The 144,179-nt window shown below is 36.8% G+C and overlaps 1 protein-coding gene across 2 annotated transcripts; it reads right to left on the bottom strand.

Annotated features, from left to right (window-relative positions):
* Positions 1 to 7,679: 7,679 nt before the first annotated feature.
* ZMYM2 (zinc finger MYM-type containing 2) lies at positions 7,680 to 101,126 on the bottom strand. Of its 2 annotated transcripts, XM_046663796.1 has the most exons (26): positions 100,871 to 101,126; positions 99,719 to 99,786; positions 71,532 to 72,033; positions 71,177 to 71,270; positions 66,168 to 66,453; positions 64,685 to 64,850; positions 63,715 to 63,927; positions 53,744 to 53,815; positions 48,085 to 48,235; positions 47,498 to 47,613; positions 44,484 to 44,600; positions 42,168 to 42,318; positions 39,653 to 39,825; positions 32,318 to 32,483; positions 31,625 to 31,659; positions 24,819 to 24,948; positions 23,980 to 24,095; positions 23,169 to 23,340; positions 21,504 to 21,629; positions 20,586 to 20,680; positions 18,932 to 19,100; positions 18,555 to 18,706; positions 11,559 to 11,673; positions 10,673 to 10,924; positions 10,233 to 10,353; positions 7,680 to 8,553 (listed from the first exon to the last, which is right to left on the bottom strand). In XM_046663796.1, the coding sequence occupies exons 1-26, from the start codon at positions 101,087 to 101,089 to the stop codon at positions 8,361 to 8,363; spliced, it is 4,170 nt and encodes a 1,389-aa protein (XP_046519752.1). In that variant the 5' UTR covers positions 101,090 to 101,126; the 3' UTR covers positions 7,680 to 8,360. The 2 variants fall into 2 exon arrangements, with proteins under 2 accessions (XP_046519752.1, XP_046519751.1); XM_046663795.1 differs by having other exon boundaries at positions 71,177 to 72,033.
* Between the last annotated feature and the right edge of the window lie 43,053 nt (positions 101,127 to 144,179).

Consider the following 144,179-nt stretch of genomic DNA (forward strand, 5'->3'; position numbering starts at 1 on the left):
AAATGGTGTTGGGAGCCACATGCAAAAGAATGAAAGTAGGCTATTATCTTGCGCCATACACAAAAATTAACTCAAAATGGATTAAAGACTTGAAGGTAAGATGTGAAACCATAAAATTCGTAAAAGAAAATATAGGCAGTACACTCTTTGACATCAGTCTTAGAAGAATCTTTTCGAAAACCATGTCTACTCGGGCCAGGAAAATAAAAGAAAAAATAAACAAGTGGGACTTCATCAGACTAAAGAGCTTCTGCAAGGTATAGGAAACCAGGAACAAAACGAAAAGACAACTCATCAACTGGGAGAAAATATTTGCAAATCATATATCCAACAAGGGGTTAATCTTCAATACATATAAAGAACTCATACATCTCAACAACAGAAAAACAAACAACCTGGTCAAAAAATGGGCAGAGGATATGAAGAGACATTTTTCCAAAGAAGATATAGAGATGGCCAACAGGCACATGAAAAGATGCTCAACATCACTAATCATCAGGGAAATGCAAATCAAAACTACACTAAGATACCACCTTACACCTGTTAGAATGGCTATAAAGAACAAGATAAAAAATGACAAATGTTGGAGAGGATGTGGAGAAAAGGGAACCCTCATCCACTGCTGTTGGGACTGCAAACTGGCGCAGCCATTATGGAAAACAGTTTGGAGATTTCTCAAAAAGTTAAAAATACAAATACCACATGACCCAGCTTTTCCACTGCTGGGTATTTATCCAAAGAACTTGAAATCAACCATTCAGAGAGACTTATGCACCCCTATGTTGATTGCAGCATTATTCACAATAGCCAAGATGTGGAAGCAACACAAATGCCCATCAACTGATGAATGGATAAAGATGTATATGTATACAATGGAATACTACTCAGCCAGAAAACAAAACAAAACACAAAATCATCTCATTTGCAAGAACATGGATGGACCTGGAGGGTATGATGTTAAGCGAAATAAGCCAGACAGAGAAAGACAAACACCATATGATTTCACTCATATGTGGCAGATAAACTAACAAACCATGGACAAAGAGAAAAGATTACTGGTTACCAGAGGGGAAGGGGGTTGGGAGTGGGCATAAGGGGTTAAGAGGTACACACATATGGTGACTGACAAATAATAATGTACAACTGAAGTTTAACAATATTATAAACTATTACAACCTCAATAAAATTAAAACATAATCAGCCTAAAATAATCCTCATGTTAAAGAGACACAGTTTGGGGCAGCAAATTTTCTTCTCCTTCAGTACAATCTGTGATGTTCACATGACGACGAAATTGCCCATCGATGCATTTCTCAGAAGCTCTCCCTGTTGGTAAGCAACCCTTGACTGTAGATCTGGGGTGGGTCCCACAGAGCTGCTCTTTTAACACCTGGGTTAAAAATCCAAAGACCTACAGTTAAAAAATTGGTCCACAAACTTTTTAAAATGAAATAGAATTGAATGGAATAGAACACAATAAAAGTGTTTTTTTCCGGAAATTTGTTTTATACTCAGGTGTTTTGGGTGGCAAATATAAAATGTTTTTCAGTCAAAGTTGGAAAGCCCTCCTCCAGGAAACTCACTGAGAGAAGCTCTACCTCTGTGGAAGCACTTGGTAACCTGAGCCTCCCGTTTGGTTTTCACATACCACTTTCTTATCTACATTGAGCTCCAGAGTTGTGTACTACGGAGACACATGCTTTTCATTTTGCCATAAGTAGCCAGTGAAAACTAATGTGGATTATTTAAGATAGACCTATTTTTCTACCTGTTTTCCATAAGTTTGAGGCTTTTTTTTTTTTTTTTTGCGAGAGTGGCTATGGGAATAAGATCAATATGTAGTAAATCAATCTCCAGGCAATAGGTCCAAAATCTGAGTTTTAAGAAACTTAACAAGTGACTTTTAAGTGTTTCTATTTTTAGCACTATTACAAATCATCAAGCCCTACATCCCAATCCCCTTGGCCCTCATAAATGGAAGGTTCCAAGTACTAAGTGCAGTACTAGTGTATGCACCCCCTTAGCCCTCATAAATGGAAGGTTCCAAGTACTAAGTGCAGTACTAGTGTATGCATCCCCTTAGCCCTCATAAATGGAAGGTTCCAAGTACTAAGTGCAGTACTAGTGTACGCACCCCCTTAGCCCTCATAAATGGAAGGTTCCAAGTACTAAGTGCAGTACTAGTGTATGCAGGGCAAATCACACTCACATACAAACACAAGAGAAGTGTTTGAAGGCACACTGAAACCTTAGGTGTTACTTCATGGATCATAGGTCATGTTTTCAATGGTTCTTCTATTTTCAAAGTTCTTGAATTTGAAAATACTTTTAATCATTAATTCACTCAACAAACATTTCTTAACATCTAGCATGTACCGGAAACATCTCTAGGTGCTTGGGATACAACAGAGAACAAAAAAACGCCCTACCTCCATGAGCTTACATTCTAATGAAATATATCTTGTTCTTGCAGCACAGTCATGATTAAAATCAAATCACTTTAAAACTGATTTAAACTGAAACTGAATTGAGAGCACCAGTAATGTTTGCGAGCCTCCAATGTGGCAGACATTGACTGCCATTTTCCAATCTGCATCTCTCTCTGCATCGTCAAAGTAGTTGGCACCTCTCCCTTTCCAGAATGGAAACTAGATTGGTGTAAGAGAGAAATCTGTAACTGTGGTCAGGAGTCAGAGTTGGGCTCACTGAAAACAGGATCTTGATAAATTACTTGACCTGAGTAGTGGTTCCTTTACTTTGTAACACAAATGATTGTGCTAAGGCCGAAGTCCCTATCTCACTCTGCCATTCCATCACACTTTCACTTCTCCCCAACTAGACTAAGCCTTTGAGAGGAGGGCTAGGTCTCATATCCTACTATGTTCCCAGCACCTGGCTTAGTGTGCCTGAAAGAATCCCTCAAGCTTGTTGAATAAACGGCTCCACAACTTGAGTACATCTTTTCACAAAAGTGTATCATATCTACGTAGAATAATTACGCTACAAATACGGAGGCAAAAGCAGTTATTTTTAAGTTTCAGAATACAATAATGGTTCTACAACTGCCATATATATGTCTGTTCTAAGCATTTCTTGCATTTTTCTTTATATCAAACATGAAAATTTTACAGAAAGACTTCAGTTAATCTACCAAAACTAATAAAAAAGTACTCAATATTTTATTACAAGGAAAACACTAGATCTGACATTAAGTTTTCTTATTCCAGGTGTGCAATTCCTGTCAGCAATGCTGAGATCCAAAAGTCTGAAAATCTGGTTTTTCCTTTTATGACAAAAACTTGCCTGAACCATGTAAAGCTTTCCCTAATCATAGATACCTTATCCCAGTTACTATGAATATCTAATTTATTGCCGCAGAAATATTTTTTGGTGCTACTGCAGGCCCCATTGAGGGTATTATGTAATCTACAGCATATATATTTTTGAAAAGAGAAAATTCTTAATCCTAAAACTCTCAAGGGTTTCTAAATGATCAAGGATTATAGCACACTTAAACTAGCATAAACAAAGAGCAACTGAAGCCTTGTGCTGCGTACTACTGCCATCTGCTGACATAAATTTAGAACTACAAATATGTAATCAAATGGAAAGGTTTAATCTTGCTTATAGGGTTAAGAGTAGTACATCCACATCTTAGAAAATATTTGAGATTCTATTTTCAAAAGCAATTGCTATTAAAAAAAATCCTTAGTGGATGACGTTTAAAAATATCTATGATATACTAGATGTTGTGTGTTCCATCCAAACCACATAACCAAGAAATTGAATCACTCGCCTTGATTCAACGTGGTTTAATACCTTCTAGAATTACCTGTAATGCATAGTGGGGGTACCCTAGTAACCCCTTTGGATGCTATTTCTAACTACTCTTGTAATGAGTTGGTCTAAAGCCAGAGATGAGTACTAATGCCATCAAAATAGAACCATTAAAATCATCAGAAATTGCTCCACTGACCATTTCTAACAGAACTGAAAGCAATGTCAAGGTTACGAGAATGAACTATTTTATATAATCACAGGTGACAATTCTCTGAAACTACTCTAGGATCATAACCTTTACAGCATTTCTGAGTGTCCATAATCTTGTCATAAACTATCATGAATATATTCTGTGTTCCCCAGGAGTTAAATGTATGTTCAGCAGTGGATTTGGTTTACTTCCATAATTTTAAGCATTGGAACACTAACGTCTTCTTAATCGTTTCTCTTCCTCCCTAACTACTACGGTTGGCAGTGGTTCTTTGGCACAAAGGAAATATGGAACTCAGCTTTGTTAAGTTTTGTGATAATGAATTTTCACGTGCTGAGTTTACTTCGGAAGAGTTAGCTGAGAAGGGCTTATAAAATTAGCCTTTTCTGTGTAAGGCTTTCTGTGTAAGGCTACTTCACGGAAGCTTCCTCCCCGCTGCAAGAATTTTTATTCTCTCCAAGAATTTGCGATTCTAAATAAATAAGGACCCAGACATAAATATACAAAATTTACTAAGACTCAAGTACAATATCAACTGCGATTAATTTTAAACTCCAGAATCAGAAACGAAGGCAATGCCTTCATTTTAGACTAAGAAACGAAGCCCAGACAGAATAAAGTGCCTAGTTGCAAGTCCCAGGAAAAGCTCCACTGTTCTTCCCATTTTTAGGATTTCCGCCTGCCCTCAACTCAACCACACAATGACCTCTAAATAGGACCCATATAGCCTGTGGCCCATTCTTTGGTTTTATTCTTAACACTTTATTTACAGATTAAATCTTAGCCTCTCTTTGGTTCTTTTTTCTCAAAAGGACTAAATTTGTGAACTTAAGTAATTAGGACATTATCTGCCCAGATTTTAGGGACAACCTTCTCCTGGCCAGTTCATTCTAAGGCAGGGGATCACAGCAATTTATTTGGGGTTTTCCTCTAACATCTAGCTTCGAAGTAAAAAAAAAAAAAAAAAAAGTACAAATTGAGACACTCCTTTAGGTGTTTCTACTCTCAGACCCAAAGTGATACAGTTAACCTGTGCAGGACATCAATTTCTAAATTTCTAAGATTTTGTTAGTAGTATCATTTCCAAGTATGATATACCAAGAAACAACAAAGTACTTAACACGAGAAAACAACATTAATAATGGTCTATTCCTAGGAACACAGTAGAATGGAATCATTGAAATTCAAAGAACTTCTCTAAAAATGATTAAGGGGATTATTAAGGGGAAAATCCAGAAGTACCATAATTAAAGAAATTTATTCTTTAAAAATATTTTCATGTACACTTTCATGACTATGTTATTTGAGGGCAACAAGATTATCCTACAGCCAATGTTAACTTAGAGCATAAGTGACATATGTATAACAATACATTTTGGAAATAACTGGCAAAATAAAAGTGTAAATTTTTATAGTGATTTAAGACTGCAAGATATTTAAGATCTCAGATTAAATGGACTCACATTATAGTAGTACAAAGCAAAAAGTTGCAATTTTATGACTTCTCCATTACTGTAATCCTTGATACTGTGCATAAACGAGTGACCCTTCCCAAATCACAACTGGCCAGGACAAAGGGGAATTCATCAGAAAAACAGCGACAAAAGCTTGAATGCACAGTACAATATGCATCCTTTTTCCATCTCAATATGTTTAACACACTGCTAACAATTCTGTGTAATTAAAGGAAAACATGAACTACTACTTAAACAAAGACTATTTTTCTGGCCAAAGAAAAAAGGTTGAGCTTCTTGCCTAGAAAAGTCCTTTAATATCTTATATGTATTACCTACTACAGTTAAAAGCCTAAAAGATGCGTTTGCATGGGAAATTCACTGTTCTCAATACGGATAAAAACTTTTTCATTGGTTCACTTTAAATGGTGAAATTGTCTTCAGAAAAAAAAATATAGCATCTCCAATACACATCTAAAGACAATAAAGTTATATTTACAGGAAGCTATAATCAGAAATCACTAAGAAGCAAAAAGAAACTGCTATCATTTTACTGATGTTTTTCTCAGCAGTCAGCTAAGACCACACAAACTAAGGAGATTCAGGAACTAAAGAAATGTATCCTAGGTGAAAGAAGTTTCACAGAACAAACAATTCTCATAAAATAGTATCTTTTTTTTTCCTTTTCCCCCTGAGAGTCAAGTGAATAAATCCTTGGATTCCAATTCAGACAAAGACAAGAGCTCTAAATCCTCGATCATGTTAAGATCGAAATTACATAGCCATTTCTATTTAGAAAAGCTAAAATGTGCAATAAAGGAAGTGTAAATAGCAAGACAAGGTGCTTCATAGTAGTCCCATGGCAGAAACATGGTAATTGGTAAAATATACATTAAGTGACATTTGGAAAAAACTTTATTGCTCTCAATGGAATATAACAGCACCACTTTGAAGAATAAAAGATGGTTAGGATCAACCACCTTTTAATCAACAATATTATGTGTTTATAGGAAAAGTGCTTAAAGTAGTAGTTCTGGAAAAAGTTAAGTATAAGGAAACTTTTGTATTATATATTTTAAATGTTACCCACTTTCCTTCATTAAATAGACAATGAGCAATCTATTTTAGTCAAGTAATATTAGATTTGCTACTGTCAGTCTGATTATCAAATGAACAAATATAAAATTAAGGGACAGAAACATTATTCAAACTTACAATGAGTTAGAACATTATAAAGTAATTTTTATGCCCAAAATATTACTGATAATTATTGCTTAAATATACAGTGTGAATATACTTGTGAAATTTCCAAATCATGATGGAGAAAATTTCTTCTGAATGTTAACATTTATCCTAAGGAAGAGAGAAATATCTAAGGGATGTGTAGACATTGCCTAATCACCGTGGAAAATAGCCCAATTTCCCCCCAACAATTTTAAAAAACTAACGTCACTGTGGTGATTCAGGAATTAGAAACAAGACAACATGATTACACACATGCCATATGAAGTCAGCCAAATGATTTCTTCATGATAATTTGCAGCTAGCATTTTGCTCAGTCTTTAGAAAGTAGAATTTTAAAGTAAACTTCCTTGTTCTAAAAGAAAAGGTAAATTCTATGGATAAATTGCTATGCAGAAGCACAAAGTTTCTTTAATGCAATCTTCTATAAGAAGTAATTAAATTTCAAAAGCCAAACAATCTAACAACAAATGTGATTTCCCTTGAGTATACTTTATCCATCAGTTTCTTTCCTTGTTCTTCAATCATCTGAAATAGCAGAATTAACACACTGGTAATCTTTTTAGTAAAATGTCATACTATCTTATTTAAACTAGCTTGACTTTCTATAATAACTATTTCAGGAGTGACATTTCTAAAAATAATTTTATCCAATCTATGTATGCATCAGTCATGTTTGAGGGCAGGCACAAGAATTCTAATAAAGTTGGTCAAGCTTTAGAGTACTACTCAGGTACTGCGACATCTGTATCCTTCGAGCGGAAGGGATCAAATTTCTACAAAGGAAGAGGACTTTGGGTACTTACGTGTGGCACAAAAAAGAAAACAGAACTTTGTACTTTCAACAGACATTTTTACAAAGAAAATGTCTCAATGATCATGTTTTCAACAGCATTCTTCACATATATATATATATATATACACACACACACACATATATATATGTATATATACATCTTATCACTGACTGGGGTGATGCAGAAAGCCACAAATAAGAAAAGGACACTAAGGTTTTAATAAGGGGGAAAAAAGTTGTTTTCACCAGTATAGATTCACATTACAGTACACCAATATTGACAGCATTCTCTTGTCTATTTTGGTACAGAAGATGGTATCTCTCTACATAACGTTGTAAGGCTTCTGTAACTAAAATGTAAAACAAAACAAACAAACTCCCAAAAAACAAAACAAAAAACCCAGCCTATTAGTTTACAGTTTATTTTAAAAATTCTGAAAGACACTGCAAGTTCTAAACTTTGAGTAGTGCTACCCATACACAACCATCTGGTCAAGAACCCAGTCAGAGTCCCCTTTTCAAGGAAGCTTTCCAACAGTACAGCTGTGCAATATGGATGTCTCTTACTACAAGAAAAAAAATTATACATGGCACATTCTCATTCATATTTTGTAATGTAAAAAGTTACAAACATACCTAATCAAATAAATAATAATAAAAAAAGAATTTGAATGTATGTGTTAAGTATCCTAAAACCACTACATAGAATAATGGCAACTTTCACTCACAGATTATTTACATGGTAATACCCAGTGTGGGTACACTGCTACAGAACTCAAAACAGAAGGAGTAAACTTGAAATGTTTTCCATAATAAAGATCTAGCAGCATGACTATCTAATGCTGTTTTATCCCGATTGCTTCTGAAACGTTCCTTTTTAGTCTGTGTCTTCATCCAGTTCATAAGTGTCTTTATCATAAATATCTTTTACTAAAAGAACCCGTACGAGCATATTTTCCAAGGTGTTTCGGTCCAGTGAAGTAGATGTGTACCAGACAGGGCTATCTGTAGAACTAGAGCATTCTGGTTGCAAATAAAAAACATCCATCCTCTGATTAAGGTTCTGTGGACTGTGGGAGAAAGGAGAAAGTCAATTTCACAGTATATATACAAAACTCCCCACAACTTTCTTTTCTTCTTTCAAGAATAATTCTGCTATCGCTAACTACATTACGTGGTTAGACCATATGCCCTATTACCTAAATTAAATATCCTATCATGAAGATATTTTGAAAGTTAATTTCTGTGATAAAAATAGTATTTTCCATCCATAATGAATTCTGTATTTGACTGAATCCAACACACCATCAATAGAAACATTATTTGTTATCATTATTTTAATATTGCCATAAACAAGTAAAGCACTGCTGCCAATTATAACTTTAAGATGCATCAATTATAATATCCCAGTCAACTGCGTCCCATCAATTATGCATCCCACTTTCAGAGACAGTAAAATCTGTCTTACAATTGATCAAATATGGTAGCACATGAAATAAAAATACTTAACAGCATTACACAATAGAAAGTTAATTTTTAAAATACCAACAAGATAATACTGAGATAAGGATTTCCAACTAACAAACAGCTACTACCACTGGAAGTTCCTGATATACTGTTGCAGCCAAATAGGGCCTACCCCAAACCATCCTCAGAAATATTACTCTCATTCTATAAATGACATTGTTTTTGAGTTCTTCAGAGCTAACCTGGGGACCTAACTATAATTTATAAAATTGTTCACATAAGAAAATGTATTCTGAGTCCATGCTAACCTTTTGAAAATTAGGGAGTGTATTCTTAAAATAAGGGACAGGCATAAAATAATATATGGTCTAAACATTTCACTAATTAAAAATATTTTAAATGTCTGTTGGGGGGCCAGCCCTGTGGCCGAATGGTTAAGTTCACGCACTCTGCTTCGGTGGCCCAGGGTTTCACCAGTTTGGATCGTGGGCGCAGACATGGCACCGCTCATCAAGCCATGCTGAGGCAGCGTCCCACATGCCACAACTAGAAGGACTCACAACTAAAAATATACAACTATGTACCAGGGGGCTTTGGGGAGAACAAGGAAAAATAAAATTTTAAAAAAGCTGTCTGTTGGTATCAGATTAAGGGAAAAAGCAGTGGTATAGCTGAAAAGTATGGTACTTTCAGAACACTATTCTCTCTCTCAGACCGTCTTAAAAGGCTATTTTCTCTTAAATGTAAGTACTTTGTTTTCATCTACACCTATCTATACTATCTTTGAACATACCTTTTCATCGGGGGTGGCAAACTATAGCCTGTTAACTTGTTTGTGTAAAGTTTTATTATAACACAGTCATGACCATTTATTTATATATAGTACATGGATGCTTTCTGGCTAAAATAGCAGAAAAGAATAGCTGTAATATAGACTCTACAGCCAAAAAGCCTAAAATATTTACTATGTGACCCCTTACAAACAAGGTTTGTGCCCCCTGCTTTACACAGTCATTGTAACTGCTGTCATTTAAAAGACAATAATAGAAGTAATTTCATCAGTAGAGAGCTATTTCTTAACATATGTTTGAATTGTAAAGCATGAAGTAGAAGCTGGGTATTTTATAAAAATGGGACTAAAAAAGTTATAATTGAATGGGCTTAGATATAAATGAGAAGAGAAATATACAAAAGGATCAGTGAAAAAAAGGTCACCTCTTGGTGGTGTTAAAGACAACTAACTTATACTACCATTTAAAAATTAAGTATCATTAACACTTACCTTTTAGACAAGTAGCATTCAAACATTTTCACAGGACATCTAGAAGGATTGGCTGTATTTTCAATTTGTTCAAATACTGGCTCATCATCTTCATGTTTTCTTTTCCCAGTAGTAATTTTATCTTAAAAAATAAAAATTACAAAAGCTTCCTAAGACCAATCTTGAAGAAAGATAGTACTATTTACTCTATTCACTCCTGGTATCTGTTATACCAAAGAATGGGACTAGCTGTCCTTCAGAGTTCTAAGTTGTGGCTTCTGGTAATTCATAATTTTTCAAACATAATGAACTGAGAGGTTTTAAAAAGACATATGTTGTCTTATTTTATGAAAATGATTGTCCTTAGGTTCTTAACAAGTGACCCAGGCAGTCTTTAGTAAGGCAAGATTTGGCTAGCCCTGCCAGAGACAATCTCAAAATAAAAATCTGTTTTACGCTACCTTCATTATCTGTTCCACATAAGGAAGACACTTGGTATCGAAGACATGCTTTGTTTTCCATCGTTAAAGGATTTTTTTTCCAATGCCTAAATACAGTGCCAAAGGACAGTCTTAAGTGTTGCTCCACTGTTTTCAGGCCAAAATACTTAGTGTTAAAGTAGAAGAGGGTGTTCAGAAGAGCTACTGGGGAATGCGATCCTAGTTGTTTTATCCTCCAGAGATAATCTTCTTCAACTCGAGAAAATATTGATCCTTAAATAGAGAGAAATATTTTAAAAGAATTATAACAAATAAAAGTTTTCATTTAACCATCTAGAAATAGATCTAGTTAAATCAACAACACACCTATTCTAATCCTCCACTCACACCAGGTCAACTGGAACGAATGTCAGAATCACCTAAGCAGCTCTCTGACAGTGCAGAGGCTAGCGAGCACACCAGGCTAGGGAACGGGCACCTCTGGAGTAAGAGACTAGATGTGTGCGTCTGTTTTTCTGTAGGACAAGTAGACAATGAAATTTAAATCTGTAGAATTTCTAAATAAATAAGTGATTTCCACTCACAAACACATTTTCTTCACACATAGAAAACAGAGGTTTCTTAGAGAAATTGATGTCAGAATCTGCACTGGAGGGCTTAGGGAACAAACACCCAGTCTCGTACTCCAGAGAATGTAGGGGGACATTTATTACAAAGTGCTTCACAAACACCAGTTATCAACGACACTCATTTCTAGTTCAACAAAAGATGAACAGATGAGTTCACAAATAAGTACTCTGAAAAATATGCTAATTTAAATTATTTCCTAATTATTGTTAATATACTTTCTGTAAAAATAAAAATTCCAGTAGCAAGTTAGCAACACTTTCATTTAAAAGAGCATTACCATCGGGAAGAATGCTTGGTTGCCAACTTCGGAGTATTTTATTCAATTCTTGCTCAAATGTCTGGTATCCTGGATCAATAAATATGTTGTCTTTTCGATTACTGCCACACAAGTACTACAATAAAAAAAAAAATTCTTGAAGGAAAACCAGCTAATTATAAACAGTGAATATATTACTCATATTCTGTATTTCTTAAGAAAAAAATAAGGTTTATATCTAAGAAAAACAAGCATACTAATAAAATATGAGAGATTATCGGCTTTATCTATACATCTAGAAATCATAAAGAATCATAAGTTACCAATTAATCCTTTGCTTAAAAAACCCAAAGCTGAAATACGACCAAGAATCTAAAATATAAGAACTAGATGAGAATCTTCATAAAAAGACAAAATATCTGGCTCCAGTGTTCATTATATAGTACATGGAGAAAACAAAATGAAATTGTAAAGTAAGAGTAATTAAGTTATTCATGATTAAAGAAAAGTTCTGAATAGTAAGGATGGGATGAATCTTACTCTGTAGCTGTTTAAAGATCTCTTCTAGCACTCTGACTTTGTTAGGCTAATGCTTGTTTCCTTATTGCCTCTCTATACATAACTCTCCTTTAAGTCATATAAATTTATGAATCTTGTTACTATGACAAACCTTAACAGTGAGAGTTGCTAAAAAATGACTAGAACACTGAAGTTTGCAAAGTCCGTCTCTAATGGGATTTAAAAATAATGTAAAAATAAAATGGTGACAACAATAGCACAAAGAATGGGAGGCAGGAATTGGGGATACATTGTTGCAAGGTTCTCACATTACACATGAAGTGGTACAACAACACCTGAAGGTAGATAATGATTGTAAATCCTAGGGCAATCACTAAAAAAAATCTTAAGAGGCATAAATAATAAACCAATCGTGGAGACAAAATGGAATCACAAAAAAAACTAATTCAAAAGAAAGCAGAAAAAGTCAAAAAAACAAAGAACAGGTCTAACAAATACAAAGCAACCAGCAGGCCAATAGAGTTTAACCCAATGATAGCAGAAATTATATTAAACGTGAAAGGTTTAAACCAGGGTCAGCAGAGCCTCGAGCCAAATTCAACCCACTGTCTTTTTTTTGTAAAGTTTTCTTGGAACACAGATCTGCTCAGCATTTACAGATTGTCCAAGGCTGTTGTCATACTGCAATGCAAGAGGTGACTGGTGGCATGACACAAATAAGTAGGGCTGTAAAGCCTAAAATATTTACTATCTGGTCCTTTATCTAAAAAAAACTTTCTTGGTCTAAACACACCAAGACAAAACGAAAGAAAAAGCAAAGCTCAACAACATGCTGCCTACAAGACAGCTACTTTAAATATGGAGACACAGATAAGTGAAAAGTCAAAGAATGAAAAAATATGTACCAAATATACACTAATAAAAAACTAGATTAGAGTACCATCATCTGGGGTGATCTAATGTTACTACTAGTCAGAAGAACAATTAGTCAGCAGAATTTCAATGATAGGAAAAAAATTCCTAACTAATGCCTTTCAAATAGAATGACAGACCGATTGCCTGCCAAGCAATGAAGTGACAATGTCAGAACCCTCCCCTGCTTTTGCGTTAGTCAGAGGGCAGAAGTTTTAAACATATCATTTCCTAAATTATCTGGAAATCCCTCAACATTATAATTATAGCATTAATTGGTTAAAATACAATATCTTGATTCAATTACTTAATGGGACTACAAATAGTTTCTTAAAAGTAGGGTTCCTACAGATTAGTGGCTACCAGGGGAAAGGTGGGGTGGTGGATGGGCACAAAGGGTGAAGGGGTGCACCTACAACACGACTGACAAACAATAATGTACAAGTGAAATTTCACAAGATTGTAACCTATCATTAACTCAATAAAAATTTTTTAAAAAGTATGGTTCCTAGATTTTTTAAAAAATGTAAACTTAGTGCACATTATATAAAACAATCACAAAAATGAAATCCTCATGTTTAGAACAGCAATTTGTGTTTTGCCTTACCATAAAGCAATACGTAATAAAAAACTGAGGGAAATGATCCTGAAATAATTTTCAGCTATGAATCTAGCAACAAGGAGAAAACCATTTCCATGTACACTCAGAACTGTAACGAAAGCCAAAACTACTAAGCTCCCAACTCAGCCCTACTCAAAGCAGGTCATAAAAGAGGTGCTGCCGCTTGGTCCTGCTGAAAGGGCTTCCTTAGGGAATCAGCATAAATTAAAAGATCTGCTGCCCTTATTGTTACATGCTTTCTTAGTCATCGTGGTAGTATGAGAAACAATACTGTACCATTATTGTCGTGATTTTCCATTAAAGGCAGTCTCAATTTACAAACACCTAATCTGTCCCATCATCAAAGCCCTGCAACCAATGGAAATCTGGTGATGAAAAAAAAGCTGTGGTTTTAGAAGCAGTGAAAAGGAGAAGCCATCAAACACAGCAGCACGTTAGAGGAAGTCAGCATGGAGAAGACGCCCTGACGAGACAGGCCTGTCTGAATAGCAGTAATCTTAAAAAATTATCTTCACAGAAAGTCTTTGTTTGAAGAAATAAGCATCCTCTTTCCAAAATATAAATTCCTTTATAAAGGTTCTAGTCTCTCATTTTACTTAAGACTGCTTTGGAACAATATTTGAGAGAACTGGAGATCCATAGATAATTTTGGAACCACTGCAGAGAGCAGCATTAAACAATAAAAATGTAGTGTGATCTACACATGTAATTTTAAATTTTCTAGTAGACACATTAAAAAAAAAGAAAAGAAACAGGTATAATTAACATTTCACTTAATCCAATATATCTAAAATACACAAGTTCAACATATAATAATATAAAAATTAATGAGATATTTTACATTTTTAAAATATAAATTCTTTGAAATCTTTTATTTTATAATCGGAGCACTTCTTATTTTAGACTACCTAAGTTTCAAGAGCCTGTTTTCTTGTGTATTAAAAACGCAAAGCAGGGGCCGCCCCGTGGCCGAGTGGTTAAGTCCTCGCGCTCTGCTTCAGCAGCCCAGGGTTTCACTGGTTTGGATCCTGGGCGCAGACATGGCACCACTCATGAGGCCACGCTGAGGTGGCGTCCCACATAGCACAACCAGAGGCACTCACAACTAGAATATACAACTATACACTGGGGGCTTTTGGGGAGAAGAAAAAAACAAAAAAGAAGAAGATTGGCAACGGTTGTTAGCTCAGGTGCCAATCTTTAAAAAATAAAATAAAATAAAAATGCAAAGCAGCACATTGGTATATATCTACCTACTTAAGTAGAAATTCTGGTATTGGTATTTGAGAAGGAGAATGAAAATCCCATGTAACAGTTAATAGGCAGTTGAGAAGCACGTATTTTAGAGAATACGTTAAGACCATTAACATGTTTGTCTGGATATGTACTGTCACCAATATGGGAAATACATACTGTTAAAGAACATTTTGAAAAGCTAGCTAAGCAAGAAACCTATTATGTGTAACAATATGCAAAACAATTTATAAAATAAATGTTGGCAATATAAGACACAATTTTATGGCTATTAGATATATTTAAGAGATTCTACTTATAAGTGTCTAAAATTGGTTCTTATTAAATGCTATTTACATACAGCTTCATTAAGAAAAATGTAAAATAACCCACCATTAATTTAGACACAAATCAGTAGTTCTGCACAATAACTTGTTTCAGCTGCCTATCTCCAAGAAAAAATATCCAGTGTGATCCTTAAAAATGCAAAAAAACCTTTTCATGTTTCACCCTGGATAAAAGACGAGGTCTAAACATTTTTCAAGGAACACAGGCCCTTTGTGATATGACTCTTACCTACTTCATACCCACCCCCAAAGCTCTCCACACTTCAGTCTATTCTAGCCACGCCAAGAAGTTCCTGGAAAACTGTGCCCTTGCATATATTTCTCTCTTTTTGGAATGCCATGTTCTTCCCTCCACCTTTCTGTCTAGTAAATTTCTAGATATACTTCAAAACTCAATTTAAAAGGTCTTCTCGAAACATTGTTCTTTTTTCTCACACTACATTCTTAGGAAGAATCGATTAGCCCCTATTCTGTGTCACCAACATACCATACCATGAGTACAGCACTGTTAAATATTATTTGTCTATATACTTCAAATCCTTGAGCAGAGCATATTATAGTGGTTTTCAAGTCAAACTGCTTACCAGATTGAAAATGTATGAGCTGTGTAACCTTGGGTGAGCTACTCAACTCTGCTTCCTCATCAAAAAATGGTGGTAATAGTAAGGTTGCCGAGAGGATTAAATGACATGTCAAGCACTTAGCACATTGCGTGGAAAACAGTAAATAATTAAAAAATGTAAAGTCTACTCCAATGTTCAGTGTTCAGCATAAAATAAGCACTTAACTAATGTTTCTTAAATGAACCAATGAAAGAAGGATTAGCAAAACTCTGAATCCACCATACCACTGCTATGAAAAATAAGGCAAATTCTTAAGGCCCTTCTGAATCAAAGAAAGATTAAGTAAGTTTAAAAATGTTATATGTATTTTAATAGAATTTAATTATCAGAAAACTATTTACACAGAACTCAAATTAACAAGCCATATAAGTGAGTTTACTGTATTTTTTAATTTGGTAAATGGAGTTCATACTCTTCTTAAAAAACAAATTCCTCCAGATAAAAGACTTAGCATATAAAAAAAATTAAAAACCTGGGAAAAAATTTGGGGATAACAAAGAATTACATCTAGAATAAACAAGGAACTCTCACAAACTGACAGGGATAAACAACCCAATACACAAAGGGACAATTCACAGAAAAGCAACTCCAAACACGGAAGTGGCTGCCTACTCCTGTGTTCATTCACAAGACTTAGTCCTTACAGCTAAAGATGTTATTCCTTCTATAGACATATCTAAGATAAGCACACTTCTTCTTCAACATTATCTTATTTTATGCGACAGAAAAATATGCACAATCGTCCAAAATTAGCTTCTATTTCTGTAAACACGGAAGTAACATTAAACAGTAATGATTTCTGGCAAGTTTATTTTAGATAGCTTATCTTTATATTGAGTTTTAGGATGTTTAAAGTTGCTTATAAATACCATACAGTCTTTCACAAAAATTAAATCAAATCTGTGAAAATATGTCTGATGATGAGAATAGTAAAACAATTTTTTTCCAATTGTGGTAAAAAATACACAGAACATGAAATTTAGCATCTTAACCATTTTTAAGGGTACTGTTCAGTAGTAAAAAAAATTTTTTGAGGAAACATTTTTTAGTACATAAAGAACTTATTTAAAAAGGAAGGAAGTTTCTTTACAGTATGCTACAACACAGATGAACTTTGAGGACACTGTGCCAAGTGCAATAAGCCAGTCAAAGAAAAGAGAAATATTGTACAATTTCACTTATGTGAGATACCTAGTCAAACTTATAGAGACAGAAAATAGAACAGTGGTTGCCAGGGGCTGGAAGAGGGGAGAATGGGGAGTTACTGTCAAACGGGTATAGAGTTTCAGTTTTACAAAATGAAAGTTATGGAGATGGATGGTCATGATGTTTGCACAAGATTATGAATGCACTTAATACTGCTGAACTATACACATAAAAATAGTTTAAGGTAGTAAATTTCATGTTATGTATATTTTACCACAATAAAAAATTGGGGGAAAGAGCCCGGTGGCATAGCAGTTAAGTTTGTGAGCTCTGCTTCGGTGGCCTGGGGTTCGCCAGTTTGGATCCCGGGCAAGGACCTATGCACCACTTATCAAGCCATGCTGTGGCAGGCAGCCCACATATAAAGTGGAGGAAGATGGCATGCATGTTAGCTCAGGGCCAATCTTCCTAAGCAAAAAGAGGAAGATTGGTGGTGGATGTTAGCTCAGGGCTAATCTTCCTCAAAAAAATAAATAAGATAAACAAAAATTTTTAAAAATTGGGGGAGAAAAAACCCCATTTAAAGACATAATTTATAAGCATTCATTATGCAATCCAGTTAGCTCTCAAACCTCTAATAGAATTTGGAGTTCTAATATTTAAATAATTCATTCAGTAAAAAGCAATCCAGAGACTCAACTTCCTGTAACAGGGTTATGAGGAGTCTATCCCAGGAATTCAAGGTTGATTTAACACCTGAAAATTTACTGATACGCCATTATTAATAGAATAAAGGAGAAAAACCATATGATTGTCTAAATAGACGCAGAAAAAACAGTTGACAAAATTCAATAACCATTTATGACAAAAACTCTCAGCAACAAAATCAAAAGAAAAATTGTCAGCCAACTATGGACAGAAGAGAATTTCCTCCACCTGGTAACACGATGCTGCAAAAAAACCTACAGGCAACACCATACTTAATGGTGAAAGACCTTCCCTAAGGATGAGAAATAAGGCAAGGGTTTCTGCTCTCACCACTTCCATTCAAAGTTGTGGGTGTGGGTAGGGGAAAGGCCCCTAACGAATGTAATAAGGCAAGAAATAAAAGACATGCAGCTTGGGGAAAAAAAGAGGTAAAACTGTGTTTATTCGTAGATGACACGATTACATATGCCTCAGAACGTAAATTCATTTATTTGCAATTGTAAGGAGAGAATGATGGCATTTTGATTATCATATATATGGTAATAAATATACAACTTTATTAGGCCTGTTACAAGAGAATTTCAAGTGGCCCGTCACGAACTCTGTTTTTCACAAAAATTCTTTTTGGTTTTGGTACACTGTTTTAAAGAACTTGAGGATTTTTAGGAACATATCTCATTATAGCAGAAACACCTAAATATAAAGTAGCTAAGAAAATCCTTTACAATATTGTAGTATTTCGTAATAGATTAAATTCTTCTTTGTCTTTCTTGGTAAGCCAATAAATCATCATGTTCCATAAAGCTACCCTTAATATTCTTGAAGCATAACATTTCTCTCTCCAAGAACTACCACAACCACCTCTCTTATTAATATTATATTCAAAAGTAGCCATTAAATTACTCACCTCCTGTATCCCAAGGCAAAGATAATAGATGCTGTCAGGTGCATAATTCTCTCCATTTGGCCGTCGGACCTCATTGACAAAATGGGCTAATCCATAGTTAAGCTCAGCTGTGGTGTGAGAGAGTAGATCCTCTTTTAACTTTACTGATTTAGCTAAAAGGAAATTTAAAAATTAGTAATTATTATTATTTACTGTCTTAAGATTAAGAAACTTTCTGAAATTAATTTATTCTATATAAGAACTTAAAAGTAAAATAAAAGCTACATTTAAACATACTTACAATGCTTTAAGCTACATGTATTTTTTTTAAATTAAAAGTAGTTAATAAAAATCTTGATTTTAAAAAGGACATAGGGAAACAAAATCAGAATACTTACGAGATTTTAGCTCATCTAAAACCAGAAGATCTTCATCAAGTTGCCTAGTTTTGACCCAGTGTTTCCATGCATTTACACCATACGTATATTTGAAAGGAAAGCTGCATTCTGAATTGTCAGAACTATCGTCATGAGACTGGTATGCTGATATAGCTTTTCTCTTGGCTCCCTGTGAGTAAAATACCACTGTAAAATCTTTTTTTTAAGCCTATATTATTTCATGACCTTATGTAACCCATCTCTCAACAAATGCAAATCAAAGAGAAATATACTTACATGCTTAAAATTGACCGGTATTCCTGAATTTGAGAATAGCTACCTACAACATTATTTGAAATATATCTTTAAGAATGCCATATTTCTACAAAAACCACTTTGTACAACAAAATCATATTAACTTCTGCCATGAGTCACTAATGATGAGAAATTAAATATAAGACATCATTAAACTAAAAATCTAAAATAAGAGGATTCTAAATATTAATCTAAGAGAGAATCTGAGGAACTTTTCAATGACTCCACCTTATAGGGAATGACCACTCATTTTCACCCTTTTTTTGGGGGGATGAGGAAGATGGGCCCTTGTTGCCAATCATCTTTTTGCTGAGGAAGACTGTCGCTGAGCTAATATCCGTGCCCATCTTCCTCTATTTTGTATGTGGGATGGTTCCACAGAGTGGCTTGATGAGTGGTACAGGTCGGCACCCTGGATCCAAACCCACAAATCCGGGCCACCAAAGTGGAGTGTGCTGAACTTAATCACTATGCCACCAGCCCAGCTCCTCCTTTTCACTTTTTTGATGGCAAATTTCTAATTTCTAATTTGAAGTAGTCAGTCCAATTCATCTATTTTTTCCTTTTGTTCCTTGTGCTTCTGGTGTTGTAACTAAGAATCAACACCTAACCTAAGGAAATAATGAAGATGCAGGCCTGTGTTTTCTTCTAAGAGTCTTATGACTTTATTCCTAGGTTTAAGTCTTACAACCCTTCGCAGTTAATTTCTGAGTGTGGTGTTAAGTAGGAGTCCAGCTTCGTTCTACTGCAGGCACTCCTTTTTCAGTTTTCTTTCTTTTTTGGGGTGGAAATTTGTGGAAGTCATCTTTTGTTTTCTTTTGCTCTTGCTTAATGTTGGAAATTACACATACAGAAAATTGTTGATCAAATATTTAAAACAATTATACCTATTAACAGATTTAGATTTGGTCTGCCTGAATGATTAAACCATCCAGCATGTCGTCCTATGAGTTGGCATGCTTAAAAGAGACCAGATATAATTAACTGTGTACCTCAATCTCACTGATTAGTGTCATCAGAAGTAACGGTAGCAAAAATAGCCCCCTAGAAAATAGACTCAATTCTTGCCAAATAACTGAATTCTTTTTCCCAACTATGTCAACCTTTTATCAAGACGAAATTAAAAAGAAAAACTAAGTGGCAATAATATTCACTCTTCTATGAAGTTACAACTAAATCTGAGACATTTTTATTATTTAGAAATGAAGTACTAAAAACTTTACCTCTTAAAGTCTTTTTAAATCTAGGAAACAAAATAGCTTCCCATATTCTCAGGTACAACTGAAGATCACTGTATCCTTACTCTATAGTTATATAGAGAGAAATTAGGCAAATGCAAGAATATTACTAAATTTTATACCTTTTTTTTAGATCGAGGTCTAGGCTGTTCTTCATATTCTTCTCCAAAAACAGGTGGTAATAAAAATTCATTTTCCATATCAAGCTCCTCAGCAGCTGACAATTGAATCAGAAGAATTTTCATTGCAAACACAATAGCACAGGCTTATGTTACACAGCCAACAAAGAACTAACCACAGGATATGAACGGGCACAAGCATGTGGGGGTAACCTGTGCTGGATGCAGAGTGAGTGATTTTCTGTATCTAACATGGTCTATGAATGCTGATAAACCCTGTTCAGACTATTAAAAATAATGTATAATGAATAGCAACACAGAATTTTCATGGAAATGTTTAACATATCAGAAAAATTATTACAACCCAAAATTCAATTATAAGATCTAAATGGTTTCAATACAAATCTGTTTCAATTTATTAAATCTTTTCCAAAATAAAATGTTTTACATTCTACTCAATGTGCTTATTAGCCATTGATAAATTAAGAAAATAAATAATGAAAAACAGAACACATTTCTTTTACAACAAAAGACCTGAAAATAATTTTTTCCCTTTGAAGGTAAACTTAATTTTCAAAAAGGTCTTAAGGAAAATACTATCAATATTTTATTTAAATTTTAAAAAAAGACAACACTTCTTTATTCTTTTCTCTTTCTTTGAAATTTTCTATACTGAATTACTTTGAGAAAGGTTCTTCTTAAGGCTCTAAAAAATTCTTTTTAGGTCCCTACAATTCAATCCTGTGCCTCATTTCAAAAGTTAACTGTTGAGTAATTTGGGTAAAAAAGAGAAGACAAATATGAACAATAAAGGCAATGACTCGAGCACTAAATGGTTAACGATCAGATTCACAGTTGACTCCATAACTAAATTCCATAACCACAGCTCACGTTGAAAGAATAAAATAGCATTTTGAGTACCTCTAGGAAAATCTATTTCGATATCCAAATCTGGTTCATATGGTACATCAGGCATGTTGGACTGTGTCTCTGGGTCAGAGTTCTTCAAGAGATTTGAACCAATTATGTCTGTTTCAATAATTATACCTGTAATCAATTCATAATATCATCAGAAATTATAATAGAAAACCTCAACAGTACCTGTAATTTAATCTGGCAAAAGGAAATCATTTAACTGTAAATACAAAACAAGAATACTTATATAAATATGTCATAAAAGGAAAAGTCATAGCTATCTTGAAATGTAAACTAGTATAAACTTTATAATTATTAATCATAAGTATACAAAAACTTTTAATCCTGTAAGTTTTTGACTGCCCCACTTCAAAAGTTAATAAGCGTGTTTGATAGTAAAACAGCTCTGATATGCTGAGTATTTCTAAAAGCAATCTCTTGTCAAAAATAAACTAATAAGGGTAGATAATTTTCAACATTCTTTTTGATTTGTGACCTAGGTTTTCCCCATCATTCAATATATGTTTATTTACAACTGTCTTCCAATGTTCTGATCAGTTGTTTTCAAAAGTTTTTGCATTGAATCCACAGTAAGAAACGCACTGTTGAGGGTGGTGGCAGGAGACAGAAGGACAAACAGACACATGCACACACACACTGGAAACAAAGGTTTCACCAAACAATACCCTTTCTGTGAGGAATTCACACTTTTTTCCCCGTTTCACTTCATTTTTTAAAAAAAACTGGGTGCAACCCACTAAATTAATTTCACAACTCCATAACAAAACACTTTACAAACACTGTCACATTATGAAATATATAGTGTTGCTATTGTGCTCTAGGGTAAAGGGAACTGGGCAGTTCACGGTTGAAAGAGGACTCTGGGTGTCACTAGAGAATGAAGGGTAGGAATAAATATTCTAAGAGACAGAATCATCCACAAAACATTCATCATGCTATATACGATTTGGCAAGCACGAGCCTAAGAGAGTTAGGATAAACGTTGGTTTAGATAATGCAAATACCTTATTAGAATAATCACTAGACAAAATTGGGAATAACCATTACAAAAGAAGAGTTTGGATCTTTTTTTTGGTTTTTTGAGGAAGATTAGTCCTGAGCGAACATCCACTGCCGATCCTCCTCTCTTTGCTGAGGAAGACTGGCCCTGAGCTAACATCTGTGCCCATCTTCCTCTACCTTATATGTGGGATTCCTGCCACAGCATGGCTTGACAAGCGGTGCACAGGTCCACACCAGGGTCTGAACCAGCGAACCCCAGGCCACTGAAGCACAGGGCACGAACTTAACTGCTGCACCACCAGGCAGGCCCCTGGATCATTATGAAAGCCTACTACAAGTCAGTTTTGTGTCTGAGCTAGTTCATTAAAACAAGAATAATTTTGAGTTGATTTTACAAGTCAAATGCTATTACTACTAAAACAGGGACTGTACAAATTCCTACTTGAAACTGGGCTTGGCAAAATAGAGCACCTAGCTAGATATAGTGTGGATCTCTTGATATAGAACACGTTTTTGTTGCAATCCTTCCCCCACTCCCACATCAAGTTGAAACACAACGATATATGCCCTGGAACACTGTATCAATCACAATGCTTATTAAAAACTAACAATACACGTGTTCACAAGGTGTAACAGAGTGCAGCTCACTGTTGATGCTGGCAGCTTCTGTTCTCCCCTCATCCTCAGTCACCGCATCTGTCCCTGCGAGCGACTCTGCATCAAGAGGATCTGAAGAAACTTGGCGTTTGAGCTCCTCAGCTGCTGCGGGGATCTTCTCGTTGCTGTCCAACGGGGCAGGCAGAAAAACAGGAACTGGCACCTAATTAACCAAAGGATGCACTGTTAGGTTTACTCAACATTAAAAGGCATTTTTTCCAAATTAAAAATTAGTCTGACATATGATCCATTTGACAATACCATACTGAATAAAAGTTTGGAAGGAACACATATGAAAACTAACTAAGAGGTCAACTGTGACCAAAAAACCCCAGAATACAAGCAGCTGCTTTTTGAAATAAAAATTAAAGAAAAACAATTTTTGAGGCATTTCTGTCCCCCAGGGGTCTACAATAGCCAAGCCCTGACACAGTGTCCTAAATACTGCAAATGATTTAGGATGAAGTAATGTAATGAATTTATATGAAACTCTATTCCATGTTTCAGTTCTAAACCTTACAGCTTCACAGATCCTTCTAAAGTGAACTCAAATGTAAAAGACAACATTAGTAAAGCAGACAAGACCTCTGCTGAATTTCTCTCTAAAGGGTGAACACACACCTGATTAAACATGAAGCAACACTGACAGAGATTCGTCCAAACCTAAGCTAATTGTTGAAGAAAGGCAAAGACTCAATCCTCTGTTTCACGAGCTTCACCCAGGGAGTAACTTAAACAACACTGTTCTCCCATATACGCCTGACGAATCTCAAAATGAAAAAGAACTTAACAGCTGACTTACGGGAACAGGAACCGTAGTAGGCACAGGAATATTCTGGCTGTACATGTGCATGGGCACTGGGATGTACACAGGCACAGGGATAGGCACCGGGACGTATTCTGTCTTCCAATTATCATCTAAAAATACAAAGCGTGTTCACGGAGAAACGGTAACTAGCACTTCAATATAGCTGCTCAATATTAAAATAATTTGGTAACAAAGAAAAGTAAGTGCCTCAGTGCCCATTTTAAAGAAATTCCCAGTTTTCACAAAATTAGGTAACTTAACAAAATTTAATGCAGTAGCTGTTCTAAGTTATAGAGAGCACAAATAGAATTAAGGCCCTTTTTTTTTAAGAGAAAGAAAATATCCTTTAAAAACTTTATATAGTTTCAGTCACCTTACCAGATTCCCCTCACAACTCCCACAAAAATGTTTATTTCATCAAACAATTAGAATACAGCTAACATCTAAATTTGATGAAAACACATATTTTAACTATTTCATCTCGTTCTGACAAGGAAAGAGAATTATCATCATTACAGACCACACATAAGGTGATTTTCTCAAGAGAATACTGTAACTTCACTGGGTCTTAGCCTCAAGGAAATTTTTGATACAACATTTTTTCACTTGTAACGTAATTTGTTTTCTAGCCTTTTACCAGAGGGTGATTTTCATTGATGATTTTAAATGACATGCTGTATTCTCTAGTCAATATATAAAATTGGATAAGCAAAATCAAAAGAAAATGAGAAAGTGGACCAAACAAATCTATTCTGTAGCTATTACTTGAGAAGAGCATGAGTTTCTTAGCTGAGGTGTAAGGGAAGCATGTAAGTCCAATTTTCCTAAGTTACCTGTCTGACAAGATTTGGTCTGCATGTGAGGTTTACAGTAAGTAGCTTTTGTCATGGTTAAAGGTTTGCAAAGAACTGCTTTGTTCTTCATCTCTTTGTTAGGTGTTGGAGAAGGAGGTGGCGCTGAACCCTATAGAGAAGCAAAGAGAAACATTTTATTTTTGCCTCTAATTTTTATTACTTCCTGGAGTTAATGAAATACTGGTTTCTAGGTCCTGCAGAGGGAATACACAAAAGTGGAAGAGTACAGGGGCCAGCCGTGTGGCATAGTGGTTAAGTTCACGCGCTCTGCTTCAGCAGCCCAGGGTCCATGGGTTTGGATCCCAGGTGGGGACCTAGCACCACTCATCAAGCCACGCTGTGGTGGCATTCCATACACAAAATAAAGGAGGACTGGCACAGATGTTAGCTCAGGGACAATCTTCCTCACCAAAAACAAAACAAGACAAAAAGTGGAAGAGTATAAACAAATTATGTTGTTATTACTATGTTTACCATAGTCTTAATGTGGAAGGATCAATAGGAATCTATCCCACTACTGGCAAAGCAGCAGTAATCAATCATTTTACAGATTTGTGTTACCTTAAAGGATACCATCAGCATATTTTTAAAAGACATAAAAAGACAATTCTGACTTTTAAGTAAAAAAGGTGGTTAACCTGAATTTTGAAAATAATAAGGCTCTTTTAAAGTTATTTGAGAAAAAGAAAGTTCCTACAGTTCTGATGGCTATCTGGTACTTTAGCTCCCTCTACTGGATAAACAGCTTATACATAGTACTGAATTTGAAAAGAGAAAAATGATGAAAAGAATTACCACAAATATTACCAAACTTTAAGTTGGGTGTTTCCTGTGTCCCAGCAATTGCAATTTTAGAAACTTATCCTATAGATAGTCTTTCAGATGTTTTCACCATATTCACCATAGCATTATTTGCAAATGAAAAAAACAAAAAAACAAAACACACACACACAAATAAAATCTAAAATAAGCTGAAGACCTGTCCATAAGGAATTAAAGATAAAGTGCTCTCCATACCACCTATTGATGTGGGAAAAATGGTACAGAATACTAATACAGTCAATTCTCATAATCTGGGCTAGTTAAGTTCTCCACAATTGCCATGAACAGTCGCCATGAAGAAGTGGTGAATACCACACCATTGCTCCAGAAAGAAATAGAGGGTTAGGTTCCTGAGAGCTTCTGGTCACATTTTCATCAACAGATCAATATATAACCTTGCTTCTGTTGAAACACACTTTATTTACTATGTATTTCTTACAAATAATTATATGCAGTATTTCTTTAAAATATATTATGATTACAGCATTTGTGTAATGTTCTCTACTATACTGTAATTATTGACTTTCACTCAGACATGTACACTCACACGCAGATACAGTATACACATACTGTACAGTACTCATACGCATTACTGTGAACACATTGTATATTGTATAGTGATACAAATAAAGTCCTAAAAAAAAACCCCAAAATTAAGCATTTAAAGTTTTATAAAAAACATTTAACATCTTACTATTGGTGGAGCTGCAGGATGTACGATGGGGCAGTGCACTGTGCAGTTAAACCTCTCAACCTTGGCATGCCCCAAGACAAGCAAGGGAGAGCTTGATGGAACTTATTCTGCAGAAGAGGAAGACGTCGATGATGGTGGCATGGTGACACCTGGCAGTTCTACCTCAGGAATTTGGCTCTTGCAACTTTTTGAAAGTGTCAGTGATTCTTGCTCCCATACTGGCTTCAAAAATTAAGTCAGCCTTGTCTGCTTGGCTTTTCGCCTCAAATCTTTTAAGCATCTTGATGTAAGGCACAAACATAGTGGTGCTTAAATTTGAGGCTTTGCTCAAGCATAGGGTCACATTCTTCCATGTTACTGACAATTATTCCAAGGCAGAATTCCATTCCGTTATTTTAGCTGCTGTTAGAGGGACAATTTTTGGAAGTCTCAGGCTGGCTTTCATCACCAAATCTGATAGCTTGTTTTGCCATCCTGTCCAGGTCTTCTTTAGTGGGCTCTAACTGCCTTTTCCGCCAAAATTTCATCCACGTCTTCTTCCTTCATGTCCCCAAAGCCCTCTCTACTTATTTGCATGCAATAGGCATTATGTTTTTAACAGTGTTCTTTTTACTTTCTGTAACACCTTCAGACTTCAAAGTTTTTCATACAATCTGGTGAAACATTTTCCTGACAGTCATGCACAATAGCCTGCTTGATGCTGTCCTAAGCTGTGCCAACCGAAGCAATACTGCTGCACACAGTGACTGACTTCCGGTGGGCTATCGTGGTGGTGTCCCTGTTGGTGCTGAGAGCCTCCCAAGCTCCCTCCTGAAGCAGGCCTTGACAGCTTTAACTACGCCCTGACCAAAGGTTCGATGAGAGACACAGTGTTTGAGGGCATAAAAAGAACTACAGTGAGATGCGCATTTTTGAGTTCTCCACGGCAATGGATATTATACAACAATAAATCCTTGAAGGCAAGGTTTTCATTCTGTAGATAGTGTTCAACATCTAGGATGAAGCAGTTGTGCACCCAATCCCAGAATATTTGAGACCAGATTCATGCCTTTTTGTCCCACCTCTAACGTATTGGCATACGTTTCAGTTTTTTCGCTTTAATTGCTTGTGGATTTTGGGATCTGCTCACCATAAGGGGTTTGCACTTAAAGTTCCCCCTGTCATCGGCACACAACAGCAAGGATGCAGGGTCTCTGAAAGACTGAAAGTCAGGGGCTTTGGATATCACTTGTATTATATAGGGTCATTTGCAAAAGATTTTATAAAAAAACAGGTCAGTCTCACCAGCACTGAAAACCTGCTTGTCCATATAATCCTCTTCCTGAAAAAACACTTAGCAGGTATTCTTCCACAGCATCCTGATCTGCAGAACCCACCTCTCCTGCAAGTTTAACATTTTTCACACCATATCGCCTTCAAATGCATGAGCCAGCCAGCACTAAGCAAGAAAGGTTTAACATTTTCCTCATCTTGGGTAACGTGCTGTGAGCAGAAAGGCTCAAAATAATGCTGTTCACTATGCTTTTTTAAAAATCAGTCATAAATTCAAGAGTCCACAAATTTGGTTACTATTCTATCTTTTCCATAGTTTCACCATGCACTATAGATTTTACTTTAGCACTGGGAGTTGCCTCATCTACAGATTGGCAAATTTTTTATTCTTTTTTCTGGATGTACCATATTGCTGATTCATGAACACCATCTCACAGCCAACTCAATGAAGCTCACTTAACACACTTATTTCCTTCGCAAGGCACATAGCGGCCTCCTTGTGCTTAGAAACACAAGAGAGAACTTCAGTACTACACTTGGAGAAACCTTTTAAATAGCAAAATCATCAACAAAAAGCACAAAAAAACATGGCACTAATTAGACTGAAAGGGACACTTGCTTACAGTATGAGCTGAGAAAAGACGGTAAAGCCTTGCCTTGTTCGGCCTTGGCAGGAAGATGTGCCTCAGGCAACTCATTTTTCATCGCTCTGCACGTCTATAAATGCCTTCGAAAAGTGCCATGAGTATTGATTTAGGGGTTACAAATAAATTTTAGACAGTAGGAAAACTCACAAATACAAATAATGCGGATTGACTGTACTAAAATAAAGCACTTACTATTTAAAGTTTGTGCGCATTTAAAGGTCTGGAAGGATATACATAAAAACAAACCTGTTTATGGCGGATATCTTATGAGTTACAAATAAACACATACGGCCAAAGGGGTTGGTGCTAGTGAGAGCTTATTCTAGATTCATCAGGATTTCAAACGGTATAATTAATCAAGCTGTAAGAGACAGTCATGAACAAGGAGCTAGGGAACTTGGTTCCCTACACTATTGCTGTGTAACGTCAAGCAAGTCCCTCAATCTCTTGTGCCTCAATTCCTCAGTTGTAAAATGGGAATAATTTAAGTTACTGAGGATCTACTACATAACAAGCACCGGGTAATTGGGTCTGAACTGGGAAATACTCTAGAATCCCCACTAAAGAACAAAGTTTCTAAAATCATAGATGTTCTAGACTACTGATGTTTCACCTCCTGTCATTCTGCCAATATTACCTTAGGTCAATTGAACTACAACAGCTGGTGGAAACCCACACTTGATAATGCTTCCCACTTCTCTGACAGGCAACAGGCGGAGTCTATACCTATTACAATGAGTACTGAATAAGGACTCAAAATAATAAAAATTATGATAGCAAAAGCCATCATCTGTTGAGTATTTGCTATTCACCAGGGACATGTGCTAGAAACAATGTATGCCCCTAAAATTCATGTTGAAAGCTAATCCCCAATGTGATGGCCTTCGGAAGTGTGACCTTTAGGTAGTGATAAGGGCATGAGAGCAGAGTCTTCATAAATGAGATTAATGTTCTCATCAAAGGAAATCCAGAGAGGTCCCTCACCCTTTCCACCATGTGAGAACACAGCGAAAAGATGGCCATCTATGAACTGGGAAGCAGGCCCTCAGCAACACCACATCTGCTGGCACCTTGAATTTAAGACTTTCCAGACTTCGGAACCGTGAGAAATAATACGTTGTTAATAAGCCACCTCATCTATGGCCTTCTGTTATAGTAGCTCAAGTAGACTAGGACACTATGTAAAGCACCAGAGTTACCTAACTCACAAAATGAGTGATTTAATCCTCATAACACCACAAGAGGTAGGTCTTTTTATCACTCCCATTTTACAGATGAGGAAACTGAGGCTCAGAAGTTACACAACCTGATAAAGGTGACAGAACTAAAAATACGAGTAGTTTCATCTCATTATGTTCTTAACTATTACACATACTGTCTTGATGAGTTCTGGAATACAACAGCTACCATGTGTTTAGTACTTACTATGTGATAACCCTGAGGTAGGTACTATCTTCATCCTCATTTTACAAATAAGGAAATTTACAGAAAGAACAATGAAGCAATTTTCCCAAAATTATACAGCTAAGCCCTCATCTTTTGAAGTTTATTGGGGGTTGAGGTGGGGGTGGTAATTAAAAGATTCCAAAGTCTTTAAAAAGAAGAGATGGGAGAGGACTTTGTAAGACAAAAAGCAGCAGCTGCAGTGGCACACTGGCTTGTCCTTCCCTACTAATAATGCTCCCTCCTTCCCTCTGTCATATAATATGGTTCAAGTGCTGTGAGAGAAGAAAAGAGTTTAATATTGTGCTGGTAGAAGGAGTTTCTTGAAGACTTGGTCAAAAGCCTTGAAACAATGTTGAGGAGTTGCCTTTTGGCTGCACCAAGATAACAAAACAGGGAGTCATCATGTTTATATTCCTCAGAATGGATAAAAGTGCCTAGTATTAAAATGAGATGATTCAACTGAATACTTTTATGTATTTCTGAATTATCTAACTTAAAAATACATTTCCAGGGCTGGCCCAGCAGCAAAACGGTTAAGTTCACGCGCTCCAGTTCGGCAGCCCAGAGTTCGCAGGTTCGGATCCCAGATGCGGACCTAGCACTGCTTGGTAAGCCATGCTGTGGTAGAATCTCACATAAAGTAGAGGAAGACTGGCACAGATGTTTGCTCAGTGACAACCTTCCTCAAGCAAAAAGAGGAAGACTGGCAACAGATGTTAGCTCAGGGCCAATCTTCCTCACAACAAACAAAAAAAAAACCATTTTCACAATGCATGACACATAGGGGAGGAAAGCAAAGGAAAAAGCACTCTTACTTTTCTAGGATTTTAACTATTAACATTAAAAACAAAAACTGAATGGAATAATACAAAACACCAACCTTTCATCCATAGCAGTGGCTCTAAACAGTGGTTAAATATTAAAATCACCTGAAGTCACCTGAAGAACATTTCAAACATACAGGATTTCTGAGTTTGGGCCCAGACACTGAAAACTCCCCAGGTGATTCTAATGTGTAGCCAGAGCTAAGAATCACTGATTTATTCTTTCTTATCAGCCCAGAGACTTATTGTAATGCCCATACATGGTTACTGTAGACCTCCCCTTGGATGAGGATGCCAGAAATACCAGTATCCCCAGACTGGTGAATATTGCTAGACTTAGCACACAGAGGGCAGGCTCACTGCTCTTCCAAGGGCGCCAAAACAGTGCTTGTTCTCTTTCTTTATTACACACAAACGGCCACTTTCAACCTACAAAAGTCTTAAAATGCTAACATAAAAGCAGAATTTGATGCATTGGGGCCGGCCTGGTGGCATAGTGGTTGGGTTCACGCGCTCCACTTCAGTGGCCGGGGGTTCGCTGGTTCAGATCCTGGGCATGGACCTGCACACCACTCATCAGGCCATGCTGTGGCAGCATCCCACACAGAAGAACTAGAAGGACTTACAACTAGGATATACAGCTATGTACTGGGGCTTTGGGGAGAAAAAAAAAAAGAATTTGATGTATTACACCAAAAGAAAGGAAAAGACTAAAGAAAAAAGAACAAAGAAAAAACCCATGACACACTATGGAAGTATTTCTCAAATTTAAAAAGTTACAAATCCTAGCCCCCATCAGAGATCTTCAGATCCCTATTTGAGAAATAAATACATATCTGGTCCAGCCTAACCTTTCACCCTCATTTCCCATGATTCTACCAGAGGCCCACTTCAAGCCTGGCCCTAATGAATAGTTTTGCCAAATATGCATGCCCTTTGTACATTATTACTCCTCCTTTTCATCCCTAAACAGAGGAAAGTAAAAAGTCTTTTATTATGATCAGATTAAATTGGACTAATTATTTTTTTATGCCACATTATAAAAACCAATATTTAGCACTTTACTTAAGCAATACTTACTGTCATTTTGGTTCGGGACGTCTGACAACCCTGATCTAAAAATATAAACAAATTTAAAATAAGACAAATATCACTTTCTTCAGAATTTTCTAAATCTGTATTTCTCATTAAGTTTTACTGATCTTTAAAACAGTTACTGAAGAAAATATTTTAAGCTATTTTAAGTAAACAGTATCAAATTTGAGAGCTGAAATATATAGCTAAGTAAGTGGAATTAATTCTTTTCCCATTTTGTCCCCTCAGAAAGTATACACTGCTTTGGGCGCAATATTATGCTCTTAAATTTAACTCTTAAATACGTCACAACTTCTAAAGGGTTTTTGTCATTCCTCCCAACCTACCCCCAAGCACATATAATTTTCTAAAACTGGTTTTCATTTAAATTTAAAGATGATACAGGATACGTAATGAACTTTTTAAAATTTTTGTTATAACTCTGTTTAGGTTCTCTCCACTCCAACTGGACTCTATTCCTTCAATTAGCATTAAGTTTTTACAAGAGAATAAAATAAAAAGAAATATACCTATAGAAACATCATACAGGGCACTCCCACCCAAAGAAACTATAGAACTTGCTAGTAAACTATCTCCAAAATCACCTATTCATTATCATTACTTTGAATTCAGTTCAGATCTAAGAAACCAAAGACTACTGTATAGATTTTTCAACTTACTATTTAAATTATTACATACCATAATGTAAGTTTTCAGGTCCTTTCTGAGTTGTCATGTTGGGCTCATTTTGCTGACAGTAGAAACGTAATAAGCAATGTTGATCACAGAAATGTTTCATTTCCCCACGCCACTGCACTCTCTCTTTAAGAGTTCCTTGAGATTTACAACAGTCACACCTTGCAGCCTTAATAAAAGGAAGGGATCAGACATTTTGAATTAGAAGGTTTAAAAAGTCAGACATGCATTTTCAGATTTCTAAGTTTAACAGTGATTATTGCCAAATGTGATAAAACAATGTCTGACAAAGAAAAAATAAAATTACAATATAAATCATAAACATACAGTAAAATCCACAATAAAAGCAAAAAAGAAAGGTAGCAATTTACCTAATTGTCAAATTTCTTTTCTGTACTTACCAGAAGTCAAGACCAGCATTACACAGATAGGATAACCAAAAAGTGAACATTGGTAGACCAAACTGGTATTTTAATATTTTGAGGGCCATAATGATATACTGGTAGAAGTCTCCTACAATCATATTACATTGAAAATCTCTGAATGATGAACAGATCTCCCAGGTTCAACTGATAGTTTAGTAAATCAGTTTAAAGAAGTTGTACAGGACCCGAATAATTCTGAAGCAAGCTCTTATGATGAGAAAATCACGGATGTTAACCAAGTATTTTTGTTTCTCAACAGTTTAATATAACAAATCTGAAGAGCTTTAATAAATACACTAATTTTAATAACAAGAACTTCCAGTTCATGTTTTAAAACACTCAATGTTTAATTAATTAAAAAACAATTATATTTTAAGACAACAAATTTGATCTACATCTAGGAAAACAAAATCAGCCCTAACTGGTCTACCAATATGCAAAATAAAACCAACTAAAATTCATACATAAAAAGTTATACTTTATGATGATGAATCAATAATCTAGGGACAAATTTATATGTTTCAGGATCCCATTTTCCCTAGATTTTGCCCATTTTCACTATTTCTTAACATCTTAATGAGTGAACCAAAAGATATAAATGATTAATTTCAAATATAGTTCTTTTGATAATTACGTTTCTGATTTAGAGTAGAAATAAATTACTATAATTTTTTAAGTTACACTTTGGTTTAACTAACAACTTAGAACTTTTGATAAAGCAATAAATATTAAGTATTTTGTAGTTCATAATTAATCATGGCTGTACCTTTTCCTCATTACTCTAAATAATCTAAAGTTTATACTGTGGGTTTTGAAATCTCTCACTTTATGTCTCAACAGGAGTTCAATGAATAAATACTATGTCAAAGTTCCTAGTCAGGAATGTTAACAAGTGATTGTGTTGGTAAACAGGTCTTATAGAACAAACATACCCCAAGGTTAGAACACAGGCTCTTTTTTTTCTCCAGGTCAGGTATTTCTCCTGCTGAATAAATGTTAAATGAATGAAGATTTGTAGTATAAATTATGACTATTAAGTGATGCCAATATCACATCTCTTCTCCAAAAAACTGTGAGTTCAAATCTTATATTGCTGGTAATATTACGTGGTAATCTCAATAATGTTAACACTTAATATCAACCAGGTCATATTTTACTCAATAATGAAAAAGGTCGCTATGTAAAATTTTCACCAGTCAAAATCTGTTCTTTAAAATAACCACTGAAACATTCCAGGTTTCAACTTTTTTTTCCCCTTTTTATACCTCATGCTCACTGAGCCTAAACAGTGCAAGAACAGAGCAAAAGTGAAGCTGTGACCCAACTACCTCATTCAGTGAGAATCTGAAAAATAAAAGCCCAGCATGTATATCTACTCTCTATAATCCTCACGACACAACTAGAAACTAAGGTCCAAATAGGTTACCTGACTTATCTAAGGCCAAATATTAAAAATGCAAAGACAGGACTCAAAGCAGACAGTCCAAGTCAAAACTTGGACTTTATTTAGTACATCAGGTTACAAAGACAATGGAAAGACACAGTGAATTAATATAACTAGAGAATACAAATCCTAATAGCAGTAAATGTTGCAAGAAGTTTCTCAATGTGACATCTAAAACCCAAACTAGGGCTGGCCCAGTGGCAGAGAGGTTAAGTGCATGCACTCTGCTTAGGCGGCCCAGGGTTCACAGGTTCAGATCCCAAGCACAGACCTACACACTACTTATCAAGCCAAGCTGTGATGGTGTTCCACATCCAAAATTGAGGAACAGTGGCACACATGTTACCTCAGTGACAATATTCCTCACCATAACAAATTAATAAAACCCAAATCAATTTCTATAAAGCATATTCAAATCACTACATGGACTAGGCTGACTCTAAGTATATGTATATCACATACATCTCTTGTTCAAAAAATTGTGAGCTTGAATCTTATATTGGTGGTAATCTTCTGTGGTGACTTCAATAATATTAGCACTTAATATCAACCAAGTCATATTTTACTCAACAATGAAAAAGTCCCTATGTAAAATTTACACATTTAAACAATAATTTAGAAGGCCAAGGGCATAAAACCAAGCACATTCCACCCAAAGAATTGGCACAATGAAATCAGTTCATTATTTTGTAATCAAAGACATTTAGATTTTGTAGTAATAATACTTTTCCTTTCTTCCAGGAGATTCAAAATAATGTAGATGATTTCTCTCTATCCAAAAAAAAGGGGGAGCAAGATTAATGCCAATTTGCAAATAGGAACAAAAATATGTATATACTTTTTCAGGATGAAAGGATAATAATAGAACTCAATATTAATTCCAAGTTTAATGCCATAACCAAAATTTCAGAGGTTTGTGAATCGCTTTTTTTTATTGTTTTTTCTTTTACAGCCACTAATGCAAACTCCTGGTAAAGTGCCTGGAATTGAACTAAAGTATTGAACGGATAATTTGAAAACATCATTAATGACCATCATTCCTTACCAACACCACTCCCAACCACAAAAGAGAACTCTTAGGAAAGGTTAATATTTCTACAGCATAAGAACTGAAGTGTGACTTAAGTCTCTGGTTTAAAAGGTTTTCCTGCCACTGTGGAAAATTGGGGAATTGTATGTTATTTTGAAGAAAAAAAGTCAGTGATTCAAACAAATCTAAATAATAGGCAGACACTAAACTCTTAATTCAAAAACCTTAATCCAACCTCTCAGCTAATACAGGAATCTCTTTTTCAATAATTGACAAAAGGTCATTCAGCCTGTACTGACATAGTCCTTTAAATTATTAGACAGTTTCAACTTCTGTTTTTTGTTGATACACACACACACACACACACACACACGCAAAAACCCCCTTGTAACTTTCCCATCCACTTGTTCCCCATTTCACCAATCAGATCTAATTTTGCAAGGGGGAACCACGAACATACATGAATTAGCAGATTTTTAGTCATTTTAAAAAGGCATTCTTTATAATGTCCCAATGTCTGAGTATAACAGAGTGATTCATTATAAAAAAAAAAAAAAAAAGGAATGCAGTGATAAAAGAGTAGGTGATTGGGTACTATGCATAGTATTTAAGTGATAGGAATTCTTCAGTTACCAAAAAAGCACATTTAAAGCAAGAATGTTAGATATTATCTTTCTGAAATTAATTTCAAAAGCAAATAATTTGGGGCTGGCCCCATGGCAAGTGGTTAAGTTCGAGGGCTCCACTTCGGTGGCCCAGGGTTTGGCTGGTTCTGATCCTGGGCACGGACGTGGCACTGCTCATCAGGCCATGCTGAGACGGTGTCCCACATAGCAGAATCAGAAGGACCCACAACTAGAATATATAACTATGTACTGGGGGGCTTTGAGGAGAATAAGAAAAAAAATAATAAAAATGAGGAAAAAACAATTTTTCTTAAAAGAAAAATCAATATTTCTAGCAATTTACAGACAAAAAAAAGAAAAAAATGTAAAGGACCAATAATATTTTTCATTCAGCTATCCTTTAATAACTAAGACTTACTAAAACATTAAGTATTCATTTGATTAAAGCCCGTAAGTCATACTGTTTAGACTATTACAGGGCACTTGCATTAAATAATTTAATACTGCTACCATTCACTACTGGTTTCTAAACAAATCAAAACCTGTGTTCAAAAACTGTAATCTGAAGCAGTAAGTTTAAGAAAAGCTTATTAGTTGTAGTAAGAAGTATTAGTACTGTGAGGTACTAGTACTTTCTCGGGAAACAGTGGGTCTTTTGAATTATCTTCGCTATATATGAAACACCTAGCTATTACTGCATTACAATACTAAATCCTTTTTCTCCAAAAATTTTACACTTACAGAAATCAAAAGAACTGTCCTCCCACCTGGTTTCACATTATGCCTGGAAACATTTACTTTGAGAAAAAGTAAAATCTACTTCCTTCTAAAGAGTTATCTGGGAGAAGAAAAACAAAATTTTATTCTCAGAATTTTTAAAGTTGCATGTTTTCAACAGATTTTATATCCCAACTTAGAAGAGACAGTATTTAATAATTCTCTATTTTAAATCCAAAGCAAACCATTATATTAAACCATTACACAGGGGTTGGCCCAGTAGCCGAGTGGTTAAGTGCGCGCGCTCGGCTTCGGCGGTCCAGGGTTTCACTGGTTCAGATCCTGGGCGAGGACATGGCACTGCTCATCAGGCCATGCTGAGGCAGCGTTCCACATGCCACAACTAGAAGGACCCACAACTAAAAACATACAACTATGTACCAGGGGACTTTGGGGAGAAAAAGGAAAAATAAAATCTTTATCAAGGGAAAAAAAAACCATTTCATAGAAAACATGGATCATTCAAAACATCTTGCCAAGTAAAAGAAACAGAAGCAGTAATTTCAAAAGTATAATACTAAATATTTAAATTAAATTTACATAAATAAAAAAGTATGTATACCCTAGGTAGTCTCTTAGACTGAAGCACAGAGAAGAGAAGGTAAAAACACCTGGGTTCTCCTCCACATAGGGAGCAAAGCTCATGACTAAAGGTGAAGTAACATTGGAATTGGCTAGCTGTTGTTTTTAGTTTCCTTGATGAGGCACTTTTTTTCTTGCCCTAATAAAAACTGGATTGACTAGTAAGGGACATTTTTTTATAAAATAAAATCTAAAACTTTGTATTCTTAAATTTAAAAAGTGGAAGGGGAAAGAAGGTCAAAAAACTATAATTTGGTTGGAACTCAATTTACCACATTTTCAAGATGATGCTAGCAGTGAATAGAAGGGACTCATGAGAGGTATAAGAAATTACAGTTTGATTCAAGTAGAAAGCACAAAGTTATCCTTTGATTATAAGATTGGCTGCCTCCACAAAGAGGCCAATGATGAATCAGGAGAAGCAACTCTTTCCTTCATTTTGAAGACTGTACTCCTATTGATTGCATAAAAAAATCATCATTGTTACTTGCTTTACAAATTCCTACCATGTGACGAAAATTTTCTTACCTTTATTCCTCAGATTAGTATAGTATGTAATAATGCTATTGTGTATATTACACAAAGATTTGTTGGGTTTAAAATAAGACAAGGAATAATAATCAACATGTGTTTAATGCATAGAATACTGACATTAAACATAAACAGATAATTATAACTGGTTATTTAACATATTCTTATATATTCTGAAATAAACTGCACCTCACTGAAATTTCATCATTGAACACTGCATGAATAGAAACATCAGATACAATTATCCTTTAAGATAAATAGCAAAATGGAACAAAAGGCAACATCTAGAGTAATGTGGTCTTTCGACAAAGAACACTTTTTTCCTTTCCAAAAAAGAAACCAAAAGATTTCTCTATTTTAATTATAATATAAAAGAAAGCAGAAACATTAAAAAAAAAAAAAAAGCCAAACAGAGAAATATGTTCCACGTGCTATGAACAAACAAAAAGCAAAATCTTCCAAGAAAGACTATTTCAAAAAATTAAAGTTTTAGGTTCACAATTACACAATTAGGCAGGAATCTGTATAGCAAAATAATTACAGGGAAACGGTCATTATCACAGGGTTAAGAACTTCTGTCTCAAACAATAAAATAAATCATGAAGAGGGTAAAAGATAATAACAAAATGGAATTTTCACATTTGTAGCCACTAAATAACAACTGTTTCTAGATTAATCCAAAACAAATTTCCAAAAATAAAACCACCTAAATGGTGGAGAAGGTGTATTTGTGTGTGCTAAACTAAAACGGTATATTTAAAGTCATTAAAGTAACATTTTCTGAGTGATTTCTCAAAACTGCTGTCTATAAAAGAACAAGACATTGGTTTAGACTAAAAGGAATCCATAGAGGGTATTAGCGTGTTTGTCCTGTGTGTTTCTAAAATTTGAACCTTAATTCTAAGGCTCAAATTAGTTAGAAGCAACAGTAAAACTTAAAAGTCCACCAAAACTCTTAGCCACAACAACCTCTGACAATTTGGAAAGTATCTTTCTTCTTTTTAAAAAAAAAACAAGTTACCGTGCGGAACTGTAGATATTCAAGAACTACACCAAGAATTCCTGGAACTCTCCTAAGTACATAGTACCATTAACACTGATCACTTTCATTAAGTGAACTAAATATTCTACATATTTCAACCATTTTACTGTTTGTTTATTTAGCAGTATTTCAGTTTTGAAGTTATGATGACATCTGTATTCACATGCTTTAGAACTGCATCCATAATAAAGCTTTAGGATTGAGATGGTTTTCCACGTTTTGGACAGAGGAACTAAGAACTTTTTCTTGGGTAGTATCTGACTAAGCAAAGCCCAAATTTACAATCATTTTCTTATCTAGAAAGAAACCAAGGCAATGAACCAGAAGGTTCATTTATCTTAACTCTTTTACAAGTAGATTTTAATAATACACAGACACACGTGCGCGCTTATCTACAGTTTCAAATTAAATGTTTTTGGTCTGTATTTATCCATATCGTGTCGTTTCAGTTTGAAGCTCTCAAAAGATCCACCATTAAAAAGACAAAGAACAAGTGTTTAAAAATATATCCTAAGTATCCAAAACAATTACCTGCTAATGTTTAACACTGATAAAGTAGTCATCAAAAATATTTCTATTTAGTGAAATAAAGACAACAAATTTTAGAGAAATAATTCATTTTGTTAAACAACACTGCTGAAAATACAGATGCATCCTAATTTGGGGTAATATCTGAGATATAAAACAAGTAAAAATACTACAAGTTATAAAGAACAAATTGAAATGACAAGAATTTTAATGAATTGTATAATCTGGGCTAGGCCTAATGTGTGTACATTTTTAAAATAAATAACCTACTGTATTCGTAATGGTAATAACTACTACATTTTTTTAAAGACTCGTTCAAGTAGCTGCTATAATAAAAATTTTGAGTCACTTGCCTTGTAGTACCAATCCTGAAATTTTTTACAGCAGTCTTCACTACAGAAATCTCTCACGACACCATCAAGTTCTTTAGTTGCTCCCTTCTTACACAGTTGAGAGCAATAGTTACAAGTAACACATCTCAATCCTAAACGTCTTGCAAAATCTTGTTTGTACAATAGTTTGCAGCCTGAAAAATACAAGTTTTTAATATTAAAATAAAAAACACTTTTTGAGGTGAGAAAGAGCTTATAGGTCAAATAGATCACTAGCTCTAGAAAGCATCTATAAATTCACATATAAAGTCCTTTCTCTCCTGATCAAAACTGTGAAATCTACTGTGATCAACACCAATGTGTAAAAATTGGAACAGAACATGGGATACTATACTAGATACCACGTGGGTTCAAATAATCAATGCTCTAAGACATTCAAATCTAGTAATGTCTCAGAACTGTGCTCTATTTAAAAATAACCTTGCTTAAGTATCATAGAGTAAACACACCACAAATAGGCATTTTAGAGAAATGTAGACTGTTGATAAGCATGAAGTATTCAGCTAAGTAGGCATTTAGCTGAATTTTTCTAGCCTTACCTGTCTCTGTCACCCTACATGGACCTTCAGGGAAGTAAAACTGGTTTATTGGCTTGTCCAGAGAAAACGCTTTGTTATTCTATTCCTTTAATAAAATATTTCTTTTACCTACTACATAAATGCATTATTTTAAATGTGTTTACATATCAATCTTATTTATTCCCTATAGACTCTATACAAATTACATAACCTTCCATACTTTTACTCATGCTGTGTCACATACAAATGACCTTCCATTCACGTCTCTACTGAAATTCTACCCATCCTTTAATAATGAACTCAAATTACACCTCCTCCACAATCTCTGCCCTCATCAACTTAATTTTAAATGATCTTTCCTATCTGTGAACTCAAATTGCAACTGTTTTCTATATAATTTATTTGGTAAGTCTTTATGTAATGTCTTATGACTTCTTCTCTTTTACCCTGAACTACATTTAAAAACATTTTTAATATTTTACCTTTATTAGCTTTCTCTTTCTAACTAGATTTTGATAGCAGTACCGGGTATTATATGTTTTATTTCTGACAGCTTCCAGCAGAGAACTAGGTGCAGTTAGAGAAAGCACAAAATACATTATTAAACAGGAAAAAGACACACATCCTTTTTAACCTTTTATTGCCCATTTAAAGTTATAAGTCCTTCCAACTGAAAATTATGTTCTTAAATGTCAATTATCTATGTGCTGCTACTTGTCTATTCATTTTAGTAAAATCCATGTAACCCAAATGGTACAGATCATTGATATGTATGTTAGCCATCAACACCAATACGTTCAGACTTATGAATCACCAGGAGTGTCACTGCACAAAAATTCAGGCGTAAAGAGTTAAATCAATGCAGAATCAATCTTTTCAAGGAAACGTTATGTCATTTTTCATTATAGCAGTGATGTTAACAGTAAACAGGGTTACTTTTCATTCCAGGTGAAATGTACCAATTAAACCTATGCGATGCCTTGCTTTATAAGCAGTACCCTCTTACATATATAACCTTATATGTGAAATGTATGATATATAAACAGAGGCAGTAGTTGAAAGGACTGATACTCTTGATATGCTGTCATTCCCTATTGCGGGCATTTAGGTTTTTCCAACCTTTTTCTTGCCCCTAACTAGCAGTAGAAATCCATTAAAAAAGGAGATCTAGGGGGAAAAAAAACCCCAAAACTAACTGGAAAACCATAGATGAGGATAGCAGATAGGAAAGCTGGGAGTTCAGTGCCTGGGGCCAATAAAAAGAAAGAAAGAAAGAAAAGAAAGTGAAAGCCAGCTTAGACCAAGAATGTGATATTTGGGGAAAAGTAATAATAACAAGAGCCCAAAGCCCATACCTACAACCCTGGCTTCCTATCTGTGGAGAATTAGAATGAGAACTGGAGTTCATTTCTATAATTTGCTGTCTGACACCAGAGCAGCACAAGTATAAATGAGAGGAAAGAGAATTCTTGAATGTACTACTACAAAAGCCAGTGTCAACACTTAGTCCCTGTAAGTATTTACTTATTATGTAAGCAGTGATGCCACATGTGATTTTCTTTCTGGTATATTGAAAACCTTTGTAGGCTAGGCAGTAAGCTGGGCAAGAAAATGGATCCAATGGAATACAATTCTAATCCACTTGGAAAATCAACTTTCAGATCACAATTTATAAGTTTAGAAATGACGTGGTATGATAATGCTCTTATTTTATCCTCAAAACTTCCTTGTAATGGAAAAATAGGTTACCAAATTTTTAGAGATAAAACACCGTGAGGTCCAGAGGTCTACAAATATATATAAAATAACAAAACAAGTCTGTAACAAAGTGAACTCAATTTTTTGTTCAGGTATGCTAAATTGTAAAGCTACTCTAGACATATGTAGTTATATATTTTGGCAAAAAATTAACATTAAATATTAATAAAAGTTATGAACAACAGTGTATATACACTTGCCTTCACTACAGAAAGGTCTCTTAACGCCAGAGAAATTTACTGTTTCATGAAGAGTCTTCTCCTCTTGACAGTATTCGCAATATGTAACTATGCAATGCAACTTCTTATAGTCATCTGAACAAGTTTTGCTGCAGAATTGATGCACTTTGTTCTAAATGCACAATGGGAACCTTGGTAAGTATATGACAACCACCTCAAGAACAAGTTTAAGAAATAAACAAGCCACGTTTACGAAAACAAAGTTAAATCATTTAGCTACTTAATGTTATAATCTTTAGGGATACATTTCCTATAGGCCACAGACACCTGGTGTAACTAATTCACTGCTATATTTAGAGACAGCTCCACAAAATTCAATACCATTAACTACCCTAAAATTACTTGTGAAAAACTACCACTAAACAAGATGGCAGTCTGGTGTTGCTAACAACTGTAAAAATAGGAAGAAAACAATGGAAGATACAACATGGGTATGCTACAAAAAGATGAGAATTATGATATTAATAATGTCTTCAAAAAGAAATATTCTTTCTTGAATGTAGTCAAGTAGGTTCAATCACATTCCTATCACTGCTTAATAGTAACAGACCAATTAGGGGTCAAGTATTCGATTTGGGGCCATCACACAGTGTGCTGCTATTAGCAGCTTAAGAAGGAGTTGGTTCCCTTGAATAGAGCAAGGTTAGTAATTATTTAGTTATTTCTCGTGGCCCCAAACCCACAATAGCCAGAGCTATTTTTCAGATATCCAGCCAAACAGGAACAAGTTAACACTTTCAGGGTGGCAGCTTTCCCCCTCCATTATGACGGAGGATGAAGGATGTAGACTAGGTCTAAATCATCTACCCAACACTTAGCAAAAATACGTGAAGACAGAGATAAGAAAGGTGAAAGAATCTAGGAAGGAACTCAAGCAGTAAGGCAATCATCATGGAAAGCTGCCCCATCATGGACCTATACCTTCTAAGAGGAAAACAGCAACAAAGAAACCACAACTGCCAACCATGGAATGAGAAGCAGGAGGCCCTTGAATTTTCAGTCCCCTGGGGAACAGGCTCAACTATCATTCAGTCTGAAGTGTTTCTTAACTCCTTCCAACACTTAAACTCCCTGTAAATAAAAGCAACACACCAAGGAGACTACAAAAGTGGAGTAGGGCTAACATGGAGATGGCCGAAAGGACCTCACTTTCATCTAGTTATTATCAAAATTCAGTTTATGTGGGATCTTCCTTTCCTACATGATATACTTCTACGTCCTAGCTTATGGGTTTCTTTCCTCATTCCCCCATTCTCTCTTATTGGGCCTTCAACATTCTTCCTGCCATGATTTAAAGAGGGTATTAGTCACTAAAAATCATCACTAGGTGCCAAAGACACTCTCAAAGAATAATTGGTTTAAATTATTGAGACAGCACCAAACAAAAATAACAAACTAAAAAAATTTCTAGGGACTAAAGTGTTAAAATAATGAAATTTCAGATTTCCAAAGTACTTTAGAAATTGTGTAGTTCAGTTCTGGGTATCACCTTTCACCTAACACTCAGATACTGAGTGACTTGCTAACAGCCACTAATAAGTTTTGGCTCAACAGCAGTCTGTTGTTAGTACTCCCTCTTGTATACCATTTTATTATATACTCTATGCCCTCGAAAAAGATGAAATAAAGAGTGGCTAAAGATGAACATTGCTCAAGAAAGAAACGTTCAACCAGGGCCACTTTGTCCATCCATCCATTATTGCCCACTCATAGAAACAAAAATTAATGATCAGAGTTTTCAAAAAGATATGGCAAAGTAAATTAATAAACTAGTGAAGTCAAGAGTGCGGAGAAAAAAATAAATTTACATTAGGGTTCTTTCATTAAAACATAATTATAAAATGTTACATGACAACATGGTAGATGACTAACAAATTCTAATTTTTACAGGTAGTAGGCAATACAAGATATAGTTAACAGACAATACTTATAAGGATGGGGGAAAATGTGAAAAATATTGTACAGATACTCCAGATACGTAGCTAAACAAAGTGACATTCTTTACACTATTATGAACCCTACTATGAACACATAATAGTATTCACTGTTATGAACACTATTATGAACTATATATTCACTATATAGTGAATAGGACTTCAATAATTTTTTGTTTGACCTAAAAAGAAACACACATAAAGTAAATAATCCAATCATCACAAAACTAAAAAAGACTAATCCTTATCAACTAAGAAATAGATTCTCAAATGGAAATGCACAGTAATTTTACTAGACTTTTATTTTAGCACTAGAGAATATACATAACAAAATATGACTTGCCTCCCATTCCAGGATTTCTGGCTTTGAACAAAAGGAATTTTTGCAATAGTTGCACTTCAACTGAATATCACTTGGGGCTACAAACTGGCCATTTGGAGAAGACTGCATACTTAGAGCCTAAAATAAAGAACAAAACATACCTTGTTCAATATGGATTTTAGAATTTTTTTTTTTTAAAGATTTTATTTTTTTCCTTTTTCTCCCCAAAGCCCCCCAGTACATAGTTGTATATTCTTCGTTGTGGGTCCTTCTAGTTGTGGCATGTGGGATGCTGCCTCAGCGTGGTTTGATGAGCAGTGCCATGTCCACGCCCAGGATTCGAACCAACGAAACACTGGGCCGCCTGCAGCGGACCGTGCGAACTTAACCACTCGGCCACGGGGCCAGCCCCCGGATTTTAGAATTTTTATTTGTGACTATTGTCAAATACCAACTATGTCCAGAAAATAGTATGCATTTTGCTTAAATATTTCCTCAACACATAAAATTACATTTTTAATTTTATCTTTAAAAATTATACTAGGACACTAAGTTATACGAAATTGAAATTCATTTTCTACCACAGGATTACTGCTATTTATTTAAAATAAAATTATATGAAAAAGGAAGAAAAATCATACAGTTCAATTATAATTTTTTCTCTTTAAGAAAATGTAAACAAACAATAGTGATGTTAGTTAACCAAGTTCTGAACTAGTAAATGAATGTTTTTAAAAACCTAGTTCCTAGTTCCCTCTCCAACAGCTCATTTACCAATGATTCGTCCCACTTACCACCATTTTCATTTCAAGTCCATCAGCAAAAACAGCCTACATCACTTTTTAAAAACTGATCATTTCTCTTTTTTTTTTTGGTAAAGATTGGCCCTGAGCTAACATCGTTGCCAATCTTTTTCTTTCCCTTCTTCTCCCCAAAGCCCCCCAGTACATAGTTGTATATTCTAGTGGTAGGTTCTTCTAGTTCTGCTATGTGGGACGCCACCTCAGCATGGCCTGGTGAGTGGCGCCACGTCTGCGCCCAGGATCCAAACCAGCAAAACCCTGGGCCACGGAAGTGGAGTGCGCGCACTTAACCACTGGGCACAAGGCCGGCCCCTTATCATTTCTTAGACAAAGTTAGGAAGAAAAAGATTTGCAGACTGGTATCGATATCAGGAATTTATTTTAGTTTTATTACATTTTTAAAAGTTAAAACAATTTACAGAATAGAAAAACATAAGAGCATACATGGGCTTAAAAGTTTTGTTATAATTTCCAACCTGAGTGGTGTGTACACTGATATTTAATTACCATTTTCTTTTTTGGGTTTTTTGTGAGGAAGATTGGCCCTGAGTTAACATTTGTGCCAATCTTCCTCTTCTTTATGTGGGGTGCTGCCACAGCATAGCCTGACAAGCAGAGCCAGGTCTGTGCCCAGGATCCGAACCCACGAACCTCAGGCCACTGAAGAGGAGCGCATGAACTTTACCACTACGCCACTTGGCCAGCCCCACAGGTGAATAAATTTTTGAAACAAAAACCAGCAACATTACCCTTAGAGTTTCTAAAATTTTAGTCCATTAAAGTTAATTATTCTTTCAAAACAAATGAAATACTATCATATTATCTTACTTTGAAATGAAAAAACATCTAATGAAGACAAAGTTCAATATCTATGGTTTGCTGTAAGATAAAGGGAAACAATGCTGCTTTTCTATTTGTCAACTTTGTATTACTTTAACACCGAGTTACAGAGTGATGAGGCTGCCTCCAGGTTTATCTGGATGCATTCCTCAGAAATGATTCTAAATCCTTTCTCTAAAATACACAATGTACATATACGAATGGTCTCATCAAATCACAGATCATAAAAGTTTCAATTAAATGAAAAAAGTAGTTAAAACATTTTCAATTAACATTTCAGTTTACCCAACATCAAAAAGGAATAAAGGAAGCTAAAATCTGACAAGTAGCATGCCAAAGACACTGCCCTTCCCTCATCTAATTAATCCTTATTCTTTAATTTCTAGCTTAACAAAAGCCAGCGAATCAAAAGGAATATTTACCACTCTAAAGATCTATCAATGGCCATGATCCCAACTTTCAAAATAAAAGTTTAGTCTTGAATGTGGTTTATCACCTAAGCTCAGAGGATATAACTATTAACAGAAACAACATTCATCTGGCTGAAATCAAAAGCATCTCAATTTAAATGCTAATAACTGCTCTAGTAACGATTGCAACATACTTAAGAGACTGCTTAGTTAAATAAATTAACATAGAGCACAGTGCCTGCAACACAGTAGAATTCTTGGATGAATTAACTCACGGAAGCATGGCTTTACGCACGGGTTTAAAACTTTGAGTAACACCCTGAAATTTTCACACAAAACAGGTAAACCTACTCATACCACTTAACAAATGCTGAATCTCCTCTAAACTATTCCTTCCTAGTGGTCAACTGGCTTATGTTTGAATACTTCCAGTAATACTATCTTCTGAGACTAACCATACTTCGACTCTGAAGAACTATGTCAGAAAGCTCTTTACGTTTACCAAAAAGAAAATGTCTCCCTGAAACTGATCTTGTATTAAATTACGGCCTACGTCCAAGTCCATTCCCCTGTTACACAGCATATTTCTAATATACAAGGAAAACATTTATGCTTATCACTTACAGGCTAAACATACCTACACCCTTCATCCGTGTATCATAAAACAGAATTCCCCTTAAGAGTCACATGTTATTCAAACCATCTACTAAGAAAATACTACATAGGCACTGAGCTTAATTATACTAAAACATTTTTCTTTAAAGTCTGTATCATAAGTAACACTTAAAAAGTCAATTAGATTTTCAGTGCTAAGTCGAGAGCTGGTGCAGCTATCTTTACTGTGACTCTCTCCACTCTCTAATTTGACCCTCAACAAACTATGGAAAAATTAGAACATTAAATAAACATAAAGCATACTACACTGTTTATTTTCTATGTGTAGTTTATTGGGGGTGGGGGTTATGCAAAGTAAATAACAAACCTGAAATTTAGCCACACAATTGGAATTGCAAAAGTTATACAGTTTTCCATCAGGCATTGTGGCTTGATATTGAGGTAAAGAGTTTCGTTTACAGAAATGGCAAATAATTCCCAAACCTAGGAGAGAAAAGGTACATATCTGATTTCCTTATAAAGCAATAAAAGTTTAAAAAAAAAACAAAAAAAAATTGACTTCTGAGAATAGTTTAATGGAAGCTTCTGTAAACTACTCTTTTATTAATTTCCAAGATTATTTATACCTGAAAAAAGACTGTCATGAGAGTCTACTATTAGGTCTCTAGAACATACAGAGACATGAAAACAAATCTCAGTTTTAGATAACATTTGGATGGAAAAACAATTTTAGCTAAGAACAGAGACATGGTGAGAACTTCATGAATACCTGAAAAATTAAAAGAAATATGGAATAATCAAAACTATTGAAAGTCTGCAGTAAGAAAGTTTAGTATAATAATAAACAATTTATGCGGTTAAAAACAAGCATAAAAACAAAGTTAAAGGAGAAGAGTAGTTAAGAAATTAGTCATGTTATTAAAGTTTTTTAACTTCCAAATACCTGAAACTTACTTTGTGATTTTGCATATTTTGTCTTGTGACTGTTCATGCAAGCAGTTGAACAATATGGCTCCATGTATCCATTAGGACCTATACACTGAGTCATATCAAAAAACCTGCACTGTGTTCGGCAGCCAGTACAAGTGGTCAGTTTTCCATATTTCTAAAATTGGAAACATAAAAAGATAATTAAGAAAGACACAGTTTAACCAGAAAAAAAATTACTGTATTTTTCATTACACTTGCTCTCTCTGCAAAACAATTCTGTTCATCTCTCATCAGGTTTAGTGGGTCAGAAGTCTTCATCTGTATGCAAATAGTTAACTCCAATGCAGCTAACTTAGGTTCAAACAAAAGTAATGATCTCAGCTAGGTCTCCTTCAAAAATAGTGTTTTTCTCTACTAATTTAGTTTAACAGATCCCTACAAATAGGCAAGTAAAAACTGAAAATCAAAGAAAGGTACAGAGTTTTCAGTTTACAATGACATATTTCCCTGTCATTTGACAGAAGAAATTAAATGGACCTACAAAACGTAAGGCTTCATAATCAAATGACTACAGACTTTTTAAAGGAATAATTTGAAGATGTTAAGTACTTTTTCCATTGAGCTGCTGTTGTTACAAGCACTTTTGGAACTTCCCATAAAACTGTTTTACCATCTATCAACTATTTTTAAAACCTCATTCAACCACAATAAAATATACATTTTTTTCAACTTAAGTAAAAAAAAAAAACACCTCATTCAAAATGATTTTTGGCTATTAATTACAGTTAATAATTAGTCAACAGATAATAATACAGTCAATCTTTCTGCTAAGGGTGAATATTTGCCAATAATTCAAAGAAACAAAATAAAATAGTCACGTGCTGCATCACATTGCAATCAAAAACAGATCACACATGTGACAGTGGTCTCATAAGATCAGTACCATAGAGCCGAGGCGTGTAGTGGGCTCAACCATCTAGGTTTGCGTAAGTGCACTCTATGGTCACCTAATGACACATTTCTCAGCATGTATCCCTGTTGTTAAGCGACGCATGACTGTATATGAAGGTAAAACCAAACGAGGTATACTTTGAAAATTATGAGACAAAAGCAATGTCACGAAAACGCAGTCTTACAAAAAATACAATTCAGATCAACTGACGTGTTTGTATTAAAAAATTAACTTGACAGTCACAATTAGAAATCAAACAAGGAAAGGCAAGCCTTTAAGTGCAACTTGTATTTGATCTCTCTTCTGAGTCATTACAAAACTGTCATAATCAGTTACATCAAATACCACATATCATGTCAAAAATATCTGTATCCATCTTTCCACCTGACGTTAAGATTATTTTACTCAACTTCATACCCAAGAGCATCTAGTACGATATGATATAAGAAGCCTCAAAATGTTCCATAGATAGATGAATAATGGATGTCACGGAAGATGACAATCAAGCTAAAAAAAACATAAAATGGGCAAACTGCATGGATAAATTTCAGAAGTGCCACAGCATTTTAGAAAATAAAGGTAATAAATTGAAGATAAAAACAATAAACATTAACATAAAGATCAAAAAAAGAAAAAGAAAAAAACTTTCTCAGCATACAACAAATAAAATAGGTGTGAGAAAATATAGCTATTTATGTACCAAGAATGTATGTTATATTCATTCTGGTACCATAAAAAATAACCCATGCTGTCTATTCCTCATTTACTCAAATATCACTTAAAGGAAGCCCTAACTTTTACTTTTCAAAGTGGAAATCAACTCATTCTTCAATCTCTGATAGGCTCTTAATCAACAGCAAAAGAATGGTAACAAGGAACAACTAAGAATAACTGTAAAAATATTAAGTCCAATTAGGACCCTCCCAATGTTACAAGGACAATAGAGGAGAATGCTCTGGTTTTTTTGTTTGGAATGACAACATGTTTTCCTGAGAACTATACAGTAATTTAAATTTTTACATTGGGAAAAGGATCAAAGAAAACACATCAATAAAATAATGGAAGATAAAACAATGTTAAAATCTGGCGCCACAGTACAAATTAGGAACACTAAAATTATTAGGACACCTGCCACTGTATTGCAGGATTACAGAAAGAAAAATAAAGCAGTTCCCAGTAGATTTACATGAGACCTCCATGTAGGAGCACCTATAAAGTATTCTTTTACCAATATAAGTGAAGTCCAACCATCTAATCTAATCTTGGATTAGATTTTTCTTTAACTTATTAGAAACATCCTTCAAGTTGACAATGATTTTATTGGCAGAATGGTTAAGTAATTAATTAGTAAGCTGTAAGACGTACCAATAAAAAGTAGACCAGTTGAATTGAGTCAAGTAAACAAGGAGCTAAGCAACTGGTCCACATTGACAAATACTTTTATCTGAAGAGAATGAGAAAGTACTATCAGAAAGATAGAATCATTAATACGGAAAATATTTTAAAGCCACTTTCATAGCTACTACTACTTCAAAAGCAAAAGGACCCATTTAATGGAAGAACATTAGCAAAAAGAGAAATATACATTCATGCCACGTTTTCTCTGCTTCATATGTAAGCAATCAAAATAATCATAGTTAAATTTTATGCATCCTATAAACATGCACTGAGTAATCTAAAGAAATGAAATTAAATGGAACAAATACACAATTAATATATTCCCCATTCAGGCATGGGGAAAAAACAAACTTACTTACGAATTCAGTGAAAAACAACACACAAAAACTGACTGAAACAAGATACTGGTAAGGTAAAAGGTAAATACAATGACGAATTTACGGCAAATTGACTCATTTTCAGTCTACTCACTGAAAAACAGTACCTTACTTTTTATTTTAACCAATTCCAGGTGAATATCAAAATTAACCATAACATTGATTTTAAAACTTCCCCCTAATTTTTCCTTTTACACGTGAGTAATTAATTTCATTCAGTACATTTTGACCAAGTGAGTAAACCACATGGGAATGTGATCAAGACATACAGGCTCGATATACTTGTTGCTGCAAATCTAATCTAGAAAATGGGTACGAAGATACAGTCTGCACAGAGCCTACTTCCTAGCCATATTCAAATACAAGTTAAACTTGCGTCCATTACACTGCATGGAAAAAAATATCTTTATATTCATTAACATTTAAATGAAATGTTGCATTCTCTTTCATTCTAATTGGAGGCAACAAACCACATTACTTTCAGCAGAACCTGTGACCATGTCACAAATAAAAATCCAGGGCTAGCCCGTGGCCAAGTAGTTAACTTCACGTGCTCTGTGTTGACAGTCCGGGTTCCCCAGTCGGGATTCTGGGCATGGACCTACCCACCGCTCATTAAGCCATGTTGAGGCAGCATCCTACGTAAAAGAACTAGAATGACCGACAACCAGGATATACAACTATGTGCTGGGGCTTCGGAGAGAAAAAGGGGAGAAAAGAGGAAGATTGGCAACAGATGTCGGCTCAGGGCCAATCTTCCTTAAAAAAAAAAAAAAGGTTAAAAAAATTTAAGAAAATAAACAAAAATCCCCAGCTTTTCATATTGTATTGGTGGTTAGCTCAATGTATCATTTGTGTTCAACACTGCTTCAAAAGAATTATAGTCATTAACCTGTTCAACATTGCTTCAAAAGAATTATAGTCATTAACCACTATATATTATTACTTAATGCATTAATAAAGTATATATGTTACATTTCAAGAATTTAAAAAACATTTTGATAACTGTATTTTGATATAATTCTAATAAGTTCTATTTATAATCACAGATATTTTATTTTATGCATTTAATAACATTCTGAGAATTAGTCTAGCCATATTACCAAGGGAGTCCAAAGCATAAAAATAGTGAAGAACTCTGATTAGAGGTAGTGATGATAAAATTTCAACAATGACATGGTGTTGTACTAATGTTTATACTAAGTGAAGACTAAGAGATAAACTCAATAAAACTTATACTCCATTTATTCAATAAAATCCTGAAATTACTTGTTGCAAGATGTTTGTACAGAGAAAAAAAGGTCTAAAAAATATACACATCATCATGTTTTCCTTTTCTTCACTACGGTACAGTTTACAATTTTTCTTTCAACATATATATACTATTTTTGTAATTTTGAAAATTTTTCTAATTGACAATAGATGCTAAAAATAGTGGGTGAAAAGTATGCTGAGCAACAGGATATTTACATAGTATCAAATATATCACCCCAAAAAACTTAATAAATACAGAAGGAAAAATAGCAAGTGGTCCCTGGAGAAGTCTGACAAGCACCTCCTTACCCAAGTGAACCAAGGTAACACACAGTCAGTCACACACAGGACAAACAAACATCACGTGTCTCCTGCCAGAAGGAAACAGTATCATTTATGAGGTATTCACGCCAAAAAAAGGCATTAGTTCAATCTAATCTTGAGAAAATACCAGACAAATCCAAAATGAGGAGCACTCTCCCAAGTGTCCTATAGTATTCAAAAATGTCAAGGTCACTAAAGACAAAGACAGGGGAAGTGTTTCAGATTGAAGCAGATAAGACACTCACTCCCAGCCACAAGTAAGAGACTAGATTTAACCTCTCACCTTTACCAAACAGAAAATTAGACAAAAGATATGAAACAATGGCTTTTAAACATTGCACAAAACATGATATAACTCATTATATAGTAAAAAAATCAACCTGTGGAAACAGATCTAGAAATGACAGATAGGAAAACAGTAGGCAAAGATGTTAAAATAGCTAAAATAAATATGCTGATATATTAAAGAAATTAGTAGAAAAAAATATGAACATAATGAGGCAAGGAATAGAAGATATAAAAAAGACCCAGATGGAACTTTTAGAAATGACAAATACAAGATCTGAGATGAAAAAGACACTGCATGGAACTAATAGTATAATAGATTAGAAAAGATTAGTAAGATTAAAGATACAACAGGAGAAACTTTCCAAAATAAAGAAGGAAAAAAAGACTAAAAAATACCTCAACAAATAATAGAAGCACAGTGACCATGGGACAATAGCAGGAAGTCTAACAGATCTGGAATTGGCGTCTCAGAAAAGAAGGGGGGAAAAAAGCCAAAGATTTTTAAAGGAATAATGGCTTATGATCCTGGATTGGATCCGAGGCATGAAGAAATATTTTTCCATTTGCTATAAGGGACATTACTGGACAATATCTGAATCAGGTATTCAGATTAATCAGACAGATATTAACATAAAATTCCTTATTTTGTTACAATTATTCCTAATTGTATACATTTATTATTCACGTACTAATTTATTCATCTAGATTAACAAAAATAAAGATTTTGAAATTTTTTTGAAAAGGTTTTTATCTTTCAGGTAGGCACAAAAGAGAAGGACTTTTATATCCTATAATTAAATGCTTACTGTGGACAAGGTACTGTGCATGAAAAAGTTATATCTGAAAATAACTTTTTAAGAACATCAATACCCAAAAGGAAATGAGCATATCACAAGAAAGCACATGTAAAATTTAGTGAAATAAAAGTTTGTCTATGTCTTAGAGATAAAGTGAGAAAACCATCATCTGGCACATTTTAAGTTCATAAATTTCAATATACTTGAAAATTTATGATTTTTCAGAGGCATAATAAAGACAGTAACAGTGCATGAAATTGACGGGGCCTTGACCCAGCTACATTCCTGCTTACCTCAGGCTGCATTAAGAAAGAGTCCTGCATGTGATCTCGAACCTCCTTCAGGAAGCCTGGATGGCTACCTACCTAAAAGAAGATTTTAAAAGACTTTATAAAAACATATTTAAAAAACCATATGAAAAGAATGTCTGTTAAATTGAAAGGTAAATAAGCAATCTGTAAAAGTTGATTCTTAATTACTTGTTTTGTGACTTATAAACTCATTCCAAACTTTTAACAATGCTTATCTATCCTATTCCCAATGCCATTGCCCAACTTACAGAAAAATTAACAAATAATTTTAATTAGCGTATAGAAAAAAAATCACAATGATAAAACAATAGTATAATGGAATAAAGAATTAAAAATAGACCCTTAGATTTGACTCACCTCTAAGGAGACCTTGCAAAAAATCTCATTTCTCTTAGATGACAATATATTCTAAGATCTCATTAAAGTCTATTAACAATACTTATAATGATATCTCAAAGTCCTGTAAATTAAGCGATTTGGAGGTTACACAGTTACAATTTTCATCATCTGCATATAATAGCTCCCAGCACATACGAATTTACATCCTTACTCCTTGCAGAAAGCGTCCTGCTTTCCAAGAAAGTCAAAATACTACACATGAAAACGGACAATACTGAAAGACAAGTGTTAAGCATTATACAGTCTCCACTGCCAGGATCTAGATTATTAATTAGCTGTATCAGTATACTCCAGAAACTAATTAAGCAATGGGAACGTAGATAAACAATAATGGCAGCCAAGTTAAATGTTAGAAAGAAAGAACAAAAGAGAAGGGGAGGGCAAAGTCAAGAAAAGATCACCATACAATTTTAGTTCCCACACTACAGGAAAAGAAGACATTCACTACAGCATCTTGTGTAGTGGCCTCCAGTCCCTTTATCAGTACCAATGTACGCATGATTTCTCATTTATTTACTTATAAATTATGAACACACAGTATGTGAATTATAAAACATATAAAGCAATATTTTAAAGAATGAAACATGAAACACTGTTTTAAAATAACTTTTATTTTATCTAATCATAGTACAAAGATTATTTTCTATATCCACTAGAGCGGGATCATTTGGTGTTGGTGGAGGCTATGTGGAGTACAGTAAGGAGATACTCCCTTCCTGCTCCCAGTCAGGGTGGAATCAGCCAAAGCCTAGACTGGAGCTGGAACGCCTACACTCACCAAGCATTAACAAGGAGCTCTTCCCCAACTCATGAGTGTCAAGAGAGGCCAAGTGGAGAGCCTGGACTTCTAAATCCACCTAGCAATAATGAAGTCGAGCCTTCCTTCCCCTGTCAGGGCAGTGCCAAATAAAGCCAGCTAAAAAAAATTTAAATAAGATTCAGACTATCAAAACATAATACCCAAAATGTCCAGGCTTCAATGAAAAAAATCACTTATCCTACCAAAAACCAGGAAAACAACAATTTAAATGGAAGAGACAATCAACGATGCTAATACCAAATGTCTAAAGATGTTAGAACCATCTGACAAAGATTTTTAAAGCAGCCATAATAAAAACGTCTCAGCAAGGAATAAAAACACACTTAACAATGAAAAGCTAAGTCCTCACCAAAGAAATAGAAGATATAAAGAAGAACCAAATGGAAAGTCTGGGACTGGAAAAACCAGTAACAGAAATTTTTTTTAAAAATCAATGAATGAGATATGTCAAAAGAACACAGGAGCCAAGTGAAAATGCTCCCAATGGCCAAAGCCAGAAAATTTTCAGCAACAAAATAAACAAGTACTGAATTATAACCCAAAGTATAAAATAAATATCCATGAGTCCATACAGCTATTAATAAAGAACTGAATAAATCAGTAAGTGTAGAAGAGACAAATCTTCTATGCAGAAGAATTCCAAGTATCTATATACTCCACCCTTAAAGGAAAGAGTGACTTCATCCCAAAGAGTACAACATGGAAACAAGGGGGAGGGGGACAGTGTTAACTTCACAATGGAGAATCTTTTTTTTTTTTAATTTTTTTTAAGATTGGCACCTGAGCTAACAACTTGCCTATCTTTTTTTTTTTTCTCCCCGAATCCCCCCAGTAGATAGTTGTATACTTTTAGTTGTAGGTCCTTCTAGTTGTGGCATATGGGATGCCACCTCAACATAGGCTGATGAGCGGGGCCATGTCCGCGCCCAGGATCCGAACCGGTGAAACCCTGGGCCGCTGAAGCGGAGCGTGCGAACTTAACCACTCGGCCACAGGGCCAGCCCCCGCAGTGCAGAATCTTGACATAGACTACTTCAACAAGGTAATCAACTTCAACAGTTATAAATCATGTTGACAGATGTACCCTTGTTATGTGATGAAAATGGCAAAAGTGTGAAAGGCAAACACCTCTGTGATCTTCCTCTTAAAAGCCCATAGCCCCAATCTGTCTAATGATGAAAAAAACATCAGAGAAGTTCCAATACAGGGACGTCTTACAATACACCCGACTCCCAAAAACTGTCAAAATCATCAAAAGTAAGAAAAGTTTGAGAAAACGTCACAAGCAAGAGGAGCCTAAGGTAACATGATTACTGAATATAATATTGTATCCTAGATGGGAAACAGGAACAGAAAAGGGACATAACATAAAAGTTAAGGAAATCCAAATAAACTGGACTTTACACAATAATAATATATCAATATCAATTCATTAATTGTAACACATGTATTATACTAATTTAAGGTGTCAATTCAAGGGGAAACAAGAGGGCCGGCCTGGTGGCGCAGCAGTTAAATGCACACGTTCCACTCTGGCGGCCCGGGGTTTGCCAGTTCGGATCCCAGGTGCGGACACAGCACCGCGTGGCAAGCCATGCTGTGGCAGGTGTCCCACATATAAAGGAGAGGAAGATGGGCACAGATGTTAGCTCAGGGCCAGTCTTCCTCAGAAAAAAGAGGAGGATTAGCAGATGCTAGCTCAGGGCTAATCTTCCTCAGAAAAAAAAGGGGGAGGATAAGAGGGGTTATAACATGAGAACTCTGTACTATCAGCTCAATTTTTCTGTAACACTGAAACTATTCTAAAAAATTAAGTATTAGTAAAAAATAGTAAGAACCACAACAAAAATCCCAATGGTAGGACCAAGAGCAGAATGAAGAAGACAAAGGAAAGAATAAGTGAATGAGAAAATAGAAATTACCCAATCTGAACAGAAAGAAAACACACTTGGAGAGGCTCAGGGATCTGCAGGACTCCAGCAAAAGATGTAACTTTCATTAGAGTCCCAGAGGTAAAGGATAAAGAGAACACAGCTGAAAAAGTACTCAAAGAAATATCTGAAAACATTGCAAATCAAGCAAAGGACAAACCTACACACGGCTGGAAAAGTACTCAAAGAAGTATCTGAAAACACTGTAAATTAAGCAAACGACAAACCTACAGACAGAAGAAACTGAGCAATTCTAAAGAGAATAAACTGAAAGAATCACAGTATAATATCACAGGCAAATTTCTGAAAAAAATTGAATAAAATAATACAATTAAATTTTGAATAAAAATAAAAACAAAGAAAAAAATCTTGAAACAGCAAGAGAAATGACACACCTCTAAGAGAAACACAATTGTAATGATAGCCTGGGAAGACACAAAACTTTTAGCCAATAGCCCCTCTACCTCATGCAAACACTACAGAAAAAAAGGTGGCACTAACCCCACCTACACCAGAAAAGGCCAAGTGGAGAGCCTAGTCTTCTATCTTGGCCTGGTTGCAACAAAGTGCCCCACCCCAGCAACCCAGCCAAGGTAATGTCAGAAAAGGACAAATAGGGAACCTGAACTTCTACCCCATTAGGAAGTTACAAGGTACCCTAACCCACCTAGCCCCTTAAGATGAGAACTAGTAGAGAGAGTCAAGACTCTCACCACAACTAGCAGTAACAAGGCCAAAAGTGAAATTATGGAGTCTGAGGAGCAAAACCAAAAAAGATGAATCAAGAAAAGTGAACAAAGCCTAAGAGACCTGTGGGACAGATCACACAGGCCAACATGTACATTATGAGAGTCCCAGAAGAACAGAGAGAATAAGATAGTAAGATTATTTGAAGAAACAATGGCTGAAAACTTCACAAATTTGATAAAGGACATAAATCTACAAATTTGATAATGGACACAAATCTACAAAGCTAAGAAACAAAACAAACTACAAACAGAATAAACTAAGAGAAAGACACAACAGAACACATTATAATCAAACTTAAAAGACAGAGAGAATCTTGAGAGCAGCAAAAGAGAAGCTACTCATCAAGTACAAGGAATCCTCAATAAGATTTTCCACCAATTTCTCATCATAAACCATGGAGGTCAAAAGGCAGTGGACAACAAATGGAAAATACTGAAAGAAAAAAACTTTCAAACAAGAATACTATGCCCAGCAGAACTATTATCCAAACATGAAAGAGAAAATAAAGACATACCCAAATAAGAGCTGAGGGAATTCATTACCACTAGACCTACCCTACAAGAAATGCTAAATAGAGTCAAAGACTTACGCTGAAATGAAAGGTAACTAGACAGTAACTCAAGCAGAATGAAGGAATAAAGATCTTTAGTAAAGGTAACTAAATCAGCAAATATAAAATGTAGTATTATTGTATTTTTGGTTTGTAAATTCACTTTTTCTTTCCTACGTGATTTTAAGGACCAATGCACAAAAAATAACTGTAAATCTATGTTATTAGGCACACAATGTTTAAGATGTAACTTATTACAACATAAAGGGGATGGAGCTATATAGGAGCAGAGTTTTTAAATGCCAGTCAAGTTATTATCAAGTCATATTAGATGGATATAAACTTAGGACGTTAAATGTACTCCCCATGGTAAACTCAAAGAAAACATCTAAAAATTATACACAAAAGGAAATGAGAAGGGAATCAAAACAATTCTACAAAAAATCAACTAAACACAAAAGAAGGCAGTAATGGAGGGGATGAGTTGCAGAAAAGGTATTAGACATATAAAAAACAAAAAGACAAATGGCAGAAATAAATCCTCCCTCATCAGGAATAACTTTAAACGTAAATGGATTAAAATTTCCAATCAAAAGGCAGAGACTGGTAGAATGGAAATAAAAAATGATCCAACTATATGCAGTCTACAAGAGACTTTCTTTACATCTAAAATCACAAATAGCAAAATGATGGCAAAAGATACTCCATGCAAACAGTAACTAACAAAAAGATGAAGCTGGGCCTGCCAGGTGGTGTAGTGGTTAAGTTCGCACGCTCTGCTTCGGGGGCCTGGGGTTCACAGGTTAGGATCCCGGGTGTGGACCTAGCACCACTCATCAGGCCACACTGTGGCAGCATCCCACACAAAATAGAGGAAGACTGGCACAGACGTTAGCTCAGTGACAATCTTCCTCAAGTAAACAGGAAATTGGGAACAGGTGTTAGCTCTACTCCGGGCCAATCTTACTCACAAAAAAGAAGAAAAAAGAAAGCTGAAGTTGTTAGACTATATCAAACAAAATAAACTTGAAGTCAAAAACAGATATAGGAGACAAAGAAAAACAATGTACACTGATAAAAGGGTAAATTTATCAAGAAGATATAACAACGATAAACAATATTGTAGACAATTCTACAGTAACAGTTGGAGAATCCAATATATAACACCACTTTCAATAAGGGATAGACCATCTAGACAGAATTTCAATGACTAAATACAGGATTTGAGTAACACCATAAAACAACTAGTGTAACAGATATATAGAATACTCCACTCAACAACAGCAGAATAAATATTCTTCTCAAGTACACATGAAACATTCTCCAGGATAGACCATATGTTAGGCCACAAAAACGTCTCAATAAATTTTTATAAAGACTAAAATCACATAGGGTATCTTTTCGAATCATAATAGATTGAAACCAGAAAATGAACAACAGAAGAAAAACTGGAAAGTTCACAAACACATTGATATTAAACTACACCCTCTTAGAATTTAAAATTATGGACTAAGAACAGTTTAGTGGATACCAAGGGAAAGGTGGGGTGGGGGGTGGGCACAAAGGATGAAGTGGTGCACCTACAACATGACTGACAAACATTAATGTACAACTGAAATTTCACAAGATTGTAACCTATCAATAACTCAATAAAAAAAAAAAACTACACCCTCTTAACCAGTAGGTCAAAGAAGAAATCACAATGGAAATTTAAAAATACTTAGATGAATAAAAGCAAAATACCACAAAATACCAAAAGTGATGAGGTGCAATGCAAACAATAACCAGTGGAAAATTTATAATTATAAATAGTATCTCAAATCAATAAGCAAATTTACATTGTAAAGAAACAGAAAAAGAAAACTAAACCCAAAGCCAGCAGAAGAAAGGAAATATAGACGGTCCTCAACTTAGAATGGTTCGACTCAGAATTTTTTGACTTTATGATGGTGCAAAACTGAAATGCATTCAGTAGAAACCATAGTTCAAATTTTGAATTTTGATCTTTTGCCAGTCTAGCAATACGTGGTACAACACTCTCTCGTGATGCTGGGCAGTGGCAGCAAGCTGCAGCTCCCAGTTATCCATGAGATCATGAATGTAAACAACGGATACACTTAGAATCATTCTGGACCCAGACAGCCACTGTGTATTTTACTTTCAGTATAGCATTCAAGAAATTACATGAGATATTCAAAATTTTCTTATAAAATAGGCTTTGTGGTAGCTGATTCTGCCCAACCAAAGGCTAATGTAAGTGTTCTGAACAGATTTAAAGGAGGCTAGGCTAAGCTATGATGTTCAGTAAATTAGGCGTATTAGACGTATCATCAACTTACGATAGGTTTATCAGGACATAACCCCATCGTAAGCCCAGGAAGATCTGTAAGAAAGATTAGTGTGGAGATAAAACAGATGAAAGAAAAATAGAAGAATTAATGAAACCAGAAGTTGGTCATTTGAACAGATCAAAAAAGTTGACAAACCTTTATTTAGACTACGAAAAACAAAAGATACAAAGCACAAAACAAGGAAATGAAAGTAGGGACAACATTATGGACATTCCTGAAAAAAAGGACTGTGAGAAAATACTATGAACAATTAACACTCCAACAACTTGGATAACCTAGATGAAATAGACAAATTCCTTAAAACACACAAACCACTAAAACTGACTCAAGAAGAATTGAAAATATCAACAGACACATAATAAGTAAAAAGAGTCAATCAGTCATCAAAAATCAGTCATCTTGCAATAAAGAAAAGCCCAGACCAAATGACCTTACTGATGAATTCCGCCAAACATTTAAAGAAGAACTAACAATTTCTTCTTAAACTCTTCCCAAAAATCAGAACAGGATGGCACATTTCCCACCCCTATTCTATCAAGCCAGCATTACCCTGATTTCAAAGACAGAAAGGCATCATAACAAAAAAAGTTATAGACCAATATACCTTATCAATATGTATATAAAGATTCAGAACAAAACATTAGTAAACCAAATTTAACAGCATATTAAAAGTATTAGACACCATAACCAAGTGGCATTAATCCCAGTAATCCAAGAGTGGCTCAATGTAAGATAAGCAATGTAACACACCACATGAATAGAATGAGGTAAAAACCACATGACAACTTCAAATGATAAAGAAAATGTTCAACGAAATCCAACACCCATTTATGATTAAAAATATTCAACAAAATAGGAATAGAAGAAAACTATTTCAACATAATAAAAGCCATATATGAACGACCCACAGCTAACATCATACTCAATGGTGAAGACAGTTTTTTCTCTAAGATTAGGAACAAGACAAGGGTGCCCACTTTCACCACTTACACTCAACATAATAGTGAAAGTTCCAGCCAGAACAATTAGGAAAAAGAAACAAAAGGCATTCAAACTAGACAGGAAGAAGTAAAATTATCACAATGTGCAGATGACATGACCCTATACAGACGCAATCCAAAGGGATCCACAATAAAGCTAGAGCTAACAAACAAATTCAAGAAAGTTGCAGGGTACAACATCAACACTCAAATATGAGCTGTGCTTCTAAACACTAGCAATGTACAATCTGAAGAAGAAATTAGTAAAGCAATTCCATTAACAAAAGTGTCTAAAAGAATACCTAGAAATAAATATAACCCAGGAGGTGAAGACTTGTACACTTAAACTACAAAAGACTGCTGAAAAGAAATTAAGAAAGACTTAAATAAAGGGGAAGACATCCCATGTTCATAGATAGGAAGATTTAACATTGCTGAAATGTCGATACTACCCAAAGCAATCTAAAGAATCAATGCAATGACTATCAAAATTCTAATAGCCTTTGCTGCAGAAAAGGAAAAGCCGATCCTCAAATTCATATAAAATTGGAATGGGTCTACGATATCTGAACAATCTTGAAAAAGAACAAAGTTGGAGAACTCATTTTCTGATTTCAAAACTAACAGCAAAATCAACAGCAGAGTGATCAAATAAACCACTGTTCCGACCAGTGTTGTCTTGCATATGGTTAACTACTAGCTCTTGGAAGGTGAGGAAATGCACCATAATTTACAGCATTTGCCATGAAAATACTCCCACTATGGCTATTTTCAGGCTGCCAACAACAAACTAAACATGAAATTGGTAACAGATGCACAGAAGTACACCATTATATATATTTCCATGATACAAATACAATAGATGTAAATAACCTTAGAAGTATAGCTAATATTTAAATGTAATAAAATAATTAGGAAGTGTTAGGTTTTGAATATTTATTTTTTTTGTTTTCAAAACTGTTATGGTCTGAACTGTGTCCTCCCAAAATTCCTATCTTGAAGCCCTTACTCCCTAAGAGCTTGTATTTGGAATTAGGACTTAGAGTCCTTATTAGCAGTTAAAGTTAAATAAGTCCTAAGGGTGAGGTCCTAATCAGATAGGACTGATATCTTTATAGTAAGAGGAAGAGATACCTGAGATACCTCTCTTTCCTTCTGCACACAGAGGAAAGACCATGTGAGGACACAGCAAGACGGAGACTATCTACGGAGACTTTCTACAAGCCTGGAAGAGTGATCTCACCAGAAACCAACCCAGAAAGGCACCTTAATCTTGGACTTCTAGCCTCCAGAGCTGTGAGAAAATAAATCTCTGTTGTTTGAAACCTCCAGTCTTCAATTTTGTTATGGTAGACCTAGCAGACTGATACAAATATAATTTATCTATAAGTTTCTATAATTTAAGTTTTAATAATGGGTGTTTTTAACAACTAGCTCACAAAATTCCTGAAAATTTAACTAATGCAGCCATAAAAAGAATGAGGAAGGTCTATATATATACATTGATAAGGAATTATTTCCAAAAAATGCTGTGAAGCGAAAAATGGAAGGTACATTACGGTACATACAGTTTGCCACCTTTAAATAGAAAAAACAGAAACTAAGAATGAATTACGTATTTCCTGAATTTTTCAGAAAGAACAAAAAACATAAAATAGTAAGAACTGAAAAAATCGATATCTATAAAGAATGAGTAGGAACCAAGAGAAGATAGAAATGGGAGCTGGATTTCTCTAAGTACATCTTTTTATGCACATTTTACTTTTGAATCATATGGATAAATAAAAAAACAAACTAAATCAAAAAGACTTTAAAATTTAAATGAACCTTAAAATTGAAATATAAATAAGATAATCATTCCTAAGCTAAGCCTTAACAATTTGAAAAGCCCTATTTGCAACCCCTCTTCCATCATCCAAAAAAGAAAATTGAAAAGAGGAGCCATTCTGGCAGCATTTACCTTTATACATAAAATCGCAAGTTTATTTCCAATAATCTACATATATTTCAGTATTCATTTGAGATATGTCATTTCCAAGATGTGAAAACAATAATAGAATTAAATGAGATTCCAAAATAAATGTGGCTAATAAATGCTGTTAGAGTAAAACTACTACAGCAATTTAAAACACATTCAAAAGAATGGCCAATTTTGATTAGATCATGAGTTACCTGTTTGTATTCACTGACACAACTTTGACAGCAAAATCTTTTCTGCTGACCATCAATCACCAGGACATTGTTTCCAGCACCTTTGCTGGGCAAGTACTCTCCACACTGTTCACAACAATTCATTATTAAACCATTGGCCATTCTGTATCTATTAAAGCAGTGGTCACTGCACAGCTTATGAGTCATATTTTTAAAGCTAACTTCATGGCGAATCTAAAAGAAAAACAACAAACAAAATTTTAAAAAACAAAGGAGTATGTCAAGCAGCTAAATAACAAGGTGCTCCAACAGAAAGAGAATGGTTCAATAATTTTTCAGTGGAAGGTTTGTCTATGGAAATGTAAAGACAAAGCCCATTTCACTATTCTTTGAACTCTTTTTATACACATAAAGAATATATGTCTGGCAGGGGGCTAAGGAGGGGAACCACCAGTGACATCACTACAAACTTCTCTAGAAGTATCTAGTCTGGACAGTGTTAGTTTTAAACAGACTGGAAATCTTCAGACAAATCTACAAGGAACTGTAAGTACACTGCTCTTCTAGAAAAGGGAAGGGAGAGAAAACCAATATTATAAAGAATTCAAATGAGGTATGTATACACAAGGTTCCTTTTTCTTTAGTCACATGCAAAAACTTTAATACCATATTAACATTGTGAAGTTTATCAAAAAATATTCCCTCCACTTGCTCTACTTCTTAAGCAAAATTACTGTCTTTCTTGTGTAGTCAGCCTATTTATTTAAACACTGGTTTTGCCCAGGAGTGCTCTCAACCTCTAGAAAAAAAGTCAATTAATATTATATTTTAATTTTTCCTAAATCATTCTCTCTATGGGAGAATGGGATACTTATAAAGACTTTATATATTCTCACTTTTAAGGAAAAATACACTGATCAAAGACTATGTCATAACTGTTAAAAATATTCCCATTAGCTAGAAGTAAATGATAAAGCACAAAAATACAAACCTCTGTTAGTTTACCACAAATTGTACATCTTGATTTATTTAGAGCTCCTTTAGTAGGATTCTGCTTGTCTTCATAAAGAGACAAACAAGACGTACTACAGAATTCCTGGAAGGACTCACTTGAATCCACTTGAGCAACAATGGTTCCTTTCATTGTAGTTATATCTCTGAAAAATGAGAGGAATAACAAAGTAAAAGTCTATTTTAAAATAAATTAAATATACAAGTAATAACTGACATTTTTAATTTTCATAGGTTGAATCCCAGGAATCAAACACCACTTTCAGATCCATTAAATCATCTTTACTATTTAAAAACTCTTGGCAATAAAAAATGAACACACAACATTAGGAAGCGAAATTATTTTATACTATTAAATCCTTGCCACTACCCAATTTATCTGCAAAACTCCTTAACGAGGCTTTCAGATCTTGGAAACAAAAAGAAAGGGCAGTTATTATTTATATGGAGTTTAATATCAAGGCCTAATTTACTGAACTATAACTTGCAATATCTATTCAATTCCTTTGCCATGCGTTAAGCAGAAAGCATGAGATATTTAGGTTACAGGAGTATTACATGCATTCTAAGAGGATAATTAAACTTAAATACACCCCCATAACCCAAAATAACTCCACCTACCATTCTATACAGCTTTCCAACTGTAATCAGAAATGTCAGTAAATGACAAAATTGATGACCTTTAAAGTTTCCCTTAATTCTGAATTTCAAGATCAGAGTATACAAAGCAACCTAAAAATTCTATAACAATTGTTTCACTATTTGAATTCACTAAACTTGTACAGAGCACTAAGCCCTTTGCAAAGTTCTAAGATCTAAAAATATCCTCACAAACTTGGGCTGCTCCAACAGAAGGTACAGAAAATCCACCTGGTTTGATTTTGCACATAATATACCATTATTCCACTTGTTTTTAACTAGTGAAACCAGACCTGAAAAATGGCAGAAGAGAAGACTGTCTCTTCAAGGCTGGCACAAAATGGTACCTGAGGCTTAAAACAGTGAGTATTCTAACGACTTAATGTTGAAAACAAAAATAAACAAAGTCCAAAGACTTGCCAATTTTAAATAATCTTAACACAAAGATAGTATAAAGTTTGACCCATACAGAACTAGTCATACATAAACTGCTTAACAATTTTATCTGGCTAGAACTAAATTCTTATAATTAATAGAGTAAGTAAGCATGTAGGTATTTTTACAGATTCAAGGAGCTCAATCAAGATTACAGACAAAATTAATTACAAGGGCCTACAGTATCTAAATCAACCCCCAAGCCCATCCAAATGGAAGGCAAGCCACCTGGCTTTGATAGAGAACCCTTCAAAGCTATTACAATGAGTTTGGCTTTAAGATTCAAACAACTAGCTTACCAATTTTTAAAACACAGTAATTCACCTCTTAAGACATTTTATACCACCAATACTCAACCACATGGCATTATGTTGAAAGGTAAACCTTACTTTTTACACATAACACAGAGTTTCTTTGGAGCAGGCTTGTGAGAGAAGGAAGAAAGGCAGGTGGTAGAACAAAAGAGGTGAGCAGATCCTTTTCGTTGATAAGCTGTCTGTCCCTTCTGTAAAGGTTTTTTGCAGTTTGCACAAGTGACTTTCACTGGTTTAGTGGGTTGCTGTTGCACTGAAGGCTGGAAAATCTGTTTAGGAAGCGAGGCCACTGGTGATAAAGAATCCACACCTGGCTGTTTCTGATTACGGGGAAATGATGCTGACTGGGAGATCCAAGAATCTTAAAAACAAAAGGCACAAGAAAGAGTAATGAAACAGGTATTTACACACATTGAAATTTATATCAGAGACACAGTTTAAGTTCTCATTTTGTACAAGTTTAAAACACTAATAAGGCAGCAGCATAGCAAAGAGGTAAAGGACACAAGTTTTCCAGTAAGAATGGCTGGCTGACATTTACGCTCCATCACTTACTAGACTGGAAGTTACTTAAACTCTGTGCCTAACTCTTCTCTAAACTGGAAATGGTACCAACCTCCTACAAAGGACATTAAATGAGATAATGGGTATAATAAAGCATGGTGACTAGCATATAGGAAGCACTAAAAGGTATTAGCCATTAGTTATTAAACAGGAAGGATTAATTTACAGAATATTACTTTAAGCAAGGAATACAAACACTGACATAAAAGTATAATAAAATATTGACCAACCATTAAGTTTTGGCAAATATAATACAGGTCTGACAAAGTTTATTTATGATTAGATTCAAAACATCTTTTTTTTTTGCTTGAGGAAGATTGTCTCTGAGCTAACATTTGTGCCAATCTTCCTCTATTTTATGTGGGATGCCGCCACTGCGAGGCTTGACAAGCAGTGCTAGGTCGGCACCCGGGATCTGAACCTGCGAGCCTGGGCCACTGAAGCAGAGCACACAAACTTAACCACTATGCCACTAGGCTGGCCCCTCAAAATATCTTTTTAAGAACAGCTTTTCCATATATATGTTTAGTTCCACAGCCTCTAAATATACCACATAATATCAAAGAAATTAGAGTGTTACAGAGAAATGATGATGTTAAGACAACATTCAGTGACAAATCCGACACCATATTACACAACCACTACAGTTTCAGCATAGCTCAGCACTAAAAGATACATGTAATGTTAACACTAGAGGGCAGCTATTCATCTCTTCTCTCTTTAACAGTCAGCTTCTTTGGTACTTAGCAGGAAGTGTCCAGCTTACCGCACCAGTTACAGTTCCACAGGCCTCTCACCACACTACCAATACCACAACCTTTTTTCATTCTGAAATCTTTCAGGCCACCGCTTCCAATTTCTACTACTTTGGTCTCTTGTAATTTTTTCCTTTCTAGTGTCTTCTGAATTTTGAACTTCCATACATAAAAGTTGCCCTTCCATTTGAGAAATAATTTTCTTTTCCTTACACAGGAAGTACAAATATATCCAGAGCTCAGAAAAACTTCTTTACTACCAAGAGAGCAATTTCCTGGTTCTGATCCAGTCTATCAACCTAATGGTTTCAAGGGGCTACATACACTGCTATTCAAATTCTACCTTATTCTACAATATCCCTCCAAAGTATATACTTTAAACACAGAGTAAACAGAGTACATTCTGGAATCCTGCTATTCTCTCCGGGTACCTGACCAATTTTAATAAATAGGAAACACTACTAATGAATACAAAAAAGTACATCACTGAAAGAACTGGCAATTCCATCTTATAAAGGGCCTTCAACTAAAAATCATATTTGAACATGTGCTAGAAGGAACAGCTTTTTGCAACACAAATAATGGCTCCTTAGGATTTTCAATTTTGTAGGCTAAGCATTTGACTATATATTCAAAGGAATCTATCTAAACTTAAGGGCATCTATTAACTTAATTTGTTTTGTTTTGTTTTGTTTTGTTTTTTTAAAGATTTTATTTTTTCCTTTTTCTCCCCAAAGCCCCCCCCGGTACATAGTTGTGTATTCTTCGTTGTGGGTTCTTCTAGTTGTGGCATGTGGGACGCTGCCTCAGCGTGGTCTGATGAGCAGTGCCATGTCCGCGCCCAGGATTCAAACTAACGAAACACTGGGCCGCCTGCAGCGGAGCACGTGAACTTAACCACTGAGCCACAGGGCCAGCCCCTATTAACTTAATTTTGAAAAAACACATTTGGGAGCCAACCCGGTGGCACAGTGGTTAAGTGCGCACGTTTCTCTTTGGCGGCCTGGGGTTCGCCGGTTCGGATCCCGGGTAGGGACATGGCACTGCCTGGCAAGCCATGCTGTGGTAGGCGTCCCACATATAAAGTAGAGGAAGATGGGCACGGATGTTAGCTCAGGGCCAGCCTTCCTCAGCAAAAAGAGGAGGACTGGCAGCAGTTAGCTCAGGGCTAATCTTCCTCAAAAAGAAAAAAAGGAAAAAACACACTTGCTTTTTTTTTCAATTTAATTTTAGGCCTTCTATAAATAATGCAATGGCTCCCTTTATCCATATTTCAACCCTACTTTAAAGTTTTCTCCTCTTCCAACATCAAAATGCTTTTAGGAATAAGAAGGGACCTAATCACTTTATCTAAACCCTCTATTTTATACACGGAACAACAAGGGATAGCATTTTAATTTGCCCAAGTTACAATTAGTCCAAGAGACAGAATAAATAGCCAAGATTTTATAACTCTCTATTACAAATAAAAACAGCACATAATCACAAGTCTAACTCATAAATGCAAGAGCAAGAGGTGTTATTTGTTTAGTTTTTCTGATGAGTATTTTACATTCTCTTGTGTAAGAGAGTGAGCAAACAGGAACACAATTCTTATAATGATATGTCCCTTTGACCCAGCAATATTCCTTAGGAAATAAGTATCACAAGATACATGTATAAGAATATTCTTAAGAATTATTTAAATAGTAAAAACTGGAACCGAGCTAACCAGAGAATTAACAAATCAAACACATGCTGGACATGGTCAAAAGTTCAAGATCTACTGTTAGGTATTTAAAGGGGCAGATAAAAGGGGAGAGTTTGCAAAACTATACTATACGATGATCTGAGGTTTAGAATTAAATGCACCATTCTCAGTGGTGACATTGAATGTTTTCTTTTTCACACTCTTATGTTTTTAATACATTTATAATTACAAGAAAGACAAAATAGCTATTTTGAAACTAATTTGAACATTATCGCTTCTTAAACTTTTACGTGATACGTAAGGTTACAAGGAAAAACACTGTGGTAGTAGTATAAATTGGTAAGAACTTTCTGGAAGGCAATATGAAAATATATTTCCACAACTTAAAAACACTCATATGGGGGGCTGGCCCCGTGGCCGAGTGGTTAAGTTAGCACGCTCTGCTTCAGCGGCCCAGGGTTTCATGGGTTCGGATCCTGGGCACGGACACGGCACAGCTCATCAAGCCATGCTGAGGCGGCGTTCCACGTACCATAACTAGAAGGACCCACGACTAAAATATATACAACTATGTACTGGGGGGCTTTAGGAAGAAAAAGGTAAAACGAAATCTTTAAAAAAAAAAACAAAAAACACTCGAACGAATTCACACATACATCCCACACACTCACTGACCTACTACAAATATATACACACGTAATGGGGTAAAGGGTCTTGGAGGGCATAAGAAATTTTCAAAACTGAGTAATAAAGAACATGTTTCTTTGAAAATTATCATAAACCAGATACATTTTTTAAACCAAATTATCTTTGGAGGGACAGGGGTAGTGATATCCTTTGGCCCAGTAACTTCACTTCTAGGAATAAAGGAATAGTCAGAAATTTGAACAAATATGTTCATCATAGATCTACAATATCAAAATATGGGAAACAATAGTAAAAGCCACATACGGGAATGGTATATCCATGCCCACTGTGCAGCCATTAAAACTTTTGTGTATAAATAACATCAATGGTTTGAGAAAACACAATGTAATATTAAATCAGGAAAAAAATAGGAAGCAAAATTATACAGAGTTGCACTTCATCCAAGTTAAAATATACAAAGCAAAAAGAGTGAAAGACAACCACTCAAAGCATTAACAGTGGTAATCTTTAATTAACAAGAGCATAGGGGATTTTTTTCCCTTTTTTAATTATAGATTTTTCCAAACATTCTTCAATAATTAGACATTAATCTCATAACCAAAAAATAATTTAAAAAGAAAGATGACTAGCATTTCATAGTGCATTCTACACTGCCTAGGTTTTAGTCATTTCTTATTTTTCTCCACAATTCCTAGGCTGCTAAGTTGCTAATGAGCCAAAAATGATGAAAGAATGAAGCAGACAGAGAGGGATATGAGAAAGACAGAGGAAGAGAGACACACACAGGCCTGGGGGCAGAGGTGAAAAAAAAAGGGACATACACAGTCATGGTCATGAAAAAGCCACAGAGTTCTTATAACTTCCCTGTTTTAATGTTTTCACAGGGCAAAGCTACCTGCAGAAAAATTTTTCAAATCATCAAGAAATCTACCAAGCTTCAAATATAAAAAAAATTAATAATACAATGCTAATAAATAAAAATTAAAATCAGATAGGCAGTCAAAATTAAACAAAAGTAGAAAAAATCTAAATGCAATAATTATATAATATTGTATTGCTTAAGTGTGCTATTTTTCTTAATTCTCTATTTATACATTAAAACAATACTACTAAAAATATAGTAACAAAAAGTGAGTGTATGACAAATAAGATATCAAACTGTCAGACTTTAGTGGTGGTGAATGTAAAGACTATTCCTAAAAGTTGCTTAGACATAAATTTATGTGGTTAATTTTCTAATAATCTGCAGCGAAATACTATACGTTTTCACATCACTTATTAGCTAAAATTTCAAATGTAAAAGTCAATAAAAGTAATATAGCTTACATGAATAAACGAACCAAGGTAGCACCAATTACTACAATGAAAAAAGACTCAGCCAAAGTTTAAATTCATTTACATGGGGTAAAAAATCAGTTACTGCTTACCAGGATTATGATGAGTTGCAGATTCTCCATTCTGAAATACGTCTCCTGCCACATTCATTCTACCAGGATTAAAAGGTCCTACTGCAGTCTTGGTCTGTGAAGTTAAAGATGGGGTGTATGTTTGTATATTAACACCAAAACTACTTGACTGCAGTCCGTTAGAGACATCTCCCAAGTTGGTATTCTGCAGTGATGTTACATGTGTAATCATTAAGTTCATATCTCGCCCGTCAGTATTTTCTAATTGGCCATCATTCACCGAGCTTACACCTGTTTCTAAGGTTGTAACATTAGCAATCTGAATTTCAGAGTCTGGTTCTGTGGTGATACCACTATTACCCATTCCTGCATTTACCTTACTTCTTGAAAAACTGGAAGTGGAGAAATCCACATCATTGGTTCTGTTTTTAGTCTCAGGAGGTCTCCGTTCAATAAAATTGGAGGAATTTTTCTCTTGCCCTTGATTTGTTTCCATGTCCTCTTCATCATCAATGACAATTGTCTCACTTATACTTCCCTTCTGAGACGCCAACTCTTTTGAAGAAAGAAGAATTTTGGAATCATTTCCTTGCAGTTCTTCATTTTTTGATGATGTAAATGTTATGGTTCTTTGATCAGCTACCACTGGTGCAGAAGGTGGGGGAGGTTGTACAGGTTCGATAAAAACAACATCATCATCATCTTCCACTGATGAGTTTTGAAATTTATTAGATCTAGAAACTAAAGGATTAGATGGACCACTAAATGAATTTCCTACATTCGTAAGACTAGTTGCCATGGCCGTACTCCCTAATAAAACAGGAGTCTGATCAGTCAATTCTAATCCTCCTACTGAACCTGCGTCCATGCCAAAGAACCTGTTAAGAGATGGAAAAAAGAAAAAGAATATAAATGTCGGTGTATGATTTTTTATGTTATTCTAATTGAAGGATTTTTTTAAAAGTACTTTTACTTTCTTTTTTATTCTAAATAACAATCATTCTTATCTAACATCCAGGAAAAATTTGATATCCATTCTGTGATCTTCTCTCATTCACTAATCATTTCATATAGTTTACATGTGAACTTCTTGCAATATAAAAAGGTAATTATCCAATTTTCAGTAACATGCAGTATATTCTCACTTCCACCACCTCCTTTCCGCCACATTATTTACCCTATAAACTTCAACACTGAAAACAGATAAATCCTCCTACAGACATCTAAACAGGAAAATAACCAAAATCTGACAATAAAAATCCCTTCTCTACATTTATCCCATTTATCCACTGTATTAAATAAAATGATATGATCTAATCCCTAATCCCTTACTTCATCTTTTTTGTATCCCTTCTTCTCATATTCAGTCTCCCATGTACCTGTATGATTAAATCCTCCCGAGCATCTGAAATCTTTCCTGACCCTATCCAGAAAGTTTAAAGCCTTATTTGCCAGGCACTATGCTGTGGGCTTAATACCCACATATCGGGCTGAATAATGGCTCCCAAAGATACCAGATCCTAATCCCTGAAACCTGTAAATGCTACCTTATATGGAAAAAGGGTCTTTGCAGATACGATTAAGGTTAAAGATTTAAAAATGATATTATCTGGGTGGACCCTAAATGCAATCACAAATGCCCATACAAAGGGAGGTGGAGGGAGACTACAGACACAAGAGCAGGCAGTGTGACGAGGATTACAGGAGCCGAGGCAAGGAGCACATTCTCCCCGAGAGCCTCTGGAGGAAGCATGGCCCTGCTGACACCTGGACATGAGCCCAGCGTCACTAATTTCTGACTTCTGACCTCCAGAACGCTGACAGAAAATTCTGTTGTTTTAAGCCAGCAAATTTGTGGTAATTTGTTACAACAGGCAGAGGAAATTAACACAATCCACTTCTTAATTACATCTTCAAAACAACCCTTGATATAGTTGGAGTATTTGTCCCATTTTAATGATTAAGAAATTGGGGATTACAGATGCTAACTAACCTGCCAAGTCACAGGCTAGAACATATACCTAGATCTTTATAACCCAATAGTCCAAACTATTCATCACTCTGCTATATTCAAACTAATATTATCTGAGCACTTACTATATATGCAGGGCTATGCTGAAACCAAAAGGACAGCAGAGTTGACAGTAAAGAGACAGAAAAGAAGGAAAGTTCGTGAGCAGATGGAGACAATGAGGTCATAGGAACCAGTGGGAGTAGAACTAATCCTGAACATGAAGCACCTTAATCTCAAAGACTAAATAAACAGGGAGGAAAAAGAACAAAGCTGGGGGGGGGGGGGGGGGACCTAACAACTAGGAGGGAAAAAAATGAAGGGTGAGTACAGATTGTAGGTAAATCTGCAGATGGGATGAATGGGAATTTAAAGTTGTTTATACACAGTAGCCTCATTTTCGGAGAGTAGGTTATCTGACAAGATGATGAGACAGTGGTTATACAGATCTTAAAGACTGGTTCAAAAGCTCCAATGCCAACTTTTAAAATCTTTGCAATCCTCTTTCGCTAATAAAGTCACTTAGCCCAGTTTAAGGAAAAAAAAAAAAAAGACCAGTTTAAGAACACTTACTACTTCACATATATGGCCATTTGCTTATATTGTTATAGCAAGCCACGCAGAAGGATAAAGACACTAACATCACTTTGGCAGATGGGTGACAAGGATGGAGAAATTGTTCACTGCATATTTTCTTAATTTTTGAACATGATTTCTCACTTATTTTTAAAACTAACTTTAAATTTTTAAAAAACAGAATAACAGAGTGAAGAGATACTACACCAACTACTTTGGTGAGCAGGTGATATTTACAGAGAAATCTGAAAAGAAAAATCCAACTGTGGGAAAATTGGAGGAAGGGCATTCCAGGCAAAGAAAACAGCTCCTGCAGAAGCGTAAAGGAAATGAGGTTGGTGAATTCAAGCAACAGAGCAAAGGCCAATGTGGCTGGAACAAGGGAGGTGGGGAAGAATAGGATGAGATGAGATAGAAAAACAGGCACAAGCAACTCACCAAGGCCAGCAAGTTAATTCATTAAGTGCACTTAACAAAGATTTAGAGCACCTAGTATGCACCAAACACTGTCTTAGAAAAATCAATAAACAAAACAGGTAAACATCGCCACCATCTGAAATCAGGAATTCTGAAGGCAGAAGCTTGGATTTTCTGTAATAGGAAACATTACAGCATCTTCACCTAAAGGCTGACAAAATCTCATTTACGTTTTAAATAAATCACTCTTGCTGCTATGTGCGAAATGGATTATCAGAGGGCAAGACTGGAAGCAAAGAAACCAACTAGATGGACGTGATCTAAGTGGGAGACGATAGTTGCTGAAACAAGGGTGGTGGTCACAGGAGATGCAGGAAAGTGAACAGATTAGGGTTTTTTAAAAGGTAGATCTTGGAGGGCAGCCCCATGGCCTACTGGTTAAGTCTGGCAGGGCCCAGGTTCAGTTTCTGGGCACATACCTACACCATTCATCAGCAGCCATGTTGTGATGGCAACCCACACACAAAATAGAAGAAGATGGGCAATAGATGTTAGCTCAGGTCGAATTTTCCTCAGCAAAAAAAAAAAAAAAGTAGATCTTACTGATATGAAAAGATTTACAAGATATCCTGTTGACTGGAAAAAAGTTACAGAACACAAAGAGTATTACTACAATGTTATGCATTCCCCCAAAACCCATACACACACACACACACACACACACACACACTATATTTTTCCTAAAGTACATATATTTTCATGTAAATTCATGAAGGACAAAACTCTGGAAGGATCACACCATACTGATAGACGTAGTTTGCTAGGAGGAGCAGGGAGTTTGAGGAGGGGAGGTGATCAAGAAGTTGCACTTTAATTCTACATTAAACTAGAAAGAATGTCAGGCAGCTAAGCATCTGAATGAATAGAGAAAAACAGGAGTCAGTGAGAGAAGATGACATGAAGTTGACAAAGTGCTAGTTAAAGACGAAGGGATATCAATCTCCAGATACAAGATGGATAGAGATAGGCACTTTTCACAGACATTAAATACAGGCACACCAACTTTTTAATGAAATACTGTGGAGAGACCATAAATAGCCTGTCTTCTCATTGAATGTCTAGAGCTTAAAACACTGCCTGGGCACAGAGTAAACATTCAATTGTCCCAAATATTTGCAGAAAGGCCAGAAGGCAAAAGCTAGTATGTTCACTTTAACTACCAGAGTTATTTTTAAGTAATATCATTATTTAAATGTCAAGGTATACAATCTAGCTCTTATTTTACATACACTGTGTTATTCTCTGACCATTAAGCATCCTAGTTAAACCAAGTTCTAGTGTCTGGAGGGCACCGTATCCCATTCAACATGGCAACAAAAATGAAATGTTTTTAATAACTCATACAATATTTTATAGAAAAGGTTTCATTTTATTTTCACTTAACTGTGACAACAATCCCTTTGAGTCAAATAAAACAGATATTAACTTTTCTCTATAACAAAATGGTAGCTGAGACACATTAATTAAAACTGCCGAAGATTCCAAGACAACATCAAGATTCAAACTCTATGTACAAAGCTCAATTCCAAAAGCGCTTGTCATTCCTCTTAGGGCAAGAGCTGTGTCTGTGTCAGGGTGGAAGATATGCTAATATTAGAAAATGACAAAAGATACATTTATATCTGCTTTAATGAAAATGGATAATTCTATTTAAAAACTTAAGAGGTGACTATTTGCTTTACCCAAAGATCTACAAATTACCATTCTATATTCTAATATATTTTAAATGTATTTTCAAAAATTAAAATATATACACCATTACTCTAAAACAGCTCCTCAACAAGGGACTTCTTTATGGTAAAACAATAATGTACGCAAGGGGAAACCTTCATATAAGGCCTTCACTTAATTTTAAGTAAACATGAGAAAATTTTTTAACATTACTGCTACAGAAAGTTTTAAAAGTTGAAATATGCTGAACAACATTTTGGTTCAAAATTTTCATAATTTATTCAAGTAAATTTTTTTAAAAATTACAAGTACGTTCATCTGGTAATAGTTAGCATTTATTTAATGCTTATTATGAGCCAAATATTCAGGTCAGTTAAACATTAAAGCAACCCCATGAAGTAAAATCATTATTATCTCCCTTATACAGACTGAAAAAAAAAAAAAACAGGGGGCAGCCCAGTGGCGCAGTGGTTAAGTGTGCACATTCCACTTTGGCAGCCTGGGGTTTCCCGGTCCAGATTTGGGGTGCAGACATGGCACCGCTTGGCACACCATGCTGTGGCAGGCATCCCACATATAAAGTAGAGGAAGATGGGCATGGATGTTAGCTCAGGGCCAGTCTTCCTCAACAAAAAGAGGAGGATTGCCAGCAGTTAGCTCAGGGCTAATCTTCCTCAAAAAAAAAAAAAAAAAAAAAACCACCAATCCTCAAAAGTAAGCTCGCGGGGGGGGGGGCGCCGGCGGTGCGGTCCCGTGGCAGAGTAGTTGAGTTCCTGCGCTCTGCTCCAGCGGCCCAGGGTTTCACCAGTTCAAATCCTGGGCACAGACATGGCACCACTCATCAAGCCATGCTGAGGCGGCATCCCACATACCACAACTAGAAGGACCCACAGCTGAAAATACACAACTATGTACCGGGGGTCTTTGGGAGAAAAAAGGAAAAATAAAATCTTTTTTTTAAAAAAAAAAGTAAGCTGCCCAAGACCGCAGGCAGGAAGTGGTAGAGGTCAGGATTTGAATATTCATTAACTACTAAGTAATATGTAATTAAATACTGAACCATAAAATAATATAGCACAGCTCCGATTAATTAAAAAGAAAAAAAGACTGCAGCCACTCAAAACAACAATAATCAAATTCATATTCAAAACACACAAGTTTCAAACGGAAGAGATATCAAGCCCAAAGTGCCAGGCTAACAGGGATTTAAAAAACAAATGAAGTTGAACTTGTAGTTAAGATTCATTTGCCACAAAGTAGGAATTATCCTCATCAACAAAACAATTTTGAGAAGAATGAGGCATAAACCTACTGATGTTTGAAACGCATAGGCTTTTTTTTTTCTTCTCCCCAAAGCCCCCCAGTACAAGGTTGTATATTCTAGTTGTGAGTCCCTCCAGCTGTGCTACGTGGGACATCACCTCAACAGGACCCGATGAGCAGTGCCACGTCCACGCCCAGGATCCAAACCGGCAAAACCCTGGGCCGCCAAAGCGGAGCGCACGAACTTAACCACTTGGGCACGGGGTGGCCCCAAGAAATGTATAGGCTTTTAATGCATGAGTTCTCTGGACCCTTTCTATGTTTTAGTGTACCTAAAGCAAAACACAACAATTTCCGGGACAGAAAAGCTAGAATTGTCTTCACTGTACCCTCTTGTGGCTGCTAGGTGTCAATTCATTCTTCTTAGAAGAAAACAGTGGAGCACAAAATACGACTTACATTACCACACATATAGTTCTCTGCAGTAATTCACTTCTCAGAACAGAATAACTACTCAACTATAAGTTATTTTCAAATCCTACACGGTAAATAAATTTGGTCACTTCTCCATGTTATTGAGAATATGTTTCAACCACCAAACACTTATTTAGTCCCATAAAGAAAACACAATCCAATTAAAAGTTGTGCACTTTCACATTATCCAAACAAAGCATATTCCATTCTGCCACTTTTCTACATCAAGTCAATTCTAATTAGCTATTTTAACACTAGGTATATAACTTCACTTCTCTAGAGTAAATGGTATAAAAATAGTTCCCAGGTTTTTCTTAGAATTCAAAGAGACAACTGGATGTGAAAATTAGCACACTGTTAACTCAAACAATTACCAGGTAATTTTTACCTGTACCCCAAAATTTTGGTAAATTTCTAATTAATTTTTAAGCTCCTTTGTGACACTTTACCATCCCTACAGACCAAATGTTTGTGTCCCTCTAAAATTCATATGTTGAAATCCTAACCTCCAATGCAAATGGTACTGGGAGGCAGGGGCTTTGTGGGGTGATTAGGTCAAGCACATGGAGCCCTCATGAATGGGATTAGTGCCCTCTTAATAAAAAGAAACCCCAGAGAGCTCCCTTCCCCATTCCACCACATGAGGACACCGCAAGAAAATGGCAGTCCGTCTATGAACCAGGAAGCAGGCCCTCACCAGACACCAAATCTGCCAGAGCCTTGATCTGGGACTTCCCAGCCTGCAGAACAGTGAGAAATCAATGTCTGTTGTCTACGGTATTCTTATTATACCACCAGCCCAAACAGACTAAGACGATCATCATAAATTATAAAGTGCTTTCACAGTTTTATTTGGTCTTTATTTTGATTCAGTAAGAATCAATTAACACAATACTTGATGTTCTCATGGACAAAACAAAGGTGGTAGGTAAAGTATAAATGTTGTTGACATTCATAACAAGAAAGTATCAGTATTTGCTGAGAAAAGCTTATGAATTTTCAAAGAAAACAAGATCACAAAGAAAGCATTTCAAAGTGATTCAAAAAAACATTCATCATTTTCTCACTGATAAGCCTATCTAGGAGCTTTCTAGGTACCATGAGAGTTACAAAGAAAGCTAAGGTAAACTCCCCTCTACAGCAAAGGGTATTAGCCAATATGTGTTCATCGCACTTAGAATAGTTCTCAGTCAGTATGACACATTTAAAATTTTAAGAATAAAAATTCTTAATAAAATAGGAATAAATGGACTTATATAAAATATCAAAACAAAAGATATCATCAAACTTAACAAGAAATATTAAAAGCATTACCATTAAAGTAAAAAAATAAGATAAGGATATTCTTTATTATTACCACATATAGCACTGTTCTGGAAGTACCAGCCAACACCATCAGTCACAAACCACATAACGTTTCAGTCAACAATGGACCACATATACAATGGCAGTCCTGTAAGATTAGTACCACACAACCCAGGTGTGTAGTAGGACACAATGAGGAAATCACCTAAAGATGCATTTCTCAGAACATATTCCCATTGTTAAGAAGCGCATGATAGTATATGAAAAAGAAATCAAGAGATAAAAATTTGAAAGGCGGCAAATTATCATTATATGCAAATTACATTAGTCTTTACTTCAAAGACCCCAAATATTTATCTGAAATACTACTACACTGAGATAATTTAGTCAAATGCTGGATATAAAACCAATATGCAGAAATTAATTAGATGGCCAATTAGAGACAGATATAAAACTTACTTCCATCCAAAGGCCAACTCAAAAAGGAGATTTAAAAGAAAAAAACCCCACAAGGATAGGGAGAATTCAATAGCACCAAAATTTTGGAAGAGGGAGAGCAAATGAACATGGATTCATTGTAACTCATTTAGCAGACCTCAAAAAGGCAAACTCTGAACCCATAGTAAACACACTTCTGAAATGACTGGATTACAAACGAAGTTAAATTTGCAGTTAACATTCACTTATCATGAGGTGGGAAGTATCTTGATCAACACAACAATTTACAGAGGAATAAGACAACAGGTCTTAAGCAAGACATAAAAAATAGATGAAGACCGATGCCACGCAAAATAGTGGAGGAGGAAGCTCTAGGTATGGGTCCCTCCACTCAAGTAGCCATTGAACTGCAAGGAGTATTGGAACGAACTACATTGGATCTCTAAAAACTGACTGGACACTTACAACAACCAGGGGAGTGCTTGACAAAGACGTTACTCATTAGCAGCATGCAAGAACCAATGACCATCTTCCATTCCTCACCCCAGTCTGGCTATGGGGACAACTTCCTGCATTCCTGGAGGGTTTGGCTGGACACAGGACTGGCAGGGAGGAAATTCTAACAAATTTGGGACAGTGTGTTTGGAGCGGTCTGGAGCAAATGCTCCTCGTGATTTCAACGTTCTGGGAAGCAGCAGATTTTCTGGCAGCATCTCTCAGATTTAATGCAACACAACTCTTTATTTCATTCTTTTTCTTTTTTCATCCAGACATTTAAGGAAATTTTTGTCAGATCACTAGCTCACCACAGGGATAACAGAGTAGAAACTTCAACAACCACAAACAACAAGAGCAGACACTTTGCAAAAAAAAAAACAGCTTAGAAAAAGTCAAAAATGAACAGCAGTATACCTCAACAACTAAAAATGAGCAATCAATGAAGTTATCAAGAATTAACTCAGAATGTTATAAAACATACAAAGAAACAGAAAAGTAGGCCCAATTTACAGAAATAAAAGAATCTGAGTGAAACAATTCCTGAGGAATCCCAAATACTGGAATAACTAGACAAAGACATTAAATCAACTATCTTTAATATGCTCAGTGAGCTCAAGGAAAGCATGAACAAAGAACTAAAGGAAATGAGACAATGCATGAATGAGAACATGAATAAACAAATCATAAGAAGTAACGAAGCAGAAATTCTGGAGATGAAAAATATATCAGAAGCAATGAAAAATTCATTAGAAGAGATTGTGGCCAAGTGGTTAAGTTCACACATTCCGCTTTGGTGGCCCAGGGTTTTGCTGGTTCAGATCCTGGGTGCAGACATGGCACCGCTTGTCAGACCATGTTGAGGTGGCGTCCCACATGCCACAACTAGAAGGACCCACAACTAAAATATACAACTATGTACTGGGGGGATTTGGGGAGAGAAAGAAGAAAAAAAAAAAAAGATTGGCAACAGTTGTTAGCTCGGGTGCCAATCTTTAAAAAAGAAAAAGAAGAGATCAACAGCAGATTTGAGTAGGCACAAGAACCATTAACTAAAGGACAGAATAACTGAAATTACCCAATCTGAGGAGCAGAAAAAAAAGAATGAAGAAAAATGAACAGTCTGAGGGATCTGTGAAACACCACCAAGCATATCAATATATGTATCATAAAAACAGAAAGGGACAGGAAAAACATTTAAAGAAATAATAGCCGAAAACTTTCCAAATGTGATGAATATATACATCCAAGAAGCTCAACAAACTCCAAGCCTTATAAGCTCAAAGATATCCACACCAAGACATGTAATAATCAAACTGTGGACCCCAAAGATGAGGAGAGAAGTTTGAAAGCAAGAGAAAAGTGATTCATCATATGCAAGGGATCCTCAATAACATTATTTATATTATCAGCTTACTTCTCATCAGAAACCACAGAAGCCAGAAGCTAGTAGAATGACATATTTAAAGTGGTGAACAAAAAAACGCTGTCAACCAAGAATTCTATATCTACCAAAAATTCCTCCAAAATTAATGAGAAATGAAGACATTTCTAGATTAAAAAAAAAGCAGAGGGAGCTCATTACCTGCAGACCTACCCAAATGAAATGCTAAAGGGAGTCCTTCAGGCAAAAGTAAAAACACACTAGAGTAAATTGAAGGCAAAAGAAATAAAGAACACAAGTGAAGTGAACTACATAAATCAACAGAAAGCAAGTATTAACCTACTTTTCATTTACACTACTTTTTTCCCTATGACTTAAAGGCAAATGCATAAAAAATAATTATCCATGTTAGTAACTACACATATATATATAAAGATGTAATCTGAGACAACAGTAATATAAAAGGGAGGACAGAGATGTACAAGGGTAGAGTGTTTGTATATTGTTGAAACTAAGTTGTTCTAAGTTTAAGATGGTGATTTTAATCCTCAAGGTAATTATTAAGAAAATAACTTTCAACCATATAGGAAAGGAAAAAAGGGAATGAAAATGGTACTACAAAAAAATTAATCAGGGGCCAGCCCGGTGGCGCGGCAGTTAAGTGCGCACGTTCTGCTTCGGCGGCCCAGGGTTCACTGGTTCAGGTCCCGGGTGCAGACATGGCACCACTTGGCATGCCATGCTGTGGTAGACGTCCCACATATAAAGTAGAGGAAGATGGGCACGGATGTTAGCTCAGGGCCAGTCTTCCTCAGCAAAAAGAGGAGGACTGGGAGCAGTTAGCTCAGGGCTAATCTTTCTCCAAAAAAAAAAAATTAAACACAAAGGAAACACAAAGGAAGGAGGCTGAGTGGTTAAGTTGGTTAAGTTCACGTGCTCTGCTTCGGCGGCCCAGGGTTTCACCGGTTCAGATCCTGGGCATGGACATGGCACCGCTCGTCAGGCCATGCTGAGGCAGCATGCCACATGCCACAACGAGAAGGACCCACAACTAAAAACACACAACTATGTAGCGGGGGGCTTTGGGGAGAAAAAAGGAGAAAATAAAATCTTTAAAAATGTTTTTTAAAAATCTCAAATCAATAAACAAACTTTACACCTTAAGAAGCCTAAAAGGGAAGAGCAAACTAAATCCAAACCTAGAAGGAATGAAATAATAAAGATTAGTGCACAGATAAACAAAATACAAAACAGAAAAACAATAAAGAAAAATCAACAAAACAAAAAGATAGTTCTTTGAAACAAATTAACAAATCTTTAGCTAGACTAAAAAAAAAGTCTCAATTAAAATCAGAAATGAAAATAGGACACCATGACCTATTTTACAGAAATAGAATTATAAGAGAATACAACTGTATGTCAACAGGATAATTGAGATAAAAGACAAATTCCTAGATATACACAAACTACCAACACAGACTCAAGGAGAAATACAAAATCTTAATAGAACTACAGGAAGCAAGGAGATTAAATCAGTCATCAAAAATCTCCCAACAAAGAAATGCCCAGGAACACACAGTTTTGCTGGTAAATTCTACCAAACATTTAAAGATTTAAAATTAACACCATTCCTTCTCAAATTTTTCCAAAACACTGAAGAAGAGGGAATACTTCTTAACTCATTCTATGAGGCCAGCATTACTAACCTGATTCAAAAATCCAAACAAAGACTTACAAGAAAACTATAGGCCAATATTCCTCATGAACAGAGATGTAAAAATCCTCAGCAAAACAGCAGCAAGTCAAATTCAGCAGCATTTAAAAAGATTATATACTATATATATATATATATACATATCACGACCAAGTGGGATTTATCCCAGAATGGACAGGTAGCTCAACATAAGAAAACCAAAGTAATATACCACATTAATAGACTGAAGGGAAAAAAAAACCACCACCACCACACGATCATCTCAATTGAGGGAGAAAAACTGACAAAACACAACATACTTTTATGATAAAACCAACAAACAAAGAAGAGAAGAAAACTTCTGCAACATGATAAAGGCCATTTTTGGAAAAACCCACAGCTGTCATACTCAATGGTGGAAGATGGAATGCTTTCTTCTAAGATTAGGAACAATGCACAGATGTCCACTTTCATCATTTTAACTCAACATAGTACTGAAGTCCTGCCCAGAGCAATTAGGCAAGAAAAAGAATATAAAAGGCATCCAAATATAAAAAGGAAATACAAATCAACAAATACAAACAGAATACAAAATCAACACAAAAGATCAAGTGAATTTCTATACACTAACAGTGAACAATCCAAAAAGGAAATTAAGAAAACTTCAGGTCAGCCATGTGGCCAAGTGGTTGAGTTCGCGTGCTGCACTTCAGCGGCTCGGAGTTTCGCCAGTTCAGATCCTGGGCACAGACATGGCACCACTCATTGGGCAATGTTGAGGCAACATCCCACATAGCACAACCAGAGACACTCACAACTAGAATATACAACATGCACTAGGGGGCTGTGGGAGGAGAATAAAAAAAAAAGTTGATATATTAAAAAAAAAAGAAAACTTCATTTACAATAATATTAAATAAAATACATAGAAATAAATTTTACCAAGGAGTTTGAAGGACTTGTACAATGAAAACTACAAAACAATGCTGAAAGAAATTAAAGACATAAATAAATAGAAAGATGGGGGCCGCCCTGGTGGCATAGTGGTTAAGTTCACACACTCCACTTCCTCTGCCCAGGGTTCGCAGGTTCAAATCCTGGGTGCAGACCTACACACCACTTATAAAGCCATGTTGTGGTGGCGTCCTACATACAAAGTAGAGGAAGATGGGCACTGATGTTAGCTCAGGGTCAATCTTTCTTACCAAAAATAAACAAATAAATAAATGGAAAGATTCCCTATGTTCATCGATTGGAAGATTAATTAAGATGACAATACCACCCCAAAGCAATCCACAGATTCAATGCAATCCCTAGAAAAACCCAAAAGATGTTTTTTGCAGAGAGAAAAACTCATCATAAAATTTATATGGAATCTCAAGGGACAAGAATGTTGAAAACAAACAAAGCTGAAAGGGTCTCACAATCTTGATTTCAAAACTGACCACAAAGCTACAATAAATCAAAATAGCATGGTACTGGCACAAAGACAGATACACAGACCAATAGCACAGAAGAGAAAGCCCAGAAACCCTCAAATACTTGGTCAAATGATTTGACAAGAGTGCTAAAACCACTCAATGAGTTAAGAACAATCATTTCAACATAAGAATGCAACAGGACCTTACCTTACACCATATACAAAAATTAAAATGGATCAAAGCTCTATATTTAAGAGCTAAAACTATAAAACTCTTAGAAGAAAACATAGAGGAAAAGCTTCATGGCACTGGCTTTGGCAACAATTTCTTGGATATGACATCCAAAGCAGAGGCAATAAAAGAAAAAACAGATAAATTAAACTTCATCAAAATTAAAAACTTGTGTGCTGATAGAAAAATACTGCCAATGGAGAATACTATATCCAGTAAAATTTTCCTTCAGAATCAAAGGAGATAAAGAGTTTTCCAGACAGATGAAAGCTGAAGGAGTTCATCACCACTAGTTCAATCTTACAAGAAATGTTAAAGGGAGTTCCTCAAGCTGAAACAAAAGGACACTAATTAGTAAGAGGAAAACATACGGAATTATAAAACTCACTGGTAAAGCTGAAAAAAAATTTTAAACTTTTGTGCAAAGTACACCATCAAGAGAATGAAAAGACAACACACAGAATTTGAGAAAATATTAGCAAATCATGTATCTGATACAGGATTAATATCCAGAATATATAAAGAATTCTTACAACTCAACAACAAAAAAAACAAACAAAACAATTAAAAAATAGTCCAAGGACTTATACAGATACTTCCCCAACCCCAAAGAAGATATACAAATAAGCAAAAAGCACAGGACAAGATATTCAACATTACTAGTCACTAGGGAAATGGTATCAAATCAAGAGGAGGAAATACCATCTCACATCCCTTAGGGATGGCTACTGTCAAAACAAACACACACAAAGCAAGGAGTGTTGCTGAGGCAAAACTGATTGGTTGGTTAGTTAGCTGAGGAAACTGGATCCCCTGTGCACTGTTCATAGGAATGCAAAAAGGTACAGTAGCTATAGAAAACAGTATAGACGTTACTCAAAAAGTTAAAATTTGAATATATGATCCCACAATCCCACTTCTGGGTATATATCCAAAAGAACTGAAAGCAGGATCCAAAGAGATATTTGCACGTTTATGTTCACAGCAGCACCGTTCACAAGAGCCAAGTAGAAGCAACCAAAATGTCTACGGGCAGATTAACAGATAAACAAAACGCAGTTCGTACAATGAAGTATTATTCAACCTTAAAAAGAAATAAAGTCCAGTTACATAGCTACAACATGGATGAACCTTGATGACCTTATGTTAAGTGAAAAAAGACAAACATTATATGATCACATTTATATGAGGTACCTAAATAAGTCAAATACATATAAACAGAAAATAGGATGGTGGTTACCAGGGGCTGAGGAGGAGGAAACGAGGAATTGTTGTTTAATGGGTATAGAGTTTTGGTGTTTCAAGATGAAAAAGTTCTGGATATCTGTTGCATGACAATGTGAATATACTTAAATACTACTGAGCTAGACACTTAAAAATGGTTAAGATGGTAAGTTTTGTGTGTGTGTGTGAGGAAGACTGGCCCTGAGCTAACATCTGTGGCAATCTTCCTCTTTTTGCTTGAAGAAGATTGTTGCTGAACTAACATCTGTGCCACTCTCCCTCTATTTTATATGTGGGATGCTGCCACAGCATGGCTTGATGAGCAATGTGTAAGTCCATGCCCAGGCTCCAAATCTGTGACCCCTGGGCCACAAAGCAGAGCACGCAAACTTAACCAGTATGCCACCGGGCTGGCCCCAAGATGGTAAATTTTATGTTATGTTTTTTTTTACCACAATTGAAAATAAAAAATAAGGAAAAAATGACACACTGTTTCACAGCACTAGGATAGATATCATTTTTTTAAAAAGGAAAATAAATGCTGGCAAGGATGTACAAAAATTAGAACACTTCTGCATTGCTGGTCAGAATGTAAAATGGTGTAGCCACTGCGGAAAACAGATTGCGGGTAGCTCAAAAAGTTATACATAGAATTAAGGGGCCAACCCCATGGCATAGCGGTTAAGTCTGGCACACTCCACTATGGTGGCCCAGGTTCCTGTGATCAGATCCCAGGCGTGGGCCTACATCACTCATCAAGCCACGCTGTGGCGGTGACGTACATACAAAATAGAGGAGGACGGGCACAGATGTGAGCTCAGGGCAAATCTACCTCAAGCAAAAAAAGAGGAAGATTGGCAATGGATGTTAGCTCAGAGCAAATCTTCCTCACCAGAAAAAACAAAAACCAAAAAGTTACACATAGAATTAACATATCATCAGTCAATTTCACTTCTAGGTATATACCCAAAAGAACTGAAATCAGGGACTCAAGTGAGTATTTGTGCACCAGTGTTCATGGCATTATTCACAATTGCCAAAAGGTGGAAAGAGCCCAAGGTTCCATCAACAAATGAATGGATAAACAAAATGCAGGTATACACACACAATGGAATGTTATTCAGCCCTAAAAAGGAAAGAAATTCTGATACATGCCACAACATAGATGAATCCTGAAAACACTATGCCAAGTGAAATAATCCAGACATGAAGAGGCAAATATTTTATGGTTCTACTTATATCAGGTACTGAGAATAGGTGAATTCAGAGAGATGGAAGGTAGAAAAGAGGCCACCAGGAGCTGGGAGGAAGGGGTACTGGGCTTATTGTTTAATGAAATATAGAGTTTATGTTTGGGATGATATAAAAGTTCCGTAAATGGATAGTGATTATTTTTGCAAAACATCTGTGAATACACTTAATGCCATTGAACTGTATATGTAAAAATGGTAAATTTTATGTTAGTATATTTTACCAGAATTTTTTTTAAAGAAAAAAAATAGAAGACATCTCTATGAGGGAAAATAATACCACAAATACAATGATTAACTAAGAAGAAAATATTTGCAACTCATATTCTAAAAAAAGGAAGACAAAGCAGTCCTACAATCAATGAGATAAATCAACAACCAAAGAGAATAACGGGCAAAAAAAAATGAACACAGCTCACAAGAAAAGGAAATACAAACGGCTCTTAAATCTATGAAATGTTTAAGAAAACTGCAAATTTAAACTCTAAAGGGCCACCAATTTTCTCACTACACTGACTAAGATCAAAAGGTTTAACTATGTAATAAGTCTCATACTGTAAATCTGTGTAAATTAGTACAACTTCTATGAAGGGCAACTGAAAAAAATATTTCTTCGACCAATTCTACTTCTAGGCATCCTTCCTACAGATATATTATGTCATCTTTTTAAGAACGAAATGTAGAAGGATATTCATTGTAAAGTTAAAAGATTGAAACACTCACAATGTCTCTCAACAGACAACTGATAAAATGAATGACGATAAAGACAAGCAATGAAATACTATGCAGTCCTGGAAATAAGGCAGCTCTAAACCTACTTATGTACTAATATGGACCAACCTCTCATAAAAATTAAGTGCAAACAAGGTACAGTACAATGGATAAACACATACACACACTCATGCACAGAATATCTCTAGGTAAATAAGAACACAACAACAGTGTTTTGCTACTAGGGAAGAGAACTGTGTGGATGGGTCGGGGGAAGAGAAAAGAATCTTCTCAATATTTACCCTTTTGTACCTTTTAAATTTGGTACCATACACTGGGATTTGATTAGGGTTTCAATGAATTTAGAGATTTGGAGACAAAAAACTAACATTTTCACATTATTGAAGTCTCCTTTTGCAGACATATGTCTATCTTTCCCTTCTGGTTTTCTTGTACGTCCTATGGTATCATTTTACAATTTCCGTCATAAATATATTGCATATTTGTTTTACTTATCTCCATTTCCTGCAATAGTGAAATGGATTTTTCCCATTATGTTGTAAAATGTTTACAAAGCAAAGAAATACCATAAATAAGGTGCAAAACTATGCAAAATGAAAAGATATATACATACATATATATTTATAACAGATATAACAATGAATTGATATCCATACTTTAGAAAGAACACAAATTCAAATGACAAAAATTTAACTATTTGATAATTTCCAATGTTCGCGAGAATGTGGAGAAACTAATGGAAATGCAGTCAATATAGTGGTCCAATGGAAGGCAATTTGGCAGTATCTATTAAAATATTTAATACGCATATACTCTGACTCTGAAATTCCTATTCTCACAATCTCCCCCCTAAAGAAAACATACATGAACCCAATGATACTACACAAATATTCCATGCAGCATTACCTCTAACAAAAAATTGCAAATAGACTAAATATCGATCAATAGAATGTATAAACTGTTAAATCCATGACACGAAATATCACATAACAGTTAAAAGGAGAGATCTTTATGTACTAATTCAGAAAGATATCTAAGACATACCACTAAGTGAAATAAGCAAGTTGCAGAAAGATACGCGTACTACACGTTTTTAAAATGCACACACAAAATTACTATAATTCTTATGAATACATGTTAGTATATGCACAGAATAGAATCTGGAGTGATATATACTAAACTGATACTACTACTCATCTCTGGGGACGTGAGGAAAGGAACCAGGGGACCAATGATAGATGACACAGATTATTTAACATGTCCTTATCAGATATCTCAAACAATGCTACTCTGGCTTTAGAAGTTGATAGGAATCATTTAAAAATCCAATCAAGGATTATGATAGAGTCTAGACAAAAATCTCCTTTGATTTAATAAATAAATGAATAAATCAGTTAATTCATTCAGGTTATCACCAAGGCACAGAATTTCTAAAGATAAGGAATAATCTCTCCTTTCCCATAGGACCAAAATTTAACTGCAAGGTACTTTCAAGCAATTTTAACTTTCTTTGGGGATCTCATCCACTCCCATGATTTTAAGTAATACGTCAATACCTTGGACTCCTTAATTTATCTCAATCAAGATGTTTCAAACCCCACACTACCTCCTCCCTACATCTAGTTATTTAACTTGCTCTTTCATATTTATCTTGCTCTGCACCTCCTCCAGTCTTTGGCATTTGGGGAAGTTATATGGCTGGCTACTCGTACCAGAAATCTGGAGGTCACTCTTAATTTCTTCTCCTTTCTTCACCTACAAACACACCATCCCCAAGTCCTATCCTCCTTCCAAAATAAATCTTGAAACTGTCCACTTTTATCCCCCTCTTCTGACACCTGTCTAGCCCTAGAAATCCACCATCATTTTTCTGCTAGATTACGGACATTACCTACTTTATTCCTCAGAGTATCTAAAACTCTATTTAAAAATTAAATCAGACAACACCAGTCACTTCTCACATGGTTTTCCAGCGCACCTAAGAGAAAACCTAAGATTCTCCCCTGCCCTGTAAGATTCTTGCCTAACTGGATTCCTGCCTACACACTAGGCTCAATTTCAGCACTACTCTTCCTCACCTTGCTCATTAAGCTTCTGCTAAACTAAGTCTTCTTTTACTTCATGGAAGGGTCTCAGGGGTCCTTTGTGCATACTCTTCCTCTACCTGAAGGGTTCTTTTCCGAATTTCTTTCCAATCTCAGCTTAAACATCACTCCCTCAAGATCCTTCCCTATCAAACACTTCACTAACCCATCCCTGGTCTAAATTAGCCTTCCTTGTTATATTCTGCCGTCATCATACATATTTCCTCAGCTGCACTTATCTAATTTGTAATTATGTTTACTTGTAATCTGTATCCTCCATTAGACTGTATGTTCCAGGAGGGCAATGATATGTTATTTCCTATCACTGTATCCTCTCAACTTAACATAGTGTCTAGCCAATACTTACTGAATGAGTATTTTTCTCTAGTAAAGAGACAGAAGAAATAACTTTTCTGGGGTGTTTTTTGCTTCTCTCTCCCATACTGTCACCTCCAATGGCATTCTAGCTCTACCCCTCACCTCCCTTCTTGTGTGCCAAAGGACAATCACTTCACCTTGAGCCTCAGTTTCCCCATTGTAAAACAGGAAATTAGGGGGCTGGCCCCGTGGCCGAGTGGTTAAGTTCGCACGCTGCGCTGCAGGCGGCCCAGTGTTTCGTTAGTTCGAATCCTGGGCGCAGACATGGCACTGCTCATCAAACCACGCTGAGGCAGCGTCCCACATGCCACAACTAGAAGGACCCACAACGAAGAATACACAACTATGTACCGGGGGGCTTTGGGGAGAAAAAGGAAAAAATAAAATCTTTAAAAAAAAAAAAAAACAGGAAATTAGGATAATTTCCTCAAAAGATGAAACAAGAAAAAAATCTCTGCCTTATGTCTTTGGTCATGATTTTTTATTACTTCTATACTCAATCTACATAATTAGTAACATGGCCTGATCGCAGTCCCTAATTAAAGGTTATCATACCCTATCCCTTTCTTCCTCTTAACCAAAGAAGCTAAATAAACCCACACTTCCTTCTCCAAACATAGTTTAAAACGTATAACACAAGTAATCTTCAACCACATACGTTAACTTGGAAACATTCATTTATTCTTATGATACTTGGTATTCCAAATATATGACCTAGTATAATGACTGGTTTTGATACCAAATTTTCCCTATTTTTGATTTGTTTAATAATATTTCGCTATTTTCCCTGTTTTTGATACCAAATTTTCCCATGTTTAAATATGATGGAGTAGAGGGCTTTAAGAATAATATTACCTTCTTTACGTAAGTTCAAAGGTTCCATGATTAAGACCTCATCTAACCTAAAGAAGCAACAATACTTGTATCAATAAGCAAATGAGACCACAGATTCAAAAAGGCTAGACTTTAAGTACTAAGAATTTATTTCTCCAATACAGGTCATTTCTAAATAAAAACCTATTGCCTCCATTTCATAAGACTCAAAACTCAAAACAATTTTTACCAGCATTCTTTCCCAGAGATATATTCTTCAGATGTTCACTGACGGCTCTTAAAAATAAAAGGAATATAAAAAGAATATGGAGTATAACAAAAAAAATCTGTTTTTTCTCCCTTGACAAATTTAGAAAGTAAATAGACAATCATATCATTTATAATTCAATGTAGTTTTGTTTTTTAAACTATCTAGTAAATATTTAAAGCTCTGTAGCAAAGGCACTCAGTAACTCTTGTTTTATTTTTCCCTTTATTCAACCCCTTCATAATTTGAGTTTGGCTTTTTTTGTCTCTGAATTTCATGACATATCTAATATAACAATAACAACTATAACCATTTATATAAGACACACTTGGTACCACTCATCACAACTATGTTAAAATGTCTAACAGATAGCCTAAAAATATTATCATCATCCCATTTCTCAGATGACTTTTCTATTGTGTGTAATCAGGTAGCTTTCCTATGGCATATAGCTCTTAGGCGGCAAAACCAGAGATCGTACTTAAAGTCCACATACCTTTCACTATACCACATTATCCCTCAATCATATAGAACTGAGACTGTTCTAACACACTGACCACTAGAATTCAAACATTAACCAGTCAAAACTTTTGCACCATCAGGACAGGGAAGGGATTTTAACAATGTCAGACTTGTGTCGAAAATGTCAATTGTTGATAGTAATAGTGTATATGCAAGATATTAGTGTGATGAACGGGAAAAAATCCTAAGACTATCTTTAAAAATGTAAACACCAGCTTCAAAAGAAATGGGATTATGGAGGAACTTTCATTTTCTAGGTCACATATTTCTTTACTACTTAAAAGATTTTAAGGGCATATTTTATTTTTATAACCAAAATATTCTTTTAAAAATTGTCCTTTCTGGGGCTAGCCCCGGTAGCTGAGTGGTTAAGTTCAGTATACTCCGCTTCGGCGGTCCAGGTTCAGTTCCCAGGCACGGACCTACACCATCTGTCAGTGGCCATGCTGGCAGTGGCTCACATACAAAAAAAAGAAAGACTGGCAACAGATGTTAGCTCAGGGAAAATCTTCCTCAGCAAAAAGAGGAAGATTAGCAACAGATGTTAGCTCAGGATGAATCTTCCTCAAAAAAAAAAAATCATCCTTTCTGATATGCATACAACTATTCATTTCTATATATTGCCTATTATGCTTCATTGTTTATATTTATTCACTTACATGACTATCTCCCCAAACTGAACACTGAGAAGCTACCTAAAGATCACATATAACATTTGCTAATTGATTTCTTTTCAAGGGTTTAAAGTCCACACTTAGTTTGCACTTTGTTTCACATGCTAACAAGAATCTCTCAAGTTTCTGCAAAGTGAGGGATGTGATCAGACTGGGCATTAGGAAAAACTAATCTGGCTGTAGACTGGAGTAAGGAACAGGATGAAAGTGTCTTATAAATATAATTCCCTATTTTCTAATACAATAGACTAAGGTCAAAGGACAAAACAAAACAGGAGAGAGCTGAGTACCTTAGGAAATAAGGGCACTTAAAGGTCTCAACATGCAACAGTCTAATGAGGGGAAGGGACGGAGATGGTCAGAAGTATAACACCATGTTAAGTTCGAAGTCCCAAAAGTCACAGAGTTTCAAGGAACATAATAATAAATTTCAAATGTTACAGAATTAAGAGAAAAAAGGAACTTAAAGATTTGGCAATTAAGTCACTAATGACCTCAAAAGAGCATATCTGGTACAGTGTTCAGAGCGCAAATCAGTGAATTTGTTTTGGAAAGAATGAGAAAAGGAACAAGTTTGGAAGTTTGAAAAAGGTGCAGAGATGCTGGAGGATAGAGTGTTATAGCATACTAAATAACAATACACTAATGAAGGAGTCAGCAGAGGAAAGTCAATGAAGAGGAAGATATAAATCCTCCTCTCTACTATCAGATGAGCATTCAGTGAGTTTACTGTATCAGTGGCGGCAACAAATTCATGATGTCTGGTCCATACGTACAGATCAAAAATCGGAGCTGCTACAAATTGAACACCTACTACTGACCAGTCACATAGCAAACAATATTTTTAATCCTTATCTTGTAGCAATCTCAGGAAAGCAGGCATCACTACACTCATTTGTCAAATAAGTAAACTAAGGCTGAGAGGTAAAAGAACTAACCAGAGATCACAAACTGGTAGATGGTACAGCAAAATTGACTTTTCAGTTTTACTGAGGTACAATTTACATATGATTATTTAAAAAAGAAGTTTGATAATTTTTAGTAAATTTATATAGTTATTCATTCATCACTACAATCTGCTTTTAGAACACTTGCATCACCCTGAAAGTTCATTCGTGAGCAAGGCAGATTTGAACCCCAAACTGTCTCACTCCAAATGCATGTCACGACGCAAATCCCCTAGCAACACTCAAGTGACAAAAATGGATTTTTTAGACAGAAAAACTGAAAAATTAAGTCCCACTAGTTCCCTTTCCATGTGAGGTCCCAACATACCACTAGAACTGTACCCACATTCCATGATCTCACCAAATTTAAGTTTACTAAAATTTGGATAAGCCACGTGTTGAGTATAGCAAAATTAGAACACCGGATGCTATTACAGACACTGTGTGGTATATTTAAAAAATGCAAAAGGAATTAGGAAAGGGAAAGACAAATGAACACAAGTCCAGGAAGAAGGCAGGACGAAAACAGCTGCGTAAGGACGTCAAGGATGGAAAACGTGATATACAAATGAAGAGAACAAGGAATAACAGAAATCAGAAGTCTGTGTCCTAGAAGACAAAGACTAACTTAAACAGAAGCTTCTCTTTGATGAGCAATGTAAAACTGTTTGGAGATATATAATGGAACGACTTCCTAGGCAGGAGTCAAAACATTTGATTAAGAAACAGGATGATACAATATTAAAACAAACAAAAATAAAAATAGAAAGTGAGACAATATTCACAGTAATGAAAGTTGTAAAGCTAAAACTAGTTTAATTTTATAGTAATGATTTTATATAACTAATTGAAACAAGGGCAAATTTTTCATTACTTCACAAACACACACAGAACCATGAACATAAGAATTTAGATATCATGTTAGGGCCAGAAATAATTAAAATAAATTAAAATAATTAAAATAAAACATGACAAGCTTTGAAAAAAATACAAGTATAAATCTAACACAAAAGGATAAAGTAAAAATTTCACTTACTAAATTTTCACTTCCACTCTAACATTTCTTTAGTTCTATAGAACTAGAAACACAAATCACTAATTTTATAGTCACTGGGCCTAACCAAACTTTACAAATTCCAGATTAGGGTCCTGTAGCGTAGCATTAGAAGTCTAGATGAAACGCTCTTCCAAGCATAGAGCCAAAGAAACTGCTAGCCAACTATTAATGAACACATCTTTTATGACTACTTGATATACAGTACATGATATAACACATAATTTGCTAAATAAATGATTTCTATTTATTCTCAGTCTGGTCCAGCTCAATAGTTCAAGAAACATCACTCTTCCCAGGCAAAAGACATGCCTCTTTGAAATGAATAATTATAACTGCTCCAGTATTACAAGAAAAAGTTCCTTTAATGTTTTTAAGTTACAAAACCATAATTTAAGTCCCAAATTCTTACAATAATAAATCCAGACAAGGTATCTAGGTGACTACTGCAAAAATAATACACACATGGCATTGCCATAAAGTAAAAAAGACTGAAGAATCTGCCTCATTGTGTCACATTTTATAAACTTTCTTCTGTCTGAAACCCCTAACTGCGCATTATGATTTTACTTAAAATTGCCATTTTTTCCTATCCAATCTAAATATATAGTTAGAAAGAAATAAGTTTACTGTAAGAATTATAACAGATCTTTCCCAAATTGTTTAACACAAGGTTGCAACAATTAACTCTATTCCTAGCAAATTTATCTTAAAATTACAATTTAACATTAACTTTTAACATCAGAATCATACTAAAAATTTAATCATTTAAGGATAAAATACTTTAAAGCCTTTTTTTAATTCAGATATAACTGATACATAGCATTGTATTACTTTTAGGTGTATTTTTTTTTAACCTTTGAACTTTAAATTCACAAAAACAAATCTGACCTTCAAACTCACTAGGAACAGTTAGAGAGGAAAAAAATCTAAAACCCTCTGGAGAAGTAAGAGAAACCTGATCCTTAGCAGCCTACTGATATTAAAGAGAATGGATGAAATGCTTTAATGATAATTTGGTAACTCTTCAAGAAGGATAAACAAAACAATAATATGTAATATTGAATTAAATATGCAAAAGTTTTTTTAAACCAGAACTATTAACTATTCATTACCTATTTATCCTAATATCCAAAGTTTACTCTTAAATCATTCTTGAAATAGTAAACATTAATAATCACAAGACTGACCAAATCGATAAAAATAAAACCCCAACATTCATATCCTTCTTTTAAATTAAAGACCATGAACTCTTCTTAAATTTTATTACTTCTAATTTTCAATGGACTGCTATGAAGTAAAAATAAAATTAGAACTAAGAACAAATCCCAAACTAGTCACGTGATCAAGTGATTTTGCAAACCTCTCTACACATCATTTTTTAACTCTAAAATAGACTTTTCAATGGTTTACAAAAATTTATCCTGCAGTTCCAAAGTGCTTCAGTGTTGTGTGTAACTTGATCCAAAAAATTAATATATTTTAAAATATGCAATAAAACAAAAGATACACTCAAATGTGTTGTAATCCAAATTTTAACACACTTTAAGATGACCAATTTATCTTGTTACCAAGTAAGTGTTTGGTGTTGGCGTTCTTAATTCTCCTCCCATCTCTACTGTAATAACATAAACCAGATTACAAAGTGACTTCTTTAAAAAACAGCTTGCAGATATAAAAATTTGCAACTCCAACTGTGTAAAACAGAATTTTCTTGCTGGTATACAACCAAAATAAAAAATAAAAATAAACTATAATTGTTACCCAGAGCCCCACAGTTCAAAATTACAGATTTATCCAACAGCAATTTTTCTCACTGACAACTTTATAGGTCTTACATACTGGAATTGTGCATAAGAACTTTTAGATTTGACTGTTTCAAAAGTCTAAAATCCCAATTCTACGCACTGACAGGAAGAGAAGAAAATTAACCAACTGAAATCAAAAAATGGAAAATACATGGAGTCAAAGCAATGTCTCCATCTACTTGTTTCCAAAGTTAAAGTACCCTACATAAAATACTGTTAGAGAATCCAATGGGAGGAGACACCTGCGTTTGGGTTCACCTTGCGTTCCCTAAAAAAACACACCCAAGTTGCATATGCCACAATCTTCTTATAATAAGTGTTATTCCATATAATACATATGTTATGAATATTACTAAAAGGGCACAGACAGATATCAGTGCCTAGAAAGGCAAAAAATAGAAAATTTCTAATTATATCACACCTTTTAACAACAAAGATAGAGCTCCAACATTTCGCACATATTCTTTCCAATACAGTAATACCACAGCATCTGATTAAAGGTTCGCTTTGTCTCAAATGCACTAAGTTTATACACTTTTGTAACTCAAACAAGGGCAAAATACAATAAAACTTTAAGAATACGAACACTGCTGTACAAAGATGGTATATCAAATTCCATATCCACACAAAAGTCTGAAACATTTATGTTCAGCATCCGTGTGATATCTGAGTGATTCAGAATTGTCTTACCACGTGAGGTACAAAAGTCCAGCCCATGAAATTATATAAAAGTAGAACACGGAGAAGTAGGGACCACCCTGTATCTTTCCCCCAACTCTTTAAAAGGACAGGTGGGAGGAGTGGGGAACACATACTATTAAGGATGCACCTAAAGAAGGTGCCATAAATATGCAAAGTATTTTTGACTGTCAAAATATGAACTAAGTACTACATCTAAAAGCACCTAACTCACATTAAGTGCCCAATAAATCTAAGTATAATAAAAAACTTATTTAGTCAAGGTCAATTAAAAATTGTCAGGTTATCTTCAACTTACTGTCTGGCACATTAAAGCACCATTAGTTGATGTTTTTAAGAAAAGGAATTTTTAAATTCTGAGTTAAATCGTTATTTAACATTTGGTATAATTTGAAAGAACCATGGCTTTCCTTAGTATACATGTGCTGACATTACAGAAAAGTCCTGATTATACATTTTTACGTTCTCATCTCCAAATGTCTACTAAACATAACCAATTAACACTCTCCCTACGAACAACACAACTAAGAATAAAGAAAAAAATCTGAAAATGCTAACTCTTTTGTGAAAATATGTGATGATAAAATAAGCATTGCCCATCTATCTGAAAGATCTGCTCCTTGAGCCATTATATCTGAATGATCTAATGTCTGCCAAGAGCTTTAAACTCATTAGAGAAGTTATATTCATTCAAGTTACAGTATTTAGGAAACAATTAGACTCTAAATTGTACAAAGACACACTGAAAAAAGAGAATTCATTATTTCTGATTGAAATAGACCCTGTTAGTTTTAAAATAAGACAGTAAAATAATCTAGTTGATAACCATGGTTCTATTATTTTTTAAAAAGGTACTTAGTTAGGGGCCAGCCTGGTGGCATAACAGTTAAGTTCACATGCTCTGCTTCGGCAGCCTGGGGTTCACAGGTTCAGATCCCTGGCTCAGACCTACGTACCACTGGTCAAGCCATGCTGTGGAGTCATCTCATATACAAAATAGAGGAAGATGGGCACCAATGTTAGCTCACATCTAATCTTCATCAGCAAAAAGAGGAAGATTGACAACAAACGTTAGCTCAGGGCTAATCTTCCTCACCGAAAAGAAAAAGAAAAAAAGGTACTTAGCAAGATTCAAGCATTTTCTACTTGTTTACACACTGTTCTTTACGAAAAGAACACAGGCTGAGAAGATTTTAACCTTGGATTTTTTTCACCATTTCAGTTTCCAAATTTGTAAAACAAGCATATTATGTACTTTAAACCAGGACAGAAACTTGTTTGTAATCAAACTGCTGAAGTTCAAATCCTTTCTTTAACAACTACTACTACCTGGTTTTCTACCTGTGCCCCTGTTACCTCCTCTACAAATTAAGAGTAAAAACAGTAGCTACATCACTGGGGTTTCATGAGATTTAAAAGATTATACGTTAAAAATTAGTTTGGACATGTGTTAGTAATTACAGAATGTAAATGATAGGTACACAGAAATTCAGTATATTACTCTCACTCATAAATGTGAAAGTTTCCATAATAAACTTTTTTTTAAAACTTGGCTTAGATTTGTGGTGGCATACAATAAGGACTCAATACATGCTATTTTTATTACCCTGCAGGCGACTTTCTGAGACTAAAGGAAATAATTTATGGAAGTGTCCTGCACTATGCCTAGAATGGTGTGCATTTGAGCTGCCATCCTCTCATCGTCCTTCACATCAGTATTCAGGAAATATTCATCATCAATTGTCCTTGGTCCCATTTAGGACTTAATATTTAAGCATAAGCTGCTACACTTATGACTTACCTCTGACAGAGATCTGTAAGTTAGCTATCAACTGTCAATGGGCTCAAGAGATATAACGTATCCAGAGTGCTAACTTCACTGATATTTTGTAACTAATTTCAATTGACAGACATTTTGACTGGTCGTTTCTCTTATCATCCAGCACTCCACAAGACAGCCTTAAAATCAACAAATTACAAGCATTAAATGATAATTCTCAGTTAACATATTCAAGAATGACTCATTGAAGACTACTCAGCACAGAAGACGGGGGACATAAGAAAGTAACTAGAGCAGTGCACTGGTCTGATCGGCATACTACTTGGTGAACAAAGAGTACTACGAGTGGACTTCATGCTCTTTTCTGAGCAAAATATGAAAGAGATCTATCAACTAATAAACCCTGAGAGTTAAAATCTGTGTTTTAAATCAACACAAACAAAAAGTTAGTGGTTCTTTCTATTTTTCCAAGCCCTTCGATCAATTATCCATTGTAAAGGAAGAAAAAGTGTTAAAAGATGGCTGCATGCATGCATAGTATTTAAAACGAAATAACTTCAATTCCCACTTTGGAACTCTAGAGGGCACCAGAAATATGCCCTCCTTCACACCACCCCTCCTCCCGGGTAACGTGAGCAGCTGCAGGAGCCCGTCGTCTGGTTGCTGAGGTTGGTATTGCAGCAGCAGGAGAGATGTCTGCAGCGGTGGAAACAGCAGCGCCCACTCCCAGCTGCCTCACCAGTCATTACCCAGGCTTCGCCCCGGGGGCAGCTGCCACCCAAGCGAAAGCTCCTCCCCCTAAAAACAACGAGGACAGACAAGTCCCGAGGCAGAACCCCTACAACCTGACAACGTCCTCTAAGAGCAACAAATCAGAGGCAAAGGACTCACAATGGGAGTGTTTCCTTCTCACTTTCTGCCAAAGATGCACCAGATAGGGTTGAAGGCGATTCCTGGTCCTGGGGTAAGAGGAAAAACGGAAAATGGATCAAGAACATCTAACCAGGTGGGAGAATCAAGCCTTTTCCACCAGGAGGAGGCGGAGAAGGGAAGAAAAGGTCAAGCAGGTTCGGCCCTTCTATTATCACTCTCCAGCACGCGACCAACAACTCCCTCCTACGTAAAGTGGGGCAAAACGGCGTAAAATAAATATTTGGGACCAAAAACCACGTGAGAGGCAAAATCTACAGGGAGGAGGAGGAGGGCAGCGAGCCTGCCCCCGGGAGGGGAGCCGGGGAAGGCAAACGCTGCCTCGACGCCAGCGAGGACGGTCTTCCCTCCTAAATTGGCCCACCCAGCGTCAGCCCCGACACTCCGGGCGCCAAACTGGAGGTAAGGGGCGGCTCCCGTCCCCGCTGCGCTGAAACCACCCCCGTTTGCCCCAAGCAGTTGCCCCGAGCCCGAGACTTGCCCCCCCCGCGGTCGGCGACCGGCAGCGCTGCCTCCCCGTCCGCCATTAGAGACCCAGCCAAACAATACGTGAGGAGGAGAGCCGCGCAGCGCAGCGCCGGGCAGGGGAGCAGCGACGGGGGCCCCGCGGGCGCCAGGCAGCACCCTCGCCCCGAAAAACTTGGGGCCCTCGGGCCGCGGCGGACGGGCGGGAGCGCAGCCCGGCAGCGGGAGGGCGAACTGAGGCACCCCTCCCCCACCCTGCCCCCGCCGCGAAGAAAGGAAAAATGCCCCGCGACCTCCCGCCGCCCCGGCCCCGCGGCCCCCGCCCCGGCGACCCCCGCCCCCGGCGCCGCCTCACCCAGCCCGCCCGGCCTCGCCCTCGCTCCCGCAGCCCTTCGGGCCGCACGCGAAGGCGCCTCTGACATGAGCGGAGCCCGGCGCAGCCCCCGAGGCCCCGACGCGGCAGCGGCGACGGCAGCGCGCCGCGGGGGATTAATCCCGGGTCGGTGGGAGGCTCCGGAGGCTGCCCTCACCCATCTCCGCCTCCCCAGTCGCCCCCGCCTCCGCCTCCTCCTCCGGAGGCTGCGCTGCGCCCAGCCACCCCCACTATCGGCGGACCCGGACTGGAAAGACAGCGGGGCTAAGCCTCACCCGGTTCTGGCTGCGGCTCCGCGGAACGAACCTCCCCTCCCCCGGCCCACCCCCCTTCGGCAACACGCACAACTCCGCTCGGTCCAGTCCCGGGTTTAGCGCTGGTGAGGAGGCGGCGGCGGAGGCGGCGGCGGCGCTGCCGAGCCCGGCGAGGCCCCGCCCTCCGCGCCCCCATTGGCTGGAGGGGAGGGCGGGCCGGGGCGCCTCGGGCACGTCCATTGGCTATCTCTGCCCTCCTTCAGGACCCCCCTGGAGGGGGTGGTCCGAGAGGCTGTCCGTCAGGCGCAGGCCACGCCCCCGGCGTTTCCATTCCACTCCCCCCGCCGCCCGCCCTCCGCTCTCAGCCGCGTCCGCTCCCTCCTTACCCCCGCCTCCTACCCCGCCCCCACCCCGGGTCCGTCAGGGTCAGGCAGCCCGAGCTGCGCTGCCCGTTGCACCGGCCGCGGGCTCGGCCCCTGGGGGACTGGGGACCCTCCGGGGCCCGGAACAGCCCGAGAGGCTGAGGCCGGGGCCGCCTGCCCTCGCTCGGGCCTGGGCGCCCGGGCCGCTGCGGCGGCTCCCAACGACCCTGCCCGAGGAGAGACGCGGCCTCGATGTCCCCAACGCCCTCCCTGGCCAGTTCCTTGAAGCCCCCCGTGAGGGCCGAGCCCGGGAAGGGGCTGGAGCCAGGCAAAGTGGGAGGTTGGGTCAGCAGGTGAAGTGGATTCCCGAACGCCCGGAGGAGAGTGGAAGCGCTTCCACCCTCGCCTCACCCCCGTGGGGAATTGTCCCCCCACCTCCCGTCATGGCTGCTGGAGGAGACGACGTCCTCCATTTTGTCGGGACTGCTGTGGGAACTTGGGACCAGTTCAAACGCAAACCCCGTGGGGCTGGGAAACTTGTCCCCGGGAAGCCCCAACTGGACTCCGCCATTCGGCCCAAGGGGACAGCCCCTGCCTCCAGCGTCTGCATCCGAGGGGCCCTGGGGCACAGGCGCGACGGCGGGGAGACCCGGACGCCGCTGCCCGCCTCCATCAACCAAGATGGAGGAAGCTGCGGGCGCCCCTGGAGCTGGGCTCCCGCCTGTTGGAAGGCCGGAGCCTCCCCTCGGTGTGTCCCTCGGCGCTGCCGTCCTCCTGCTCCGCAGCCTCTCTCGCTCGCCCTCCCTCAGCCTCCACCCAGCCTCTCCACCGCCTTCCACCCTCTGCTGGTCCTCAACGATTGATGGAGGCTCCACTGCACGGCGCGCCCAGTCGCTTCGCCCGCCCGGGGCCGGCCCCGCCTGGGGAGCGGGGCGGAGAGGCTGCCAGCTGCCGCGCACCCCGGGGCGGCCGTGCGCGGAGAGGCCACAGCCACCGCGGGGCTTCTCTTTTGTTCCTCGTCTACACCTCCGTCTTGGGCGCACGTCATGGTGCTGTGCAATTTCCAAGATTCCACGTAAAGATGAAAGGGAGGCCTCTTCCGTCTCACCCTAGCGGTTGTTAGTGGGATTACAACGGAAATAAAAGGATGGACAAATTAGACTTCTCAATTTCACGATTATCTAACAGCACTGCTTATTAATAAATAGACGTGTGATGTTACAATTTAAAATTCAACACAGTGATGATAAACATGAAGTTTTTAATGAAGTTTGTCTTCCATGAAGGTCTCAGTAAAGACTGACGTTGACCTCCAATTTATAGACACCACTTGCAGACCATAATCTAGTAGAAATTGAGATTCATTCATTCATTATGAATAAAAAAGTAAAGTAATCCTTCCATCTAGGCCTAACTGCAGTAAATATACTGCTCTTTATTTAAAGTGAAGAATTTCCAACATGTATTTCAACAGCTTTCTCAAAATAGTATCACTTTTATTTTTCAGCATTTTCTTTCTTAATTGTAAAATTTTTCAGTTTTCAATACAATAAAATATCTTTGTAAGACTTTCTATTACACAGTACTGTTTTATATTGACATTCTTGATGTGACTATCTTCACAACAAAAATGTCCTGTATTACCAAATGCAGGGCAACATTGTAATAATTCCATGAAAATTTGCGCCATCTTTTTATTATCATGTACCATTGCAATAGCTTCTGCTCGTGGAGTTTATGGTTAGAAGGCTTGAGCAGACATACTTCCAAATAAGCTGTCTCATGGGCTTCAGTGATAGATTAGGTTGCCACATGCTGTTCAGTTTGAGGGAGCTCTGTAGTGCTACTAATTCGCTGGCATTGTTGCTGTTTTATAATTAACAACAAGAATAGTGATTCCAGTAGTATATATTATTCACATTTTGTATTTCTTCGTTCAAATCTATTTGCCCGTGAGACTGTTCACTGGGTTGCCTGCAAAGTATCAAGGAGAATTCTAATTGAGCATTTAGAGGTGGAAAAAAAAGTTCTTGTGTCATAATTTAAAAATTATAATTAATTTTATATCCTAGTACTTTTAAGAACAAATACTTGAATGTTCATAACAGCATTATTCGCAATGTCCAAAAGATAGAAGCAACCCAAATGCCCCGTAACTGATGAATGCATAAACAAATGTACTCTATCCAGACAGTGGAATATGATTCAGCCATAACAAGGAATGAAGTTCTGATACATGCTACAGCATGGGTGAACCTTGAAGATAATATGCTGAGTGAAATAAGACACAAAGACCACATACTGTATGATTCCGTTTATGTGAATTGTCCAGACTAGGCAAACCAATAGAAATAGAAAGTAGATTAGTGGTTGTCTGGCCTGGGGAGACGAGGAGTGATAGCTAAAGTGTATGGGGTTTCTTTTTGGAGCAATGAAAGTGTTCTAAAATTGATTGTAGTGATGTTTAGACAACTCTGAATATACTTTAAAAAACATCGAATTGTTCACTTCAAGCGGGTGAATTGTGTGGTATGGAATTATAACTCAATAATGCTGTTACTAAAAATGCGTGTGTGTGTGTGTGTGTGTGTATGGAGTTATTCTGTACTAATCACAAAGCATACTAAGCATTGCAGGAAGGCAACATGAAGACTTGAGCAGAAGACTTGCATTGCAAATAGTCGTTTGGCCACTCAAAACCTTGCGCAAGTTACCTTCTCTCTAAGCCTCAGTTTTGTCATTTATAAAATAAAGTAATACAGCATCATTGTAAGGACAAAACAACTTTGGTGAAAGTGATATACAATGCTGGAAGTTGCTGAGAGAGTAGATCTTAAAAGTTCTTATCAGGGCCAGCCCAGTGGCGCAGTGGTTAAGTGCGCATGTTCCGCTTCAGCGGCCTGGGTTCCCCGGTTTGGATCCAAGGTACGGACATGGCACCGCTTGGCACGCCATGCTGTGGTAGGCGTCCCACATATAAAGTAGAGGAAGATGGGCATGGATGTTAGCTCAGGGCCAGTCTTCCTCAGCAAAAAGAGGAAGATTGGCAGCAGATGTTAGCTCAGGGCTAGTCTTCTTCTTCAAAAAAAAAGTTCTTAACACAAGAAAAACGTGTAACTGTGTGGTCATAGATAACTAGATTTATTGTGGTGGTCATTTTGCAATCTATACATATATTGAACATTATGTTGTACACCTGAAACTAATATAATGTGATATGTCAATTGTATCTCAATAAAAAAAATGTTAGGTATAATTGTATTTTTGGAAACCAAAAGCTCACTAGTAATTGAGATACAATATAACAGTTATTCTGAGCACAGCTTAGGAGCCAGACTGCACAAGTCTGAATAATTCTGCCTTTACCCACAACTAGCTGGGTGATTTTAGGCATGTGTTAACTTTCTAAGCCTTGGTTTTAACATGTGTAAAATGTAGATAATAATTGCACTCTCAGAGAGTTTTTAGGGGGGATTCAATAAGCATACACATTTAAAAACTCCATAATGGGTAAGACCTGAAAAAATGTTGGCTGATTTTATTATTAATAACTGAAAAAATAATTGACTCAGTGGAATATTAGAAAAATTCTTTATAATATTTTTGATGAACAGAAACATTGATATCTCTACCATCAATACTGTGCTAGTGCATAATCCAAGAAACATCATCATCATCCTCGCAATAAATGGGTCAAATCTTGGAAGACGTACATCAAATCAAAGTCTATTTTTTCCTTGAAAAGGAGCTTGGTATAACCTGCCTCATCTTCCCAGTATGGATACTATGAGACTAGAAGTTCAGATAAAAAAATTGTTTGGGGCTGGGGATTGGAGAGCTAATGTAGACTAGCATTCTAACTTTTAATAGTGAAAAGAAAAGAAAAATCAATATTTAACCACTGAAGGCCTTAGGAAAATTTTCTGTGGGAGAAGGAACAAAAGCTGAAGCAAGCTCAACATGGTTGATTGCTACATGAAAATAGTATCCCTGAGTGCTTCTAATAGAAATAAAAATAATTTTAAATAAAAATTGTTAATCTTAGCATGTTTGACTTTTATTAATTCGCTTGTACTGAATGATGTTTGATATTCTATTATAGCAATCATAAGTTTTAATAACTGTGCAATTTCACTTAATAAACTGCTTGTATATTACTTATAGTGTCAGAAATTGTTCTGTGTTCATTGGGAATAATAACTCATTATCCTCTTAACAACTCTATGAAGTAGTTAATATTACTGTCCCACTTCTACAGATGAGGAAACTGAGACAAGGAAAGGTTAAGGAACTTATCCAAAGTCACATAGCTAGCAAGTGGCAGAGAAGGACTCATGGCCCTAGGATTCTTTTTGTGTGTGTGTGTGAGGAAGATTGGCCCTAAGCTAACATCTGTTGCCGATCTTCTTCTATTTTTTTTATGTGAGATGCTGCCACAGTGTGGCTTGACGAGTGGTGCCATGTCCGCACCCAGGATCCAAACCTGCTAACACCTGGCTGCTGAAGCAGAGCATGCAAACTTAACCACTACGCCACCAGACTGGCCCTGATTCTTGATTCTAAAGTCCACACTGTCAACTATCTCATTGTGCTGCCTCTCCAGAATAGTCTTCTCCTAATTCTTTTTTGTTTTGTTTTTTAAGATTGGCGCCTGAGCTAACATTTGTTGCCAATCTTTTTTTTGTCTTCTTCTTCTCCTCAAAATCCCCCAGTACATAGTTGTATATTCTAGTTGTAGGTCCTTCCAGTTGTGATGTGTGGGCCATCATCTCAGCATGGCTTGATGAGCGGTGCGTAGGTCCACACCCAGCATCCGAACAAGTGAAACCCTGGGCCACTGAAGCAGAGTGCATGAACCCAACCACTCGGCCACGGGGCTGGCCCGTCTTCTCCTAATTCTTAAAATTTAACTCTTAAGCGTATCATCTTAGATCATTTAAAATACAGCACAAAATAATATATTCTAGAGCAGTGGCTTATAAACTTTTTTTTACCACGACAACCACTAGGCTATATATCATACATGGAGACCCAGTACAAACCCACCTATATATATATATATATAACTACATAACTGACGCAAAAGTTTTATAGAAGAATTATTTCCTTTACTCCCACAGATGGATTTCAATATTTTCTATTCTAATCTGCACTGTTTTCTTTTTTTAAAAAAAAAAAAAAAACAGTGGTTCCAGCCCACCAAATTGATTTCATCGCTTACAAACTATGGTTTGAAAAACACTATTCTAAAGAAAGCAAGTCATGGATAAATTCAAGTTCTAAAACAGAAGTAAAAACAAGATGATATCAGAAACTGAAAGTAATCCAGAATGAACTATATGTTGAAAACTCATTTTAAAAAATAGAGATTTAAGTTGCCATTCTTCCTAAATATATGAAATACTTATTCCTTCTGACCGACATACTTTACACTTTATGAAACTGTAATGCAGCTAATTAACAATGTCTCTGGAAAAGCAATGCGATGATTTGGAAGCAGATGCCATTGAAGTTGATGCTGATGTCACCATTTGTTAGCTTTGTGACCCTAGACCTTTTTGAGCCTCAGTTTCTTCAGTAAAATGAGGGAATTGTGCATACTACGCTCCTGAAGGGAAATCCCCTTCTCGCTCCTTATAGTCTTCTCTTCCCTTGGATCTCAATGCCTCCGCAAACCCTTTCTCACTTTTCCAGCTTATTATGAACACTCCTGTCCTCTCAGTTCCTGTGGCTTTTTTATTAAACAATCAAATATGTTTACCACTATGCTCTTCATAAAGATTGCTCTTCAGTCCCCTTTCCCTGGCTGCCTGGAGCGTGGAGACCCATGATGCTCCTCATTTTATCTCCTGGCAGCATTGCCTACCCAAGTGACTTCTAAGATTTAGAGGTACTCACTGGAAAACAGAAGCAAATTTTAAAAGAGAAAATTATATTCGATGATTATGGATGTCCTTCCAGCAGTTAGATTCTACGATCTTATAAAATCATAAACAGAAAATAGTTATTTAAGGCTTAATATTTGCCCATTTAAGGGCTCCTTATATTATTAACTATTATTTATTTGAGTTTCTGTACTGGAAACTCAAGAGATTAAAACCTAAAATTAAGCAGGCCTAACAGTTTTGAATTTACCATACTTATATTTTTAAATATTTTTTCCTACTTCCATAGGTAATAAACACACACTCAATGACAAAAGCAAAAAATAAACAAACAAAAACTTTGGAAAACCTGCAAAGTGCAAAGAAAAACATTGCCAATAGTCCTTGCATCCAAGGATGACTATTGTTAACATTTTTTTCAACAGACCTTATTTTTTAGAGCAGTTTTACTTTCACAGCAAAACTGAGCAGAAAGTACAAAGAGTTCCCACATACTCCCTGCCCCCACACATGCACAGGCTTCCCCACTGGCGACGTTCCGCGGCAGAGTGGCATATTTGTTACAGCGGACGAACCTATGACAAACCTACATCAACACATCATACTCAAAGTCCATAGGTTACATTAGGGTTCACTTTTGGTTTTGATTGTTCTATGAGTTTTGACAAATGTATAATGACATGTATTCACCATTATAGTGTCATATAGAATCGTTTCGTTGCCCTAAAAATTCTACTGTGCTCCACCTGTTTATCCCTCCTTGGCCCTAACTCATCGTAACCACTGACCTTTTTACTGTGTCCATAATTTTGTATTTTCCAGAATGTTGTGTAGTTGGAATAATACATTATATAACCCCATCAGATTGGCTTCTTTCATTTAGCAATAAGCATTTAACTTCCCTCAATGTCTTTTCTGGCTTGGTAACTCATTTCTTTTTAGTGCTGAATAATATTCCATTGTCTGGATGCAACACAGTTCATGCATCACCTACTGAAACGCATCTCTGTGTCTTCCAAGCTCCGGCAATTATGAATAAAGCTGCTCTGAACGTCTCTGTTCAGGTTTTTGTGTGCACGGAAGTTTTCAGTTCATTTGAATAAATACCAAGGAGTACAATTGCTAGATCTTATGGTAAGAGTATGATTAGTTTTGTAAGAAATGGTCAAACTGTCTTCCAAAGTGGAACTTTTCACATCCACTAGTAATGCATGAGATTTCCTGTTGTTCCACGTCCTCACTAGCATTTGCTGTCCGTGTTTTGGATATTCACCATTCTTATAGGCGTATAGCAGTATCTCATTGTTGTTTTACATTGTTAACATTTTGATGTTTCAATATTTTTGCACTTAATTTTTCCACAGAATGTTTTTAAAACATTTATATCTCCCACAAAAACTATGTCTTGCTAATACTTTTATTATATGGCATAGAAATGAAGAAGAGATTCTGTAAAGAACTGGTGATATTTAGAAAAATAAAATTGTCACTGAGAATAGGATAATCTTCATTTGCTGTTGTCAGATAGGTAAAAAGATTTTAAGAAGAGATCCATGCAGTGGAGACTAACATGTAGCTACAAAAAGAATCGCACTTAGGCTTCTTTCTACCCCTAAAACGGGTAAGAAGTCAAGTCCAAGGACCCACTCATGGAAAAGTGGCGCTCTCAGGATAGGCTGCAGACTCATAACACATAGGGAGATGAAAACGCTACACATATTTATTATGCGATGTGATATAAAACGGTTTGTGGAAAATGCTTTTGAGATACCATATTTAGGGTGGAAAGGAACTAATCTTGCATCTAATTGTTATTTTTTCAATGTAATAAAGAAAAAACAATTGTAATAAAAGTTAAAGTTATTAAGCTTGATAAGACAGACAAGTTTTACCAACTAATGCTTAGAGGTGGTGACAAAAATTAGTCACTGTTATTATCAGAGTGTGGAACTTTTATTAAGATCTTTGTTGTTCATTCATTCCATAAATGTTAATTGAGTGTCTATGTGATGCCAGATACTATGGTAAGTGCTAGAGATATAACAGTGAATGAGATGGATGTAATCCCTATCCTCATGGAGTGCGTAGACTAGACTAGAAAGAGCCAGGGCAGCCCCACAGCCCAGTGGTTAAGTTCGCATGCTCCGTTTCACTGGTTCAGATCCTGGGCGCAGACATGGCACTGCTCCTCAGGCCACGCTGTGGTGGCATCCCACAAGCCACAACTAGAAGCACCCACAACTAAAAATACACAACTATGTACTGGGGTGATTTGGGGAGAAAAAGCAGGGAAAAAAAAAAGAGGATTGGCAACAGCTGTTAGCTCAGGTGCCAGTCTTTAAACAAATATAATAAAATAAAAAAAGAGCCAACAAACAGGGAATCAACAAAATGAATAAAATAATTATAATTGAGTGCTACGAAGGAACTAAACAGAGCTTCTTTATAGAGAATAACAGTGGAGACCTATGTTACTGATCATGGAAGACCTTTCAAAGGAAGCAACCTTTATACTGAGCCCTACCAAAGGGACAGCCATTAGAATAACCAGAGCACATTGTCTTAGACAGCAGGAAGAGCAAAAACTAAACTCTCCCTAGGAACTGGAAGGTCAGTAAGAGTGCTAGATCAAGGGAAAGAGTGGCACAGATGCGGTGAAGAACTAGGCCAGAGTAGGTTCAAGCAGGGCCTTGTAGGAGATACCAAGTGCATGGAGAAGTCATAAGTAGGGTTCTTAAGTGAAAAAGTGATACAATATGCAGATAACTCTGGGCACTTTGTGCAGAATGGCTGGAGGGTACCAAGAGTAGAATTTGGGAAGCTGTAAGCATTCTGGTCAAGAATTGATGTTGGAACCCTCAGTGATAGAGATGGGAGAAGTAAATAGATTCAATTTAATGATGGAAGGATGTAGGGTACAAAATGCACACCGAAAGTCATTTCTAAGATTTAGAAGCTAGTTTAAAATTACAAACAAAAAACTTTCTGATATTAAATGGTTATCAAATCTGATCAATTTCATTCACGAAAAGATGAGAAGATTCACAAAAAATAGAGACTATCTATTGAGAAGTGCAGCTGACAGGAAGCATCCAAAAAGGACAATAAATTAATCCTAATTTGAATTGACCAGGTTTTTGAAAGAAATATAGTCTAAAAATTTATAAGTAAAACATTACTGAGTGTTTTACTTACAAATGCTTTTTTTTTTTTAAAGATTTTATTTTTCCTTTTTCTCCCCAAAGCCCCCTGGTACATAGTTGCATATGTTTTTTTAGTTGTGGGTCCTTCTAGTTGTGGCATGTGAGATGCCGCCTCAGCATGGCTTAATGAGCAGTGCCATGTCCACGCCCAGGATCCCAACCGGCAAAACCCTGGGCCACGGCAGCGAAGCCAGTGAACTTAACCACTTGGCCACGGGGTGGCCCCTATGAATGCTTTTTAGTTTCTTTTTCTACGAACTTGGAAAAACAGCTGCTAGGACAACGTTAATGCTTTTGAATACTAAACGAAATACTAAACTATATACTGAATACTAAACTAAATAACTGTTGATTATTTGTAACTAATTTCAAAGCTGTTCGATTCTGTTTTTCCAATTTAATTATTTTCATATAATACCATAGTAGTTCTTATTTTATTAGTGAATAACCTTGGAGAATTATTTTCCTCGTTTTATGTGTTTCTCAGTTAATGTTTTTTCAAATTTTGAGATACATACATGGAAGGAGAGGTGATTTCCTTGAAGGAGAAGAGAAAGAAAATTCACAGTAAAAATTGTCTTCCCCACCACTACCCTCCAGCCTTCCAGTCCGCCTCCCCAGAGCCAACCATTGTTACCAGTTCCTTGTAACTCTTTCCAGAAACATTCTCTTCTGTAAAAGCATATATTCTTCTTCTGCAACTTGATTTTTTTCATTCAAGATTATATCTTAAAGCTGAGTCCACATCAACAAGCGTAGATATACCCCATTTTTTTCAAGACTACATAACATCAATTGTACTGTAATTTATTTAAACTATGTCAATCATTGACAGCATCACGTTACCATTAAAGTCATTTCCTTCTTTTGTCCTTAATGTCTAATTCTAATAATAGGATGTCACTTGCAAATTGTATTGCTTTTTTTTTTTCTTAGGAAGATTAGCCCTGAGCTAACTGCTGCCAATCCTCCTATTTTTGCTGAGGAAGGCTGGCCCTGAGCTAACATCCGTGCCCATCTTCCTCTACTTTATATGTGGGATGCCTACCACAGCATGATGTGCCAAGCAGTGCCATGTCCGCACCCAAGATCCGAACGGGTGAACCCCAGGCCGCCAAGAAGCTGAATGTGCGAACTTAACTGCTGTGCGATCGGGCTGGCCCACATATTGTATTACTTTTTTAATCAAAATACTCAAAACACCTTTTAAAAAATATTTTGTCTCAAAACAGCGGTAATGTTTTGATTACTAAATTACCGGCTCTGTGGCCATTGTTCTTGTTTCTTTTGTACTATAGTTTTAAATATTTAAAGGTCCTCCCATATAGGCATAACAAAAGAGAAGTAGCAAAGAAAGATCCAAGCCTTCCAAGGCTTCTGATGGCCCCTATTTGCCTAAAAGATATACTAAAATCCAAAATTCTTTTCACAGCCCCAAGTACTTCACAATCCTGTCCACTAATCCAGCCTCCTCTCCCCTCTGGTTCCCCGCAAGCAGCCAGCACTCTTGGCACCCTGGATGACTTACTCTTCCCCAACCATTCCGAACATTTTCAATAGTTCCTACCCTTGTGCTATTTCCTCAAACTAGTGAACAACGTGCTTTCCACTCAGTCTGCTGAACGATTTCATCTTTAAGGCAGAAGCCTTCACACTTGGGTACACATATTCCTGGGCTCACAAATACTGTCCAAGGGGCACAGGGCCAGGAACAGTTGCAGAGTAATCCATTTCCAGATCCTCAAATTCAGTCATACTCTTTCCCAAAGTTGACCTGATGAGATCCAGGCTGCCCCAGGGAGAGAAGCCCAAGGCATCCTGCCCTGCATACTGATCTGTATCATCCTCCGGGATGCCTAGGACGTCCTGACGTGATCCCACCTGATTTGTATCCAAAGTTATAGGACCACCCAATAACGAGACCCCACCTGCACTGATACCATTTTAACGACTTTTTTATTTGATCTTTCCTTTGTCTTGTAAAGAAATAATTTGCATACCTATGCCTTATAAATTTAGCCCTACCCTCAACCCATTGCATCTCTTCACTGCCCCTGGGTCCTGTCCCCGTGCTATTTTTTCAACAAAGGAGCACTCCTACCAGACCTTGAGAGTCAAAGAAATCTTTCTTTAGACTCCTCAGCTCGCCAAGCCTGCATCAGACCTGCCTGAGAACTCATTAGGGGAAAGTTTCCCTTTTCACGTCCACCCTTCTCCCACTTTAAAACAGAAGACAGGCACGGTGCCTATCAAAAGGACAATCTGAAATACTGGCATAAGTTTTAATGTAAAGGAATGACTCATAACTGGGTAAAAATTTTTTCAATTCCTTATTTTCAACAAAACTGAAGGAACACCCAATTAGAATGTCAGATGATAGGTCCTTAAAATAATTTTTGATAACGGATAGTGTTATGAGTTGAGTTGTGTCCCCCCAAAAATATATGTTGAAATCCTAATCCCCAGTACCTTAAATGTCACATTATTTGGAAATAAGGTCTTTATAGAAGTAATCAAGTTAAAAAGAGGTCTTAGGGTGAGTCCAAATCCAATAAGACTGGTCTCCTTATCAAAAGGGGAAATTTGGACACAGAGACACACACACACACACACACAGAGGAAAAAGACAACATGAAGAAGATACACAAGAAGAAGACTGCCACGTGACTGGAAAGATGCATCTCCAAGGCAAGGAAGAGCAAGGATTTCCAGCAAGTAACAAGAGCTAGAAGAGGTGAGGAAGGCTTCTTCTCTGGAGCCCTCAGAGAGCCAGCAACCTGATTTCAGATTCAGAGGCTCCAAAACCACGAGACAAAAAATGTGTGCTGTTTGAAGCAGCCCAGTTTGCAGTACTCTCCTACAGCAGCCCTAGGAAACCAACCCAGATTTCTACATGAGTTTTAGAATGTAATTCCTAGAGAGTTCAAAATAATGGAGAGACAGCATTAAACTAAACTTGTACTTTGATCTACGTATTTATGCGAACCAATTTTTTCATCATTTATACCTATAAGACTGAAAAAGGGGAAATAAAATCTGGCCCCTTCTAGGAAAAAATAATATTCATCCAAAGATTCATGAGCTATTTTTAAAATTACTTTTTAGGGGCCGGCCCCCTGGCCAAGTGGTTAAGTTTGTGCGCTCCGCTTCGGGGGCCCAGGGTTTCGCTGGTTCGGATCCTGGGTGCGGACACGGCACCGCTCATCAGGCCACACTGAGGCGCCATCCCACATAGCACAGCCAGAGGCACTCACAACTGGAACCTACAACTGTGTACTGAGGAAGCTGTGGGAAGAAAAAGAAAAAAAAAAGAAGATTGGCAACAGATGTTAGCTCAGGTGCCAATCTTTTAAAAAGAAATTACTTTTTATACCATTAAGTGAGATGCTTCTATAAAATTCTACTTTCATAAATTATTAATTAAAATGTGTAATACATTGTGTTGGCTTAATGAAACAGTTAATAATTAATTCATATTGCATTGATGAGAAATGTTTAATACTTAGCTGTATGGGCCTAGAAATTTTCATTTATTTACATATTTTTGTTGCAGAGCAATATAATAGGAGGATTGCTAAAAGACTTTTAAGAATAAATATATATTACAATAGGATAAAATTCTATGGGGAAAGTGGCATTGTCATGGACTAATTGCCCTGAGGAACTCAAGGGAGGTGTTGCCAGCATTTAACTGTTTCTCCAAAATGTTTTTTGTTTCTGTTATGTTGAGAGATGCAATCACCAATCACCCTGAACCAGACTGAGTCCCACAACAAGAGCAGCGCCTGACCACATGAGCCAAGAGATTACCTAAAGTCACCCTTTCTTTCATTTTAATACTAAAATCTCTGCCCCAGGAGTAGCCTAAGCCTTATTACTGTAGCCTGCCATGTGTGTGGAAGCACGTTTTCTGACCGATCCTGCACAAGCAAATACCCACCTCTCCCTTTTGAATATTCCTTCCCCATCCCAAATAAAACACCAGTGCTTTCCTGTGCTTGCGGAGCCATGACTTTGGGAAATAATTTCCCAAGGCCTCCTTATTTGTGGCAGATATATTTTGATTTGTGTGACAACTACGTCTGGTGAAGGCTCTGATTTCAACTAACCAAGAAGCAGACCGACTTTGATTCAGTGACAGTGGAAATGAAGTTTAAATAAGAAAAAGGAATCATATAAAATTTCCTACTACAGAGAATTTCTTACTCATGTACTTTTGAAAAGAATGATGGTAAGTGCCAAAACAATATAGCATTCAGATGCCGTTGAATACATTAGAAAAAGTGATTCAAGATTGAAAAAAATGTTTTGACTTCATTATAGTTTACATCATTGTGAAATTTCAGTTGTACGTTATTTCTTGACTGTCACCACATATCTAGATGATCATGTGGTTTTTATTCCTCATTTTGTTAGTGTGGTGTATCACATTGATTGATCTGTGGATGTTGAACCATCCCTGTGTCCCTGGAATAAATGCCACTTGATCATGATGTATGATCTTTTTAAGGTATTGCTGTATTTGGGTTGCCAATATTTTGTTGAGGATTTCTGCATCTATATTCATCAGCGATATTGAAATGTAGTTTTCCCTTTTTGTGTTGTCCTTGTCAGGCTTTGGTATCAAAGTGATGTTGGCCTCGTAGAATGTGTTAGGAAGTGTTCCATCTTCCCTAATTTTTTGGAATAGCTTGAGAAGGACAAGTATTAAATCCTCTCTGAAAGTTTGGTAGAATTCCCCAGGGAAGCTATCTGGTTCTGGGCTTTTACTCTCTGGGATGCTTTTGTTATTTTTAAGATTTTATTTTTCCTTTTTCTTCCCAAAGCCTCCCGGTAAATAGTTCTGTATTTTTAGTTGTGGATCCTTCTAGTTGTGGCATGTGGGATGCCACCTCAGCATGGCTTGATGAGCAGTGCCATGTCTGCACCCAGGATCCTAACCAGCGAAACCCCAGGCCACCAAAGCAGAGCGCACGAACTCAACCACTCGACCATGGGGCCAGCCCCGTATTCTTTGGGATGCTTTTGATTACTGTTTCAAGATCTTTACTTGTGACTGGTCTATTCAGATTCTCTATTTCTTCTTGATTCAGCTTTGGAAGGTTGTAAGAGTCTAAGAATTTATCCATTTCCTCTCTATTGTCCATTTTGTTGTCATATAATTTTTCATAGTACTCTCTTATAATCCATTGTATTTCTGTGGTATCCGTTGTTATTTTTCCTATTTTACTTATAATTTTATTTATCTGAGCTTTCTCTCTTTTTTTCTTTGTAAGTCTGACTACTGGTTTGTCAATTTTATTTATCTTCTCAAAGAACCCGCTCTTTGTTTCTTGATCCTTTCTCCTCCCTTTTTTGTTTCAATAGCATTTATTTATGCTCTGATTTTTATCATTTCTCTCCTTCTGCTGACTTTGGACTTTGTTCTTCTTCTTCTAATTCAGTTAGGTGTAATTTGAGGTTGCTTATTTGGATTTTTTCTTGTTTGTTAAAGTGAGCCTGTATTGCGATGAATTTCCCTCTTAATCTGACTTTTGCTGCATCCCATGTGAGTTGGTATGATATATTTTCATTTTCATTTGTCTCCAGTATTTTTTGATTTCTTCTTTAATTTCGTCAGTGATCCATTGGTTGTTCAATAGCATGTTGTTTAGTCTCCACATCCTTGCCCTTTTCTCAGCTTTTTTATTTTAATTAATTTCTAGCTTTATAACATTGTGATCAGAAAAGATGCTTGTGATTATTTCAATCTTCTTAAATTTATTGAGGCTTGTCTTGTTTCCCAACATATGGTCTATCCTTGAGAATGTTCCATGCACACTTGAGAAGAATGCGTATTCTGCTGTGTTTGGATGGAGTGTTTTATATATGTCTGTTAAGTCCATCTGGTTTAGCTTTTCATTTAATTCCACTGTTTCCTTGTTGATTTTCTGTCTGGATGATCTATCCATTGATGTGAGTGGAGTGTTGAGGTCCCCTACTAGTATTGTGTTATTATTAATGTCTTATTTTAGGTTTGCTAATAGTTACTTTATGTACTTTGGCGCTCTTGTGTTGGGTGCATAGATATTTACAAGTGTTATTTCTTCTTGATGGAATGTCCCTTTGGTCATTATATACTGCCCCTCTTTGTCTGTCTTTACCTGTCTTATCTTGAAGTCTATTTTGTCTGATATAAGTATTGCAACACCTGCTTTCTTTTGTTTGCTGTTAGCTTGGAGTATCATCTTCCATCCCTTCATTCTGAGCCTGTGTTTGTCATTGGAGCTGAGATGTGTTTCAAGGAGGCAGCATATTGTTGGATCTTGTTCTGTAATCCATCTCACCACTCTGGGTCTATTTATTGGAGAATTCAATCCATTTATGTTTAGGGTGATTATTGATATATGAGGGCTTAATGCTTCCATTTTATCACTCGTTTTCTGGTTCTCCTGAATTTTCTTTGTTTCTCATCCTGTGTATTTGGGTCTACCAATCGAGTTATATAGTTTTTTATGTTGTGTGTCTTTGTTTTCTCCTTATTTATTATTTGTGTCTCTCTTCTGCTGTTTTATTTAGTGGTTACCCTGAGGTTTATATTTAAGATCTCATGGATAAGATAGTCCCTTTTCTGGTTGCCTCTAATTTCCTTAGACTAAACCAATTCAGTCCCTTTCCTCTTCCTCTCCTAAGTTGTTTTTCTCACATCTTATCCCATGTTGTCCTATGAGTTTGTGATTAAAATGACAAGATTATCTTTGTTTTTGGTGCTTTCCTTCCCTTTGTCTCTAATGCTACACTTGAGTATTTGCTATCCTGCTCTGATTTTGTCTACCTATTTAACTCCTTTTTCCATGCTTTGTAACCCCTCTCTCCCCCCTCCCTTTTTAGTATGAGGGCCTTCTTGAGGATTTCTTGTAGGGGCCATCTCATGTCTATAAACTCCCTTAGCTTATGTTTGTGTGGGAAAGTTTTTATTTCTCCTTTATATCTGAAGGATATTTTCACTGGATAGAGTATTCTTGGCTGAAAGATTTTGTCCTTCAATGATTTGAATATGTCATTCCAGTCTCTCCTGGCCTGTAAGGTTTCTGCAGAGAAATCCACTGAAAGCCTGATTGGGGTTCCTTTGTAGGTTATTTTCTTCTGCCTTGCTGTCCTTAGTATTCTTTCTTTGTCATTCAGTTTTGCCAGTTTCACTACTATGCTTTGCACTAGGTCTTTTTACATTGACATACTTAGGAGCTCTCACGGCCTCTTCCACGTGGATTTCCTTCCCTAGGTTTGAGAAGTTCTTTGCTATTATTTCTTTGAACAAGCTGTCTACTCCATTCTCCTTCTTTTCTCCTTCTAGGATACCTATAATTCTTATGTTGCATTTCCTAATTAAGTTGAATATTTCTCAGAGACTTTCTTCATTTCTTTTTAGTCTTAGTTCTCTCTCTTCCTCCATCTGCAGCATTTCAACAAGTCTATGTTTGATTTTGCTGATACACTCTTCTATAGTGTCTGCTCGAGGGTTCAGGAAATTCGTATTTTGTTTTATTTTTCCATTGTCTTTCATCTCTAATATTTCTGATTGATTCCTCTTTATAGTTTCAATCTCTTTTGTGAAGTAGCTCCTGAATTCTTTGAATCATTTCTCTACATTCTCTTTTACCCCATTGAGTTTTTTTATGATAGCTGTTTTGAATTCTTTGTCATTTAGATTACATATTTCTGCATCCTCAGGCCTGATTTCTGGGTACTTGTCATTTTCTTTCTGGTCTGGAGATCTAGTATAATGTTTGATATTGCTAGAGGGAGTTGCTCTGTTCTTTCACATCCTGGCATTGTTTGGTCATAGTTGCCACCTATCGCCAGTGAGTGGAGGTGAAGAGCCACCTATTCTGAGCCCTCTGCTTTCAGCTGAAATCCCAGGGGCTGGAGCTGCACTGAGCAGGTGAGGGGACGGATGCTTTCTCCTGTGTGGTCTCAGGGTATTCTCCCTCTGGCCTCCTGGGGTGTTGGCTTGATAAAGTCACCCCCCATGAAAGTTTTTGCCCTGATAGAGGGCTTCCCTTTAGGCTGCAAGGGCCCTTGTGAGTCCCTAATGTTCCCGTGAACTAATATTCCCTCCCACATGCCTTCCCTCTTGGAGGCCTCCCACGGTCCTGGATCACAGTCTTTAAGGGAGGGCGTGAAGATTTCTCTTACCCCATTCCACCTCCTCTGTGGGGGGCTCCAGTCTCTCCGCACTCTGTTGTATGGCGCATGGGTCTCTCCAACGTTTCTTGTGTTGCGTTTCGATGTCCTCTGTTGGATTATGGATTTTTTTGTTGTATATTGGAGGGGGATTTCTGAGAGACTTCACTCCACCATGATGCTGACATCACTCTCAAGATTTTTATTTTTAAATGTATATATTTGCACTACACAGAAATTATATTAGATGTCACTTTACATTGTGCAAATGGGTTTTATAGTTAATCAAGATCTCTGTAGAGAGTATGTGAGCAAATGAAGACCATTGTTTTCAGGTCCAGCTGAAACATTATTTCCTCTGTAAAGTCTCCCCAGTCCATCCTCTCTCCTCTTCCTCAGAACTCATTTGCAGTTTACTACAGCGTGTAAAGTATTGTAATACAGGCTTAAGGATCGGTTGTTTACAACTCCTCTCCCTATTCTCTTGGTGTGCAGGAACAATATGTTACTTATCTTTGTATTTCCATACCTAGCATAACTATAGGTGGAGAATATATATTTACTAACTTATTTCTATTATGTAGTTCATAAAAATTTTCCTGCTATAGGTCATGTGCTAAAGTTAACAGTGGAAATAGATTATAGCATTTCTCTGGAAAAATATGCATTTTAATCCCAAAATGCACTGAGGAAATATCTGGTTCTACCTAGAGAAATTAAATTGAAGACAAATAAATTGCCCAAAGCCATTTGAAATACAGTCTAATGGGTTTTTCTTACCAAAACACCAGGAAAGCTAAGTAAAGATGTTTGAGAATTGTTTGGGACTAATTGACTTAAGAAGCAAAATCTGGGGGTGGGCCCCACGTTCGAGTGGTTAAGATCACACGCTCCCCTTTGGTGGCCCAGGGTTCCCTGATTTGGATCCTGGGTGCAAATCTATGCATCATTCATTAAGCCATGCTGTGGTGGCATTCCACATAGAGGAAGTAGAATGACTTACAGCTAGGATATACAACTATGTGCTGGCGCTTTGGGGAGAGAGAGAGAGGGAGAGAAAAGGAAGGAGAGAAGGAAGAGAGGAAGGGAGGAAGGAAGGAGGGGAGCAAGGGAGGAAGATTGACAACAGATGTTAGCTCAGAGCCAATCTTCCAAGGAAGAAAATCATTTCTTGTTGTTTTCTGAAAAACGAAACAAAACAAAAAAAAAACCTGGAGGCTAGTATTGCAAGTAGAGGATGGAAAGAAAGTTGGCATTGTAGTTACAAATTTGTAATGTAGTAAGTATCAGATCATGTAATAAACAGCAAGTTTGGGGAAAACTTAGTGATTTTGCTTGTAAACTAAGAGAAAGAGTCTGCTTGGAATGCTTCCAAATTCTGAGTATCTTCATACCCCTTCTTCTCTCTATCACTAGGTGGAGGAACTGAGCTGTTTAACACATTTTCTCGCTACCAGTTTTGGCTCACCATTAAGGATGAACTCTATTTCATTTCTTTTTTATTTCTTTCTTTTCCTTCCACCTCTTCTTTCTTTTAAAATTAAATTTAAAGACATCAGTGGGAACTCTCTTCATAACTGTTCCAAATTCAAGTTGTTAATTGAATATTATTCTATATTTTATTCTATGCTTACATAGATGTCTTTACATAAACATTTATATTCTTAAAATATAAAATGGAATTACATTATTCATATCACTCTCACATTTGGCTTTTGCAAGTAACAATACGTTATAGATATCTTTCCAGATCAGTACAAATAGGTCCGCCCAATTCTTTTTAATTGCTGCATCGTAGTCCATAGTATTGCAATGCCTACTGCCTTGGTTCCTTCATTTGTAAGATAGGTGTAATGATAGTACTTATCACATAGAGTTGTAAGGAGAATTAGAAGAGTTAACATACATAAACTGCTCACTATTGTTCTGGCACACAGGAAGCACCATATAAGTTTTGGGGAAATAAATTGTCTGTAGGCTAATAGTATTCCATAATAAGTATATTCCCTAACTTGTAATTATTTGTATAGTGACTGATGTTTAGGGCATTTTCAATTCTTTGCTATCACAAATTTAGCTGCTTTAAGCATCCTGAAGCAAAAAGTATAAAATGTTTCACTTCTTAATAATTTTTCACTTCTTAAATAACAACTACAAAAAATTCTTAACGACCAGTGCTGATGAAGTATGAGAAAAGAGTTTCTGTTATATACTAATAGTTGGAGTATAAATTAATGAATGAGTACAAATATCTACTGAAATTTGCATATACCATGATGTATCATTCTGACTTTAGGACGCTAATCTACGGGAACAGATATCTAAATTTTTAAAAATTAGTATATAAACATTACATTTTACCTACTAAGTTAAATTATTTATGGGAAAACTTTTTTTTTTAAAGATTGGCACCTGAGCTAACATCTGTTGCCAATCTTTGTTTTTCTTCTCCCCAAAGCCCCCAGTACATAGTTGTATATTCTAGTTGTGAGTGCCTCTGTTGTGCTATGTGATATGCCACCTCAGGATGGCCTGACAGGCGGTGCCATGTCCGTGCCTGGGACCTGACCTGGCGAAACCCTGGGCCACCAAAGCAGAGCACGCGAACTTAACAACTTGGCCACAGCACAAGCCCGAGAAAACTTTTTAAAGCTAATTCAAATGCATCTTTTTCTCTTTTCAAAGTGGAACAGTAACTTAGGTCATTTGTTACCATATATTATTTCATTTTTAAGAGGTTGCTTATTGGGAAAATATAATTATATTTCATATTACTGAAGCTAAATACTAATTGAAACATAACAACTTATTAAAAGACCTAGTTGGAAAAGTTGCTTAAATTAGAAAATCTTGACAATGTTAACATTTTTTGAATGAGCATCAAGTTCTAAATGAATTCATTGGGGCTGGCCCGTGGTGCAGTGGTTGAGCTGGGTGTGCTGTGCTTCAGTGGCCTCTGCTCCTGGGCCCGGATCCTGGGAAGAGACCTCCCCACTTGTCAGCCATGCTGTGGCAGCAACCCGCATGCAAGGTAGCGGAAGACTGGCACAGATGTTAGCTCAGGGCAAATCTTCCTCAACAACAATAAAAAACAAAAAATAATCAGTTGTAATCTAGTATACTGTGAAAACTAAAATCCAGAATTACTATTTACTTTTTAATTGAACATTCCAATTCATTTAGAATATTTAGTAAACCTATGAAATTATAGCAATTTGTAGATACTAGGAAACAACTAGAGGAAAAGCTCTCTCACTTGACTACTCATTGATTCTTTTTAAGTTTTTTTCTCTTCTTTTGAAAAAAATTATGTACCTTTTCCTGACTTAGGAAATCCCTCATCTGTAAAAATAAGCTTCTAAATACTAGTTAAATGAGCAGACAAGATAAAATATTTTATGTACAAAGCTTCAAAATGTTCTCTCTAAGGTCCATGCTGTGAAGTTATTTTGTGGGAAAAATACATACAACACAATCCTTTAATTCTAGAAAACTCTGAAACAAGCCCTCCTCATGATAAAGTTTACTCTTTAGAAAATAGTATTCCAGGGGGCCAGCCCTGTGGCTGAGTGGTTAAAATTCCACATGCTCCACTTCAGCAGCCTGGGTCTACTGGTTCAGATCACGGGCACAGACCTACATCACTCACCAATCGTGCTGTGGCAGAATCCCACATACAAAACATAGAGGAAGATTGGCGCAGATGATAGCTCAGGGCAGATCTTCCTCAAGCAAAAAAAAAAAAAAAAGAGAGAGAGAGAGGAAGATTTGCAACAGATGTGAGCATAGGGCAAATTGTCCTTAGCCAAAAACAAAAACAAAAAAAGAAAATTGTATTACATGGGGCCAGGCCCATGGCCAAGTGGTTAAGTTCACACGCTCCGCATCAGAAGCCCGGGGTTTCACTGGTTCGGATCCTGGGTGAGGACATGGCACCACTCATCGAGCCATGCTGAGGCGGCATCCCATATGCCACAACTAGAAGAACCCACAACTAAAAATATACAGCTATGTACTGGGGGTGCTTTGGGGAGACAAAGGAAAAATAAAATCTTAAAAATTGTATTACAGAGAAATTCTTCTATTCATATGTTATATCTTTTACATGTTGGACTTTGAGAATTAATTAAAAGGCCAAGAAGAGACTGAGATTTTCAAAAACTTTACTGTAGCTGGCTAGGGAGGCCCTCCTTCCATCTAACGAGTACAAATCATGCTTAGAATTTTCTGGTGAGGAACATTGGCCCTGAGCTAACATCTGTTGCCCATCTTCCTCTTCTTTTTCCTCCCCAAAGCCCCAGCACATAGCCCTGCATCCCAGTTGCAAGTCATTCCAGCTCTTCTATGTGGTACACCACCACAGCATGGCCCGACAAGCAGTGTGCAGGTCCATGCCCAGGATCCCAACTGCTGAACCATGTGCCCCCGAAAAAGAGCGTGCGAGCCCAACCGCTCAGCCATGGGGCCGGTCCACATGCTTAGAATTTTAAAGACTCTCTTGAAACTCTCCTCATAATGTTTTTTGATTACTAACATAGAAGGTGAAAAGGGTTCCAGAGAGGTTAAAACTCTTGCAGTTCACACACGAATTGGTGTTTGCTAATAGAGTCAATTTTCATGTCGATGAAAAGGAACTCTAGAGCAGATAGTCTAGACTTGCAGGTTATTTGATAACCCTTCCTAGGCTGTTACTCTATACACCATGTCAGGAAAAGTTGCTGCAGATTATCAAGCACTAACTCTGACCCAGAGGAATGGTAAGGACAATCTCAGTCTAGCAGCCATGGTTTATGGCTAAACTGGAGACAACATGACTTAGGGGCCAGGAGGTAAAGAAACTTGATGTAGACAGGATTTTATGTAATAGCCAAGATATCATTCCCTCATCTGAGATCCTCTTTAACTATTGTGGGGAAGTTCTACAATGCCTGACAAAATTCAGTGAGCTAATATCTTGTTAAACAGGAGTGTCTCAAAATGGACAAAAGTAATTTGTATTGCAGACAATCAGCACTTGGAGGATCAAAAATTGTCTGCACTTGAACTTTCTGCTTTCTTGATGCAAAGAAGCTGGCAAAGACAGCAAGACATACTTGGGTTTCTGTTAAGATGATACACTAGCACGGGGTGCTGGCTTCCCAAAATCAACTTAGGAAGAATTTTAAGTCACAAAAATTTTGTTAATATATTATTGGAATGATCTTGACACCCTTGTAAATCATTTGACAGTATATGTGATGGTTTATTTCTGGGCTCTCTGTTTTATTTCATTTGTTTGTATGTCTGTCTTTATGCCAGTACCACAGTGTTTTAATTACTGTAGTTTTATAATAAGTTTTGAAATCAGAAAGTGTGAGTCCTCTTGCTTTCTTCTTTTTTAAGATTGTTATGGCTATTTGGGGTCCCTTGAAATACTATATAAATTTTAGAATGGATTTTTCTTTTCTTTTCTTTTTTTCCTTTTACTGAGGAGGCCTGGCCCTGAGCTAACATCCATACCCATCCTCCTCTACTTTATATCTCGCACCCGCCTACCACAGCATGGCTTGCCGAGCAGTGCCATGTCCACATCCAGGATCCGAACCAGCAAACCCGGGACTTCCGAAGCGGAGGGTGTGAACTTAACTGCTGCGCCAACAGGCTGGCCCCTGGAATGAGTTTTTCTATTTCTGCAAAAACGTTGTTGGGATTTTGACGGGGATTGCATTGAATCTACAGATCCCTTTGGTGGTGTTGTCGTAACAAATTTAAGTCTTCCAATCCATGAACACTGGATATCTTTCCATTTATTTATTTCTTCTTTGATTTCTTGCAGCAGTTTTTTGTAGTTTTCGCTGTACAAGTCTTTCACCTCCTTGGTTAATTCCTAATTCCTTAGTATCATACAGTCATGTGTCACTTAATGACAGGCATAAGTTCTGACAGCTGTATCCTTCGGTGATTTCATTGTGCAAACATCATAGGGTGCACTTACACAAACCTAGACGGTATAGCCTACTACACACCTAGGCTATGCAGTACTAATCTTGTGGGGCGACCATCGTATATATGGTCTGTTGGTGACCAAAATGTCATTATGCAGCAGATGACTGTTTTCTTTGTTGATGCTATTATAAGTGAAATTCTGTTTATTAATTTCCTTTTTGGATTGTTCACTGTTAGTGTATGAAAATGTAGCTAATTTCTGTGTGTGATTTTGTGTCCTACGACTTTGCTGAATTTGTTTATAAGCCTTGTTCTTGATTCGAGAGGAAAAGTTTTGAGTCTTTCACCAGTGAGTATGATGTTAGCTGCGTGTTTTACATAAATAGCTTTCATTATGTTGAGGTGGTTTCCTTCTATTCCTAGCTCATTGAGCATTTTTATCATAAAAAAGTGTTCAATTTGGTCAAATGCTTCTTCTGCATCAGTTGAGACAATGAAGTGCTTTTTTTCCTTCATTCTTTCAATGTGGTACATGGATTGATTTTCATGTGTTGAACTGTTCTTGGTTTCAGGGATGAAATCACAGCTGGCCATTTGGTTAATCCTTTTAATATGTTGCTGAATTCAGTTTGCTAGTGTTTTGTTGAGTATTTTTGCATCAACTTTCATAAAGGATATTGGTTTTAGTTTTCTTTTCTGTAGTGTCTTTGTCTGGCTTTGGTATCAGATTATGGTAGCCTGAAAGAATGGTTTAGGAAGTGTGTCCTCCTCTTCAATTTTTTGGAAGAGTTTGATAAGTATTGGTGTTCTTCTTTAAATGTTTGATATAGGGGCTGGCCCTGTGGCCAAGTGGTTGGGTTCGCGCGCTCTGCTTTGGTGACCCAGGGTTTCACCAGTTCGAATCCTGGGCACAGACGTGGCACTGCTCGTCAAGCCATGCTGAGGCAGCATCCCACATGCCACAACTGGAGGGACCCACAACTAAAACTACACAACTATGTACTGGGAGGCTTTGTGAGAAAAAGGAAAAATAAAATAAATAAATAAATAAAATTTAAAAATAAACGTTTGGTACAATTCACCAGTGGAACCATCTGGCCCTGGCCTTTTCTTTTCTTTTTATTTTTTTAAAGATTGGCACCTGAGCTAAGATCAGTTTCCAATCTTCTTCCCTGCCCCCGCCCGCCCCGTCACTTCTTCTCTCCAAAGCCACCCATTCCTTAGTTGTATATTTTAGTTGTAGGTCCTTCTGGTTGTGCTGTGTGGGTCACCACCTCAACATGGCCTGATGAGCAGTGCCACGTCTGGGCCTGGGATCCGAACTGGCGAAACCCCAGGCCACTGAAGCAGAGCACGCTAACTTAACGACTCTGCCACAGGGCAGCTCCTGGCCTTTTCTTAATTGCAAGATTTTTGATTACTGATTCAATTTTCCTATTAGGAGATCTAATCAGATTTTCTATTTCTTCATGATTAAGTTTTCATAGATTGTATATTTCTAGGAATTTGTCCATTTCATCTAGGTTATCCAATTTGTTGGTGTACGCTCACAGTATTATCTTCTAATTCTTTTCATTGCTTAAACTCAGCAGCAATGTCCCCATTTTCATTTCTGATTTCAGTAGTTCATTAAGTCGTCTCTCTTTTTGCTTAGTCAGTTATCTAAACAGTCATCAATTTTGATCTTTTCGAAGAACTAACATTTGTTTTGTTGTTTTCTCTTTTGTTTTCTATTCTCTGTTTTGTTTATCTCTGCTCTAATTTTTATTATTTTTTACCTTCAGCTAGATTTGGGTTTAGTGTGGTCTTCTTTTTCTAGTTACTTATGGTACATAATTAGGAGAGTGATTTGAGACTATTGTTCTTTTTTCTTTTTTTGAAGAAGAAGATTAGCCCTGAGCTAACATCAGTCGCCAATCCTCCTCTTTTTGCTGAGGAAGACTGGCCCTGAGCTAACATCCATGCCCATCTTCCTCTACTTTATATGTGGAACGCCTGCCACAGCATGGCTTGCCAAGCAGTGCCATGTCTGCACCCGGGATCTGAACCAGCGAACCCCGGGCCACAGAAGCAGAACGTGCAAACTTAATCACTGCATCACCGGGCTGGCCCCCTCTTGTTCATTTTTAATAGGCATTTATGGCTATGAATTTCCCTAGCACTACTCTTGCTATAATCTATAAGTTTTGTTATGAAGTGTCCTTATTTATTTTTTTATTTTTGAGTGAGAAGTTTTTTTTCAAATTTAATTTCTTTTTTTGTGTGTGAGGTCATAATGGTTTATAACATTGTGAAATTTCAGTTGTATATTATTATTTGTCAGTCACCATATAAATGTGCCCCTTCACCGCTTGTGTCCACCCCACAACCCCCTTTCCCCTGGTAACCACTAAACTGTTTTAGTGTTTGTCTTAGTGTCTCTAGTGAAAGTGTTTGTCTTTCTCTGTCTGGTTTATTTTGTTTAACATAATTCCCTCCAGGTCTATCCATGTTGTTGCAAATGGGATGAGTTTGTCTTTTTTTGTGGCTGAGTAGTATCCCATTGTATACGTATGCCACCTCTTCTCTATCCAATCATCAGTCAATGGGCACTTGGGTTGCTTCCATGTCTCAGCCATTGCGAATAATGCTGCAATCAACATAGAGGTGCATAAGTCTCTGAATTGTTGACTTCAAGTTCTTTGGATAAATACTCAGTAGTAGGATAGCTGGGTCATATGGTATTTCTATTTTTAATTTTTTGAGAAATCTCTGTACTGTTTTCTATGGTAGCTGCACGAGTTTGCATTCCTACCAGCAGTGTATGAGGGTTTCCTTTTATCCACAACCTCTACAACATTTGTTACTTTTTCTCTTGGTGATTATAACCATTCTAACGGGTGTAAGGGGATACCTTTTTGTGTGTGTGGTAACATTGGTTTATAATGTGAGTTCATATCTTACTGTAGTTTTGATTTGCATTTCCCTGATGATTAGTGATGTTGAACATCTTCTCATGTGCCTGTTGGCCGTCTGTAGATCTTCTTTGGAAAAATGTCTGTTCATATCCTCTGCCCATTTTTTCATTGAGTTGTTTGTTTTTTTGTTGTTGACTTGTGTGAGTTCTTTATATATATATGGAGATTAACCCCTAGTCAGATATGATTTACAGATATTTTCTCCTAGTTGGTGGGTTGTCTTTTTGTTTTGTTCCTGTTACCTTTGCCTTGCAAAAGCTCTTTAGTCTGATGAAGTCCCACTTGTTTATATTTTCCTTTTTTTTTAAATTTTTTTCCTTTTTCTCCCCAAAGCCCCATGGTACATAGTTGTATATTCTTTGTTGTGGGTCCTTCTAGCTGTGGCATGTGGGACGCTGCCTCAGCGTGGTTTGATGAGCAGTGCCATGTCCGCGCCCAGGATTCAAACCAAGGAAACACTGGGCCACCTGCAGGGGAGCGCGCGAACTTAATCACTCGGCCATGGGGCCAGCCCCTGTTTATTTTTTCTTTTGCTTCCATATCCGAGTAGACATGGTATTCAACAAGATCCTTCTAAGACTGATGTCAAAGACTGTATTGTGTATATTTTCTTCTAGGAGTTTTATGGTTTCAGGTCTTACATTCAAGTATTTGATCCATTTTGAGTTAGTTTTTGTGTATGATGAAAGATAATGGTCTACTTTCATTCTTTTGCATGTGGCTGTCCAGCTTTCCCAACACCATTTACTGAAGAGACTTTCCTTTCTCCATCGTATGTTCTTGGCTCCTTTGTCAAAGATTAGCTGTCCATAGATGTGTGGTTTTATTTCTGGGCTTTCAATTCTGTTCCATTGATCTGTGTGCCTGTTTTTGTACCAGTACCATGCTGCTTTGATTGCTATAGCTTTGTAGTACATTTTGAAGTCAGGGATTGTGAGGCCTCCAGCTTTCTTCTTGTTTCTCAGGAAACTTTAGCTATTAGGGGTCTTTTGTTGCTCCATATGAATTTTAGGATTCTTTGTTCTATTTCTGTGAAGAATGTCATTGGGATTGCATTGAATCTGTAGATTGCTTTAGGTAGCATGGACATTTTAACTATGTTTATTCTTCCAATCTATGTACATGGAATATCTTTCTATTTCTTTTTGTCATCATTGATTTCTTTCAATAATGTCTTATAATTTTCCTTGTATAGGTCTTTCACCTCCTTGGTTAAATTTATTCCTAGATATTTTATTCTTTTTGTTGTGATTGTAAATGGGATTGTCTTGTTGAGTTCTCTTTCTGTTAGTTTGTTATTAGAGTATAGAAATGCAACTGATTTTTGTAAGTTGATTTTGTACCCTGCAACTTTGCTGTAGTCGATATGCTTTATTTTTACTTGTCTCAAGGTATATTCTAATTTCTCTTTTGATTTCTTCTCTGACCCCTTCTTTAAGAGTGTGGTGTTTAATTTCCACATATTTGTGAATTTCTCGTTTTCTTAATGGGTGTGAAAAGTGGCATCAAATTGTGGCTTTCATTTGCATTTCCCTAACTATCAGTGATGTTGAGCATCTTTTACGTACTTGTTGGCCATTTGTGTATCTTCCTTGTAGAAATGTCTATTTAAATCCTTGCCCATTCTTTAATCAGATTTTTCGTTTCTTTGTTGTTGAATTTTAGGAGTTCATCATGTATTGTAGATTATAGTACCTTATCAGATATGTGATTTGCAAATATTATCTCCCATTCTATGGGTTGCCTTTTTACTCTGTTGATAGTGTCCTGTAAGTGCAACTGTTTTTAATTTTTATGAAGTTTGATTTGTCTATAGTTTCTTTTGTTGCCTTTACCTTTGGTATCATGTACAACAAATCATTGCCATATTGAAGGTCAAGAACCTTTAGTTTTATGTTTTCTTCTAACAGATTTATAATTTTATCACTTACATTTAGGTCTTTGATCCATTTTGAATCAAACTTTGTATATAGTATTAGGGAGGGATCCAACTTCATTCTTTTGCATGTGAATATCCAGTTTTACCACCAGCATTTGTTGAAAACATTGTTTTTTGTTGAATGTTTTTAGCATCCTTCTTGAAAATCATTAAACTATATATGAAACTAAATTCAGCAGCATACTAAAAGGATTATACACAATGACCAAGTGGGTTTTATTCCTGGAATGCAAGGAAGTTTCAATATACAAAAACTGATCAATTTAATACACTATATTAACAGAATGAAGGGGAAAAAACACATGATCACCTCAAGTGATGCAGAAAAAGCATTTGACAAAATCAGCATCTTTTTGTGATAAAAATATAGAATATGCTAAGAATAGAAGGAAATTACCTCAACATAATAAAGGCTATATATGAAAAACCAACAACTCAATGGTGAAATACTTAAAGCTTTCTGCCTATGAGCAAAAATAAGATAAGGATTCTGTTTTCCCCACTTTTACCCAACATAGCATTGGAGGTTCTAGCCAGAACAATTAGGCAAGAAAAAGAAATAAAAGGTATCCAAATTGGAAAGGAAGAAGTAAAACAATCTGTGTTCACAGATTACACAATCTTACATGAAGTAAGCCCTAAAGATTCCATTAAAAAACTGTTAAAGCTAGTAAAAAGATTCAGCCAAGTTTCAAGATACAAAATCCACACACAGAAATCAGTTGCAAATACTACACTACGTACACTAACACTGAACAATCTGAAAAGGAAATTAAGAAAACAATTCTATTTACGATAGTATCAAAAATAATAAAATACTTAGGAATAAATTTAACCAAGGAGTTGAAAGACGTGTACACTGAAAATTACAAAACACTGCTGAAACAATTAAAGAAGACACAAATAAATGGAAAGATATCCTGTGTTCATGGATTGGAAGATACAATATTGTTAAATTAACAATAATACCCAAGTGATCTACAGATTCCATGAAATTGCTATAAAAATACAAACAATGATGGGTTTTTTTAGTAAAAAAAAATAGAAAAACCATCCTAAAATTCATATGGAACCTCAAGGCACCTGAATAGCAAACACAATCTTGAAAAAGAACAAGGTTGAAGGACACATACTTCTTGACTTCAAAACTTACTAAAGCTACAGTAATCAAAAGATTGTAGTACTGGCAAAAGGACAGGCATAGAGACCAAAGGAATGGAATAGAGAGCCCAGAAACAAATCCTCACATGTATGGTCAGTTGATTTTCGATGAGGATGCCAAAACATTTCAATGGGGAAAGGACTGTCTTTTCAAAAAATGGTGATGGCAAAACTGGATCTCTACATGCAAAAGACTGAAGTTAGATTCTTTTGTTTTTATTGTGGTTAAAAACACATAACATAAAATTTACCATCATAAACAATTTAAAAATGTATAGTACAGTAGTGTTAACTACAATCATGCATCACTTAACAGTTGGGATACGTTCTGAGAAATGCATCAGGCGATTTTTTCCTTGTGTGAACATCATAGAGTGTACTGAAGGGGAACAATTTACCATCTCAAAATGTGTCTTTTTAACATGAAGAGTATTTTAGGTGGATTATTTTTAAGACACAAAAGACTCTGAAAGCTTTTCTTGTTACCACCCTCTTCACAGCCCACAACAATGCGGATTAAAAAGAGACCTGTGTCAGGAAGCGAGCTATCACCTTAGCATAACATGAGCTAGGTGGTGAGCAGCGAGGAACCTAGAAAAGCCTGTTGGTTGGGCTCCCTCTGTGTTCTTCTGTTTCTGTGGCCAAACAAACATTTGTTTTCCAAACATTTGCTCCTTTTTGCCTACCTGTGAACTGCCTTCCTTCTCTTTGAAGTCCCTGACTCTCCTCACCCCCAACAGCTTCCTTTGTCTTTAGCTGAGGATGGTATTTAAGGTGAGGGCTTTGGCCATTTTGACAAGTTACGTGTCTTTCCTTGGTTTCTCCCACGTATACATGTTATTGAACTTTTGTTTGTTTTTCTCCTGTTATTCTGTCTCATGTCAACTTAATTCTTAGACCAGCAAGAAGAACCTAGAGGGTAGAGGAAAATTTCTTCCTCCTCTACAGTACTTACACAGACCTAGATGGCATACCCTACTACACAGATAGGCTTTATACTACTAATCTTACAGGACTGCCATAGTATATATGGTCCATCATTCACCGAAATGTCATTATATGGCACATGACTGTATATGCATATTGTTTTGCAACAGATCTCTAGAACTTTTTCATCTTTTTTTTCCCCTCTCCAAAGCCCCAGTACATAGTTGTATATCCTAGTTGTGAGTCCTTCTAGTTCTTCTTTGTGGGATGCCGCTACAGCATGGCTTGACTAGCAGTGTGTACATCCATGCCCAGGATCTGAACCAGCGAACCCTGGGTCACTGAAGCAGAGTGTGCAAACTTAACCACTGCCTCTCTGGGCTGGCCCCTAGAACTTTTTCATCTTGCAAAACTGAAATGACTACTGAAAAATTTTATACTGAACAATTTTCCTTTTCCTTCTCTCCAAAGTCACTGACAACCACAATTCTACTTTCTGTTTCTAAGATTTTGACTACTTTAGGTACGTCATATAAGTGGAATCATGAAGTATGTCTTTTGTGACTTGCTTATTTCACCTAGCATAATGTCCTCAAGGTATCCATATTTTACTGTGTGACAGGCTTTCCTTCCTTTTTAAGGAAGAATAATATTTCATTGTGTATATGTCCAACATTTTGTTTATCCATTCATCCACTGATGGACCTCTGTGTTGCCTCCATCTCTTGGCTATTGTGAATAATGCTGCTATGATTTCAGTTCTTTTGGGTGTATACTCTGAAGTGAAATTGCTGGATCATCTGCTAATTTTTAATTTTTTTGAGGAAGTGTCACACTGTTTTCCATAGTGACTGTACATTTTACATTTCCAACAACATTGTACAAGGGTTCAAATTTTATTTTATTATATTAAAAATACTTAACATGATGAGGCCGGCCTGGTGGCACAGCAGTTAAGTGTGCACATTCCACTTCGGCAACCTAGGGTTCTCCAGTTCGGATCCTGGGTGAGGACATGGCACCACTTGGCAAGCCATGCTGTGGTAAGCATCCCACATATAAAGCAGAGGAAGATGGGCACAGATGTTACCTCAGGGCCAGTCTTCCTCAGCAAAAAGAGGAGGATTGGCAGCAGATGTTAGCTCAGGGCTAATCTTCCTCAAAATAAATAAATAAATAAAAAGATGCAAAGCAGAGTGTCAGTGGGGATGGATCCTAAGGAGAATCAGCATTGTCTTCCATGGCAGCTGTCTCAGGGGAGGGCATTACAGTTTCCTCAGGTAATACAGGGTTATTTCTCTCAGACAGGGGTGAAGAGACTGATTCTACTGGGGATGGGAGGCTACTTCCACAGGGGGTGTGGGGTCTTGTTATCAAGCCTCTCAATCTCAAGTTCATGTGCCACTGCACAAGAAGCCAATCATTGCCACATCAAAGTGCTTGGAGATGGAGAAAGCTTTATTCAAATTGGCCAAAACGGGAAGGTGGGAGGATAGGTTCTCTCAAATCCACCTTAACAAAAGAAGAAAGCAGGGAATCTTATAGAGCTAAGGGGCTTGGGAGGAGGAGTTTCAGAAAAACAAAGGGGAAATCCACATTTCCTTCACTCCAGGTGAGCCCTTGGATGATCATCCACTGCAACTGGAGGCTGGTTATTTGGTGATTGTAACTTTCTTGAAGGCATTCTTTTTTTTCTGCAAAATAAACTCATAAATCCTGTGATCCTTGAATCAACTGTCAGGTTAAATAAGAAAATAGCAAATTAACAAGATTAACTTCTTTTCATTAGTGTCTGTGTCGGAAACAAGGTCAAAGGGTAACCATGTACTTATTGAATATTTACAGTAACCCTCAGGTACTCAGCTTTAGTCTCTTCATTTGTCAAAAAAGACTTCTCAGAATTTGAGGGTGCAATGGCCCCAGCTTCACAGGGTCTTCCCGCACGTCCACATTCTAATTTGCAGAATGCCATCCTTCCAAAGCAGTGGCCTCACTTTAACAGCAGACACACTGTGAGGCTGGCAGTTCAGCTTGCATTGCCATTCAGCCAGTCACAGGGTGAGAGTGTGCATTTGATTTTCAGCAACCTCAGCCCTGTGGCTACATGAAATGAGTGTCTCCTTCAGGGCACACATAGAAGCCTTCAAGTCATTGTACAGCACTCGAGCTGGGAATTTGAATCCCTGAGCTCATTCTTTTCTTTCACCACTTTGTCTAGTGACATTAGGAGCAATTAGTCAAGCTCATTATATTCATTTGTTTTTCAAAAATATCGCATGCACAGTCACCTACCTCCTTGCTTCATACAAACGCCTGATTAGGAGTAGCCAGTGGAGGAGCCGGCCCATGGTCACGTGGTTGAGTTCACGCGCTCCACTTCACCAGCCCAGGGTTTCAGTTCACATCCTGGGTGCGGACATGGCACTGCTCATTAGGCCACGCTGACTCAGTGTCCCACATGCCGCAACTGGAAGGACCTGCAACTAGAATATATGACTGTGTACTGGGGGGACTTGGGGAGAAAAAAACAGAAAAAAAAAGTACCCAGTGGACATGTTTTGTGTATCTCTATTGCCAGATCTCAACATGGACTATCAGTAAGCTCTTTACTACTGGAAATAGAGTAATCAGCATCTTTATATCTGATTAGATTAGAGAGGCAATTTCAGAAACCCAAGAACCAATTCAGAAAACTCATCCTTAACATTCTGTTCCTCTAGAAACAAGCTTGATACCAAAGTCTATATTAGTTAGCCTTCTCCAGAGAAACAGAACCAACAGGATGCGTGGAAAGAAACAGAGAGAGAGAAAGAGAAATTTTAAGGAATTGGCTCACATGACTACAGAGGCTGAGAAGTTCTAAGATCTGCAGTAGGCAAGCTGGAAACCCAGGAGAGCTGACAGTATAGTTCCAGTTCAAGTCTGAGGCCTGAGAACCAGGAGAGGTCATAGTGTAATTCTAGCCCAAATCCTAGGGCCTGTGATCAGGAAGAGCTGATAGTGTAAATTCTAATCTGAGTCCAGTCTGAAGATAGGTGAAGGTCAGTGTCCCAGCCTGAAGACAGTCAGGTAGACAGATGGAATTCTCGGCCAGTCAGCCTTTTTGTTCTGCTCAGGTTTTTAGTGGATTTGATGAGACGCATCCGCATCGGGGAGGGCAATCTGCTTGACTCATTCTACTGAATCAAATATTAATCTCATCCAGAAACAGCCTAAAAGACACACTCAGATAATGTTTAACCAAATATCTGGGCATCCCATTGCCCAGATAAGTTGATACATCAAATTAGTCGTCACACTCTAGTTTCCACTCCTCCAACCCTTCCAAAGATGTTAAAAGTGCCTAATTCCTTGTACTGAATCCTGTATCAGTGAGGGTCCTGATAAGAAATACGGCATGTGTGCTGTGAACAGGCTAGGGGAGGGAGCAGTTACCAGAACCCTAAGAGAGAAAGCTGAATGGAGAGGCCCATAAAATGAAACTGTGACATTTGGTCAATGGACACAGTCACACCACAGTGACCCTACAGGGACATTCCCCTTTCCTTTTCCTTTCTCCCTAGGATTGTGAGATTTAGCAAGTAAAAATACAAGATGCCTAGTAAATTCTGAGTTTCAGTTAAACAAGAAATAATATTTTAGCATAAGTGTATCCCAAATTTTGCCTGGGACATACTTACGCTAAAAAATTATTCGTTGTTTATCTGAAATTCAAATGTAACTGGACATCCATATTTTATCTGGCGACATTATTCTTCCCTCCAATTTCCTTTCAAACTCAACTGAAAGTTAGAGAGCATGGGAGCCTGCGTGATACAGTCCATACAAATTCACCTACCCAGATCATACAGCAGGATGGAAAAAAGTGAAGAATGGTTGTTGAGAGGCAAATGGATGTACAGCACAATCCTTTCCTGATTAAAATACCTAGAAGGCTACCTGTTACCTGCATCATACCCTGAATAATAAACCCTTTATTAGGTTAAAGAGCTTCCCTTTTTTTAAGCTTTTATTATTTAGTTTGAGGTTCATAGCAAAATTAAGAGGAAGGTGCAGAGATTTCCCATATACCTCCTGCCCCTGCACATGCATATCATCTGCTATCACCATCTCTGACTAGAGCGGTACATTTGTTAGAATTGGTGAACCTACATTGACACATAATCACCCCAAATCCACAGTTTATCTTTGGGTTCACTCTTGGTGTTGTACATTCTGTGGGTTTGGAAAAATGTATAATTACAGCATCACAGAGAGTATTTTCACTGCCCTAAAACTCCTCTCTGCTCAGGCTCTTCATCCCTCTCCCCACCCAGCCTCTGGCTATCACCGATCTTTTTGGTCTCCGTAGTTTTGCCTTTCCGCAATGTCATATAGTTGGAGTCATACAGTATGTAGGCTTTTCAGATTGACTTTTTTCACTTCACAAGATTCATTTAAAGTTCTTCCATGTCTTTTCATGGCTTGATAGCTCATTTCTTTTTAGCATTGAATAATATTTCATTGTCTGAATGTACCACAGTTTGTTTATCCATTTACCTACTGAAGGACACCTTGCTTGTTTCCAAGTTTGACAATTATGAATAAAGCTGCTATAAATATCTGTGTGCAGGTTTTTGTGCAGACATAACTTTTCAGCTCTTTTGGGGAAAGACCAAGGAGCATGATTGCTGGATCTCATTGTAAGAGCATTTTTAATTTTGTAAGAAACTGCCAAACTGTCTTTCAAAGTGGCTGTACCATTTTGCATTCTGACAGCAGTGAATGAAAGTTCCTGTTTCCCCACATCCTTGCCAGTATTTGCTGCTCCAGTATTTCAGATTTGGACCATTCTAACAGAGGTGTGGTGGTATCTTATTGTTGTTTTTGTTTGTATTTCCACAATGACATATGATGTGGAGCACCTTTTCATATGCTTATTTACCACCTGTATATCTTCTTTGGTGAGGCATCTGTTACAGTCTTTGGCCCATTTTTAATCAGATTGTGTGTTTTTTTTATTGTTGTGCTTTAAGAGTCCTTTGTAAATTTTGGATAACAGTCCTTTATCAGACACACCTTTTCAAATATTTTCTCTCAGTCTATGATTTGTCTTCTTATTCTCTTGCCATTGCTTTTCCCAGAACAAAAGTTTGGGATTTTTTCCTTCTTCTCCTCAAAGCTCCCCGGTACATAGCTGTATATTTCAGTCGTGAGTGCCTCTGATTGTGCCATATGGGACGCCACCCCCAACACAACCTGATGAACGGCACCATTTCTGCGCCCAGGATCCGAACCGACAGAACCCTGGGCTGCCAAAGCAGAGCACACGAACTTAACCATTCTGCCGTGGGGCTGGCCCCAAAAGTTTTTGTTTTAATGAAGTCCAGATTATCCGTTATTTCTTTCATGGATTGTGCCTTTGGTATTGTATCTAAAGTGTCATCTCCGTACCCAAGATCATCTAGGTTTTCTGCCATGTTATAGTCCAAGAGTTTTATAGTTTTGCATTTTACGTCTAGGTCTGTAATCAATTTTGAGTTAATTTTTGTGAAGGAAGTGAGGTGTGTGTCTAGATTCACTTTTTTTGTATGTGGATGCCCAGTTGTTCCTGCACCATTTGTTGAAAAGACAGTCTTTGCTCCACTGTATTGCCATTGGTCTTTGTCAAAGATCAGTTGATTTATATTCATGAGGGACTATTTCTGGGCTCTCTATTCTGTTCCCTTAATCTCTTTGTCTATTCTTTCACCAATATCTCATTTTCTAGATTACTGTAGCTCTGTAGTAAGTCTTGAAGTCAGGGAGCATCAGTCCTCCAACTTTGTTCTTCTCCTTCAATACTGTATTGCCTATTCTGGGTCTTTTGCTTCCCCAGATAAACTTAAGAATTAGTTTGTCCATGTAGATAAAACGGGTGTGGGATTTTGATGGGGATTGCATTGAAGCTATAGATCAAATTGGGAAGAACTGATATCTTAACAATATTGAGTCTTCCTATTCATGAACATGAAATATCTCTCCATTTATTTAGTTCTTCTTTGATTTAATTCATCAAAGACTTGTAGCTTTCCACATTTAGATCTTGTATACATTTTGTTAGATTTATACATAGGTATTTCTTTTGGGGGGGTGCTAATGTAAATGGTATTGTGTTTTTCATTTCAAATTCCACTTGTTCGTTGCTGACATATAGGAAAACAATTGACATTTGTGTATTATTCTTGGATCCAGCAACCTTGCTATAATGGCTTATTGATCTCAGGAGTTAGGAACTTCCATTCTATTACCAATTGCTTGGATTTTTTTTTAATGATGACTATACATTGAATTTTTAAAAATACTTCTTTTGAATCTATTGAAATGATTATGTGGTTTTTCCTCTTAAATTCATTCAATTTAATGAATGTGCTAGGAACTTTTCTAGGAGCTAGGGATACACTAATAAACAAAACGTAAAAATCCCTGCCTTCCCTGGCCCCTTGGAAGACAAGAGGGGGCTCTTACTGTTTGTCCCCAGCTGATGAACTGTGGCCAAACCCTGGTGGGCCATATGGCTCCTGCTGGCCATTCTGGTGACCTGGCACCCTCATTTACCAAGCAAAGAAGAGAACCTTTATGAGTGTCCAAGAAGTGTCTGCAACAGAAATCAACATGACTGTCATGATGCCATTTGTGATCAACAAGTACAACAGAGAAAGTAACAACAAGGACAGCTTCCACATGGTCTGAGTCCTGGAGCTTCAGAAGCAGATTGCTGATCATATGGAGTATCACATTTTCACTGAGATGTGGTGAACCACCTGTCAAAAGCTGGACATTACTAACTGTGTCTTTTAGGAAGGAGAGCTTTACAGGCAAATCAAGTGCTGCTTCTCAGTGTTTGCTACTTTGGTTTGAAAAGTACAAAATTCTAAACAAAAACTCCACCACCAATGGCTAACTGTCCTGGAGCACACACCTACGGTTACTATGAGTGATTACTGCATTGAGCAGTAATTCTCAATATAATTTATAAATCTTTGTCGACATGTTAAAAAAAAAATCCTGCCTTCCAAATTCATACAGACATAAAATAGAATAGAGGTGACCAGGGCCTAGGAGTGGTGGGAATAGGGAGTTATTGCTTAAAGGCTAGAGAGTTTCTGTTTGGGATGAAGAAAAAGTTCTGGAGATGAATAGTGATAATGTCTGCACAGCAATGTAGACGTATTTAATACTGCTAAACTGTGCACTTGGAAATGATTAAAATTGAGGGCCAGCCCAGTGTCACAGTAGTTAAATTTTTGCGCTCTGCTTTGGCAGCCTGGAGTTTGCAGGTTCAGACTCTGGGCGCAGACCTAGCATCGTTTGTCAAGCCATGCTGTGGCAGCATCTCACATAAAATAGAGGAAGATTGGCACAGATGTTAGCTCAGTGACAATCTTCCTCACACACACACAAAAAGATTAAAATGGTGAGTTTTATGTTATGTATATTTTACCACAATGAAAAATATAATAAAAATAAATAGCAAAAAAAAATTCCTGCCTTCAGGGTATTTACATTCCACTGAAGAAACTTTAGATTTTATTTTAAGAGCAATGAAAAGCCATTTCTGTGTTCTGAGTAGAGAGATTACAGAATCTGATTTTAAAAATATATATATATATATATTTATCTTTCAGGCTGGTTTGTAGAGAACTATCTATGAGAAGCAAGAGTATAAGCAGGATGAAAGATAAACGTGGTTTCACCTAGAAGGGCAACAGTGGTGATGGACAAAAGTGGGCATTTTGGGGATTTTAGACAAGTGGAGCAGATCTACATTGCTCTCAGGGGGGAAAAAAACTCCAGAATATACTGTTAAAGGAAAAGAACAAGTTGCAGAACAATACAAAGAGTATGATACCAGTTATGTCCAAGAGAAACATATACGTACTAAACATTTCTTAAAGGTACACATTTATGTGTATAACGCATGGGAAGTGACTTGGTGTTCTAGAAGGAAGTACGTAAACTGATCACAGAGTATAGGATAGTGTTTAAGGAGGTGTTCAAGGGTACTTTATCTTTCTGTATAGAAGTTTTTTTGTGTGGTTTTTTTTTTACAAAGAGCATATGTTAATATATTTAATGTGTAAGTAAAAACTAACTTAAAGAAAACTTTAGAAGGACTTTTGGGAAACTGGTGGCAATGGTGTCATACTTTTTGAGACTATGTACATCTCCCTTGAAACCACACAAAGTGTTCAAGAGAATGAGAAGACAAGACACAGACTTAGAGAAAATATTTGCAAAAGACATTCCTGATAAAGGACGCTTATCCAAAATATACAAAGAATTCTTAAAACTAAATAAAAAAATGAACAAAGCAATTAAAAAATGGGTAAAAGCCCTGAAGAAACACCTCACTGAAGAAAATATACAGGTGGCAATGAAGCATTTGAAAAGGTGCTCAACACACAGCCATCAGGGAATTACAAATTAAAACAGCAATGAGATAATACTACACACCTATTAGAAAGGCTAAAATCCAAAACATTGACAACACCAAATGCTGACAAGGATGTGAAGCCACGGGAACTCTTATTCATTGCTTATGCAAATGAAAGCAAAATGATAGAGTGGCTTTGGAAGACAGTTTGGCAGTTGTGTTAGTCTTTTTGGGTTGCTACAAAAGAATAAAATAAACTGCGTGGCTTTTAAACAACAGAATTTTTTTCTCACAGTTCTTGAGGCTGAGGTATCCAACATCAAGGCACTGGTAGATATGGTGTCTGGTGAGGGCCCTTCCTGACTCATAGCCAGCAGTCTTCTCACTGTGTCCTCACATGGCAGAGGAGGTGAAGTGGCTCTCTGGGGTCTGTTTTATAAGGACATTAATCCCATTCAAGAGGGTTCCACCTTCATGACCTAATCACCTCCCAAAGGCCCCACTACCAAATATAATCACATTGGGATTTAGGATTTCAACATAGGAATTTGGGGGGCACACAAACTTTCAGTTTCTGGCAGCAGTTTCTTTCAGTACTAAACATACTCTTACCATAAGATCCAACAATCGCCCTCCTTGGTATTTACTCAAATGAGATGAAAACTTATATTCACACAAACATCTGCAGATGGATGTTTATAGCAATTTATTCATTATTGCCAAACTTGCAAACTTGTCCTTCAGTAGATGAGTGGATAAATAAACTGGTACATCCAGACTATGGGATGTTATTCAGTGCTAAGAATAAATGAGCTATGAAGCCACAAAAAGACATGGAGGAACCTTAAATGCATATTGCTGATTGAAAGAAGCCAATCTGAAAAACTACATGATTTATGATTCTAACTATACGACATTCTGGAAAAGACGAAACTATGGAGATAGTAAAATTATCCGTGGTTCCCAGGGATTGGGGGGAGGGAGAGATGAATAGGTGGAGCACAGAGGATTTTTAGGGCAGTGCAACTATTCTGTGTAACACTATAATGGTGATGCATGTCATTATACATCTGTCAAAAATCATAGACTGTACAACACCAAGAGTGGACCCTAATGTGAACTATGGACTCTGAATGATGAGGATGTGTGAATGTATGTTTATTGACTGTAACAAGCATTCCAGTGTGGTTCATGACGTTGAGAGTGCAGAAGGCTATGTGTGTGTTGGGGCAGAGAACATATGGGAAGTGTTTGTACTTTCTGCTCAATTTTGCTGTGAACCTAAAATGCCTCTGAAAAAATGAAGTATTTTTCAAAAAACCAAACACATGGTGGTTCCGCAAAAAGCTAAACAGAGAACTACCATATGGCCCAGTCGTTCTTTCCCTGGGTATACATCCAAAAGAATTGAGAACAGGGATCCAAACAGACCCTTGTACCCTAATGCTTACAGCAGTGTTATTCACAACAGCCAAAAGGTAGAAAGCACCCTATGTCCATCAACGGATGAACGGATAAACAAAATGTGGTATATACTTATGGTGGAATATTATTCAGACATAAAGAGGAATGAAGTTCTGTATAGGCTACAACATGGATGACTCTTGAAAACAAGCTAACCTTGAAAACATAAGCCAGACACAACAAGACAAACACTGTACGACTCCACTTACATGATCTACCTAGAACAGGCAGATTCATAGAGACAGAAATTAAAATAGGGGTGACCAGGGACTGTGGGAGGAACAAAACTGAGAGTTATTGCTGAATGGGTGTGGGGGTTCTGTCTGGGATGATGAAAAATTTGGGAATGGTTAGTGGTGATAGGTGAACAACAGTGAATGTGATTAATGCCACTGAACTGTAGGCTTGAAAATGATTAAAATGGCAAATTTTAAGTTAAATATATTTTACCACAATTTTTTAAAGGACAAAAAACACATATTTCTCAAATTAGTACAAGCAAAATTTGCACGCAAATAGTACTGAGCTTATGTCAAGAATTTATTTGAATCATTAAGCAGAAAGACAACATGGATTCAGTTCAAATGTCAGAAACCTAAGTTTATATAAACAACGGTAAAAGGAATGCTATAATGCATCTGCTAGATTAAATAAAAAATTGGTCAGTGTCGGGGCTGGCCCCATGGCCGAGTGGTTGAGTTCACGTGCTCCGCTGCAGGCGGCCCAGTGTTTCATTGGTTCGAATCCTGGGCGCGGACATGGCATTGCTCATCGAACCACGCTGAGGTGGTGTCCCACATGCCACAGCTAGAAGGACCCACAATGAAGAATATACAACTATGTACCGGGGGGCTTTGGGGAGAAAAAGGAAAAAAATAAAATCTTTAAAAAAAAATTGGTAATGTCCTATAGCAAAATAAAATCATAACTTTTGGAGTTACAGTCTTCACTAAACATAAAAAATGTATCCTGTATTATTCAGTCCAGGCTGTCAAAAGAGAATATCACAGACTGGGGGGCTTAAACAAGAGAAATTTATCTTTTCATAGTTCTGGAGGCTGGAAGTCAAAGACCAAGGTGCCATCAGGATTGGTGTCTGGTGGGGTCTCTCTTGCTGTCTTGCAGACAGCTACCTTCTCACATGTCCTCATCTGGCCTCTTCTCTGTGATATGGCCAGGTGTCGGGGCAGGTGGGGAGAGAGAACAAGGAGAGAGAGAGCGAGCTCTCATGTCCTCTTCTTCTTCTTATAAGGACACCAGTTCCAATCAACTAAGGCCCTCCTGATGACCTCACTTAACCATTATTACCTACTTAGAGGCCCTGTCTCCAAATGCAGTCACACCGGGGCTGAGAGCTTCAACACATGAGTTTGGTAGGGGGACACAGAACATAGCACACATCTTACTAGTTTTGTACTAGTTAACTTCTAACTTTACAATGTTGTAAAATGCTTGGGCCCTTATCATTTGAACAGTAAGTCAAGTCAAGTTACATTTCCAGGAGAACAGGAGACACTCAGGCTAACTTGTTAGAAAGTACTGTAGCAAGACATTAAATCATGTAATCATCTGCTTTTGTTTCCAAATTTTGGGGAAATTTCCCTAAACGAAATAGATTATGGATATCCCTGCAGGTTAACTGATATGGCTCTAATTCATTTTACTAACTGCATAATCAATCTATAATGTAAATGATCTACAAATAATCTAACTATTCCCCGATTATGGACTTACAAGGATTTTTTTCCCGACTTTTCACTACTACAAATAATGTTGTTTTTATCTTTATATATGTGTTTCTTGATACTAACGCTTCTATTCCTGTAAGACAGAGTCTCAAAGCAGGATTAGCTACTTCAAAAGAAATAGAGATTCTGGGGGCCAGCCCCATGACCGAGTGGTTGAAGTTCTGTGTGCTCCGCTTGGCCGGGTTGCAGGTTCGGAGCCCAGGTGCGGACCTACTCCGCTCATCAACCATGGTGTGGCAGCATAACACACACAAAATAGAGGAAGATTGGCACAGATGATAGCTCAGGGCTAATCCTCCTCACAAAAAAAGAAAGGAAAGAAATAGAGATTCTACTAATCGCTACTGCTATGCCCTTTTTATGAATTTTGACAGTTTTAGTTGTAGTCCTGTGCATATTTCTAATCTATTAGGTCAAAACAATCCTAACAAGATTGAAAACTCTGACATCCTGTTGACAGCTGTTAGTGCCCCATGAAAGGATGACAAGTATATTTCATGGCAAGGACTTAATGACAAAGACGGCTCAAGCTCTGAGTATAAAAAACAAAAATAAAGGCCATATCTTTATTGATTCGGAGAAAATGTAAATACTTTTCTGTTAAAAAAAAAAATCCACACAAAACAACTAGGATGGAAAAAACAAAAATCCTTGAATGATATCCACAACAAAATTAGTTGGTACAGCAATCCTACAAACTCCAAAACACGGGCAGATAGCAACCATCACTGAAAACTGCAAGAGATACGTGCTGTCAGCACATCTGTCAGAGGAAAGAGAGGAACGAAACAGCACCAGAGGGAGCCAAAATCCCCAAATAGCCAACAGGCACTCACTGGACAGCTCCGCAAGCCAATGGGAATAAATCTGAAACTCGAGCGCGCTCCTCAGAAAGATATAAAGATGCCGAGAGAGACAGACCCATGAACTCTCAAAACCAACCAGCTAAATCTCTCTTCCTAGGGGTATTAAAAATTTAAGCAGTTCACAAACAAAGAACGCAAAGGAAAAAGAGGGTCCAGATAAAACAGGGATGGTGTGGAGACAGGGTCAGATCTCAGAAAGCAAGCTACCATATAATTTACGTTTTCACAGAAACAACAGAAGATGGCACTACAGAGCTGTAAAATGAGAAAATATTAACTTTTCCTTTAAAGTTTGGGAAATTAACTTGATGTAAAAATAAATAACGGAAACAGAT

Source organism: Equus quagga, chromosome 6 (assembly GCF_021613505.1).
Source record: "Equus quagga isolate Etosha38 chromosome 6, UCLA_HA_Equagga_1.0, whole genome shotgun sequence".
NCBI lineage: Eukaryota > Metazoa > Chordata > Mammalia > Perissodactyla > Equidae > Equus > Equus quagga.

Excerpts from the sequence above, each read along its gene's own strand:
- ZMYM2 (XM_046663795.1), bottom strand. The coding sequence starts at position 101,089 with ATGGACGTGCCCGAGGCGCCCCGGCCCGCCCTCCCCTCCAGCCAATGG. Across the intron at positions 72,034-99,718 it reads GAGAAGGAAACACTCCCATT|GTTCTTTGGCATGGACGCAG; the intron begins GTGAGTCCTTTG and ends ATCTCTTAACAG. Across the intron at positions 31,660-32,317 it reads ACCTGAAAACTTACATTATG|ATCAGGGTTGTCAGACGTCC; the intron begins GTATGTAATAAT and ends TTATATTTTTAG.